General features: G+C 36.2%; 11 protein-coding genes, 2 long non-coding RNA genes, 2 other non-coding genes and 3 pseudogenes across 20 annotated transcripts in view; 13 read left to right on the top strand and 5 right to left on the bottom strand.

Annotated features, from left to right (window-relative positions):
• Nucleotides 1-3,033: 3,033 nt before the first annotated feature.
• On the top strand, nucleotides 3,034-5,613 carry LOC114716074 (lysosomal Pro-X carboxypeptidase-like; annotated as a pseudogene).
• A 3,292-nt stretch (nucleotides 5,614-8,905) lies between these two features.
• LOC114716073 (lysosomal Pro-X carboxypeptidase-like) lies at nucleotides 8,906-12,277 on the top strand (annotated as a pseudogene).
• A 7,076-nt stretch (nucleotides 12,278-19,353) lies between these two features.
• LOC114716052 (protein argonaute 5-like) lies at nucleotides 19,354-25,273 on the top strand. Of its 2 annotated transcripts, none has more exons than XM_028900989.1 (22): nucleotides 19,354-19,809; nucleotides 20,270-20,487; nucleotides 20,614-20,769; nucleotides 20,877-21,010; nucleotides 21,151-21,257; nucleotides 21,362-21,465; nucleotides 21,690-21,828; nucleotides 21,925-21,978; nucleotides 22,115-22,222; nucleotides 22,313-22,384; nucleotides 22,517-22,639; nucleotides 22,733-22,874; nucleotides 22,960-23,081; nucleotides 23,163-23,300; nucleotides 23,398-23,540; nucleotides 23,626-23,688; nucleotides 23,798-23,861; nucleotides 24,097-24,232; nucleotides 24,372-24,445; nucleotides 24,530-24,624; nucleotides 24,758-24,789; nucleotides 24,900-25,273. In XM_028900989.1, exons 1-22 carry the CDS (start codon nucleotides 19,459-19,461, stop codon nucleotides 25,061-25,063), a joined length of 2,739 nt encoding a protein of 912 aa, XP_028756822.1. In that variant the 5' UTR covers nucleotides 19,354-19,458; the 3' UTR covers nucleotides 25,064-25,273. The 2 variants fall into 2 exon arrangements, with proteins under 2 accessions (XP_028756822.1, XP_028756821.1); XM_028900988.1 differs by having other exon boundaries at nucleotides 21,925-22,041.
• A 1,029-nt stretch (nucleotides 25,274-26,302) lies between these two features.
• On the bottom strand, nucleotides 26,303-31,225 carry LOC114716097 (aspartic proteinase-like protein 2). The gene is made up of 10 exons (XM_028901034.1): nucleotides 30,759-31,225; nucleotides 30,182-30,311; nucleotides 29,823-30,073; nucleotides 29,482-29,709; nucleotides 28,557-28,719; nucleotides 28,341-28,414; nucleotides 28,122-28,218; nucleotides 27,536-27,602; nucleotides 27,091-27,162; nucleotides 26,303-26,707 (listed from the first exon to the last, which is right to left on the bottom strand). Exons 1-10 carry the CDS (start codon nucleotides 30,980-30,982, stop codon nucleotides 26,541-26,543), a joined length of 1,473 nt encoding a protein of 490 aa, XP_028756867.1. The 5' UTR covers nucleotides 30,983-31,225; the 3' UTR covers nucleotides 26,303-26,540.
• Nucleotides 31,226-41,560: 10,335 nt separating this feature from the next.
• Nucleotides 41,561-44,811, top strand: LOC114716064 (SRSF protein kinase 1). The gene is made up of 4 exons (XM_028901003.1): nucleotides 41,561-41,962; nucleotides 42,580-43,542; nucleotides 43,769-43,816; nucleotides 43,980-44,811. The coding sequence occupies exons 1-4, from the start codon at nucleotides 41,762-41,764 to the stop codon at nucleotides 44,382-44,384; spliced, it is 1,617 nt and encodes a 538-aa protein (XP_028756836.1). The 5' UTR covers nucleotides 41,561-41,761; the 3' UTR covers nucleotides 44,385-44,811.
• Nucleotides 44,812-44,917: 106 nt separating this feature from the next.
• On the bottom strand, nucleotides 44,918-50,132 carry LOC114716066 (magnesium transporter MRS2-11, chloroplastic-like). 2 transcript variants are annotated; one of them, XM_028901006.1, is made up of 14 exons: nucleotides 49,618-50,132; nucleotides 49,200-49,272; nucleotides 48,799-48,869; nucleotides 47,907-47,992; nucleotides 47,711-47,804; nucleotides 47,559-47,627; nucleotides 47,377-47,457; nucleotides 47,104-47,269; nucleotides 46,932-46,977; nucleotides 46,770-46,850; nucleotides 46,106-46,188; nucleotides 45,790-45,833; nucleotides 45,562-45,679; nucleotides 44,918-45,310 (listed from the first exon to the last, which is right to left on the bottom strand). In XM_028901006.1, the coding sequence occupies exons 1-13, from the start codon at nucleotides 49,975-49,977 to the stop codon at nucleotides 45,584-45,586; spliced, it is 1,350 nt and encodes a 449-aa protein (XP_028756839.1). In that variant the 5' UTR covers nucleotides 49,978-50,132; the 3' UTR covers nucleotides 44,918-45,310; nucleotides 45,562-45,583. The 2 variants fall into 2 exon arrangements, with proteins under 2 accessions (XP_028756839.1, XP_028756840.1); XM_028901007.1 differs by having other exon boundaries at nucleotides 47,711-47,801.
• An 879-nt stretch (nucleotides 50,133-51,011) lies between these two features.
• LOC114716065 (uncharacterized) lies at nucleotides 51,012-55,179 on the top strand. Of its 2 annotated transcripts, none has more exons than XM_028901004.1 (10): nucleotides 51,012-51,147; nucleotides 51,652-52,026; nucleotides 52,415-52,480; nucleotides 52,617-52,756; nucleotides 53,137-53,263; nucleotides 53,500-53,651; nucleotides 53,840-53,975; nucleotides 54,263-54,347; nucleotides 54,450-54,724; nucleotides 54,943-55,179. In XM_028901004.1, exons 1-10 carry the CDS (start codon nucleotides 51,052-51,054, stop codon nucleotides 55,075-55,077), a joined length of 1,587 nt encoding a protein of 528 aa, XP_028756837.1. In that variant the 5' UTR covers nucleotides 51,012-51,051; the 3' UTR covers nucleotides 55,078-55,179. The 2 variants fall into 2 exon arrangements, with proteins under 2 accessions (XP_028756837.1, XP_028756838.1); XM_028901005.1 differs by having other exon boundaries at nucleotides 51,066-51,147; nucleotides 51,674-52,026.
• A 21-nt stretch (nucleotides 55,180-55,200) lies between these two features.
• On the bottom strand, nucleotides 55,201-66,055 carry LOC114716072 (putative phospholipid:diacylglycerol acyltransferase 2; annotated as a pseudogene).
• Nucleotides 65,979-69,193, top strand: LOC114716100 (UDP-D-apiose/UDP-D-xylose synthase 2-like). Of its 2 annotated transcripts, XM_028901038.1 has the most exons (10): nucleotides 65,979-66,397; nucleotides 66,480-66,572; nucleotides 66,716-66,823; nucleotides 67,605-67,719; nucleotides 67,808-67,941; nucleotides 68,038-68,139; nucleotides 68,273-68,365; nucleotides 68,459-68,594; nucleotides 68,669-68,794; nucleotides 68,826-69,193. In XM_028901038.1, the coding sequence occupies exons 1-9, from the start codon at nucleotides 66,125-66,127 to the stop codon at nucleotides 68,779-68,781; spliced, it is 1,167 nt and encodes a 388-aa protein (XP_028756871.1). In that variant the 5' UTR covers nucleotides 65,979-66,124; the 3' UTR covers nucleotides 68,782-68,794; nucleotides 68,826-69,193. The 2 variants fall into 2 exon arrangements, with proteins under 2 accessions (XP_028756871.1, XP_028756870.1); XM_028901037.1 differs by having other exon boundaries at nucleotides 68,669-69,193.
• Nucleotides 69,194-73,386: 4,193 nt separating this feature from the next.
• On the top strand, nucleotides 73,387-78,088 carry LOC114716090 (BTB/POZ domain-containing protein At3g44820). Of its 2 annotated transcripts, none has more exons than XM_028901027.1 (4): nucleotides 73,387-74,181; nucleotides 74,442-74,511; nucleotides 75,592-76,833; nucleotides 76,923-78,088. In XM_028901027.1, the coding sequence occupies exons 1-4, from the start codon at nucleotides 74,132-74,134 to the stop codon at nucleotides 77,703-77,705; spliced, it is 2,145 nt and encodes a 714-aa protein (XP_028756860.1). In that variant the 5' UTR covers nucleotides 73,387-74,131; the 3' UTR covers nucleotides 77,706-78,088. The 2 variants fall into 2 exon arrangements, with proteins under 2 accessions (XP_028756860.1, XP_028756861.1); XM_028901028.1 differs by having other exon boundaries at nucleotides 73,389-74,181; nucleotides 75,625-76,833; nucleotides 76,923-78,087.
• A 1,314-nt stretch (nucleotides 78,089-79,402) lies between these two features.
• On the top strand, nucleotides 79,403-82,643 carry LOC114716103 (protein RETICULATA-RELATED 1, chloroplastic). The gene is made up of 7 exons (XM_028901041.1): nucleotides 79,403-80,096; nucleotides 80,265-80,363; nucleotides 80,477-80,697; nucleotides 81,116-81,185; nucleotides 81,429-81,508; nucleotides 81,896-81,960; nucleotides 82,123-82,643. Exons 1-7 carry the CDS (start codon nucleotides 79,566-79,568, stop codon nucleotides 82,314-82,316), a joined length of 1,260 nt encoding a protein of 419 aa, XP_028756874.1. The 5' UTR covers nucleotides 79,403-79,565; the 3' UTR covers nucleotides 82,317-82,643.
• Nucleotides 82,644-84,010: 1,367 nt separating this feature from the next.
• On the top strand, nucleotides 84,011-94,731 carry LOC114716078 (AP-2 complex subunit alpha-1). Its single transcript, XM_028901017.1, has 27 exons — nucleotides 84,011-84,390; nucleotides 86,022-86,153; nucleotides 86,322-86,447; nucleotides 86,921-86,983; nucleotides 87,058-87,155; nucleotides 87,251-87,458; nucleotides 87,887-87,958; nucleotides 88,034-88,126; nucleotides 88,259-88,360; nucleotides 88,532-88,629; nucleotides 88,931-89,012; nucleotides 89,159-89,247; nucleotides 89,698-89,803; nucleotides 89,885-89,950; nucleotides 90,538-90,644; nucleotides 90,733-90,837; nucleotides 90,930-91,050; nucleotides 91,148-91,336; nucleotides 91,485-91,712; nucleotides 92,015-92,095; nucleotides 92,275-92,439; nucleotides 92,524-92,610; nucleotides 92,966-93,091; nucleotides 93,255-93,335; nucleotides 93,434-93,505; nucleotides 93,898-93,977; nucleotides 94,061-94,731. Exons 1-27 carry the CDS (start codon nucleotides 84,259-84,261, stop codon nucleotides 94,212-94,214), a joined length of 3,063 nt encoding a protein of 1,020 aa, XP_028756850.1. The 5' UTR covers nucleotides 84,011-84,258; the 3' UTR covers nucleotides 94,215-94,731.
• Nucleotides 94,732-98,868: 4,137 nt separating this feature from the next.
• LOC114716056 (uncharacterized) lies at nucleotides 98,869-99,583 on the top strand. The gene is made up of 3 exons (XR_003737584.1): nucleotides 98,869-99,086; nucleotides 99,359-99,426; nucleotides 99,512-99,583. It is a non-coding gene; the product is annotated as an uncharacterized LOC114716056 (long non-coding RNA).
• Nucleotides 99,584-112,325: 12,742 nt separating this feature from the next.
• LOC114716098 (glucomannan 4-beta-mannosyltransferase 2) lies at nucleotides 112,326-117,551 on the top strand. The gene is made up of 9 exons (XM_028901036.1): nucleotides 112,326-112,885; nucleotides 113,049-113,147; nucleotides 113,434-113,686; nucleotides 114,753-114,863; nucleotides 114,959-115,095; nucleotides 115,188-115,301; nucleotides 115,637-115,836; nucleotides 115,930-116,136; nucleotides 116,810-117,551. The coding sequence occupies exons 1-9, from the start codon at nucleotides 112,565-112,567 to the stop codon at nucleotides 116,961-116,963; spliced, it is 1,596 nt and encodes a 531-aa protein (XP_028756869.1). The 5' UTR covers nucleotides 112,326-112,564; the 3' UTR covers nucleotides 116,964-117,551.
• On the top strand, nucleotides 115,337-115,493 carry LOC114716099 (uncharacterized). Its single transcript, XR_003737590.1, has 2 exons — nucleotides 115,337-115,396; nucleotides 115,431-115,493. It is a non-coding gene; the product is annotated as an uncharacterized LOC114716099 (long non-coding RNA).
• Nucleotides 117,552-119,686: 2,135 nt separating the features above from the next.
• Nucleotides 119,687-119,758, top strand: TRNAG-UCC (transfer RNA glycine (anticodon UCC)). The gene has a single exon. It is a non-coding gene; the product is annotated as a tRNA-Gly (tRNA).
• A 60-nt stretch (nucleotides 119,759-119,818) lies between these two features.
• On the bottom strand, nucleotides 119,819-119,901 carry TRNAL-UAA (transfer RNA leucine (anticodon UAA)). The gene has a single exon. It is a non-coding gene; the product is annotated as a tRNA-Leu (tRNA).
• A 2,320-nt stretch (nucleotides 119,902-122,221) lies between these two features.
• Nucleotides 122,222-124,685, bottom strand: part of LOC114716050 (histone deacetylase HDT1-like) — a 3,023-nt gene continuing 559 nt past the window's right edge. The window contains exons 2-10 of the mRNA XM_028900986.1: nucleotides 124,624-124,685; nucleotides 124,330-124,547; nucleotides 123,935-123,960; nucleotides 123,791-123,835; nucleotides 123,533-123,708; nucleotides 123,238-123,312; nucleotides 123,046-123,136; nucleotides 122,789-122,909; nucleotides 122,222-122,712 (exon numbers count right to left, since the gene is read on the bottom strand). The exon at nucleotides 124,624-124,685 is cut by the window's right edge and continues 12 nt beyond it. Of these exons, the coding sequence (XP_028756819.1) occupies nucleotides 122,652-122,712; nucleotides 122,789-122,909; nucleotides 123,046-123,136; nucleotides 123,238-123,312; nucleotides 123,533-123,708; nucleotides 123,791-123,835; nucleotides 123,935-123,960; nucleotides 124,330-124,547; nucleotides 124,624-124,685 (875 nt within the window). The 3' untranslated portion in view covers nucleotides 122,222-122,651. The remainder of the gene's footprint in view (nucleotides 122,713-122,788; nucleotides 122,910-123,045; nucleotides 123,137-123,237; nucleotides 123,313-123,532; nucleotides 123,709-123,790; nucleotides 123,836-123,934; nucleotides 123,961-124,329; nucleotides 124,548-124,623) is intronic.

The raw sequence follows: 124,685 nt of genomic DNA, 5'->3' as shown, positions 1-124,685 counted from the left end.
CAGTTGAGTTTTGTGTATCCTCCGTGTCTTTGCTCAGCGCTTGTGCATGCGTGGTTACATTTTAGTGAGATTGTGCACGTGTGGTTTCTCCCCCCTTGTTTCAATTTTGTTCCCAATATATCATCAATATAGGTCATACATATTCTTTTTTAATTTTATACTTCAAAAATTTTTCTTGTAGCTGAAAAGCCGGCGTGTTTCTGGTATGCCTTAACATTGGTTGGCTTGATGCCTTGATCTGTCTTCCAACGTGCGAGTGTTCTCTCGTTTTATTACAGGTTAAAAGCAGCAGGGCCCACGCATAGGGGGATGAAGCTATATTAGTAATATCTGCCTTTTGTTCTTAATTTTCTACCACCAGATACGATTTGTAATTGAAAGTTGAATAAAAATGCCATTGATTTTAAAAGCCTCTTTTATGTGGTGTGCTGGGGGTTAAGCTGATGACAATAATATCTTTTGAAGATTAATAATTCCTTTTAATTTTTTGTAAGATATCCTGGGTATGGTGAGAGATAAGGGGGAGAATTTTAAAAGAGAAAAGAAATAAACAGGTATTAATTGTACCATAAAGATTAATTTTTGTTATTATAATATACTAAAATATTTTATGTACAGATACAACATAAATGTTAAACATTGTCTTTATTACATGGCAGCGATTTTGGCAGATTCCACCCATGTATGGTGTGACATCGTTTTCCATGAAATTATTGAAAAGAATCGAAGGAGGGTAGTTAGAATGGTATGGCTGTGGTTTGAAACCTCAACAGGAGGATAGTGAATGCCAGTATGGGCAGCAGAATGATTTGTGGTCATCGTGCCTCATCTCACCATCACAAAACTGACTCCTCACTCAGCTTTAATTAATTTAAAGGCACTCCTGTTCATTGGACCATTATGCTTTCTTGTTCCTTGTTCTTGACAAATCTAAATATAGAAACATATTAATTGTCACAATAATAAATAATAACGATGAGAATTTACACGTGACCTACTTTATGTTAGCCCAACCCGTCACCAATGAACAGACATCCCAGCAGATTTGATTGGTCTCTCAATTATCTGCCTTTTATGATAAGTTGATCCCTTAATTTTATGATGTATCTTTTCACTTTTATAATTTAACATTTTTAGTATCGAATGATGATTTTGTGCTTCAATCATTATTATTTTTGAATTAAATTTAATATGTTAGTATATAAGAATATTTTGTTAATATTTGAAATTTTAATGTTAGCATTTTTTTGTTTATATTGTCAGGACAAAAATACATTTTATAAATTAAGAAGCTAAAATAACATCTTGTTTAAATGTACTTTTTCAATGAGAATCTCACATACTTCCTTTTGCTTCACTTTGAATCCATAGATTGATAGCATCCCAACTTTTTTGGCATGCGACCTTTCTTGGGGAACACCTATGCATCCACCTTCAAAGTTTGCCTCAATCATTTCCTGATCCATATTTCCAGTCATTACAAATGAGTGGCACATGCTCTCTCAAGAAACACGTACACGTACGCACCTTGACCACGTATTTTCACCATGATTTTCAAAGTGTCATTAACTAACCTTGATATAATACTCCTCCTGTTTTTAATATGACATTTAATTTGAGAATTGATATGTAAGACCTAATATTTATCAATTTTTTTCTAAATTAATCATATTAATATTCTCCAATAATAATCAAGTTGGGAAAGAGAAAGAAATTAAAAAAATATGTTTAAAGTATTTTAGAAAAAACATGTCGAATTAGTAAATTAGGTCTAATGTTTTTTCCTTGCTCACTACCCATGCAACTAATTAGAAGAACATTAATCTTCGGAAGATACTATGTAGCTTGTTTGCTTTCGTTTTGTCCCCGACGTCTCGTTTCTCAGACAAAAATGACATGTTAACGGCCAATATAAAATAGACGGCTCAAAATCGTTCTCCACTATTTCATTGATCAATTAGCTTCCACAATTGATTTTGATTTGTTATGGGCCATTTTCCGACTGCCACCTATTTTGTCTCAGGGAAAAAATTGGGCAGGTTTATACTCTGTTTTACACCTCAAAGTTATCTTCTACGGTTTTTACAGAACTTCCAAAATGGAATAGTTCATCACGTCAGCTTATTTAAACATTAATTGATACGGTTCGGATCAATTTTCTTAAAAAATCGTAATATAATTATATTATCATAATTTACTTAATATCTTTTTTACCTACTTTTCGTTCTTTAATTTGGTGTTTTAAATGATCAAATCAACCTACTTGACTTGCAAAATGACTTTTGTGGTATTTATAATTGTAATATTCTACACAATTATAATATATAATTGTAAAATATGTTCTATGTAATTATATAAATAATTGGGTTTATGTGTTTTACTTAACCGGATGGTATAGAAGTCGTTTTGTGAGTGGAAGGACAAATTTGATCACTCTTTTGATGCACTAAAATAGGATATAATGATAAAATTGAATAATCCTAACAACTAATTAGATAAAATTGATTATTATTCCCAAAAAAAAGAGAAATGAATGATTAAAACCGAAGATCCTGTAACAAAACAAAAACTGCGAATCTCAACAAAATAACCAAAAAAACAGAAGACACGTCAAATTAAAATATTAAAATATTAATATCCACTAATTATTTTCTAGAAGCTAGGGACTTCCCATCTTGCGAAAATTCACAGCAAATACATTACTGAGAAGACTAACCGCATTAACATCAAAGAGGAGAGAATATCATTATGCTCTCCTCTTGTTTGAAAATTATATGATAAAGGAAAATCAACTCTGCGAATGCTATCCTTATATAACGCGTGTTCGGCTGTTCTTAACTTCATATTCATATCTAACATACAACAAAACAAGGAGCCATTCTGCTCCTTAATTGCAATGGAACAACCATTGTCATTTCAATGCCTTCTTCTCATCTCTTTCATATTTTCATCTTATTTGACTGCAACACAAACAATCTTCAGTAATCCCAGGTTGAGCCCTATTGGGGACATAACTTTACACGACCACTGCAGCCCTGACAGCAGATGATACAGATACAGAGGACTTGAAAACGTTCTATTTCAAACAGACGCTTGATCACTTCAACTATAGGCCAGATAGCTACGCAACACATTTCACAAAGATATCTGATCAATTTCAAGTACTGGGGTGGAGCCAATTCCAGTGCTCCCATATGGCTTACCTTGGCGCAGAAGAACCCATAGATGATGACCTTAAGGTCATTGGATTTCTCAATGATAACGCCCCTTCCTTTAAGGCGCTCATAGTTTATATAGAGGTATGACATAAACTGATATTTAATAATCCACAGATTCAAAGGTCTAGCATATTCTGATTTTTTTTCCTTCTTCCTTTTCGGATCAGCACCGGTACTATGGGAAATCGGTTCCATTTGGATCCTTCGAAGCAGCGTTGAAGAATGCAAAAACTAGAGGGTATTTCAACTCTGCTCAAGCTATTGCAGATTATGCAGCAGTCCTCATACATATAAAGAAGACACAGAAGGCACAGAAGTCCCCAGTGATTGTTATTGGGGGATCGTATGGTGGAAGTAAGCTCCTCAAGTAATCTTAACAGTTTTCCACATACATAAATGTTCTGCCATTTGCTTGAGTTAAAAAATAATAATAATAATTCTCGGTCTGCAGTGCTTGCTTCATGGTTTAGACTCAAATATCCTCACGTGGCTCTTGGTGCGCTTGCCTCATCAGCTCCAATTCTCTATTTGATAACATCACACCATCCAATGGTTACTATTCTGTTGTCACGAGAGATTTTCGAGTAATATACCATGCTATTCTGTTTCACACTTGCGAATTTTTACACCAAATGCATTAAAAAGAAGCTTCAATGACGATCTGATGTGTATCTTTGCAGGAAGCAAGTGAAACTTGCTATGAAACTATCCTCAAATCCTGGCCTGAAATCGACAGAGTAGCTTCTGAGGCAGATGGCCTTTCCATCCTTAGTCAGCGGTTCAACACTTGCCGGTACAAACACTGCGTCATTGTCCTCAAGCTTTTAGTCCATTAACTCACCTCCTGATTAATTATTGCACTGGAACATTTTTGTAGTCCTCTGAACTCATCTTCTGAGTTGAAAGACTACCTGGAAACGATGTATGCTACTGCAGCTCAATATAATAAACCACCAAAGTATCCAGTTACTGTGATATGTGGTGGCATTGATGAAGCCACCTTTGGAAGTGATATTCTCAGCAAGATATATGCAGGTGTAGTGGCGTATAGAGGTAACGCTACATGTAAAGTCAATGGCCCCATCAATGTGACTGAGACTTCTGTCGGTTGGAGATGGCAGGTTATTTCGCTTACTAAGTAATCACAACTTGACATTTTTATACGCTTTCGCTTCCAAATACCTAACTGTCTAATTTGGGAATGGCATTCTATAAGATAACACAATATAACTAACGAAATGCAGTAACTTCCAAAGTATGTTCATTCCCACAAAAGTTTGAATTTCAACTGATTAAGACAAACTTCCTGAAAGTACACCCCTGAGGCTAAATAGTAAGCCACAATAGCCAAGGTTTAGACAATTATTACTAAATTAAAGATCTCGGTTAGTCGCTGCTATGAGTAATTTTGGTCTATAGTACACCTAACACTTCTATCCTAATATTTCCACTTTCATTTACCATTTAAACTTTCATTTGGAATGATGAATAAGAAAAACACGTGCATGAATGTTTACATTAGCCTTGTAATGATACGAGACTGCTGTTTACTTATAGACATGCAGTGAGATGGTGATCCCTATAGGGCTTGGAAATGATACAATGTTTCAACCTAGCCCTTTCGATCTCAAGAGCTATGTGAGGGATTGCAAGATGAAATATGGTGTCGCACCTCGGCCTCATTGGATCACTACTTACTATGGAGGCCATGTAAGTTTTTGTGTTGTTCTCTTTGTTAACATTCGTGTAGAGTCGTTCTAAAATGTCTTTTTCTTACATCACCTCCAGTTGTGAGGTATTGACACCTATGAAAGCCTCGTTTCTGGTTTAACTGTTGGCATACAGGATATCAAGTTGGTCCTTCAGAGGTTGGGGAGCAACATCATTTTCTCAAATGGGCTAAGAGATCCATATAGTAGCGGAGGGTTAGCAACCTAAAATCCTAAAACTTTACTGTCTTGATGTTTAGAACTATGATTAAAAACTACATTGTGCGAATCTTGTGTTTGTTTTCAGGGTTCTGGACAGCATATCGGACAGTATCGTTGCCGTCCATACAGTCAATGGTATTCTCTTAATCAATTACATCAAATACAAGGATCTCCTATTTTCTATCATTTTCTTTTCCAACATTCAAACAGAAAAGACAGAGAAAAAGAAACACTAGGGTGGGTCCCTTTTGATCGAAAAACGTTGATTTTTCAGGATCTCATTGCTTGGATATTCTGCGTGCAATGCCAAGCGATCCAGAATGGTTAGTCAAACAACGAGAGGAAGAGACTCAGATGATTAAAGGGTGGATCACACAGTACTACGCGGATCTTGGCGCGCTCAAAGTGTACTAAATTTGCAATAGAATACGATGCATTAAAATTGTATCATTATTATTATTAACGAAAAGTGCTCTTTTATCCGTAAAATCAACAATGATTGTCCATGATTTACGGATCGAGGTGTACTGCTCCTTTATCCTTGATTTCTAATGCCAGGGGGGAAAAATAAACAGGTGGCTTTTATATTATCTGGGGAAAAAATGATATAACTATATCTAATTTTAGATGTTTCTGCGTGATAATGGTTCAATTACTTCCTCTTTTTTTTCCCTTCCTTTTACGCAGAGGCTTTATTTCCAAATTTAAAGGATTTGAAGTCAAAATTGCCCCCGGGGGGGGGGGGAGCCATTTTTTCTTCCTTTTACGGAGAGGCTTTATTTTCAAATTCAAAGGATTTGAAGTCAAAATTAAGGTGGGGGGGGGGGACTATTTTTTCTTCCTTTTACATAGAGGATATATTTTCAAATTTAAAGAATTTGAAGTCAAAATTGGGGGGATAGTCTTCTGTATTTTAACAGTATCTCCTATTCTTAATATAAAAACTCGTTTGACTTTTATTTTAATCCTAAATATATGACCCCAATCCACTTTGTCTTTTATATTTATCTATTATTTTCTCAAGGTAATCCTTGTAATAATGATAATTCTAACCAATACACTTGATTAACAGGGATATTTTAGAAAAGACAACACCTATTTATTACAAATAATTAACTTAATTAGTTTTTTAATCTACTTAAATTAGTTAACTAACTCTTATATCAAGGATTAGAAGTAGTAAGAGAGTATTAAAGTTTATCCACATGGTCCAAATAATTTTATTTTTAAAAAGAAAGAAAGAAAAAGTAGTTTTATATTAAAATTGAACTAAATGTTTTTATTTATATGTGCGTATGGAGATACTGGGATGAATGATTTGACAGGGTTCAAGATAAATATCCGAGAACAGTTTTGTATTGGCTTGCATGAAGATTTTTTTAAATGATTATTTACTTAAATTTTCAGGTCTTTTTTGGGTTAAATTTCTGGGGTTTTTCTTATTTACTTGGTTTAGTTGGTTAATGGGTCACATTTTAGTGAACGATTCTTCAAGATTGTCTCAACAACATGTGATTTTGGATCAAGTTCGGACGAAGGAATGTGATGAGCGACATTTATAGATGCTGCAGAAACTGATGAAGGCAGCATGGTACAGTAGAGAAACCGATGATGTTCATGTGTTGTTTTGGTTTTTTTTTTGTTGCGAAAATTGATATCCAGAGACTTAATTAACAGGCCTATTCAATTTGGTATCATTGAAAGGCAGGATGTTGTAGCCCAAATGACGCCATAGACTTCCTTCTTCTTCTTCTTTTTTGACCTGGCCATAGACTTCGTTTTAAACATAAGATTATGAGTTGAAATGTGAAATATTCAAATTTACTATAGTGGTTGGCGCTTGGCAGTGTTATCCCCCTTTAAATTTGCCTTGTATTTAATTTTTGTTTTATCAATGATATGTTTGATCATTATCAGCAATATTCTGATAAGATGGCACTTATTCTAGGAAACACGAGTGAAATTTCGCTCTATTTGAAGAATGAGTCATGTCGGAGTGTTTGGATCTTAATAAAAAAACACTTTTTTAAAAAGTATTTTTATATAAATCAAGATAAAATTCTTTTCACATACTTAGTTAGAATTACTTTTAAAAATTTTCAAACCAAAGACTCTCAAATCACACAGCAGTTTTAAAATTTATTGGTAGGTAACGAGAATGCCTCTAAATATGACCACAGAACGCACTCGGAATCAAAATGTGAAGAGTATATGATAGTGAGTCAACGGATGAAAGATGGATGAGACTGTGGGATCAAAAAGCGTTCCCACTTGGGGTGGTTCGATTATGCCGAGAGCGTTCCCACTTGACAATGGCTTTCTTTAATGGCACCAGCGGGGCCATGCTCCCATGTGATTCACACAAAGCATCCTGTGCGCTGTTCCCTCTCCAAATTTAAAAAGCTGCTTTCACTTTGTTCCCTGTTAACTTGTATCTGTATTATTCTTGCTGGTTTTAAGTTTAAGGGGTTCATCATTACCATAAAGAACAGTTTGCAATTTAATGGGAAAATTAAAGTCAGCTGCATAGCCTAATCCAATGTGACTGATTCATTTTAAATAGGAATATAGAGGCTGATGAACTTTTCACAGCATATACATTTATAAGTGGCCACTTTGATTAATTCATAATCATACCCCCCCCCCCACAACTTGTAGTACTTAATTAACCTCTAATTATCTGTTTACCCGTAGGCTTCTTTCTGTTGTCTGTTCACACCTGAGATTAGATTCAACCACCATCAATTATTCCAAACGCATTATATTATCAGCATGTTCCTGCTGAATCCATTAGTTGACTAATTATAAAGCTCGCTTACTTTTAATCCGTAAAATGAGGTCCTTTATTTTAATAATAAAATTAAAAATACCATCCCACGTGGTTTCTGGATCGCATCGGTTTGTAGTTATCCATCTCCAACTTCTGCCTCGTAAGTCGTAACAATGTTTTGGCTTCATCCATCAAATTTCCAGACCAAAATCACCAGAAGAACGAGAGGTGTTTGGGTAAAAACGGAATTATAGTTTTAAGAATAATTTTAAGATGTATAAAATAAATATGTGAAGAAATTTATTTGATTTACGAAAAATATTTAAAAAAAATATTTTTACGGTTTTCCAAACATCTCTAAATAGATTAAAAGTCTTTTTAAATAGTTTTTTAATCATTTTCTATAATTAGATTATATGTGGACGAAAATCATTAAAACGTTTAGTTATAGAATAATGATATCCGTTTTTTTAACCCTGTTTTCGCACAAAATTGATGAATAAAAACCATTGAAAAATCTTCAAGTGAACATAACCAGTATTCAATTAGGCTCGAAAGAATTAGCTTCGGGTCTTCGATGATAGTAATATAATGCAAAAGGAAAAAAGAGGTTAATTAGGAAAAAAAATGCATTATTATTTTTCCTTATTTTTTTTTACAGCATTACGTGAGATGACAATTTTTCAACAGAACTTGTTGGGTATCAATTTTTCAGAAGAATTTCATTGATATGTAATATATAAAGCCATTTTTCTTTTTCTTTTTATTTATTTTTGAAAAAAGATAGATCAATTGAATTGAGATTCATCAAGGTCAATCAACATTAAGACTTGAGCATACGTCTTCACGGATAAAAATACGTCATTATCAATTTGGACCAACTTAAGCCTTTTTCCAATAATTTAAAAGCTATAATTGTTAATTGTAATAAAATATTGAATTATAGTATACAAACTTTATACTAAAATATGTATGTATTGGCATTGATGCCTTTAACAAAATCAGTACCTGTGGTATTTTATTTTGCCACACGCTCGGCCTCGATTTAATTTAATGGGCTACAGATTATTCATGAAAAATGACGACGTGTATCCAAAGCACTCGCTCCGATTTTATTGATATCCTTATGTGATTAAAGAACCGATCACAACTTGATCAAAAAAAAAAAAAAGATCAACTAATCACAACTATAATTTAAATTGTTGTTGTAATCAAATTCATGACTGCTGCATCATCCCATCTTTCATTTCTTTGCTTTCTGAAACTGCAATGCACCTTCATGACTTTTTAAAAAATGATTATTTTTTATAAAAAGATGATTACTCTAATTAAAACCAAAAACCATGGGGATTGGCGATAGTGGATCTTGTAGGTAGCTACATAGCTATATCCTATACACAACTATTTTATGTTAAAGTGGAATAGCACCTTCTTAGCATAATCCTTTTCCTCATTTTTAATTAATTAATTAGTTAAGCAATGACTTGACTGAATTAATATGAAACTAGAGCTGATTAGAGTTATTTTGGATATTTATGACTATTATTTTATTATGATTTTTGTCTAATATATTAGGATATTTTAATTGAATTATAATACTTAAAATATCTTATCAAATTTTAGATTAATTAGTTAGATTTCTGTGTCATTATCTTTTTAGAATAATTTATATTTTATTTATTTTTATAAACCTAGGGTTCAAAGCCTAATTTGTCAATCTCTTCCTTCTTTCTCTTTGTGACTCCCTCTTTCTTTCTTTTTTTTGATTAAAACATAAGTATCCTCCTATCAGAAGCAATCTTATTCGAAACACTGTCGGGTACTAAATTTAGACATATCTCCCAAGCGGGATTTGAATCTTGGTTCGTCACATTATGAGAGACTAGTTTCTTCTATTAGACCTAGGTCTTATTAGTTCTGACTCCCTCTTTTTGCATGTATATAAGCATGCGCTTCGCTAGGCTACCTTCAACCTTAGTTGAAACGCCCAAGATTGGGCCATGGCTAACCTTATGTGCTCGTTCCAACGGTTTTCCTGGTTCTTCCTAATCTTCTTCCTTTGTGTTGATGCTCTCAGCATTAATCCGAGGTTAGGAATTGCAAGGAAAATCGGTAAACAACGTAAAAAACCACAAACCTCGTCTTCCTCGAATTCGGTTGAGGAGGTCGAGACATTCTACTACACCCAAAGACTGGATCACTTCAACTACAGACCTGACAGCTACGCCACTTTTCAACAAAGGTATATGATAAATTCCAAGTACTGGGCTGGACCTAAATCAAGCGCACCCATTTTTGCATACCTTGGCGCCGAAGAGCCTGTGGACGAGGATATTAATGTCGTTGGATTTCTCAGAGAAAACGCCCCTCAATTCAGTTCTCTTATTGTTATATTGAGGTATGTGATCAGACCAACTCAGATCATATAACTTGGGATAAGTTCAATTAATTTGTGTTGTTTAATTACATATAATATATATATATATATGGCTTCTGAGCAGCATAGATACTACGGGAAATCCATACCGTTTGGGTCCCTGAAAAAAGCGATGAAGAATGCAAATACTCGAGGCTATTTCAACTCAGCCCAAGCTATAGCAGACTATGCTGCTGTGCTTTTACACGTAAAGGAACGTTTGTCTGCCCACACTTCTCCCATCATCGTTATCGGAGGATCCTATGGTGGAAGTAGGCGGCCACACACAACTTATTATTTCTTCAACTATCGTTCAATTACACACACACACACACACACACACACATATGAGGAACTGACTTCATCTGGTTAATTTTCTGGTTCTTATATGCAGTGCTTGCCTCGTGGTTCAGGCTAAAGTATCCCCACATTGCACTCGGTGCTCTGGCCTCATCAGCGCCAATTCTTACTTCAATAGCGTCGCCCCACAAGCCGGATACTATTACATCGTCACCAAGGATTTTAAAGTAATTTGCGTCATTATTTTATTAACAAATACAAGATTAAAAAAATAATGATGTATTAATATTCTGAGCGGTATTGCAGGAAGCTAGTGAGAGCTGCTACCAAACTATACGTAAATCATGGTCTGAGATTGACAAAGTTTCTAAGATGCCTAACGGTCTTTCAATTCTCAGCAAGACATTTAAAACTTGCAGGTTCGTAAGTTTTCTTCTCCACCGTAGATTACAGATGTTTTGATTTCTCACTCTCTCTCACTAAAAATGTTTTTTTCCCTCGTGTTATTTCAGCAAACTGGACAACAGTTTTGAACTGAAGGATTACTTGGATTCAATATACGCTGATGCAGCTCAGTATAATGAACCTCCGGATTACCCAGTCAGTGTGATCTGTGAAGCCATTGACGCAGCAGCAAAGAAAACAGATACTCTTGGCCAAATATTTGAAGGAGTAGTTGTGGCTCATCACGGAAACAAGTCCTGCTATGACACAAACGAATTCAATCTTCCCACCGAAACTGACATAGGATGGAGATGGCAGGTTAAGATTCCAATTAATAAGAAACATGATAAAGCCCCATATAAATACTCTGTATATACATATGCTTAGAGTCTTTGAGCGAATTAATTAACGAAATTATGAACAGAGTTGTAGCGAGATGGTGATGCCAATCGGTCATGATAGGGACGATACAATGTTCCCACCAGCACCTTTCGATATGAAGAGCTTTGTGAATGAATGCAGAAGCTTGTATGGCGTTCTTCCACGACCTCATTGGGTGACAACTTATTATGGGGGTCCTGTACGCACGTTCATATTTTTTTAATAATCACGTTTCGTTTAAATTAATTAATGTCTTCTTTTTGGTCGTTTTCATTTAATTACTCCATGCTTTCTCATATGTCGTCTTCGTCGTCGTCGAATCTCTAGGATTTGAAACTGATCCTCCATAGATTTGCCAGCAACATTATCTTCTCCAATGGACTGAGAGATCCGTACAGTTCTGGAGGGTACAGCTAGTGATAAAAAAAACAATAATTTCTTCCGCCGATTGATCTTCTTTGTGATTGATATCAGTTTGCTTCAATTAGTGACCTTTGATTTTATTTTTTTTTTGGAATGACTCGCAGGGTGTTGGAAGATATATCAGATAGTATCCTCGCCGTGTCCACAGTCAACGGTATTCCTTCACCCTTACGACCAATATATATACACATTTAATGCTTTTTGTAACATGCACGAAATGATATTCTTGAGAGAAAAAAATGGCAGGATCTCATTGCCTGGACATACTTGAAGAGCAACCAAGTGATCCAGAATGGCTGGTGAAGCAGAGAAAGACTGAGATCAAGATAATAAGGGCTGGATCGCCGAGTACCAAGCTGATGAAGTTGCATTAAATAAACAAGTTCATCAGTAACACAACATATATGTAGGCTCTGAAGCTCTGATGAGCGAATTGAGAAGGGGATGTTATAATATTACATGATGATAAAGGAGATATATAAGAACAATAATGTGTTTAGTGTTGAAGGAAATGATGGTGTAAGGAACAAAAGTGAGATGAAGGAAACGTCAAGGGTTTCAAAATAGTGGGTGGCACAATGAGTGGCGAAATAACTATAATGGTTATTTAGACTTGTGTCTTTCTTACGCGGACTCCACCTCCCATCCATATGCGTGCTTTTGAATAAGGGAAAAATGGGAATAAATCCTCATTACAAATTTAATTGGTAAATAATCCATAGGATGATTAATTACACAAACGAAGATTAGTTGCACAAAGTGAAGATGGTTTGCATAAAATTATTTGAATATAAGGTATTAGTTTGCACATAGAGAAGATGACTTGCACATAAGACAATTTTATTTATATAAAAAGAAATTGAGTTACGCATCAAAAAAAAAAAAAATTATTACACACACAAGAAGATAAATTGCACATAAAAGTATCACTTTATTCCTTATTATAGGTCACTTGTATCCTAAAAGTTTATTTGAAAATATAAGTTACTTGTAGTATAATTAATGATATTTTTTCAATTTTATTCCCATTAATTTAATAAAAAATTAATTAATCTCTCTGTCCATCTCTCTCTCAACTTTTAATAAGAGTAAATATGAAAAAAGAAATGGTTAATTTAATGTATTTCTTGATTTACGTTACGGGTTTGAAACATAGTGACTTATAATAAGAAACAGAGTGGTAGCTAAGTCGCACAAAGTCCTTAAATTCTATTGTCAATTAAATTTTAAGGAGAAATTTATCGGTAATTTTCCTTTAAATAACTATTATAGTTATTTAAAAATTAATTAAATTTTAAATAAAATTAATAAGATTTAAGAATTTCTTTGGGGAATATTTTATAATAAGATGGGAGGAATATATGTTGGTGTTTGAGAGGGGGACAGAAGGCCGTTATGCTTCCTTGCAGCGAGCACGCACTAACGAAGTTGTGTGGGGGAATACTCTATAATGCCACACCTATTCCAAACACTAGCTTTGTCGTGACCAAAATAAATAAATAAACGCAGACTTGCCCTCTTATTTTGTGCACGTGTCTGTTGGGGATATTAAGCCTATTTAATTTACCCAATGAGAGTGAAATCCTACACTTGGGTCGGCTACGTGATGTGATGCGAGGAAATTTGAAGAATAATTTATATATGTGTTGACGTTGATGCCTCGTGCCTGTGTCATAAAGGTTTGCTGAATGGATTGCCCAGTGAATAACGAATTACATTATTTGTTCATTTTGAGAGCATATATAATTTTACTGCGTAGACGGCGACGCAGAACAAAAATGGTAGCAATTTTTAATTTTTTTATTGCGTACTCACTCACCATGAGAAGTGTCTTCACATTATTTATGTCTTCATCTTTAATTAGTATTCTTTTGAATATTTTAACTACTCTTCTGATTACAAAAAAAAAGAAGTATTTAGCTACAAAATTCAAATTTTGATATTTGGAAGGGGGGCTGAGTTAAGTTATAAAAGAAATGCAATAAAAATATAAATATTTTACCTTTTCTTTGACTAAACTTCTCAACCTAGCAGTATTCGTTGAAAAAATCCTACTTATTCAGTATATAGATAAGTATTTGATATATGAGATTTCAGTGATATTTCCATCCCTCTAAACAAGCAATAGCTGTATGGAAGACTTGCAGCATCTTCGCTTTTTTTCTATAGGCAGATGGTTAGTTAGGAAAACAATCATTATAGCGACTTGTCGAAAATATATACGCCATATAAATCGTTTAACAAGTTATCATTTCATAACTCATTAATTAATTGCGCTGTTTATTTTTCATGCCCCAAAAACTACACGGAACGGTACAAATCATAAAGAAGGAGGAGAAAAGAAAAAAGAAAAAAGTGGCAACTTGCAAATCTTACCATTCTTGTGGATCAGGGTTTCATCAGTTATTAAAGGCCCATGAGAACTATGGCCATAGCGCTCTCATATCTGCGTGGTGATGATGTATCCCAAAAAAGTGTACGGCAAAGTTGAATAGGGCCTGGGCTGCTTTTGCCACCAGCTCATATAATTTGTCAGAAATCCATGCAACAATAAGTAGTATAACAAATTATCAATAGGAGGAAGGGGTTAAAACCTCAAAACATAGTAAACCGAAGTTTAAATTTTCATTGAGAGAAGTATCCGATAGTATTCAGACAAAATTGGCTACAAAAGAAGGATACTCATACAAGGCAAAAAAAGAAAAAAAAAATATAGGAAAATAAGTCATGAGAAAAAAAAAAGGGGATGAAAACAAATCTGGTTCTCAAAATTCACATAACAGACACACTATATATTGATAGCTTACAAACTACATGGCCTTTTCCAAACATTTCTGGCAAGTGCTCTTCGGTAAGTTTTTCTTAAACGGGAGTGCAGGACCAGCCTATTTGAAGGCAATGGGGACGCTTGCCCATATAATCCCTGGCTTTATTATTGCTCTCCCGACCATGTATTTCAAGGCACCGTGTTCTTTCACGTTAAAGGCCAAAAATTGTTTTTCCAAACGTATAAAAAAATAATAAAATATATTTAAGCTTCTCAGATAAAATTATGGACTCTGATTAAGGCATTCTTTAATTTTTCATTTTTACACTTTCATCAGATTATTTAAGTATACTAAAAATGATGTTCAAGTTGATTTAAAAGGGTGCTTGAATAAAAACCAAACAATGATTTCAAAATAGTTTTACGGTATATAAAGTAAATACGTGAATGAGTTTGTCTCGATTTGTAAAAAAATATTTTTCAGAAATTTTTATGTAATGCCAAATAAAAAAGTACTTTTCAAAATCACTTTTTATAATTTGAGATGATAAATTTCTCTACATATTTATTTCGTATATTATAAAAATATTTTTAAAACTATAGTTTTATTTTCATCCAAATATCCTCTTAACAAATATTAGATATGCTAATCCCACTTACAGATCCGTCAAAGCATGGGGAAGCCTTGTCGCTAGTGAAGTCGACATCCAATGAACGATATGATTACCTTCGGCTCTTGGCTAAACATCTCCATACGCCTGTTATTTTATTTTTTTCTCTTTTCTCTTTGATACAAAAAAGGGCTTGTAGCCCACACACAAATAGAAAACCCAGTGGGGACAATCACAGGCTCTCATCAAGCATCCATGATAGTACTTCCAGACAAACTTTCCTTTGCTAAAGCATCGGCAACTCCATTTTGTAGCCTTGACGTATGTGTGATTTTCAACCTCAAGAATACTCCAGATTGCCTCGGATTGTGTCCTCATCAAACTTCCCGTGTCATCAATGGGTACAGTGTTGATCACATCCACCAGATCCCTGGCGTCAGATTCCAGCATGACATTCCCAAAACCAAGGTCCCACGCAAGCATTAGCCCTTTAAAGATTACCCATCCCTCTGCTTTAAAAACTGTGCAATTTCCCAAAAAAAAAGAGTGAACAGTTATCCGAGCACCACGGCCATTCATTATAACTCGCCCGCAACCTGCTCGATTAGAAGATACAGCATCATTAACATTTAGTTTTATCCAAGCCACCAGTGGGTCCCCACCCTGCTTATATTTAATTGATGCTACTGCTTTTTCATGCTTAATATAGTGTCTATTTAATTAACTTAATTAGCTTAAAAATTAATCAGTTATAAAAATATTATCTTTTTTTTTAATTATAAAGATTCATTTGAAACTACAAACAAACAACTATAATCATCTTTCTTAAGATTTTTTCCTCTCTACTGATATAGTTGAGGAAAATGTATAAGGTTAATTTAAAGGAAAAAAAAATAAACATAAGAAATAGGCCTAACCGTTAGAACTGAATTCAACTCAACAATTAAGTTTATATTAAGAAGAGGAGGAATACTTATTAGAAGTTTTGTTATTATTATTATATTTATAAAAATGATATTGAAGAAATTTAGTGGGAAAGTAATAACAGTAAAAGAATCCTCACATTAAATCCAGCAGCTAAAGGCTAAGGCCAATGCTGATTGTTTAAATAACAGAGTAACATCATGAATGCCATGCAGCAAAGGCCGGGTTTTTAATTTTTTGTGTGTTTATCATTATTATTTTTGCCAACATTTTATGTATTTGTACACATCTTCTTCAACAGTGCCTTTCCCTTTCAACAACAAACAAGCTCGTATATCATCTTAAAAGGTGCTGGATCATACAAGGATAGGAACCGCACTCGACAGATTGCCTGCGTCAATTTTTATCAATTTTAAATTAAAGGCATGAACAAATCTTCACCTAGAAGTTTCTTTGTACCTACTCCCCAACGCAGGGGTCAATCCGCCTCCTCATCGAACTTGCCAAACCCTCATTGTCAATCAACTCAACGTCCACGGAGTGGGGCCTCTGTATTATGACTTTTTCTTTCCCTTGACTCAAATAGTTCCTTTTCATGCCTAAAAGAAAAGGATTGTCTTTTTTTTCTTTTTTCTTTTAATAATTCCATGCTTTAGAAACTAAATAAGTCATATTATTCATCCCTGTAAAATGTACAATGTGGCATAAATATTGTTATATTTATTGATGATTTATTTATTATTTATAAATGTTTTGTTATATCAATTAATAGGAATAAGAGATGGCCAATTACCAATAGGAATTACGAGGAAGCATACAGGCAGCGGAAAACCGTCTAAAAAGCTAAAAGGTTGACTCATGAACAGCGAAGTTCGGATCATGCGGGGTGATGGGTCATGGGAATTAGAAACCCAAAGTGGTAATTTAGAATAAAAATCAAATTATCAAATTAATCATAAAAGGAAATTTTAAACATTAATTTGGCATCATCACCATAAGACTTGAACATTTTTAAGCAGCAAGAAAGACGAAACAAATAAACAAAGGAACGCACAGCGACGATTAATTAATGGCTGAAAGCATGTGCTCTGCTAGTATTTGTAATTGTAATACGACGTAGACGAAGAAGGGTAATGAAAGTCGTCAGAGAATAAATGGTCAAAAAAATAAAGAAGAGTCGTCAAAGAACTGAAAACGAACGAGGGAGATTGGGAAAGTTCGTCCGTACGAGGAGGTTGTGTGGGACCATCATAGAGAGAGGTCCAATCAGGAGGAGGTGATGTGGGAGGGAGAATTGGATTCCGATTTCCTAAGAAAGGCGGAATCAAAAGGAGGGAGGGAGGGGAGGGAGGAAAGCAAGTGCAGTAAGCAATGGGATTCGTTGGTCGTTGGGTTATAGGGATAAGTGAAAACGCGTAATTCAGATGACAAAGCATAAAGGGCGATTCTTTTAGTTTTTTTTCTTCCCAATTCAGTCTGATGAAGGAGCAAAAAAAGTCTGGGGAAGGAGCATCGAGGAAGTTTCGGTTTCCTCCAGTCCTAAGCGATGTTTAGTCAGCCAAACTGAGCTGATTGGCTGAAGACGGAGGATGCCAGGGAACTTTGCTTTTTAAGTTCAGTAATAATAATAATAAATAAATAAATAATAATAAAAAGTACTACTTCAGTAATAAACATAAATTTTGGGGGAGGGGGGATGGAATAAAGAAACACAACAATGAAAAGGGGGAGAGAGAAAAGGTGAGAGTGGGTTTTGTGAGGGAGAGGGAGAACGAGTGGGAGTGGGAGGCAAGGAAGGAATACGAATGCGAGGGAGATGTGGGGTGCGGTGCTGACATCCGTACTTAGAAAACATCGGGGTGGTGATCACGGCCCCATCTGCAGCGGCGGCTCCTTCTAGGCTTTTTAATTCCGGATTGTCGCCTACGCTCTGAGCTCTCCCCCCTTCCACGCGCTATGCCTGCTTTGCTCACCCGTTCCCATCTCCCCCCCCTTTCTTTTTAGCCACTGCCGCTCCTCCTCCTCTTTCTCCTCTCTTGTATTTTCAATAACTCCTATTATACCATAACAGTAATAAATATTCAAAATCACTTGTTTTTATTTGCATATTAAAATAAAATAATCACTTTGTTATTTCTTGCAATATCAATATACTCCTATGAAAGTAATTTACTTAAAATACAATAAAAATAACATAGCATCTATAATACAGTATTTCATGTCTTTTTTCCCCCCACGACAGCGTCCCATAATTCCACTTCGGCTAATGGACAGGTTAAAAGGCGGAATTAAAGAGCCTGCGGGTCTGTGATTGCCATTTGCCATTTGTCATTTGGGACGATTCGGGGGTATTTGGATAGAAGCCGAACCATAGTTTCAGAAGTGTTTTTACAGATTACGAAGTAAATATGTGAAGGAAGTTACCTCGTTTTGCAGAAAAGTGATTTGAAACTGTGGTTTTAGTTTTACCAAACACCCCTCTCAGTTTCTGGGAATGCGTCTCCTGCCTCACTCTATTCTTATTGTCTACTATTCTGCTACCCTCCTGTAACGTCCTACCCATTCCCCGCATACAATTTATTTGTCGCCCCTCGTAAGAGTTTAAACATAAAAATAAATTTGTAATATTTATATTTACTCAATAACTATGAGAGCCGTTACAGCTCTTACATTTTCTGAATTGTTATTCCTCTATTCTACATTATTATTTTATAAACAAATAAAATAAAATTGAGACTGAACTCCATGATTTTTCATTTGTCATAATTCATTTTCACATTCACATTATATCATATTCCCTGTAATAAAATATAAAATTATCCAAACTATAATTTTCCCCATGTGAGAGAGTGAGAATATTCTAGAAGAAGATACACTTCTGCATATTTGGAAAGCTGGACTATAATTTTAAAAATATTTTCTTAATATATTAAATAAATACATAAAAATGTTTTTTAAAAGCTGTTTTTGTACGTTCCCAGACACCACGGCGAGGCCACCCGCAGAGAGAGAGAGAGAGTCACATTTGATATTTCCACGTCCCTCATTTTTTGCTTTCCACTTTACACGTCCGCGATTATTGGGTTTTATTTCCCTTCTCGTTTATAAACACTCAAATCGTCGCTGAAGTTTCTTCACTGGTCTCCTTCGTCTTCCCTCTCTGTCCATGCAGGTTGGACCTTCCTGTTCTTTACACTATTCACTCCTCGCGATCTTCACCAAAATCACACACTCTCTCCCACAGCTTTCTTGTGACTCCAGTTTTCCATCACAATGCCTCGTCGTGGTCGTGGAAAGCAACCAGAAGTTCGCCCCCATCAATCGTCCCCGACCGCATCCCAATCTGCCCCCGGTCGAGATGTTGCTGGAGGCAGGCCGCAAGCCGGACCCGGACGTGGCGCTGCATCTGTATCCGCGACGCCTCCTCCTCCGACTGCGGCCGTTACTCAAGATGCTCCGAGTGCTGAGTTGGGGCGTTTAACGTTGCAGACTCCGGCTCCCTCATCGTCAAAGGCCACGAGATTTGCTGACCGACCAGATTTTGGTAGAATGGGGAAAAGAATTCAAGTTCGTGCAAATCACTTTCTCGTTGAGGTGGCTGATAAGGATCTTCATCACTACGATGTCAGTAAAACCGACACCTTATGTTTTAATCGAATGAAATACTTCGGTGATTATTTTTGCTCAGTGGCTTGTCTTCATAGGACTCTAAAAAATGCAAGTCTGTTCTGTTTCCTTGTTTATTTGTTTATATGCTTCATTAGTTTGTTCGCATTTCATCTCACTTTTCTGTTCCTTGTGTGCTATTGATGCTGACGAGTGGTCTGTAGGTGGAAAAATTTGTGCGTATTTTCTCAGTCTCTTATAATTGACGATCGCTTTGCTTATCTGGTTGCTATAATACATCCTGCATTTGTACTACCGTTGTTCTCTGTTTGATTATTAATTCATTTTTTGAAAGTTTTTACTTGGATGTTTACATTATGTCTGGTCACCGCTGCGTTTTATTACATATCTCCGGTAACTGGAAGGGCTCTGTTCCTTATACGTCTTTGGGAGGCTGACGATTTGATTTTGGGATTAGGTATCTATATCTCCAGAAATTACTTCGAAAAAGATCTCTAGGAATGTCATGAATCAACTAGTCCAGCTGTACAGGGAGTCACACCTGAACAAGCGAACACCAGCTTATGATGGCCGGAAGAGTCTTTATACAGCAGGCCCTTTGCCGTTCTCGTCAAAGGAATTCGTGGTTAAGTTGGTAGATAGCGATGAACAAGCCAGTTCTTCCGGTTCAACGAGGTGTGTTTTTTCAAGCGCCTGGATTGATTAATCCGACTGTTTTTTTTTTCTTTTTTAAATAAATCCGACTTTGTCGCACGATACAATGTTTATTTCGTAAATGTCTAATTCCTTTTTGAAACACAGGAACAAACGTGAGCGCGAGTTTAAGGTCACGATTCGTTATGCTTCCAAGGCTGATCTTCACCATTTGCAGCAGTTTCTAAGATGTCGACAGCTGGACAATCCACAAGAAACAATTCAAGCACTCGATGTTGTCCTCAGGGCATCACCATCTGAGAAGTGAGTGCATTACTTTATCTATATTTTTTTCCCTGCCATGTGTGCATTCTAGTGTCAATCTATGGCTTCTCTTTATTGAAGTTACCTCGTCAACTTTTCGCCTGTAGGTATACTGTTGTCGGTAGATCTTTTTTCTCACCAAGCTTGGGTCAGACTGGCGAGCTTGGTGATGGAATAGAATATTGGAGAGGATATTATCAAAGCATCCGGCCGACCCAGATGGGACTTTCCCTTAATATTGGTTCTGCTTCATTTCATGTTCATATGTTTTATCCATTAATTGAATTAATTATTAATTACTGATATCTATATGGTGATTCGTGTTCAGATTTTAAGTTAGTTTCCTGTCTTTGACCAGTAGTGATAATCCTTTTGTTGCAGATGTATCAGCAAGGGCATTTTATGAAGACATCTTTGTGACTGACTTTATTGCAAAGCACTTTAATTTTAATTTTTCAAGGCGTCTGTCTGATCAAGACAGAATTAAGGTATTTATATCCTGATTCTATGATGTTGATTTTAGCGTATATGTGTTTTGTGCCACAAATTGATGCTTAATTAATGCTCTTGTGTCCTCTTCTGTCACACTCAGATTAAGAAAGCCTTAAGAGGAGTGAAGGTAGAATTCACTAATGGTCAGTGTACTAGAAGTTACAAAATTACTGGAATCTCCAAAGAACCACTGAGCGAGTTGATGTGAGCTTGTATTTTAGCTTTTTTTCATTGCTTTTATCATTTATTTTATCTTGTGGCTTTGATAAATTGATTGTTCACTTCATAAAAGCAAAGTAAGTCACACTTGTAGGTGAATAAAAGCTTAATTTTGTGGCATTTGCTGACCTGGAATAAGAAATTTGCATAATGATGCATGAGTATGTCTTGTATAATCTAATCTGGAAGTTCATTTTGGCGTTTCTTAGGTTTACTCTCGATGACAAGAGAACAAAAATAACTGTTGTTCGTTACTTTCGTGATAAATACAATGTTGAGCTCAAGCATTTGTCTCTTCCTGCCCTCCAAGCTGGGAATGATACAAAACCTATTTATTTGCCTATGGAGGTTTTTCTCTTCATTTTGCTTCATTTGTACATCCTGCCTCATTAATTTTGTGTTTGACTTCAACTTTGTTTAAGAAGTTGTTCCTTCACCTTGTAGCTTTGCAAGATAGTTGCTGGGCAAAGGTACACAAAGAAACTGAATGAGAGGCAGGTAACCGCCCTTTTGAGAGCAACCTGTCAACGACCTTCTGACAGGGAGAAGGACATTAGAGAGGTGCATTTATATTGTGTATTCGATGTATTACCGTAGGTTTTTGGATTCAATATTTAACTTTATTGCATTGCAGATGGTCAGGCGTAACAATTTTAGCAGAGACAGGCTTGTACACGAATTTGGTATTAACGTGAATGAACAACTGGCAGTGTGTGATGCACGTGTTTTGCCTCCTCCAAGGGTAAAAATGGCTTCAACCTTGATGGATGTGTTGGAAAATCATGTTTCCTTTTTTTTTTTTTTTCATTTTTAATCTTTCTCGTTCATGCAGCTTAAATATCATGAAACTGGGAAGGAAGCAGTTGTTGAACCCTGGAGGGGCCAGTGGAATATGATAAACAAGGTGAATTGTTTTGTTGTTTCCATCACTGTTGTGTAAAATCCTAATTAAATGGAAAGAATGTATTTGATTTCTGGAAAGACATAATCTTTTCTGGTTATTTCACTGCGCTAATCTTTTCTGGTAATTCTTTAGAAAATGTTTGATGGTGGAAAAGTGCAATATTGGACTTGTCTCAACTTTTCTACACGGGTGAACAGAGATTTGCCTGGTCAATTCTGTAATGAGTTGGTAAATATGTGCAGCAGTAAGGGAATTGTAAGTTTTAGTCTATTTATGCTATCTCATTGCTTGACGATCTCCTGTCCCAATTCACTAACAATTCCATTTTACCGGATTGGGATGTGTTAGGTTTTCAATCGAACCCCATTACTTCCTATAAGGTCAGCTCATCCTGGCCAAATAGAGGGACTTCTCAGAGATGTCTACAAGCAATCTAATGGGAAACTTCAGCTGTTGATTATAATCTTGCCTGACATTAAAGGTTCCTATGGTGAGCGTTCCGATCTAAACTGAAATTGGAAACTCAGAATTTGGTTTGGTCTATTGCTTTTTAAAATGTCACGTGGTTCTTGCAGCAAAGATTAAACGGATTTGTGAAACAGAATTGGGAATAGTGTCTCAATGCTCTCAGCCAAAGGAAGCTTCAAGGCTTAATAAGCAATATCTTGAAAATTTGGCCCTCAAGATCAATGTTAAGGTTAATTTTATCTAAGGCCTGGCTTAATTAGTAGCTAAGTTGATTAATTCTAAGTTTTAAATATTTAATTGATTATATCAGGTTGGGGGGCGCAATACAGTGTTGATCGATGCAATTCAAGGGAAAATTCCTCATGTGACTGATCGCCCTACTATAATATTTGGTGCGGATGTAACACATCCTCAGCCAGGGGAGGACTCAAGCCCTTCTATAGCAGCTGTAAGCTCTCCGTTCCACATGATAAATTTTGGTATACGCAAGCAATGTCTCGGTCATGTATAAATGATTTTGTTTGATTATTGAGTAAAACGTACAGGTAGTGGCATCCATGGATTGGCCGCAAGTCACCAAGTACCGTGGAATTGTTTCAGCCCAGTCTCACCGTGAAGAAATTATATTGGATCTCCATAAAACTTTTCAGGATCCTCAGAGGGGAGTTGTACACGGCGGAATGATTAGGTAGGGGTAAGATGCGCATTTACTGCCACATCCGTCAGGGGTGTTTACTCTTCATCAATCTTTCTTCTTTTTCTCTTTTTGGCAGAGAGCTACTTGTTGCATTCTATAAATCAACCAGGCATAAGCCAGACAGGATATTATTCTACAGGTAAATTTGGGTGAAGAGATGCATACGTTTAATATGGTATTTATATTTAAATTTGTGTGCCATTTTAAGTATTCTAATTCTTCCTTCAATTTCAATTTTTGCTTGAAAGAGATGGAGTTAGTGAAGGCCAATTCAGTCAGGTTCTACTTCATGAGATGGAAGCTATAAGGAAGGTATTGCTTAAGAGATATATATATGTGTGTGTGTGTGTATGGTTGAAGGTTTAAGATGATTTAAGTTTGCATTGAAGTTGCTAAAATTGGGTTTATCTTATAAAAATAGAGCAGCATTAATAGAATGTCCTGCAAATCGAGACCTTGAGGGATATTGGTCAGCAAGGGGGAAAAAATTGCTTTGCTTGTGGATGAATGCATGAAGTAGTCATTTTAATTTTTTATGGTTGATCAGGCTTGTGCCTCATTGGAGGAAGGATATCAGCCAAGAGTAACCTTCTTGGTGGTACAGAAAAGACATCATACCCGATTCTTTCCTGTTGATCATAACAGTCGTGACCAGACCGATAAAAGTGGAAATATTTTGCCAGGTGTTAGATTTTCTCTTTATTACGCCATGTTTTTTTTCACTCGTATAGCTGTTTGCTTTAGTTCTCTTTAGCGGTCTACTTCTGTGACTTTTCAGTTTGGATTCGGCTTATTGATTGGGTGTTTTGTTTATCTATTAAGGCACTGTTGTTGATACTCGTATCTGCCATCCCAGAGAATTTGACTTTTACCTTAACAGCCATGCTGGAATTAAGGTGATGTTATGAATTGACTAAAACTGTACTGGTTGATTATGAATTGTTAGAAAAGTTAGATTAACACTTTGTATTTTGATCCAGGGAACTAGCCGACCTACACACTATCATGTGCTGTTTGATGAGAATAATTTCAAGGCTGACGAGCTCCAGATGTTAACAAACAACTTGTGTTACACGTAAGTTTTTAATCTAACACCTATAGATCACATCTCTCACCTCCATCCCCCATTTCCTTTTTAGTTTTATCATTTGGGTTGGTTAAGGAGCTTTGTCTTAATTACTTTGCTACATTCTTTTTTTTTTTTCCAGGTATGCAAGGTGCACTAGATCGGTGTCTATAGGTATTTTTGAAAGGAAAAAAAATGTTATTTTCTGATTGTTGCATTAGTTTTCCAAACGAGTATATACATATCAATTTGTCTCTCTGCTGAAGTAAGAATGTTTGTTGCAGTACCTCCTGCTTATTATGCACACTTGGCTGCTTTCCGTGCTCGATACTACATTGAAGGCGAGACATCAGATGTGGATTCTGGAAGTGGAAGTAGGAGCACTAACGTGGTGCTAACTCTTCCAGCGATTAAGGACAATGTCAAGGATGTTATGTTTTATTGTTAAAGCTGTTTCATTTTAGTAATTTGGGTAGACTATGAGATGCACAGACCACCGCCTTGTTCTCCTTACTAGTATATGAAGCTTGATTTATGTACTGGTAATTTTGGTTAGATTATGAGATGCAAAGAACTCGTGGCTTTTTTATTTGAGGAATGACCCATCTTGATTACTGTTTATAGTAGATATTTAAATTTCATATATTATTTTTGTTGGCATGGATTTAAGTTCTTATGGAAGCTGAAAAGTCGATATTGAAGTATGTTTAGTTGAAAATACATTCGAACCCCATTTGAAATTTTCCCTTGATTTGATGTTGAAGGAGTACAAACTTGTTTTGTTTTTCAATTAATATTTTCTGGTCAATTAACCAGCGACCTTTAAGAATTGAGATGGGAAGAGGCAAATCTCTTCTTAAGAGAAAGTCATACCTCGGGGTTTAATAAAATTCTACGTCATTGCTCCAATTATATTTAGGGAAAAATTAGTTGTATAACATTTATTCCAGTTGCCTTGCACACCATATTTCTGTCTTGCAAATCAATGTTCATAGTAAATTAGTTAATAATTTCCTGGTCAACTGTTTTTAACCAATGTTGGCCGTCTGTTTCTTTATCAATATTTTCTGGTTAATTGTTCTAAAAATTAAAATTAAAACCAATAACAAAAACAATTCATAACAACTCCCGCGGGATAAAAGCCGCCCGCGTACAATTAAGGCCCGGCTTGGAATTATATTTAGACATCTATATTGCACATAATTTGAGACTCCTTTGTGTTCCCTAGATCACAGGGTCCAAAGTGGCTGGCAGAATGAGTGGGACATAAGCTGGCACTAAGTGAATGACTCAGTGCACAAAGTCAAAACGCAATTTTTTTAACATGGCACAAGAAGGCTTCTTTTGTTTTAAAAAAAATGACGTTACTCTACGGCCTTGATGCATTGGCAATAAGACCAGCGCCTTTTTGGTTTTTATCATCATCATCATGAAACACTAACTTGTCTGGGGAAAAAGAAAGTATGACTCTGTATCTGCGAGCTAAGTGTACTTTAGTTTACAATGCTACAGAAACTTAGAAATAAAAGCCCTAATCAGTAGCCTGATTTCAGCAAGGCTGAAAGGAGAGAATTAGAACCCATACCTGAAAGGGGCGAACCTAGAGTGCCGAACGCAGGCACAAAGCCGGAGCTTAATGCGAACAAGAACTATCTTGCGGGGGAAAGACAGGAAAAAAAGTACCAAGTATATGAAGAAATACACACACACACACACACACACACTCATCTATCCTCTCATTTTCGTATAACTTTATCTCCTTGTATCCCCAAACATGAACAGCAGGAACTAATACAGATTAGAAGCCACAATCAAAATAATAAACATGCTGACTTGCCGATTGCCACAATTATGCCCCGGCAAGAGAATAATATACAAAGAAAGAAAAAAGAATAATAATTGTGAATCCAATCCCACATGATATGCTACAAAAATACAATGCAGCTTATCAGCGTTATGTGCATTATCAAGAAAGCCAAGATTCCTGCCTTTATCCCTTCACGTAAAGAAGTGGTGCCACTTAGCTCCCCTGCATTCACATACTCACTTCTGCCCGTGCCAGTTGATGCTGAGACATTAACCGACAAAGAACCTAAATTGATAAATTCGAATTGCAAAAATTAGAATCTGACGTTAAAAAGAGAAATCATAGCTTGAACCTGAAGCAACCTTTAAAATGTAAGCCCAAGTGTCATCATGGCATCTAATCCAATGTAATTCCTTTGTTTAAGAAAATGAGCAAGCTTATACAAAAAGATAGGTTAGAGTCTTTAAAATCTTAGCCTCCCTATTACCCCTAAAATGACCACTTCGTTGAGGCATGGGGATGGAAAATAAATTATTTGGGAGCTGGGAGGGTCTTGAAATTATATAGATATTTATTATATATGTTGTTTTCCAAAATGCCATTCTTCATCTTAAAAATAAAAAATGCCATTCAGAATACGGCCTTCTGGCAGTGTAGCTGAAACTTACAATCGTAGTTAGCCCATCCAATGCGCTGACCAGCCAGATCATAAACAAAAATTTTGTCTTTTAATACAAGATCTGCAAAATAAAAATTGGAATGTCCTCAGCATCTAAATTTTGAAGAGGATATTGGGATGTATTTCAGATGATAAACAATTATTCACGCAAAAGCTGATTTGATCTCCTCACAGGTTGAGCCTAGAAATATACCGTTATGAATACCCGCAACAACAACTTAAAGCAAATAAATAAAAAGTCAAAAAGAAGGGGAGGGGCCATAGTTTCATGTTAAACCATATGCCGCAAAAAACAAAAAAAATGAAGCAATTTTAAATTTTAAATTATAATTTTAGCCTCAGATATTGAGCTGCACTTCATTTTTGTATCCTTGTAAGATCTCATAAACCCAAACAACATATAAATTTTGCATTGTTTTATAATGGCAATTTACCTCCTAATATTGTTATTCCCTGACCCTGAATTTTCTGAAAGCCAATACACCACATTGCTGCACCACCCTGTAACATAAATTAACCATTGCACTTAAGGAGTTGACATGTAGTTCTAATATAAAGGCAACATATATAGTTCGCCCAAGCTGCCAGTGATGTTGGGAGACCCAACAAGAAGAATTAGCTCTGAATAGTGAGGTACCAGATTTTAGATTTGAAGTGACTTGTTGAAAGAACTTGAAGCAAAATGGGGGTTTCCTAATTATATGCCAAGCCGAAAGCAAGTAAAGCACAAGATATAATTGTAGGCATAAATAGAGTGCAAAAGGCACCTCTGTGCCAGGTTTCTGGGAGATTAGTTTGGGGGATATAATGTACTGCAAGGCATTATTAGATGATTGCTGAATAAAGTAATATCAAAATTAAACTTTTTTGGGGCAACCAGTGGAAGCAAAGGAAAGAATCAAATCGTTAATTATACAAATTCTTAATCCACAGGCAAATGCAACTCACTGAAACTTGAATTGTGTTCGCAAATTGTCTATGCCAGACTAGTTTCTAGAAAATTAACGCCCGAATACTTACAATTGAAGTCTGCTGTATGAGGTAGTCCTGTGGTCTTAAAACCATAGACGCACCACCGGCAAAGTTCAGACTTACTAGAGGAAAAATATCAGAGATGCTGAACACAGAATAAACAAAGAAAGCGTCAGGATCATCTATTTTGAGAAGCTACCATACACACATGGATTTTTTTTTTTGGGGGGGGGGGGTCAGGTAAAGATGATGTATTGCATGTTCAACCTGGTGGTGATTAAGTAGCATTGGTTCCCACGGGAAAGGACAGTTCGTATGGATTGTGGAACTGTAGCTGTAACCTACGTGAAAATAGCATTTTTTATATCAATATTGCCAAAACTTTGGCCGAGTGAAAAGCATAACAATTTGATCCATGAAGCAGCAAAGCTATTCTTAACATTGATAAACTAAATCACAAAAAATTACCTAAATGAAACTCACCGCACTGACAAAGGGATCATAAGCCTCTTCTGCAAGGTATGCCAGAGTTGTTCCAGAATCAATAATGGTACCTCGGTTGCTTGATGTTGCAAAAACAGATGAATCGATGGATAATATTTGGCCATTGACTGCGATACTCTGCAGATTTAAATTGTAATGAGGCCTGAAATTTTAGCCAAAGAAGCAGTTAGTCATAATGCTTTCCCCGGGGAAGATTCTTGAGTCATTTTCGTACAAACGCCATATCTGGGTAACGAATAAGTTCTCAAGTTCCTGTTCGACTTCTGTATAATATTTAAGGACACAGTTATGAATGCACATGTTTGGTAAAAAAGATTGTAATCTTTGACTGTATCCTAATATCTAAAATTGTGCCTGAATTGTCATCATTAAATTTCAAGTCAATTTCAAGAGTTCTCCAAGCACTGGATGACACCCAGAGGTGGTTAAAGATTATGGTAAATCACAGCAAAAGGTTACAACAACAGCCACTAGTGCAAGCTTAAAATTGGTGTATCATGATACCATAGGCCTACACACATCTCTATTGATTATAACCGCCTTGAGGCATCTTTCTCAGAGTCACATTCATAAGCAGTGTGCTAGACACTATAAACTGAGTCCAACTTTCAAGAACAACTGATGATTGAAACTTCATTTCGATTTACTAGAGGACTATATGACGTCCGCAAACACCAAATGATTTTCAGTATACAATATTTTCCATCTATCAATACAACTGAAACTTCTATAATAACTCTCTAGTTCTATGTAGTCCAGAGAACCAAGGGAATCGATCAAGAATTTGGATTTATAAGCAAAATTTATCACCAAAAGAAAGAAGATCATTCTGAAATTCCATGAAACCGTTACTAAAATAACAGTTTGGTACATGAGAAAAAAAATGTAACAGATTAGAACGTACTGCGACGGAACAAGTGGAGTATAAACTATATTTGGCTCCACAATCTCACCAAGAACCAAAATGCCCCCACCAGTGTTATCTCCTTTCAGACAGTGGGAGAACACTCTTGGCGCCATGCCTTGTGAGGCAAGCTGGGAAACGACAGACATCTGCTGTTGTCCAAACCCGAATATCCCATCAACAGCTCTATCAGACTTTGTCAAGTCACCAGTCTGCTGGATGCTACACCTGCTCCATAATATACCGTACAACGAAATCATTTTTATGTTCAAACCATCACAAGAAGTTAAATAATAGAAGAGATACTGTTTTCGTCTAGTTCAAGCCTTGTGATAGCTCACCCAAAAACTACAGGGGCTGAAGAATTAGAAGTTACAGATCCCTCAAAAATGGTATTAAAGTGCATCAAGTCAGACACATAATAGCCTGATGTCCCGCTGCCATCTCCGTATTGGAATGTGTAAGCACACTGGTTGTTCTGGCTGGCACAGCTAGCATCTGATGATTGAACTCCGGTTCTGCATCTTTGGTCAGAACAAGAGATCGATGAAGCTGTTGAAGAACTCCCAGGGTCAAAAAAATTGAGTTGAATCTGTAACAAGATTTAACAATGATATTGACAAATCCCATCAGTATATTCAATCCCATCGTTTCCCAAACTTGATCTTGAATTTATAAACTAGGGAAAGCATTGTTTTACTTGGAGTCCACTTGTCAGAGGACAGCCATTGCAGGAGCGGCAACCAACCCAGAGAACATCACTGCCAGTGTCAATTTGCACGTAGTATTCTGTTGGAGGAGAGCCTAACTGCACTTTGGTATAGTAAAGCCTGAAAGAAAACCGACGCTCGTTAAATTTGGATCGACCGAATAAGAACGAAAGAAGAAATTTTGTGAAAGGAGGCAGTCCCAGCAGAATTAAACAAAATATTAAGTGCTGGAAAGAGGTCAAAGAACCAGCCCAGCCAATATTTGGCTTTAACTAAACAATAGGAATCAGGAATCAGGAATCAAGGAAAGCCAAAAATTAATAAATCCGAGACGCCTGTACGATAGACCAATCAAAAGGAAAAACTCGACGCAAAAATCTGAAGGCTCACTATTCACAATTCTGATTACAATCCAATTTTGAAAAGCTTTCAAAGTGATTCAAGGACTCGAAATAATCGGAGAAATGCAACGGAGCATGAGATAGCGAATTAGAAACAAGGAAGGAAAAAGGAAGAGCACAATTCAAAAGCTTCTAATAAAACCAAAGAGAGAGTCGACAGAATTACCCGACTTGGAAGGGATCGAAAGTTCCTGAAACTGAGAAATCGACCACACCGTTTGAAGACTGCGACATTCTCCGATGCCTGAGGCTGTCCCGAGCTCTCAGCTGACTCAACTCCACTCCGTGATTGGACGGAAACGCCCTCTCCAGAGTCAGAGACGCCGGAAATCCAAGAGCTATGGTTGCCGCCAATAGCAGAGCAACGGCGAAGAGAAAAGCGGAGGCCATTTTTTGTCGGTAAGTTACAATTTAGCCTCCCTTAGAAGAAGGGAAAGCAAGTAAGCTGGAAAATAAACAGAAAAAAAGTGACTAATCCAAACGCAGAACTACAATATAAGAACGAGGAGTAGAATAGAGGAATGACTGAGGAAGCAGGATTTGCGATTCATCATCATCATCCCAATTGCAGGGGGAAGAGGAGGCTATTTGAACATGAGGGAAACTTCCAAGACAACAGCCGATAACAGAAGTTTCAACGACGGATTACGTAAAGTTACTACTATGTCTATTATTATTATTTTATAAACCTTTTTCTGACTAACTACGACAACGCCCCTCCAATTCTTCTAAATTACGTAGCTTCCCTATCATCCTTTTTCTTTTTAACATGCGTTCGTTCATGAATTAAATGTGATTTGACCGCTCATTTTTATAATTGATTCGAAGTGATTAAGAGTTTTTCAGTGCTTATCTTATTTAGATTAATAACTATATCACATCGATTTCTTTTAACATCACGTTGATAATTTAATCAAGGTAACAACTACCACCTCCGATTCTAATTATAAAAACTAGTTAACTAATTTAAAAAGATTCAAAAAAAAATTAAGTTAGTTATTTGTAATAAATAAGTATTTTTTTTCCTAAAATATCCTTACTAATCAACTACATTGGCTAGGACTACAATTATTAGAAGGACTATTTTGGAAAAAAATACATAAATATGAGAGACAAAGTGGATTGGGGTCTTATATTTAGAACCAAAATAAAAGTCAAACAAGGTCTTATATTAAGGACCGGAGGTAGTATATCACATCGATTTCTTTTAACATCACGTTGATAATTTAATCAAGGTAACAACTATCACCGCCGATTCTAATTATAAGAACTAGTTAACTAATTTAAGAAGATTAAAAAAAATAAGTTAAGTTAGTTATTTGTAATAAATATATGTTGTATTTCCTAAAATATCCTTGCTAATCAAGTGTATTGACTAGAATTATCATTGCTAGAAAAATTACTTTGGGAAAAAATATATAAATATAAGAAAAAAATAGATTAGATTCTATATTTAGGATCAAAATAAAAGTCAAATAAAGTTTTATATTAAGAACCGGAGACAGTATAAATTAATTCTGTATTGATTATTTTTTTTAATTTTCAACTTCACAAACACAAAACGAATGGATACAAGTCGTACGATATGACTTGATTTTTCTTCTCCTTTGTTCTACATTCGTTAGATTTTTTTGCCTAAATTTTATTCCAATCTAGCTCTAAAAAATTAAACAAAACAAATTAGAATTTTTATTATTGTATTAAAAAATCAGAATATTTGCCTCAAAAGAATTACTAATTCGAATGAATTTGACTTTTGGTCAAATTATGACAATTGGCCACATACGTCCATTGACAAATTTTCCGTTTGAATTGACGAGGTCGAGATGTTATTTTCTCATAAGGATTTCTACCCAAGCAGAAATCCTCATGGAACGATGGCCAAAGAAAAGATCATGGAACTTCCCGCCAAAAGATAAATAGCATGGAAAACTTGCACAATAGGATCGTACTTGTATATAATATGGAGCCAGCGGCTTTTTTTTTTTTTTTTTTTTGCCACGGCCGAAATATTAACAAGCTGAGGTGAGATATGATAGTTTGGTCATATTATCGGGCGCGTGAACGTAATATCTCCTTCATTTGATTGCACTCGGAATTTAGATTTTTTTTAAAAAAAAAAAACAAGGGAGGAAAGTGGTTGAGAACTTGTTCGTATCTGGTAAACAGCATGTTACATAATCATGTGCGTACCCAGGACGCGTTTTTTGTTTTTTTGAATATTCCATTCCTCCGTTTAATATGTCAGTCATGAAATATTTAATAAAAACATCTTTATGATCTTTTCCTAATGAACACCCTCAAAATCAAAATTTACCTGGAGACCTAAGTATGTCAACAAGAATAATCAAAACAAGTTGAACGGACAATTTCAAAATTGTCGTAATAACCCTTCAAATGATTTTGGAGTCAGATTTTTGATCTGACGGTGTCCATCATATGATCACAAGATGGGGAAGGGCAGGGGATCCAAACGCAAACAAAGGGGTGGGTGGGGGTGCCTCCAGAAGGTGACCCAATTGGGAACGTGTGCCCCATGATGCCAGTGCGTGTTGAGATGCATTCACCAGAAAGATTTGCTTCGATTCCTCAGTTTACGTTCACACCAAAGTTGTTCACATCATCATCTCTACGTATCCCAGTCATTGATTCAATCCTCGTTGCTCATTTTGTCTATAGTGAGAAAGATATTTAACAACCATCAAAATTAAGCAAATTTTAAAATAGTCCAACGGTATTATATAATAATAGCGATGTACTTAGAGAATTTTATGAAAATAATATTTTTGTCAAATTATCTGACTATTCTTGTATGAATAAAAAAAAAAGCCCCACTTCATTGCCAACAACAAAAGTTATGGTAAGGCCTATCTAAAATCATGTTTAAAATTACTTATAAATACGTTTTATATAAGTTAAGATAAAACTTCTTTTACGTACTTACCTCATATTTTATAAATTATAATTTAAAAACCATCTATAAGTTATTCAAAATGGATGGTAATTAAAATCTTCTAGTCGTCTTATGTAATAACAATTGCTGTTTTTCTAAAATAAAGCAAACTTTTATTTATAAGCTGCTAGTCCCCGATAATTTTTATATGGCAGGAGGTGGATTTTTTTTTTTAATGAAAGGATGGTAAAGTAATTTAGTAAAAAAATAATTTCATAAAAATTAGGCCATATCGTGAGACTATTTTAAAATTTGCTTAGGTCCTTATACACCTTTCTGCCTCGTATGCTTACCCAAACCATTCAATTCCTTTTTTTTTTTTTGGGTTAATTGATGCAACTGAACTGAGATGTGCTTGTGCAAGAGATTCCGTTTGACCCAAAAAAATGGTGATGTACTTAAAGAATTTTATGAAAATAATATTTTTGTCAAATTATCTGACTATTCTTGCATGAAAAAAATAACCACTTCATTGCCAACAACAAAAGCTATGGTAAAGCCTATTTAGAATCATGTCTAAAAGTATTTATTAATATGTTTTACATAAGTTGAAATAAAACCCATTCACATACTTACATTGTCTTTCATAGATCACAATCTAAAAATTGCTTATAAGTTATTTTAAGCGGATTCTAATTTTATGTAATTACAATTGTTGTTTTTCTAAAACAAAGCAAACTTTTATTTATAAGCTGCCTGTTTCCCGAATATTCTTACACGGCAGGAGGTGGAGTTTTTTTTTTTTTTTTTCCAAATGAAAGGATGGTAAAGTAACCTGGTAAAAAAAAAATCAAAATAATTCTTACAAATTTCATAAAAATTAGGCCATTTGGTGAGACTATTTAAAAATTTGCTCAGGTCCTCATACGCCTTTCTGCCTTGTATACCCAAAACCATTCAATTGTTTTTTTTTTTTAATTGATACAATTGAACTGAGATGTGCCTGTGCAAGAGATTCCGTTTGACCCAAAAAAAAGGATGCTGTGCAGGGGTTGTGATTCTGGTTCTGCTACTGTTTCATAATAAGTACTACCTCCGATCCTTAATATAAGATTCTATTTGACTTTTATTTTGGTCATAAATATAAGACCTGAATCCACTTTGTCTCTCATATTTATGTATTTTTTTTCAAGATAGTCCTTCTAATAATTGTAATCCCAGTCAATATAGTTGATTAGTAAGGATATTTTAAGAAAGTTAATACCTATTTATTACAAATAACAAACTTAACTTCTTTCTTTAATTTCCTCAAATTAGTCAACTGGATTTTATAATTAGGACCGGAGGTAGTATCAATATCAAGAAATGCCCACTTAGTGATACGAATTTTGTTAAAGACGTGAAAATTATATCCTGTAATGTTCCCTGTGAAATGTGAATTGAGACGTCCTCCCAAGAAAATACTAGAGGCTTAAAGACCGGATATTAAATTATGCCGGAGAGGTCGGCTTTTTGTCTTAGATGAAGCACCGGGCCACGACAATTCAAAACCAAAAATTACTGTACAAGAAAATTAAACTGATTAATTAATAATTCAAATGAAAAATAATCAATTCCTCTTTCTCGGTAAGCAGTGAAAAATAGTAATCACTGAAAATGTTAATAAATAATTATTCAGCTGGAAATATAAATTCGTGGCAGCCTGCTTAGCGATTAAGTCATGGACAACTTTTCTTTTTCTCTGGAAAAAAAAAAAGGGGGAATGAAAATGTTGGTCAAAATCAAAATCACTTTGAAAAAAGACGGGTATTGACACTTGTCATTTATTAATTGATTGGCTTTTGTTTTGCCCCAAAAACTTGCTCTAAAGTACAACAGGTACAACCACAGCCACTTGTGGAGCGCCCTCCCGTTCTTTTTTAATCCTTTTATACCGACGGTTAAAGCTGCCGCTACGCCTTCCGTCCTTCCCTCCAATTCCTTCTCCACCGCTCGCGGTGGGCCTCCCATCTAGTCCTTGTCTCCATATCCTTTTTCTTTTCTTCAAATTACTACTTTTTTAACATATTTTAAGGACACAAGTGCCCTTCCATTTTTAAACAACTATCAACTTATTAATTTTTCAGGATCTTAAAAGAGATTGAGTTGTGAGGATATCTTTTGTTTTGATTTACTAATCATATTGATAGATTTGGCTCTATGCTTGGTGACCTAATTTGTTATCTTTATGAAATAATTAAATTAATTGCCACTCATACGTTTAGGATTAAATGAATCCCCAAACTGGGAAGATATAAGTTGAGGAAGATTAGTTAAATAGCCAGGCCAAATTGGGGCTAGTGCATCATACAATTAGAATATACTACCTCCGGTCCTTAACATAAGACTCCGTTTGACTTTTTGTTTGGTCCTAATTATAAGACCCCAATCTATTTTTTCTCTCATATTTATGCATTTTTTTTCAAGATAGTCCTTCTAATAATGATAGTTCTAGTCAATACACTTAATTAGCAAGGATATTTTAGGAATGACAACACTTATTTATTACAAATAACTAATTTAACATACTTCCTTAATCTCTTCAAATAAGTCAATTGGGTCTTATAATTAGGACAAGAGGTAGTATAAAATAAATTAGAAACTTGTGGAAAGGGAATAGTGTTTGCCGTGAAAATAACGTGAACAGTTAATATATAAGACCCGTGCCAAACATGGAAGCTAAACCCCTCCGGGGGGAAGTAAAGGAAGTGGCTTCGACTTTTGCAATGTCCCCTATGCCATATCACCCCTTTATCTACGCCCAATGCACAATTATTCCAAACTTCACTTTTCATGCCGGCTTTTAAAAGCATCCACCTTCTTTTGCCCTTTCATTTTATTAAGACAAAAATTTGAAAATACAGAACAAACAATCTTTTTATTCATTGATGATCAATAAGGAGGAAAGTGGGGTTTTTAGTTGAAACTGAGTCTACTGTACAAAAGGGATTTACTTAAATAAATTTCATAGGAATAATTATAATATGAATTCATTAATCTTGCCGATAAAAGTTAATCTAGTCAGTAAAAATACAACTTACCATTTATAAAAATGTGTATTCAAAATCTATCAATGATGTGAACACATGTTACTAATAATATGTAATTTTTTAAGTGTGGTTTTAAGCCATGTAAATTTAATTTGTTTTAGAATTTTTTAAGACAAAAAAAAGGATGGGAATGAAAAAATGTGAAAGGACAATGGAAAGTGGGAGAGTAGTGGATAATAGGGGTGTTTAAGGCCGGCCTGTTCCGGTCCCGGTTTTATTGGGACGGGACGGATCTGTCCTGAAACTTTTCGGGACGGGACAAAAAAGAGACAGGAATGGGATGGGGTTGTCCCATCCCGGTTCCTTTTTTTATAATTTCTTTAATTTTTTATCCTTTTTATATAATATCATTTTTTTATATTTTTTTAAGATTTGAGACTATTGTATAGAACTATAGATATATTTATTTAGATTTTTTATATTTGTTAATGATTTGAGATTATTGATAATTAGATTTTCTGTCATGTTACTGTTTATCGGGACGGACTTGTCCCGGTCCCGATCTGTTCTGTGAACAATCCTAATAGATAAGAAGGAGAGAAGCAGAGTCACCGTGGTTTATGGAAGAGAAGGCATAGGGGACAAGTACGGCTGTTATGTTACCTCTTCCACAGCCTCATCCTCTTCGCATCTCAATCTCATGGGAGCTGCACGTCTCTTCATATCCTTCCAAAACCTAATACTCCTCCGGTCCTAATTATAAAACCCAATTGACTTATTTGAGGAGATTAAAGAAGTAAGTTAAGTTGGTTATTTATAATAAATAAATATTATTATTCCTAAAATATCTTTGCTAATTAAGTATATTGGCTAAAACTATCATTATTAAAAGGATTATCTTGGAAAAAAATGCATAAATATAAAAGAGAAAATGGATTGGGTCTTATAATTAGAACCAAATAAAAAGTCAAATTGGGTCTTATAATAAGGACCGGAGGAGTAGTACTTCTTTAATTTATGCTTTCTTTTTTTTTTAATCTCAATTAATGTCTTTCCTTCTTTCTCTTTTAAATGTAACTTCATTAAAGAAAAGAGGATAGGAATAAAAAAATGTGAAAGGACAGTGGAAAGTGGGAGAGTAGTGGATAAGAAGGAGAGAAGCAGGGTCGTTGTGGTTTATGGAAGAGAAGGCATAGAGGACAAGTACGGCTGTTATGTTACCTCTTCCACAGCCTCATCCTCTTCGCATCTCAATATCTCTTTAATTTATGCTTTCTTTGTTTTTTTTAATCTCAATTATTGTCTTTCCTTCTTTCTTTTTTAAATGTAACTCCATTAATTATCATTAGTATCATTGTTATCTGCGCATTCATCTGTTGACTGATTTCTTCAGGATCGTGAAAACCCGAAAAGGAGAACAAATATTATCAGCGGGGAAGCCCATAACTTTATTATGAACTCCAACGGGGAAGCTCTTTCTAAAAGTCAGGCAATAAAAAATAGTAATCTGACCATGGTTACATACTCCTCTCCGTATAATAATATAAATTATTTTAACTAATTCATCAATATTAAAAAAATAAAAAATATATAGTTAACTCATTATTTGGTCAAGAGTCTGAACCAAATCTATCTATTTTCAAAAGCAATCTAATATGTTTTCTAAATCGCAAGCGAGAAATTATTATGGTTTTTTGAGTGATTAAATAGATATTAATTTTGAAGTGGATATAAATCATGCTGAATGGCTATTTTGCTTACATAATAGTAGTTCAAAAACTCTTAATCGTGTTATTTTCTATCTTAGGATCTTACTACCTTCGGTCCTTAATATAAGACTCTGTTTGACTTTTATTTTGGTCCTAAATATAAAACCCTAATTTACTTTGTCTCTCATATTTTTACATTTTTTTTTCAAAGTAACCCTTTCTAACAATGATAGTTCTAGTCAATACACTTGATTAGCAAGGATATTTTAGGGGAAAAAACACCTATTTAAAACAAATAACTAACTCAACTTACTTCTTTAATCTCCTTAAATTAGTCAACTGGCTCTTATAATTAGAACTAGAGATAGTATTTTAAAACAATGTTCATATATTATAATGCACGAGCTTACTTATTTTATATGGGTTAAAAAAATAGATAAGTTAGTCATTTATTGCAAGAATGTGTGCTAATTCACTTTAATATACGAAGATAATTACCAAAGGTAGTTAAAAAATTCATCAAAATAAGAGCTCACGATGACGATGAGTGAATGGAAGGAAAAAGTAACTGTGTGAACATAACTAGGATCAGCTCCAAGCCATGAGAGGGTCAAAGTAAACGCTTGATTGACGTGGGCATGGGCAATCCACAGTAGAGATTATCTATCCAGATAATTCCAGAGGCATTGCTAATAACTTCTAGAAGATAGCTGCGTCTTTTAACATCAAACGCCGCCTTGTTGTCAAAATCATAGGCGGGAATGTTGATTAATTATTAATTAATTACTAAAACTTGCTCTCTGTCTCATAACAATAGCTCCCCCGACTTGGTCTATTGATTCATATTACTGACAAGGGACTTCTAAGATGGCAGTTATTATTAATATCAAAATAACAACATGATTTCTTATCTTCTCCTTATCACAAATTCACAATGCTTTGCCAACCACCTCTGCACTTATAGTTATATTTTAATAAATTAACGTCATTGCTGATTTTTATAGTTTGATCCAATTTTGATTATGATCCTTATAGTTTTAGATAGTTGGTTTTGGTCGTTATGATTTTATAGGGACTTATCAGAAGTTTAAATATATAAACCATACGTTAAACTCAAATAGAAATCAAAATTTAATTTTGCTTTTTCAATTAAAAAACCAAAAACTTTAATTCTTGGTTGAAAACATACCGCTTGATTACAGAGATTGCTGATTTTCATAGAACCCGGCTATTAAAAATACATTTTTATTTTGCAAGATACGAACTTGCTAAACATGGTTGAATTGGCCATTCGAGAAGTCAAAGAATGCTATAATACGTCCCTCTGACAAATTGAAGGAACAAAGGAGTTAGCTACATCTATTAAACCCTCACAAATTTAAACCCACATATGAGAACGCAAAGCCAAGAGTCAACTAATTAATTGAAACATGTGACGACTTGATTCATTGTTTAATGAGCAAATTATTTCTTATTTTTGAAATATCAAAGTGATGGAGTAATCGTTTGAATGAGTAAAAGCATATGACTTGTGCAGCAGATATACCCATCTCTCTTCATCACGCACCTACCACCTGTGCGCAACTTTTCTTGCAAGCAACATGCTTTCTTTCTTTCTTCTTTTTTTTTTTTGGTCAAGCAACATGCTTTCAGATATTCTTCAATGACCACACCCGCATCTCCATTTGATTCTACAACCTTATTAATTACCTTAATCCAATATCTCATCAAGCCACCTCTTAATTTCATTGTAAATTTCACAGGAATACTCATATATAATATTAGATTATATACTAGTTTATAGGTTAAGTAAATTAAATTGATAAAAATGATAAATACAAAAAATAAAGTGGACATTGATGTATTTTATTAACAGCTATATATTTAATCCTGTCAGGTATTATGGTCAGCATCATGCTTGAAGGCAACAAAATGGTTTGGTTGATATTTCATTAAGGTCAAATGTGCTCTGATGCATGCATTCACGCATAGTATGCTTTTTAATTATTATAATCTTTAATAAACATGCCAGGAAAAAAACACGGGCAAATTTTCAAGCAACAGATTAGAACATAAGCTAAGAACTTTCACAAATTAAAAAAAAAAGTGGAAAAACTGTTTTTAAACGACGGAAAAAAAAAAAAGAAAAACTGTTTTGAACGCATGTAATAATCTCTAAGCTGATTTAAGGAGTTCATGATAAATTTATAAATATAAACACTCGCGCCTTAAGATAAACAATCCTGGTTGAATTTCTCATAAAATTCCTAATCCTAATCAACCCAACCGAGATCGCTTGATTTGGTGGGAATAATTTTAATTTTGAACTATAGCTCTTTGCGAATTTTATAACGTCCCTTTTTTTCCCCCCTCACTTGCATAAATCTTCCGCTTAAACACGACTAAAAATTTGAAATCTTCGTGTCAAGCAAGCTATAGATCAATTTGATATTCTTTTATCCAACAAATACCTTTTTATTTACTTAAAAGAATATTGCGTGTGATGCGGGGTACGCAGGACATCTATGTAAGACTCCACCAGTTATTTGTTGTTTTGCTGACCTCTTTTAAGTCTTTTTGGTGGAGAGGAGACTGATAGAACTTTGTTCGCATCTCTCAATCTATAAAGAGAGAGAGCCCTTTTATCAAAATAATAATAATAATAACAATGATAATAAAACAGAAAAAAGAAAAAGAGAAGAAGCCACAGAAGACTTGCCTTCTCACTTTTATAGTTCATGACATGGAATTTGTGATCAATTTCAGTATTCTTTTTTTTCGGCCTGAGATCAATTTCATTATTCGAAGAGTACGTACGAAATTCGACGCCTAGCAACTTGCAACACTAGGGCGCACTGCAAGTTGGGGCCTGGCGGAGACTAAGAGGCCCGACTCGTCTTGTCACAGCGTATTTTTTGTTATGGGCTGTGGGCCGGCCAATACATAAACTTCGTTCATTTGGGTTGGGCTTACTGGCTGGCCCAAAATTTTGGGATGTAGTGAGAATTTTGCATTAAATACTTTAAAATAGCATGCTTTTTCTATTTTCTATTTGATGACTGTGTGTCTTAGAAAATCAGAACACCTGAGCAACTTTAGAAAACAATATTTGACTGGATCAGGAGGGAGTCAAAATTTGAAGATTGAGAAAGGGCCCCACCGGAAAAACCGACCATTGGCGGGACGCCCGGGCCCGCTAAGCTGCTGAGTCACCGAAAGGCCAAAGCACAATAAAACACGAACTACCATAACCCCCCATGTAGCAGCATCATTTCCCACCGTTACGTGAAAATTGAGGTGAGCTGTCCCTCTCGTCCCCTACCATTACCACTCCTTTCTTAATTTTCCCGGCAACGCGCACTCAAAAACCCTAATTTCCCATCTTCACCACCACCACCCTACGAAGCTGCTCCTCATTTCCCCAATCCATTCAATCTTGCATTCTTGCTCCGCTCTGGCCGATACACATTCTCTTTGAAGTTCCTGCCTTTAACTTTCTCGATTGCCTAGGATCTGCTTTCTGCATTTGGGTCCTTTGATGGCGGAGGACCGCAACGGCGATAAGAATGAAAACAGTGATTACAGTTCAGAGGACGAAGGAACTGAGGATTACAGGCGAGGAGGTTACCATGCCGTTCGAATTGGGGATACTTTCAATAATGGGTTCTATGTGGTGCAGGCCAAGCTTGGTTGGGGTCATTTTTCTACTGTCTGGCTTGCTTGGGACGTCCAGAGATCGGTAAGTGGCATTGTCGTTGTTTGCTATCCTGACAAAACCAAGCAATGGTTTTGAGCATAAGTTGAATTTTGTGGGAAAATGAACGAACACTGGGGAAAGCTAATCTCCCATTTTATTGCGCTTTCTAGTTTATTTTCCCTCTGTCAGGACTCACTTTAATGAAACGCCTTTCTTTGGTGATTGAATATAAGGTTTAAGTTGTTCTGCATCGGTCAGATTGCTTGCTTTCAAAAGGGTTCATTCACAGTCAACTTCTCAATGTTTTGGTTTTGTTTCCGCATTGATTGTTACTCTCTCCGGTAGCAGACAACTTTTCGATACTTTTTCATATTCATTTTGGCTGCCTAGTTGCCGTTTATTATTCCTCTTTGCTCTTAAATATATGACCTATTTTATAGTGTAAATTACACTATAAAATGGGTCTTGTATTTAGGACCGGAGGAATATTTGCTCGATCCTTGGTAACATCTAGCAATATCTATTGTGTATCATTAAATTTCCTGTAAATAGACGTCATCTTCTGGACTGTTATCCTTTCATGTTGTGAGAACCTTTACAACACATGTACTTAAATCTAATGTTTATCTCACACTGATGGGAAAAATCTTTGTCTGTAGCGTTATGTGGCCTTGAAAATTCAAAAGAGTGCTCAGCATTATACTGAAGCTGCCATGGATGAAATAAAGATTCTTAAACAGATTGCAGAAGGGGACCCAGATGACAAGAAATGTGTTGTAAAGCTTTTGGATCACTTCAAGCATTCTGGTCCTAATGGTCAGCATGTATGTATGGTATTTGAATTTCTGGGTGACAATCTTCTGACACTTATCAAGTATAGTGATTACAGAGGGGTTCCTCTCCCCATGGTTAAAGAAATTTGCTACCATATTTTGGTGGGCCTGGATTACTTGCATCGAGAGCTTTCCATAATACATACAGATTTGAAGCCAGAGAATGTCTTGCTTCTGTCTATGATAGATCCGTCTAAGGATCACAGAAAGTCAGGTGCCGGACTCATTCTTCCTAGCACCAAGGACAATTCTGTATCCAGGAATGAGGTCACAAAAGATAATGTTAATTTGAATGGAAATCTGAGCAAAAACCAAAAGAAGAAAATGCATAGAACGGCTAAGGTTGATAATGAAATTATTGAGGGGGCAGGGGGTTCTAAAGATCATGATCAAGAAGATTCTAGCAATGATCTAAAATCGAACTCTGAATCTGTTGAAGATAAATCCAGTAGTTCAGTGGGTAAAGATGAACCAACAAAGATTGTCGAAACTAAGGATGTTCCGCAGGGAAGTCAGAGTCAGAGGAAAATCAGCCGTTCCATGAGAAAAAAGTTGCTTGCAGCTGTTGATCTAAAGTGCAAACTGGTTGATTTTGGAAATGCTTGTTGGACTTATAAGCAATTCACAAATGATATTCAAACGAGGCAGTATAGATGTCCTGAGGTTATTCTTGGATCTAAATACTCAACGCCAGCGGATTTATGGTCTTTTGCTTGCATTTGCTTTGAGCTGGCCACTGGTGATGTTCTTTTTGATCCTCATAGTGGTGACAACTATGATAGGGATGAGGTAAGTGCCCACATTTTGGACTACAATTGTTAGTTGTCTTCAGATTTGTGCTATCACAACTACCTTGTTTCAGAACTATTGTCTAACCTAAAACAAAGGTAGATCGTGTTCTTCAGGAAAAGAAAAGGTCCAATAATGTGATTCGTTTCTTCGAGCTTCAACCTCTGATTCAATGAATGAATTCCAACAGTAATATTTTATTTTATTTACTCATTTTACTTTACAGGATCATCTGGCATTGATGATGGAACTTCTTGGAATGATGCCTCGCAAGGTAGGATTGTGGGGACTTTATGCTCCTTACTGAAAATTATAAACTATCATTTGCATATGATGTGTTGAATAATCAGTTTAGTAGTTTTATAGCAACTCATTGTGAAGTAATCAGTATAACTTTGCCCTCTTTTCTGCTAAAACTAAACAAATATTTAATTCAGATTGCACTAGGGGGCCGCTATTCCCGGGAATTTTTCAATAGATATGGTGATCTAAGGCACATTCGTCGGTTGCGGTTCTGGCCTCTTAATAAGGTGCTTACAGAGAAGTATAATTTCAGTGAGCAAGACGCAAAAGACATGACAAACTTCCTCGTTCCCATACTTGATTTCGTCCCCGAAAATCGGCCAACAGCTGCTCAGTGTCTTAGTCATACCTGGTTCAGTGCTGGTCCTCGGATTCTTCAGCCCTGTTCAACTACCGTGCAACCTGAGGCCATTGAGGAGGGAATGTCTGAAGAAACAAAGCGGGATAAGGCTGAGCAGGAAGCTGTGGAAGTTGGTGTGGGCAATATAGCCATTGATGGCACTCCAAAGCCACTCAAGAAGTCCCAGTCTGTCAAGTGACAAATTTATATGCAGGTTCTACATGCAACCTGGTTCGTTTCCGTGTTGAGATATACTGGTCCTTGGGTCACAATATATTTTTTCGTCCTTTGTGCAATACCGCTCATATCTCAAGGTCTTCGTGCGGTAAGCCCTTAATGGAGCGAGGGCGGCTGAATGTCTGCCTGGAATCTGAGATTTCGGAACGTCTGAACTGAAATACCACTTCCTTCGTCTATAATGGATCAAGCGCACAATGTTGTACAATTTTTTATTTTGGGGGTTTTTTTAGGATAGTTTGTTTGAAATTTCTTCCTAGATTAGATTCTCGTCTGTCAGAAATGCTGCAGTTGAGGGGTTAAAATTGTACATTTGAATGAGTCGGTCCTTCATTTCTAAATCGGATATTGTGGCGATATACTTATCACGATGTTTTTGGTTTCTAATATTCGGCATTGTTGCCATATTCTGTTCCATTACACTTAAGATCAAACGCCACTTTTGAAGATAACTTCCGAAGAATCACTGGGTTCTTGCTTATAAACGCAATGCTATTCTCGTGAAGATATAGGATCAAATAATATGCAGGCCTTGTTTGACCAAGTGTTTGAGCAATGCGTGGCCATGTAACATTACGGGAAAGTTGATTCCTTGATGCTATCAATGAGGAGCATGTTCTTGCACATACAAGCCGAGCGAAATATAAGAAAACAAATGTATGAATTATTTCCCAACGAATGGCTTCCGGAAACTCACAAGATCTCGACTTCATAGCCACTGTGACCTCTCAGAAGCACTAAAAAATTGTTTATGCGCTTCGACTTGTAGACAATACGCACAATCTACAGTCGCAAGTCACGTCACGCGCCAGAAATCCATAATGGATCACATTCAAGTGCCATGACGATATTAATAGGGTGCTGAATTTCTTTATATTTGGTTCTTACCTGCAATATGATCAAATGCATTTCAGATTCTGAGAACTAAAACACAATTGTGATTATAGAAAAGACTTAGTTTTAAGGCTATTTCAAGTTTTCAACTATTTTGGTTAAAGGAACTATTTTAATAATACCATTAAAGGACATCCATGATTCCCTGCCACGTCTTCAAGTTCATGAAAGTTAAATAAATATCAAATGGCAGTTTCAGCGCGGCATTGCTGGTAAACATGCAAAAAAGTGAAAAGCTTTCTTACCTAATTTCGCGGTCTCTCGCAGTCAAAATATTTTCCTTGCCTTGAGATACGAATACATAAGAAAGAAGGCTACAACCGCGCCAACTATAATCCCAGCTGTTGTAAGCCAAAATGCATACTGCATCATATCCAAAAAATATGGTCATTTCAACAACCCCTATTGACTACCACTAACGAGAATGGTCAAACATATCAATGCATGAGATAAAACATCCACAACTCACATACCACACGTTCTTCAAGATAGGACTTCAGATTCATGCCAAAAATACCTGCAATTTAGAGATTATATCTTGACATTAACTAAAGAACAGGTAATGAAAAAAAAAATGCTCTCTCAGCAAATAAAACAGTTCCTTCCATGCGACAATTATTCACGACAATCCCAGAAGAAGAAGGAAAAAAAAAAGGGATTCAAGATAACCGCTCAACCTTGCTAACATTCCTTTTTTTTTTTGTGGATATTTTTTGCTAACATTCCATTCCATTTAATACCACAATTTAAACTTTTTACATAGTAAATTAGTTAGCGAAAAAAATACACCTGTTATAAGGGCACCAACTGCCAAACAGAATGCTCCAACCTGAAGAAGTAGTTCCACTCGGCTAACCTCAAGCCTCCTTGAGCTGATGAAAGAAATTAATTTTATTAAAACAAACAAGATTGATTACAAATATGGTTCTTGACATAAACAACTTTTTTTTACCAGCCAATACAGTATTTTATCAAAATTTTTAAAGCTAAGCTAAACCATGGCTCAGTTTATGCATGTGTTCTGAAGCAACTTTGTCTCGTACTGTTTCAAAAAGGAAATCTGAGTGGTTCTCTAATTTTGAAACATCATAGCAGCAACCAAAGATTTTGTCCATTCTTGATTGTTGGGTACTTCTGAATGCACTTTTAAGTTCTTGATCAGTCTTCTCTTGCTTAACTTTGCCATAATGTTAAATCCAAAGTTGGCCAATGCAGGTACAAACTGAGATAAATGCAAATTACTGCCTTGTTCCTAATTATAGGACAAAAGTAACTAATTTGCACATACGAAGTAAACTAACTTAACCAATTGACTAGCACAACAGTGGCTTCATCATAAAACTAAGTGATCTCTTTCATGTGATAGGAATTACTTTTCAGTCAGCTGCAAAAATTTAGCAATTCTCCTGAGAGGGGAGGATTATGATGCAGAGAAAGGGAGATGATATCAAACCTTAGACTGACAGATATAGAATCTTCCATTTCTCTGGCGGAATCCAGAAGCCTTTCAGCTTGGCCATGGCAAGATTCACATCTGCAAATATGCAATCCTCAGAGCACATAAACATACAAATCAATTATGAAATGTAATGCTCAAAATAAGATAGAGAATAACCTTTGAAGGTAATTTTCCAAAAGCATCTCGATTTCCTCCTCTTCCTCTACACACACACACACACACATATAGTGAGAAATAAACTTCAAATTGCTATCAACTTATAAATCCTCTATAGTCAGATCAATATTACGACAGCAACTGAAAAAAAGACCTTCAAATTACAGCTTACCCTCAGCAATCTGCTTTTCTGAGGCTACTGAGCATTCCACATTGTCGTGTCCTTTCTTAAGCATGCAGTTTTTGCCCATAATACATATACGCTGTATTTCAAGAGGGTCCTCCAGGAGGTCAAGAAGCATTTGTCTGAGAGCTCCTGCCCTCGAACCTAACTCAACCTAGCAATTTGGCAAGGTCGCAAATGATGACTGCAGCCCATGGTGCATTACCAGTACAACCTGAAGACAGGTAACTTCTTGAAAAAAAAAAAATACAAATAAAATACCAATGTTTGTTTGCTGATACGAAGTTCCTCCAATATATTGCCAGCTAGTCGGTTCGGCAAGACCTCAAGAAGAGCTTGAACCTGGGAAACAGAAAATAAACTTGTTATTTTTACTCAGGAAGTTAAAAGAGAGCAGGGGATCAGCAGAGATATACAGTTACTCACTATGTCCACATACTCACACGAGGTTCTAAGTGCATCAGTTTCTGTTCTAAATGCTGTATTCTTGAAAGAAGTGCTGCTTCAACAACCTGAAAGTTACAGATTTAGCACTTATCATTATGCCTATATCAGAAATTGACAGCAACTCTAGTACTTTTGTATACAGACGAACCTCGAGCTCAAATGGCATGGATGGTCCTCCATTGTTGTTCTTAGGGTTTAACCGAGGCAGTAATGACTCTAAAAAAGCTTTCCCTCCTTTACTGCTAAGCATCAAAGGAGGCAGGTGTTCATTCTCATGTACATAAATAATGACAGTGAAGCAGCATATAATAATTAAGCAAGACATTTCAAAAGGTTAGTATTACCAGTTGTAGTTAAATATAAGCACACGCTCCTGCATTGCTATTGCTCGTAATGAACCCAAATTTAGAAGAATAGCATGCTCACGGACCTAATACAAGAAGCAGAAATTTGATAAATAAATGAGATCAAAAAGTGTTGTCAATTTACTAGATTTCTTAACAGCAAACGCATAAGTAGAGTAAACCTCCCCTACATTAATATAGACAAACGTAATAATCAAAACAACCTTAAGGACACTCAATTTCTTTTACCTTAAAATATAACATCAGAAAATATTTCTGAAAATTTTTTATTATTGATTTTGATTTGAAAACCCAATTTTATTAAGTAATTGACTAATATATATGTGTGCCTATACATTATATCACGTAGGTAATATATATATATGGGTATTTTAGCCAAAATGAGTGTAATCTTTTTTTTGGCCCAAAGAAAGTGTACTTGTAACCTATCCTCTGAGCTAGGAAAGTCAATGAATTGCATCTTTTGACTTAAAAGAAGGCAAGTTTAATTTTTCAAAACAGAGGGAGAAAGTAATTTGGGTATAATTTTATGCTATAATTGATCAAAAATAAAAAATTTGAAGTCGAATTTCTGAATAATGCAGTATCAGCTAATAATTCAACATTTCAAAAATAACTGAACCTTTCCCTTCATATTAACTTCCAAGTGACTCGTTTACTAGCTACTTCCAATCACATTAACGATTATATTGTTAAAAAACATAGCATAGTGGGGGAATTAATACTCAGCTAATCACATTGTAAGGGTTCTAACTGAAAAATAATTAGAAGAACTGTACATCAATGTATGAGTGTATCAATATATATAATATACAATAAACTCTATAGCAAGTTGCACTATTACTAAGATATAAACACTGCAAAAGTATACCAGCAAAGAAGGCATTGAATTTGTCAAAAACAGTAAAGGATCCACACTTCGAACATCTCGTGGACGAAGACCTGGTAATAGAATACTCGCAAAACAGAGCAGTACAATTAGATCATATGAAAATATCAATGAAAAAGAGATATAGATATATATTATGCTTTGGAGGGTTTAATGGATTCCATAACATCACACATACACAATGTAAAGGAGAAGTCTATTGGGTGCAATGGACCCCCAAAAAAAAAAGGGTTACGGTAATTGCAATTACTTTACTTACACAGAGACATGTACAATTTTCTGTAATGCAATTTCGATAAAGTTAAGCAAGCGAAACTTTAACATGAACAAAACGCCTTTTAAATAGCATGGCACTTTCCAAGTTCAGGTATAGAATTCTATACCACTTGACTTCAACAGCTGTCTTCTGTTGATTGTTCTGGTTGATACCGTTCCATTAGACTTCACCTCCAAAACCTTCACACAGAAAAAATTGAAAGGGGCTAGGGAAAAAAAAATCACGTGAAGAAATCAAATGGAGGTAGAAAACCAGCTAGGCGATCCAAAAAAACTCACTAGACACATCTATATTGTCTTGTTTCCAATAATTCTGACACTTCCCATTGAATCTTATTTTACCAAGAAACACCTTAAAAAGACTATCGAGAGTAAACCAAGAAGATGAATCCTTGCAATTCGGGAGTACATGAACCACTCGTTGCATGTTACATCTAACAGTTGACCCAAATTATTACTTCACGGTAACTATAATTCCAGAATTGAGAAAGAAAAACTGGTGGTTGGTAACAATTAACAACAGACCTCATAAACTGGTTCTCGAATTCCAAGAGAGAAAGAATCTCCTGACGAGGTGGAGACCGATCTCTGTGCCTCATTTGTCTCGTGATGTCTGGCTTCGCTGGAATAAGACAAGACAGTTTCTCCCGAAGTTCGCTGCTCCTCCCCCGTGGATTTGGCGGAGCATTGGACTTGGAGTCTGGACCTCAAAAGCCTGGTTGTGAGGGTAAATGGAAGCTCAAGGGAGATGCTGCTTCGGTGGACTAAAGAAGAAGATGTGGGACATAGCATGTCACCAGAGCGAGCTAGGGTAAGATCGGAGAAGATGGAGTAGGTGGAAGGTGAAGAGCGAGAAAGAAGCAGGCGGGACCAAGTGAAAGCCATATTGTCCTGTGGCTATGGTCGTGATGATCATGTAGAATGCAGGCGAGAATGGAAGCTCAAAGTAGCGTTGCGTAAACAGCAAAGCTAAACGAAGATTTACTTATTTCGACACAGTCATTATATTTGGATTTATCATTAACAGATACAAGCCAACAGGTTCAGGAGGAGGGAGGGAAAAGAGAGAGAACAGACGAAGAAGAGATTAGTGGCTGCAAGTTACCTTCGGTCGCTCAGTCTTGTTGAGTTATCGTTTTCCAAATGTCGATATAAGCTTGACGCGTGGCAAGTCCGATTGCTTCCTTTTGTATAATCGTTAGGGTCATTTTATTAGTCAAACAATTAATTATAAAAAATCTATATATAATTCTTCTTTTTTTCTCCATCCGGTCTGTAAAATGTTTCCAACAATTTTACACCTTTACGCTTTTTCTTTTTGAAGAAAAATATATACTTCGGTTAATTACAAAAAAAGAGAGAGAGGAAATTTCAGGTGAGAAAAATTTAGAGGAAGGCTTACGGAATGTGAGAAAAGTGCAAAATTTTGTCCAAAAAAAGGGAAAGTGCAAACTTCCTGAAAAGGAACAAAATATTTCTAAAATATGGGCTTAAAACCATTAAGCCGAGCTAAATATTCAGAAAGAATAATTGAGGTCAAAAAAGAAATACTACTCAGAAAAAATAAAAGAGAAAGGACAAATTATCTGTAGATGAATGCGCGTGTGTATATATACACTGTCTTGTTAGTTAATAAAAAGTCTTATTTAATTTTTATTTTTATTTTAAATATAAGATTTTAATGTATTTATATTTTTTTTAAAATAATTTTCTAATAATAATAGTTCTAATTAATATACTAAAAATATTTTTTTTAAAATTAATATCTATTTATTATAAATAATTAATTTATTTTATTTTTTTAATTTTTTTAAATTACTGGTTAAAAAAAAAGCGTTGGAAAGAAAAGACATATAACATTAATATGAGAAGAAAGGGAAGCCAAATGTATTTCGCTTCCCCGACAGCCGTGGAAGCTATAATCAATTCTTGGGAAATTGGAGGGAACAACCGAGAGTGATGGCGGTCCGGTCTGGTTTAACTATCGAAGAGGATGAACATCAACAAGAAGAGTTTGTCGGTCCGACGCACCATCCATCTGCGCCTCTTGATGAGGTTAGCACCTTCACGTCTTAATCCTTCTGAGCTGTTTTTTAAAATAAACACATAGCACTTTAGACTGCAACCAGAGTGGTTGCTGCTTTAGCTGGGCTACCATCCTGTTTACGTTGCTGATTCTCCCACATTTACTTTGTTGGGCTATCACAGTTTTGTGAATTTGCGCTCTCAATTTAAAGTCTTGTCGATAAAATTTTTGGAGGCCCTGGAAGCTTCTCCGTTGGATTTACCGAGTCTCCAAAGGAATTTTTTAAGTGGACTTTACGCTGAAATTAGGTTCTTAGGTCCTTTACCTTTCCTAATTCGTACAGTGCAGCTTTATGCGACCAACTCTCACCTTCAAGTTTCTCTAAAGAAACGAGAGAAAAGAAACTGATATTTTGAAAGCTCGTGATTCAGCCGTTGAGTTTGAGTTAATGAACACTACGTGTTGTTTAATATTTCTGATGTATCGACAACAGTTGATGTATAATATTTCTTATCTGTATATTTCTGATGCAGTTTTTTGATGTATCGACAACAGTTGATCCGAGTTATATAATATCGCTGATAAGAAAGCTTCTGCCTTCTGGTCCTGGTACTAATAGTAATTGTGATGGAGTTGCTTCTGATGCCCCAAACCAAGGATCGCCTACCTGTACCGAAGAAGGGAATGCAGCCTCCACGTCTAAAGACGAGCATTTTGAATCATCAAGGAAAAAATCTGAGAATATGGATGTTGATAGTTCTGGTGAATTCTCTCATCAGCAAGGAGAACTTAGAGATCTGTGTAATGGACTCGAACAATCTGGTGCCTCAGTGGGAGATGAAGCCTGGGAAGAATATGGTTGCGTTTTGTGGGATCTAGCTGCCAGTAAAATGCATGCAGAACTCATGGTAAATGGGTGTTAGATTTTATGAGTTTCTAGTATGGATGCAATCTACTCAAATAATTAGCTTATTAGAATTAGGATATGGTTCTAACTCCTAACATGGTCCTTCAAAACCATTTTAAAGTTCCTTTAAAAGGCAATTTCATTTTTCTTTAAAATTTTTGTCCCCTTTATGATTTGATGCATATTTTTCAACTCACTCTTCTCCATTTATCATCAAGTTTCTAATCAACTGATTACTTTGCATTTCTATTGGTAGAACTTTTTCTATTGACAGTTCAACCATCATCTTACTTCTAACATTACTGTAACTGCACATAGTGTGTCATTGATTGATTTCAGGATTTTTTATTTTAACTGAGCTGAAATAGTGGTGTGGCATAATTTTTTAGGTGGAGAATCTCCTACTCGAAGTTATTTTTGCAAATCTGATGGCTTGCAAATCCCTGCGTGTTACTGTGAGACACTTATCAAAGTTTCTTCCATGAATCGCATTCTTTTTTATTGTATGCTTTTGTATCATGAAAAGAAAATATAATTAAGCAAATTCTAATTCTGTTTCTTTTTCATCATGTTGTCGTTTAATTTCTCCAGGAAATTATGATAGGAATTTGTGGTAATTTAGCCTGTCATGAAGTTCCGATGAAACATTTAGCCTCGACTAATGGACTGATTGAGATAATTGTGGATAAATTGTTTCTGGATGATCCCCAGTGCCTGTGTGAAGTATGCCGGTATGGTGTATTTTCAGTACACTTGATTCTTGACAGGCTTGCATATCTGGCTTCGTTTTTTTTTCTGGTGACAATCTGACTACATTTTTGTCATGTACAACTTGTCTGAGAAAGAAATTGCTTATTTCGTATCTGATGATTCTTTTGCCACCAAGGAAACAGAAGTAGCTAATTCTTGCATATATTATTACTGATTGGCATTTTGAAAATCCAAGCATAGATGCAGTAATCAAACATAAAATTGGCACAATCAACTATTTATTTATTTTTCCTGATTTTTTATGCCACATTTTAAATAAGGCATCACTACTCTCCTTTTTGACCAAGTTATCTTGCCTATACATGCTGTGAAATTATTTTATAGTTGGTTCTGAAAACAGATTGTTAACCGTGGGCCTTCAGAGTGGTGAATCTATCAAATGGTGTGAGGCATTGCAGTCTGAACAGATACTAGGCCGCATCTTATGGATTGTAGAAAATACGTTAAACCCTCAGCTTATAGAGAAGGTGGTGATATCTTTTATGTTTTATTCTTATTGTATGAAATCTGGTAGAGGAAAAATTATCAACCTTACTCAAATGCAGCATGAGTTAGCAACTCTTTCTCATGATATCCTTCCATTGCAGGAATATGCTAAATTGATAGGGTGTCACTTGATTGCCCTTTTTAATTCTTTTTGGGTTGTTGTGTAATTTAGTAGTAGCATCTTATCAATAACTAAGAATATCCTGCTTTTCCACAGAGCATTGGGCTTATTCTGGCTATATTAGAAAGTGGTCAGGAAGTTGTGGATACTCTTCTTCCGCCTATGGTGAAGCTGGGTTTAACAAGTTTATTGATTAGTCTCTTGGATTTTGAGGTGAGCAAACTAATGAGTGAAAGAATGCCTGAAAGGTATGTTGATCAAGAGTTCAACAGTTTTTTTTTTTTTTTTTTAATGATCTTCTGCGCTTCCAACATCTTCTGATGCTGATTCTGACATATCTGTAGTTAAAATTCACATTATATAATTATCAATCCGGATAGATATAAATATATATATATATATATATACTGAATAAACTAATATCTTACATGGTCAGGTACTCAATTCTGGATTTACTTCTTCGAGTAATTGAAGCCCTTTCTGTTATAGATGATCATTCTCAGGAAATATGTTCAAGTCAAAAGTTATTTGAACTAATCTCTTGTCTCATTAAGTTCCCAGATAAAGTTGAGGTATGGTTTACAGTTGCCATGATTTACTCAAAGATATCACAATTGTTTATGCAGTCTCAGATTCTGGATTTGTTCTGAACTTTCCAATGACATATATATTCTGCAAATGCTTTACAAGCTTACTTATTATCAAATAACGGCCCTTTATTCTCTTTGGAGTGAACAGCATGGTTTCTTCTTCTTTCTTTTCTTTCCCTTGAATAGCATCTACTGAACCTATGCTTTTTATTTTTTCTTGGGTTGAAAAGGGGATGAAAATGGTTTCGTTAACTGTATGTATTCTGTAGGTTGCCAGCTGTTGTGTTACTGCTGCAGTTCTTATTGCAAATATTTTGGCCGATGTAACTGATCGAGCTTTTGAGATATCACAGGGTAAATTATGCAACTCTTATCCATAAATTTCAATTTCTCATTATTTTCTTTGTTTCTGGATTGACTGACAAAAATTGTAAATGACATATTTGTACCTACCAGATTTATCTTTTTTAGAAGGTCTGCTTGACATATTCCCTTTTGCTTCGGATGATATGGAAGCAAGAAATGCACTATGGAACATAATTGCAAGGGTATTAGTTAGAATTCGAGAGGCTGAGATGAGCCCGTCAAGTGTATATCGTTATGTTTCAGTTCTTGCGGGCAGAGTTGATCTGATTGAAGACGAGCTTCTTAACCAACAGTCAGATGATTCTAGAGATGGGCATGAGAGCTTCCATCCTCCGGGCTCAACAACAGATGCTAGAACTACATCTGTATCCTTTCTTAATATAGTTGCATTTGTTGTTCACAATTATGGGACCCATTTAGATGAAAGGAATTGAAATTCAGTATCGATGTTCAAGAAATTAGATTCCTCGCATGAAGATACTGGAGTAAATCACACTCTTCATAATTTTTACGATTGCATGATTAGAAAACCAAATGCCGTTACCTGCTCTAATCGGCTTTGTTTCCTTTACATCTGCAATAGCTCAGGAGGATGATCAGCATCTTGAATCAGTGGGCTGCTGCTAAGGATTATGATAATGATAAAGCGAATGCCGCAGTTGTAAATGATAGAGATGTACAAAAATTGTTGAACTGCTGTCATAAGTATTCCAAGTAGAACTAATTTCTCTGTGATGTATTGTTGACTTCGGTAAATTACAATAGTTTAGATGAATTTTGAGAATTATTAATCTCTCAATGTTTGTGTTTGCTCCTGGTCTGTTACGTGGTTTTCTCATGTTTAAGAAGCTAAAAGTGGGGAGTACACCCCCTCCTCTTCTAATTTTTGGGTCTTCTTGCTGATAATTACCAAGGTGTTTTGCCATCTATAACTCAGAACAAGACCTATTTCCAGTCCCTGTAATAAATCAGAGGCATGATATTGAACATTAATGTGATCACTATTTCTTAAGCCATAAGATATGTGTTTTCTTTTTCTTTTTCATTGTTATGGGCAGCTACAACTAAATACATGCTCATACACTTCATAGGATGGAACCTATAACCTTCCCTTTATCAAAAGAATTTTCATGCAGCTTTGGCATCCCATCATTGACCCTACAGGTATGTTTTTCAGCGATGATTCTTCGTCTAAATTTTAGCCCTTGAAGTGCCTTTTGTCTTGAGCTATGGTTTGTTCAACAATAGGACGATAGCAACATGAATTGATTTACTCTATTCACAACACAACCAAGTGCCCATGATAAGCTATAAAACTCAACAAACAAGAACGCTAGTTAGAAATACGAGTAGAAACGGTCCCGCCGGGTCCCTTGATAGTAATCAAAACACATTGATGAATCAACTAAGGAAGTTGCGTAAATGGGTAGAAAGGAAGGCTGTCATAAACATGTTAGTCCTAGAAATGCCAAGCATTTTAATTTGCCGCCTGAACTCCACCGTCTCTTGCACGTATTGCTGGCAAATATTGGACCAGCATCTGCAACATCTCAAATCCGTACTTGCATCCTAAACGTTCAGCCACTGCCTTGAACTCATCCATCTCGGAGCCTGACACTTGTGACTCCATCATTGCATGTGCATTTGTTTCCCCCCACAGAGAAAGAACACGCCCGCGTGTATAAGCTCAAACCTGAAGGTGACACTGCAAGACATTAATATTATCTCCGATCCTTAATATAAGAGTTAATTTGACTTCCTAAAATATAAGATCTCAATCCACTTTATCTCTCATATTTATCTATTTTCTTAAAGTAATCCATATAGTAGTTGTACATATTAAATGTTCAATTAAATGGTAGTTTTAACTAATACATGATTAATAATGGTATTTTAGGAAAGACAACACTTAATTATTACAAATAACTAATTTAACAAATTTTCTTAATCTATTAAAATTAATTAACTAGCTCTTATTTAAGAAAGAGATAGTAGTACATTGGAAAATGATTTATAGCTTATATTCTCAATGAAGAAAGTGACATGAACGGGTTGCCAACAGATTTGAGATCGGGCAGCATTGATTCATGGTCTCTTCATGTATACGTTAGCACCATCTTTTTTTCTAGGTGCAGATATTCTCTTATCAAAGACAATTATATTCAAGATATTATCAAATACTAAATATAAACACCTCTTTCAGTAAAAATTCAAATATTGATTTATTAAATTAATATAGACACAACGGCTGCCATTGCTGAGCCATACGGCCACATCACTTGAGTTTAATTACAGCTTGGGCCTAATTGTGGCTTGGCTCCATCGCAGTTAGGCCGAAGTCAAGATCGGGGAAAGCTTTCCCATGGCATCGTGTCATCGTGGTAGAACGGCACATTGTGTAATTTTCGTCTTCAAATAAAATGAGGAGGGAAATTATAATCTGTTCATTGACTTTTACATGACTATATCCAGCAATCAATTACAGGGAGAAAACAAAGTTGACAGTGATGACTTTTGATGTTAAATCTTATACTGTAAAGGAAATGAACTTTGCACCAGGAACTGCAAAAAAAGTTATCCTCTAATTCCGACAATAGAGCATACTAAAAGCATGAAAGTGACAACCTATTGCTTCTATTCTTCCACTCCATCATACATCACAAAACAGTGTGTAATAAATCCAGCTTTGTCTATTTTGAATCAAGAAAACGTGGGTAAAAATAATCTTGTTAATGTGGTACCTCTGATTCGAGTGTTGCAAGAAGTGAAGAAGGCAATTGTGAGGTTGCCTTGCCAAATGAGATTATTCTTCCACACTTGGTGAGCTCTTTTAGCAGGAAACCTTTCTTCTTACAGCTGCCATCATAACCATTGTCACTTACAAAGTGATCACAGTTTCCCTTCTTCCGGAGACCAATCCAAGTTACCCCAGATGGTTTCGCCACCCTTTGGCATCAATGAGATGATTGAATCCCAAGTTCTATATACCTGGATGACATGCTCCAGTGTTTGAAGACCGAGATAACCAGAATTTAGAACGCCAGAAGCCATAGCTCTGCAAAATTAATTCACTCCATTATTTACTGAGCAGAATACAAATAAAAGTATAGATCACACAGAATATGCAATATCCTTCCTGAAAAAGCGCATCTCCAACTTTTGACCTATTCCCAGTTACAGCTTTCAGTTTCAATAAAGATGAAGAAATATAATCTCCATAAATCCAAGTCGCTCGAGAAAATTCTATACAGGAAATCAAATATTAGGGATGCCATTGCAGAGACTCACTTGACCAAAGCAACGTCTTTGCGTTCTGCAGAGAATATAGTTCTAACCATCTTCAGAACACCAAGAAACGGTGGACCAATATTCATTATTGCTCTGATGTGATTGTCACACCAACTGGGACTGCCTCCACCTCCCATGGGAGGAGGAGTCTCAACCCATTTTAGGAAGTGAAGGAAATATAGAACTCCCATAGAATGAGGCACCACTACCACTTTCTTAAAACCGTTTGTTACATACATAAGCTCAAATTTTCTCTTCAATCTACTAAGAGCTTGGTCCCGAATCTGCTTTTTCCGTTCAAAATTATGTCGTCCAATATGCGTCAAAACCTCAGGAAATAAACACTCATGGGGGGAGCATAAAAGTAAACATGTTAGGAGTCAGTCAGTCTCACATTTTCTTCTTCCTTCTCAGATAATGTAAGTCAAATATGGGATCTTATACTATCTATAATCTTGCTTGTGAAACAGGAAACCTATCGCCAAACTACGACGTCTTATCGAGATCAATTTATGTGATACTCTTATGGAGATCATTTGTTTACAAGAACTGAACAGAGGAAAAAGAGCTCGTGAAACACATATAATACCTCTGTGTTTTGGAAGGACAGCCTCCAGTCATAGGAAACCATATGCAAGTTCTTGCCTTCATACCCAACTTTTGCCAAATTCTCAATTAGACCATTCCAAAATAAAGAATCAACAGCAAGCCCGGGTACTGCCCTTACCCGAATGCCCGGTGAATCCAACCCTGTCTCATTATTGAGAGAGAGATGCTCCAACCAACACAGAGGCCTGAAAATGCAGCATAAACAAAGCTTATAAAGACTCAGCCCCAACCACGACTCCCATTGTTCATGTCAAAAACATTTTCACAATTCAAATTCTGTACTAACAGCTACTCAACGAAAACAAACAGAGGACGCAGCACGATCCGAGAGATAGAATACCGTAACACGACTGGTAATATAGTATTGTTGATGCAATTTGAAGTTTTACTATAAGGGTGTAGGATATAGATAACGAACACATCTAGCATCACGCAGACCTTTTGAGGATACCAGCAAAACTACCTCCCCAGAGTCTCTTTCGAAAGAGGCCTTCAGCTCAAGGCCTGCCTTCCCGCAGTTCTAGGCCACCAGTTACAATGCCTGGCACAAGAACAACAGGATGAAGAGCAGTCACTCCTTCAAGTTTAAGCCTAATTCCAGGTGATTCGGCCACTTGAAAGCCAGGCAAGCAGCTATACAAGAAACAGAGAAGCCACCAACTAGTACACATATACCCTATCATCCAGTAACAGTTATCAGTGCACCTCCATTCCTTAGATTGCCTCTTTTCTCTTCCTCTGCTCCTCAACAATATCTAAGACAATGGCCTCGTGCTTCTTGTTAGCTTTTGAGGCTTCAAAGGATTGAAAACCCAGTGAAGAACACCTCGCCGGGTCCACAGAGCAGAGCTTCCGAGGTTTTAGCATGGAAGTCATCCTCAACCTACTGAGAGATTGCAAGTTATTCTCAGATACGTCGAAGCAAGTTCTTCTTCACGACCATGCTGTGAGGAGGGGGTCTGAAGACCATTTTTGGTGCATGAATAGAATCTTACGGCATGTTGTGTACATATAAGTCCGCTTGGAATTTCCCCGAGACACTTGCATTGGATTTTACATGCAGCCGACCACTTTATCGGCTTTCACCATCAGAGACGGAGTTGGGAGTCTTCTAATGCGCTCACGTGGATGTACCCTTTGAAACCTTTCTAATATCTCTGATCGGACAACAAGGAATTGAAAACTTCGGGTTTTGTCTGGAATAGCAATTCCCAACGGGAACAGAGGTGAGCAAAGTAGCTGGAAAGAGAAAGAGAGAGAATGGAAAGCTTGCGTCTCTGATCATGGCAAAAGAGCACAGATACCGAAATTGTCCATGAAATCGGTAGTGGCAATGGTGGACATGAAATCTGAGCACATAGTGAAAAGAGAGAGAGGAAGGCTCGGTTTGAGAGAGAGAGAGAGAGAGGGTGGTGTGTTATCGTGAGGATATATGGACACATGTTCTGATCTTCGTCCAGGCAAATAATTTTTGGATGCTGAGGAAGACAACATAAATAAAAATATATTATCTCATATGGGAAATAAATTCTTATTCATCGTTTGGTATAATAGGTTAAATTTATCTTTTACTGATTTAACGCTTTTAAACATTATTATACAAGCTGAAGATGTTATTTGCATTAGAAAAAAGGGTTAAGGTTTCATGTTCAAGGTGACTTTGAAGTGTAAGAAAGCCAAATTACACGAAATGACGAGGATTAATGTTCATATTTGAAGGCAGAACCTTCTATCTAGGAAGCGATTTGTGTGTTGAAGAGGTTAAGGATTAGCATGAGCAATCAAATTCCAGAGCGTAAACTAAATGGCAATGCAGGAGATTTAATTATAGCGTAACACCTTGGAAAGCCATATGCTCAACACTAATAAAAAGTTGAGGAATAAAGATGCCTCGAAAAAAATAGAGATATATTCGCCCATATGGCTTTGCCGAAATGAAAATCGTGTAAGAGAACTTTGCGGAAGATGGATGCTTAAATTTCACGGTGTCTTAACTGTTAGGAAGCGTCCTCAGAGAAAAAGGCTTGTCCGGTCCCTTGTATACGGCTGCTGCTTTTTATTCATCCGATCCTTAATATAAAATCTAATTATTGATTTAATTTTCGTCTTAAATTAACTAACTTATCTAACTTTTTTAATCTAATCAAATTAGTTGAATATGTCTTATATTAAAGATGAGAGAAGTATGGGCAGAGATGAATTGTTAATTTCTAAATCTGATTCAGCAAATTCTGCTTCGTGTCTTTGTCACGTGTCTCTTGTATGCTTCTTAGCTTAATTTCAGTTCCGAGACTTTGCAAACCCAAGGGCCCACTTTCAGGAGAAGGCCTTCCGAAGACAAGGATACAATTAGTCCCTACGATGAAACGTAGAAGGACAATACCCTGGCCCAGGATGACAGGTATTTGGAGTCTTACATTGTGAACCAGTCTTTGTTCTTCGACGACCAAATGGACCAGCAACAGCAGTGAGATAAACTCCAGGGTAGGTCCTCTCATCTGTGGCAATTTTCATTGTTAATTAATGAGTTTTGTTTACAAATACTACCTCTGGTCTTTAATATAAGATCCCATTTGACTTTTTGTTTGATCCTAATTATAAGACCCCAATTTATTTTGTCTCTCATGTTTATGTATTTTTTCCCAAGATAGTCCTTCTAATAATGATAGTTCTAACCAATACACTTAATTAGCAAGGATATTTTAGGAATGACAACACTTATTTATTACAAATAACTAACTTAACTTACTTTCTTAATCTCCTCAAATAAGTCAACTGGGTCTTGTAATTAGAACCAGAGATAGTATATATATATTTTCAAGGTTTTTATTACACATTTCTTTTGTTACAAAAAAGTTTAAATGGATTCAGTTCCAGATACTTACGAGGACATGTTTCTAGGATAAAAAACGCATATTTGAATTTTCATAAATTTTCCATAGATAAACCAGTCATTAAAGAGCCCGACTTTTTTTAATGAAATGCCAGACTAAAATTACTACGACTGTGTAAGTTCCATAACAGATTGATGTTGATTCGAGAAAGAAAGGAAGTAGGTAGCTGTAGTTGACACAACTAGAGGCAATTAGAGTTATGTTTGTAATTTATATTTAGGAAAACCATATTGGAGGTACTTATACTTTGTTTCAATTTTTAATTTGGTACCTATGTGTTTTTTGTTCTTAACTAAATCTTTTAATTTTGCTTTATTAACATTATTAATCCTTATGTAGAAACTAAAAATATCAATAGAACAAAATTACAAGAGCTAATGTTGCTAAAAAGATAAAATTAAATGTTTAATTGAAAGGAAAAAAAACACATAGGTACCAAATTAAAAATTAAGAGAAAGTATAGGTACCTTCAATATAGTTTTCCCTTTATATTTTGTCCCCCGCCCTCCAATTACTATCTTCGGGATATGTTTTCCCTCTATCAAAATCAAAGTCTTCACCTCTAATTATTGGCTGGAGAACTTGCCGCCCCGAAGAATTCCACCCAAATATCAGTTGGAATTCAAAAAGGACTACTAGGAGGGGACAAAAACTCTCGGACGAACTAGGATGTTCATAATTGAGAATCCACTGCTAATCCATGGAGCTTTCGTCATCCATGCACTGTCATCAAATATTCCGTCAGTTCTAAATATAAGACTTTTTTTATAATATAATTTATATTACAAAAAGAGTTTTATATTTAAAATCAAGAAAGTATAAGAAGTCCTTGACCTACATTTCTTTTATAATACTCCTCCGGTCCTTAATATAAGACTCAATTGTTGAATTGATTTTGGTCCTAAATATAAGACCCACTTTTATATTTTTTAATTTTCTCTAAACTACCCCTATGAATACTTCCTCAACCATAATCAAGTGAAGGAGGGAGATGAAGTATTAACTAAGATGATTATGGTATTTTAGGAAAAACATGTCACATTTCTTATAATTAATTAACTTACCTAACTTCTTTAATCTAATTAAATTAGTTAAATAGATCTTATACTCCTCTGGTCCTTAATATAGGATCCAATTGTTAAGTTGGTTTTGATCCTAAATATAAGACCCATTTATTATCTTTATCAATTTTCTCTAAATTACCCCTATGGATACTTCCTCAATCATAATCAAGTAGAAGAGAGAGATTGAGATTAAAAAGATGATTATGGTGTTTAGGAAAAACGTGTCACATTTCTTATAATTAACTAATTTACCTAACTTCCTTAATCTAATCAAATTAGTTAAATGGGTCTTATATTAAAGATCGGAGGAGTATTAAATACCGGAGTACTACTCAAATATAAATTCGTCGTATTTTTCACGAAAAGAGAGATATATATAAAATAAATTGCAGCCAATGAGGGAAGCCTGCGCGTAAATCTAATAAGCGTATTCGTGATCCAGCTGCGATGGGGCTAGCATAATTTTGTCGGCAATTACCAACTTGGGATGGTGCGATGTTTTCCACGCGCCCCTCGTTCGCGTGCCACTATTTATGTCGGTGCGACGGTGCCTTCATGGTTACTGCCACTGATCAGTGATTACTGGCTACTGATTACTAACATTGGTTATTCGCATAGCTCCTCTCACGTTACCCATGTGTTCCATTTTGGAATTCCCTTGGCAGCTTCTTTTATCCAATCTATCAGATTTTTTTAAATAATTCTTTCTTCCTTCGTTTTTTTCTCCAGTCAACAATTTTTTCCGGGTCAACACGCTCAAGCTGTAACTGAATAAACCCGACACCAAAAAAGATAGGCCACCTCGAATGTGTTATTTGCTTTCACTTTTAGATTTTATGTGCCATAATTTAGAGCATTTTCAAATTACTAACGTGTTATGAACAAATTTATTTGTTTAAAACAATCCCATATCAAATATATGGAGACTTTTTTTAAAAAAAAATTAATGACATCAGTGTAGCTGTTAAAACTGATAGATGATTTTAGAAACAAATTTTCCATGCAACACCCCCTTCTCTCCCAATAAAAATGAGTTGAAAATTTTTCCAAAAAAACAACTTTAATCACACAGCACGTGTTGTTGTGGGTCACTATATAACCTAGTGACCTGTGTTTAATGTGGACCGTGTTTCTCCGTTTCGTGCCAAGAAGAATAATGTGGTAATGTGATTTTTGTTACAATGGGCGAGTAAGCGCGTGAACATATGGTCCAGCTAATTTCATTTTCATGAGTCACACCGTCGGGCCGCCGTTAAAGCCCGTATAGGGCTCCAATAGGGGCACTATTAAATTAAATAATAATAACAGTTAATATAGTATTAGTATTAATTACTAATAATTGTAACTAATGGCAGCGAGGATGATCCGATGATGATGATAATAATAGGGGCTCTAAGCCTCTAACAGCATATGGGGGAAGGAAGCGGGCATGTGAGCATCGACGATATCCAGCTCACTCGCTTTCTTCACGTGTTGTCCCTCCCCAGCTGCTGGCATACATATGATGGATGATAGGTGGGGCCTTCTTGCCACTTCCTCACACGCTCCCAGCGACTAATGGATGCGTACGCTCCGGCGAATTTTGGAAATGCCATGCTCGCGAGTTTCAAACTAAATTAAATAACAAGTGGGCATGAATGATAAGAGTCATTGCAATTCAAGCAACAGTAGTAGTTGAGAACTTTTGACTCTTATAGTCAATTTGAGATTATCATTAGTTTTTCATTTATAAAGAGATTAGCCTCTTTTTTTTTGGCTATTAATGAAAAACACTCCAGATTGCACTTTTACAATTACTACGAGGATATTGGTGCTTTAAACCCAAAAATTCAACTAATGCTGACCCGCAGCCTTTGACGGGTGAAATGGTTGGGAAAATGGGTTGGATTTGGAGGGCTGGCCTGGGCTATATTTTAATTAATTTCAACTACTTTAAAGAGGTGAAACCATCCACCTAGCCCTTGAAAAAAAGGGTTGATTAGATTTTTCTTAAAGCCCTTTTTAATTTAATTATAATGACAAATGAATCTTCTGTTTTATATTTGTTTTGAATACAGCCTTTTGTCTTTCATACATTGACTCATTAATTTCATGTAAATAAAATAATTACATAAAATGGCTTTTGAGCTTGTATTTGTAAGGGGGTTAATTTAAACATGTAACTGTATAGAAACATTAAAAACCAAACATAAAATTGGTATATAAAAGTTTGTAGTTTAATTTAAAAATTAAAAAACAAAATGAAGATGAATAAATAAGTTAACTTTGTGAGTCCACTAACTCCCATATGATGGGATGGATAGAAAAAGTTATGATTTATTCGAATCTTATACAAGTGTTCACATTTAGTAATTAACTGTATTTTAAATATAATTGCTTATAGTAGGATGATACTTATGCAATATGCATGAGGGGAAAAAAGGATAATTTAACCCACCATATGCTTAGCATGCAACCCAAAACTAGTCAGCTTGTTTTTGGTGAGCTGACATGCTTCTGCAGCTCTAATAAAAAACATGAACAACTTTTCAGAAAAAATGAGTTGAAAATCTCCAAGGCAGTGTTTGAAGATCATGAACAATATGAACATTAATTTATGTGTGTCTGAGAGTCGTTAGTTAAGCAGTGCTGTTAAGGGCAGTTTTGACTCAAAGCTTAAAATTCCATTTCCAATGTGAAACCAAACAAATGCGCATAACATTTTGTAAGGATTAAAATAGTTCTTTTGCAATTTCGATTTGAAAAGCATCTTAAAACGGGGGAATAATATGATAGTGTGGGCTGCAGGGACTGGCGAGCAGCTTCGAAGAGTAAGTTCTGTGCTTCATCAGGCAATTTTTCTTTATAAATATATATTACTGCAGTTTTAATTATAAGATCCTATTTATAAACTATAAATAAGGTCTTATAATTATAATTAGGATAGGAGATAGTATCATTAACACAAAACAATGTCCATTAACACAAAACAATGTCATAAATTTAATTAAAAATCATATCCCATAAATACAGTCTTCTCCAGCTGTCACCGCGCTGTTATTAACAAACACCACCAAATCGTCAATCTATTTTTTCAAATTAAAACCCGCTCCTTACGCGAAATATAATGAAAGGTCTGACCAATCTTTTAGACCATTAACTCAATTATCACGGCTCCAATCCTGCAAAAGAGCTATATAAATCCCCTCCGCGATTAAACGTAAATGAAGTCAATGATCTGGGCACCCTTATTATGGGTACGTCTCTTTGTACACATGTTTATTATAATTCGATTATTACTTGATATTCTGATGATAATATGTTAATATAAGAAACACACAATTCCAATTAAAAATACGCACACTTATTATACTGGGTATTAGCATAAAATTTGAGAAATAAACCATATTATGATAGGTGGATATTACTTACTATATATTTTATACTATTTTTATTGATTTAATTAATTAACTAAACAAAACCAGAATCAAAATTAAATTATAACAATCAGTCTTGAAATAATAACAGTATTAAAAGAGAAAAAGAAAAGTATTTTAGTCACAGGAGGAGCCACTCGGATCCTCCAGCGAGGAGGGAGACGAAAAGAAAAAATTGATGCGTATGCCACGTCAACAGCAGCACGGGGGAGGCAAATATAGCGAGTGGCCACAAGTCCGTACGCGCGCGTGGTTTGGGACTTGTGCTCAGTGAGGCTCTGGGAAACATCTCCTCCCCTCTTCTTTCGATCTTCCTTTATATAAACGGATACTTGACCCCATTTCCCATCCCATCTCTGTTCCCTCCCGAAATTCTTTCTCGCTACCATTTTCTCTGCACTGCGGCGGTTCTCCTCCGCGTACATTAGCCTTTACCGCCCTGTTCTTTTCATTCACTCCCACCTCAAGAAGTGCCCACTCTTGAATTCAAGGCAATGGCTTCGGCTGCGAGGGTAGATCTTGATGGCAACCCCATAAAGCCAATCACAATTTGCATGATCGGTGCCGGTGGGTTCATTGGGTCCCACCTTTGCGAGAAGCTCATGGCTGAGACACCCCACAAGGTCCTCGCATTGGATGTCTACAACGACAAAATCAAGCACCTCTTGGAGCCTGACACGCTCCCTTGGGCTGGGCGCATCCAGTTCCACCGCCTCAACATCAAACATGATTCCAGGCTCGAGGGCCTCATCAAGATGGCGGATCTGGTACTCTTCCGACTTCTCTCATCTGGTCCTTTGATCGGCTTTCTTGCATTTGTACATGAATTTTGGGATTCTTTCTTTGTAGACTATCAATCTGGCTGCAATTTGCACTCCCGCGGATTACAACACTCGTCCGCTGGACACTATTTACAGCAACTTCATTGATGCGCTTCCTGTGGTAAGCATTCTTCACCTGGACGTTTCCCTCATTGTCATTCTACTATCCACCGACGAATCTTTTCGCTTCTTACCGTGATGAAATGGAAGGTTTAATGAAATGGATATGTGTTGTGATGTGGACCGGGTTTCTATGACTTTTAGGTGAAGTACTGTTCGGAAAATAACAAGCGCCTCATCCATTTCTCCACCTGTGAAGTGTATGGGAAAACGATTGGAAGCTTTCTCCCAAAAGACAGCCCTCTTCGTAAGGTAAGCTTTCATTTTCCGAATTGCCCCCCTGCTTGAAGCCATTTCAGATCTTGGCAATGTGAACGATAGTTGCACTTTCTGGTTGACTTGAACCGTTCGATCGCTTGTTTCCTGTTACTGGGAATCTGTCGGTGACAGTCCTATCCAGACTTAGGGGTTAAGCAAGAACCTTGTTGATTAAGTTCTAATAAATACATTTTCTATCCTAAACCTTTCCGATTGTCCGGAGTCGTTCTGAGTGAGGTGAAGCGGTCTGTTGTTTAGTTTTTATTTTTATATATGTTCATGGTATCGGAGTGGCGTTATGTTTAGGTCATGTCTTTTGAAGTAAAGTGGTGTGGTGCATCAGTCAGAAAAGTGTCCGGTTGAGTTGGAAATTAATCATTATAAATGCATTGTCGGGTGGTAACGCACCTTTGTGTTGGGAATGGTAATGGATATATTAAGCAAATAAAGACATTTCACTGTGTGAATTGATGTTCTGAACAAACTCGAGTATAACTTTGGTTGACTCTCGGGTGATGTTGACTTACCAAGCTTTACCATTGCGTCGAGCCTCCTTAAATGATGCACTTGTTCAATGTTCAGTTAACTGTCGCGTCTGGTTCTGGCTCTATTCTTCTGGGTGCCAAGGTTTGCTTTAGTGCTATAGAATCGAAAGAGTACTCTTTATATTTTCGTTGAGCTGGGGGAAACTTAAGGGGGTGCATTTGTCATCTTAGCTTCCTTTCTTTGCTTGCTTCTTGTTTTGAGCTGAGAAATATCACTTCTTATGGTGAAGGATCCTGCATACTATGTTCTTCAAGAAGATGCATCTCCTTGCATATTTGGTCCAATTGAGAAGCAAAGATGGTCTTATGCCTGTGCGAAGCAATTGATCGAGAGGTTAATTTATGGTGAGTTGATTTTCATTTTCACTTCTTCTGTCAGGAGGTTTTCATTTTTCAAATATAGGTTTGCCTAAATGACATGTCATTATTGCAGCTGAGGGTGCTGAGAATGGCTTGGAGTTCACTATTGTGAGGCCTTTTAACTGGATTGGACCTCGGATGGATTTCATTCCTGGGATCGATGGTCCAACTGAGGGTGTTCCAAGGGTTCTTGCTTGCTTTAGCAATGTCAGGCTCCTTTTAGACTTGTTTTACAATACTTATTTTCACCTTAAGTTGAGTTTTTATCACCCATTTTAAATTTCTCTTATTTCTTTTCTTCAGTGTCTTCTACGAGGGGAGCCTCTCAAACTTGTTGACGGTGGTCAGTCCCAGAGGACTTTTGTTTACATCAAAGATGCTATAGAGGCTGTCTTATTGATGATCGTACGCTCTTTTATTTGTTCTTTATTGTAGTTTTCCTGAACAAAAAAGAAAGCACAGATTGCGATTGTTGAAGTATATCTCTAGACTATTAATACTTTTGGCTGGTCCACTGAACGTTATGACCTTGTAATAGGAAAATCCTGCCAGAGCCAATGGTCACATCTTTAATGTGGGTAACCCAAACAATGAGGTTACCGTCAGGCAGCTTGCTGAGATCATGACTCAGGTGAAAGGATTGGATTTAACTATTTGATTCTGTCATTAAAATTGAAGCCTCTTTTTTGTGAGAATCAAGAATTATAATTATTGGATTCTGCAGGTTTACTCAAATGTAAGTGGAGAACCTCCATTGGAAAAACCTACAATTGATGTGAGCTCTAAAGAATTCTATGGCGAGGGATATGATGATAGTGACAAGAGAATTCCTGACATGACCATAATCAATAAACAGCTTGGTAGGTTTCCCATTTCTTCTCCTTATTCTCAAATTATCTTGCATCTGTTAATGGGGTGTTGCCTCCTCTCTCAGGCTGGAATCCCAAGACCTCGCTTTGGGACCTTCTTGAATCAACCCTCACCTATCAGCACAGGACATATGCTGAAGCTATTAAAAAAGTCATGGCAAAGCCAGTTGCAAGTTAGGCATGGTATTGTGCTGCCCCGGACATGGCTATTCTGCCTGCTCGTTCTTGCCAATCAACTCGACTTTACATACATCTTAAAGGTTCATTTTGCTGCATATACGTTAATTTTTTCCCCCTGCTTACGTTAGCCGCCCATGCCTATTGCAAATTCATACAAAGGACAGAAATTTGTTGAGGCAATCCTTGTCACCATTAAGTAATTTTCATGTAGAGCTTTGGGCTACCAGACTTGTTGGAGGTCTTTTTACGAGAATTATTATTATTATCATTATTTTTTTAGGGCTCTGCCAGTCCCCCGATTTGATTGCCCCTCATGTTCAGACAGATACTCTTACTTTGTTTGCCCCCGCCGAGGCATTTGTGTTCTAAATTATTTATTATTAACTTGTGATATAGTTGGTGTTTCGTAATGTCTGGGGTCATAATCTGAAAGTTTGGGTCGTAGCAGAGTATTTACAAAGTGAATGTATCTCAAAAACTCAAAAACCAGAGAAAAGAATACCTTCTCCAGAATTTCCAGATTCTACCTAATGCACCTCTAATTAAGTTATCATGTTGGGTCTTAAAAGGCGTATTGTTAACAACTATATGAGTTTTCAGGGGCCAAAAAAAAAAAAAGAAAAGAAAAAAAGAGCGTCTTGAGGAATACTGTTTGATAATATGGGGTTTAAAAAAAAAATTTTAAAGGAAAAATTATTCCGAAAAGGAGGGTTGTGCGTTTCAACAGCCTTCCAGTACTACGCTGTGTTTAACTCGTGGGCCTGGAAAAAGCTTTTGGTACTGAAGCCCAGACCTAGTTGATGCTCGATCATTAAGAACTAGCGAGATCTGGTGAGGTAGGAGGTGTCTAGATCAGTTTTATTGGAAGTAGCTTTACGGTATTTAAAATAAATATATGTGAGAAGAGTCTTGAATTGTGTGAAAGTACGTTTTTTTAAATACTTTTAGGGTTTCCAAGCTCTCCCGTAATATCATACATATTTTATATGGGGCTAACTCTGGCTTGTGCAATACGCATGGATGCAGAGGTTGTGACATCTCGATTGTAAAAGCCTCATGAATGGCCACTGGGCATGGCGCCCTCATACTCTGATTTTGGGTTTCCTTTTTGTTCCAATCTCCTCCTTGCATTAAAACCAGATCAATTCAGCTCTTAGCACATGGGAGGCGTTTGATTCTTGGAATTTTTCCATGTTCCACCATATAATCTCATATTAATCTATGGCTTGGAGTCCAACTAAATGAATGATTATTATGAACCAGTGGTTTTTTATAAGATTCCAGCAAAAACGATCCGGGTTGCTTCTCGTGTCAACTTATCTAAATCATTGAATGTGACGAGGGAACCCTTATTGTTTAATCAAACTAATTCGGTCATATTTAAACTTTAATTAGAGTGATTGTCTTTTTTTATAATAAGTACGTGTTACTGTTGTCGTATTGTTTGTATTTGTATTATTGCTATTAGAGGTCAATTGGTTCGTTGCCCCAAAAAAAAAAAAAGAAGCCAGTTGGCTCGGAGACTTTTACATTCCTATGAATGATTACAAAGATGTGACTTTTGCGGGTCATATTTCTAGAGAAATCTTGCTACTTGGAATAGAAATTCAATGGCTCTATGCTGCTTGTTCATATTGATTTCTACTATACCACAAATGTTTAATTTTAACAAACACACACATTATGTTCTGCGCCGGAATCATGTGGTTGCTACGAGAAATTCCGATCCCATCTAATCCATCCCCATGCTCGAACGAAAAAAACCGGATGCGAGAGGCTTTTTGATTCGCTTAGAACCTTGCCCAAACAATTAGTGTGCATTGTTGTTTCGAGCACTTCACAATTATGCAGTCAGACTTAATAAGATCGCATCTGTAAAGAAAGATGAATCACAAAATTATCAGAGAGATGTCAAGGTCGAGGGGAAAAAAAAAAAAGAGATGTCAAGGACGGGAAAAAAAAAAGGCATGAGGAAAATGTCTGTGAGCTTAAATTTCAAATCAAAATTGACAATGTGCAATAGTATGGCTTATTTATGATCGTTGCTCATGCTCATTCCTCCCACCTTCATCAGTATTTAGGCATTTCATTAGAGTGTGGTTAAGACGATCCTTACCTGCTTCTCATTCTGACAAATACCCCTTAATAAATTGATGCGACCATTTGTGACCAATTATTTGCGGCCATCTCCTTTATTTGTATTTGGGGTCCCCCACCATTCCAAATTTTCTGGTTATTTCCAAGAATTGACTATGCAACTGCCTCGCTGGACTTTGTGTTGTCTGTTTCTTTCTTTCTTTGTTTTCATATGATAGTCAGTGTCAATGTGCGTCATTTGAAATAGACGGATAACGATATAAGTAAGAAGACAATCCATCCATATTTAAAGAAAGATGCTTTCTTTTGTGTTTTGGAAGCGTTTTTCCAGGTTCCATCTCATGTTTTCTTCTTAGGATTCTGTATTTGGGTAGGGATGACGAATTGTAAATGAACTGAGGCCTCTATTGTGCTCTTTGTAAAGTAATAGCTCAATCTCTAGTGCGCCAGATTTTTCAATTATTATATGTGCATCAATATAATATCATACATATGATATGCGTCATTATGAGCAAGCTCCATCTCAATAATGGCTGACCACTTCTCCTATTGATATCTAATTAATTAACAGCCATCACTCCATAGTAGTTGTGGTCCTGTGCGATTCATTTGTAGTAGCACCGAAGGGATGCCTTGTCTTTGAAGGATTGCCCCAACAAGTAAAACAAGTAAAACTTATGCTTTATTGGATGCAAAAAAAAAGTAAAACTAATGTTAGTGCGTAACTGTCGTTTTCTTTTTTGCCCTTTACCCTTTTTTTTTTTTTTGGTTGAAGCCCTTTATATATGTTTGAGTCTATTAATTTTATCCCTGACAATTTTATAAATACAAGTAGTGATTAATATTCTTCAGCATGCCCATTACAATGCTCACGAAGCCAGTCGACTGTCTTGTTAACTAGTCACGAAACTGGACAAACAACAAGACTTGAAACATCAGAGACAATATTAATGGTTAGAAGTTGTCCATTCATCCCAAGATTTACCACTTACTGCCTCCTCTGGAGGTAGATAAATAGTCGGACTCAGATTCCAAGATAACTCTCACTGCAATCCCACACTCATACTAGAAGGAAGAGCAAATCGGTATACATGCTAAGCGCGACTGTTTTCCGTGTTGCAAATTGCAATTCATGCGGCATGGTATGTTTAAGGATGCTTTGACTTTCCACCAAGAATTCTTAGTCAGTGTTTAGATTTGTCCTAGAATTGTAGGTGATTTAAAAGTTAAACAAAAACATTTCTTCATTAGTAGAAATGTGTATACCAAGGTGCTAGGTATGAGATAGCGTGTTTTATATTGAGTTTACACATTGACTTTTGGTTTACGCGTGTTACATTATTACATACTTCATAAAAAGCATCTCATTTTTTTATGCATTTTTATCTTTCTACTTTAATTTGAACGCAATATAGTTGATCCCGAGAGAGAAAAGTAAGGTGCAAGAAAAGAATAACCTTTATTTTCATCTTTTACCCTGCCCATGTTGGAGTATGATTGTATAAGGGGAGTAACATTGACTGAGAAAATAATTACAGTAATTTTTTGTATCGAGATAGGAGATTATGCTCGCATCTATGTCAATTTTTGTTTGCCTTTTCTCTGACTTTTGCCTTTTGAGGTCAGTCTGTCTGTGTCATCTCACGAAGAAGAAGATGGCCCCTCCCTCCATTGAACCCCCCGACACAATTATATATATGCCAGCCACCTTAATTAACTTAATCATCAACCTAACTTGACTTAAGTTTTCTTACAGGTAAATCCATATTTACATGCATCTTTTTATTTTTCATTTGGGAATGCTATTAATTAAAGTCTCATTTGGGGTAGGCAAAGTCAAATTGAAGACATCATCTCTCAAACCAAACTCACTCGCCTGTCCTACTATTAAAATCATAGTTTTTTTGGCCTGAACTATTAAAATCATAGTTAGTACACACATATTCGTTTCTTCACGAAGTTGGTATCTCAAAATATGTGTTGAATTTGAAATATACCCACCAAATCTTTTGATCATGTTGTTAACTAGGACAATGCAAATATTCCTTTGCATTAAATTATTAAGAATAGACTTCATGAACGGAAAAAAAAAATCAAGGTTCTGGTCTTCTAAGAATGAGGGAAAAAATGCATGATTAGGTGAGGTTGGTATCTCTGCATTTCCTTTACCATTCAATTGAGTTAAATGTATTGAAAAGAAAATGGATTCTGCATCCAAATTCAGTTTTATGAGCTTTTACTTTCATCGATCTTTCGAAAATTCTCTGGCAGAGACATTGAACATAACTGGAAAGTTAAAGTGAATCCACTGTTTAAAAAGGAGTTATTACAAGTCATTTGATGACAGGGTTTAATTATTTAAAGTAATTAATATAATAATAATATGTCCATACTCTAGTATTTAATTTCATTAATTACAATGCGTAAGAGGGCCTCCCTCTTGGATCAGAGCAGAGCCAAATGGCCGGAACCGCAAGGCCTCTGTGAAGGGGAGTCTTCTTCATTAATCAAACGCGAAAACACGCGTGTTGTCGCTGGACCACGATCCTTGCGGGCAAAGGATGTTCCACACACAATCCAAAGGAATGTTATAGTAATATTTTTTGAAAAATACAAAGTAAGGAAAAAGGAAAAAACCGAGGGAAAGCGTTATGACGACGAGGGGACAAAAATGATTTCCACACACTGTTTCCTGTCATTGGCAGTGTTCTTCTATAAGCCGGCTAAAGCTCCTGACGGTTCTCTGGACGCTCTTTCCTCTCTGTCCGTCCTTGGCTCTTTCTACTATGCTTTTGTTTCTCTTCACGTATCATATACATGACCTTTCCTTCATTCGACCGTCTCCTGTATCGCGATCTGCGCTTCATTTTCTGTTTAGCAGGCTAATTTTATTCAATTTTGCATTTCCCCCCCTTCTTTCTGCTCTATTTTGGTGGGGGACTTTGTTTGGAATTTGGGATTGAAGGTGGAAGTTTTACTGGGCCATTCAGTTCGTCTTTTAATTAATAAGGGGGTTCCTGATTAGCTGTAAAGACCCACTGTTCCTGCACGACCTTATTTGACTCAGTGGGACTTCCATTCTTGTTCTGTTCCTTCCGTGCCTTCGCATAATTCAATTCTTTATCCTTTTCCCTTTATCTTTTCTATTCCCTCGAATTGAAAAGGCAGCAATTTCAGGTCTCCCCCTACAAAATGTTGTTGGGTTGGTATAGTAACTGAGCGGAAAACGAGAGTCTTTCCTTCCCTCAATCATGGCTCCATCTGGGAAGGTTTCTGGGTTTCGTCGCGAAGGCAATGACTGGTACTCCCACTCCCGATAGCTCTTTTCTTTTATTTGGTCCTTTTTAAGCTCGAGTTGTGTTATGGAGTCCCGAAATTCACTGCCTTTCGGTGCTCGGGGTGCATGATCCTTTGAAATCCGAATCAGGGCCTGAATTACATTTTGGCTTTGTTGGAGCTGGTTACTACGTGGGACTAGCAGGATGATAACTTATTCTGTTCATCCCCCCTCTCGGGTAAGGTTTAGTGATGTATTTGTAATGATTTTCGTGGTTTTGGTAGGTTCTGCAATGCCGGACTGCCTAGCGATATCACGGTTTCAGTCAGGGAAGCTACTTTCCATCTTCATAAGGTACTCCTTCCTTGAGCGAATTTCTGCCATCCTTTATCAATAATTGTTCTTTATTTATTGGTCCCTTGTCTCTGCCCAGAAATGCCTTCATCTTATCATATTGGCCAGAGGCATTTGTGGTGTTAGATATTCCTCCCAATTTCTCTTGTTCTCCGTGGTTCTCTTCGAAGTTTGGTCTAACACCGTCAATGGGTTCTGGTTTAACGTTTTTGTTTTGGGGCTCGGCTTATACTGTTGTAGCTGATTTTCTATATTTGCTTTCAAATAGGATTAAGGGTCCATGTTTAACAAAAGGGGTTTGGATAAGACTAATACTAGGAATACTGCCAGTTGCTGAGATCACACATTTCGCAAGATTAACTGTGTATTTCCCTGACTTAGTCCAATACCCCTGGTTTATCTGTGGCAATGCCTTCTTCGTACCATGCTAAAACCAAGTTTTATGGTTCTGGAAGGCGGCCCTTTACTATTAAAATGCCTGCAGGCTGGCTTAGGTTGAGAAGAGGAAGTGAGAAATCTACCATAATGATGGATTTTTCTTTTTCGGCTTGTTTGACGTTTAAGGTGCTACTCAAGTTCACTTGAATACTATTGGATCTAGTGAGCAGTATACCTTCCTTCATGCAAATTTATGAATACTAATACAAAGATAGATGTTAAAGTTCCAATTAGCGATGAAGCAACAAGTTCTGCTGAACTTGTGACTTTGTTAACTAAGAGATAATAACTTTAAAAATGATTAATTTACTTGATACGTTGACCCAAATAAAAAAAAAACTTGATACACTGTTTCGAAAGTTAATAGCTGCTACATGATTTGCGCTGCCCTCAGTTGAGGAAATGATATATTATGAAATTCCTATTTCTGCTTAATTAGTTGAAGTTAATTAAATCGTCTCTCCCATCAGAACCAAAAGGTACAACTTTATGATATATCTGGCATAGTTTCCAGGTAGAAATGTTTGTTGACTTTATGCATCAATGCACTGTAGACTTGGAGTGCATATCCACTCACAAATCTTAGTCTTATGGTAGTCATGCCTTGACTATAAAAAATTACAAGTTGTTCTATTATACCAGAGTTCAAGACATTCTATGTCCATGGTATTGCAGTTCCCTCTTGTATCAAAATGTGGAAAGGTTGCTCAGGCATATGAAGAGTCAAAGAATACCAATCAGAAGACAATGAATATGGTGCTGGAACAATTTCCTGGTGGCTCTGACATTTTCTTAATTGTGGTAAAATTCTGTTATGGAATTCGAATAGAACTGACAGCCAGAAATGTATTGGTGGTCCACTGTGCTGCAGACTACCTTCAAATGACAGATGAATACGGAGAAGGAAACTTGGTCTCAAAATCAGAGAGTTTTTTCCATAAAAATGTATTACACAACTGGAAAGATTGTATTTTGGCTCTTCAAAGTTCTGAGCCTGTTCTACCAAGGGCTGAAAATCTCCATTTAGTTGAAAAATGCTTAAATGCTCTATCTATGATGGTTTGTACAGATCCAAGTTTGTTTGGATGGCCCATGATGATGTATGGGAGTTTACAGAGCCCTGGTGGAAGTATTTTATGGAATGGCATAAATACAGGTGCAAAAATTCGGTGCTCAGATTCTGACTGGTGGTTTGAAGACATCTCATATCTCAGCGTGAGTTTGTTTGAGAGACTTATTAAGACAATGCAAGCAAGAGGCATAAGACCTGAAAGCCTGGCAGGGGCCATAATGTATTACTGTAGAAAGTACCTACCAGGTCTGGGTCGGTGGCAGGGGGGACAAGGTGGTAAAACAAGAACAGTTGCAAGCTTCAGCTTGACACCTGCTGCCGTTGATCAGAGAGTTCTGTTGGAAAGCGTTGAGAAACTTCTTCCTGAAAAGAAGGGAAGTTCATTTTGCCGTTTCTTATTGGGACTTCTTCGTGTGGCTCTGATTTTGAATGTTGGTCAAGCCTGCAAGGATTCTTTAGAGAGAAGAATAGGGATGCAGTTGGAATTGGCAACTCTAGATAGTCTTCTCATTCCTACTTATTCAGACTCCGATACATTGTATGACACAGATTGTATTGGACGAATTGTGCGTCATTTTGTAAATTCAGAATCCGGCATAACTGCCTTTTCTCCGTCTTCCGTTGATCTTCAAGCATCATCAGCATCTGAATCATTAAGTAAAGTTGCAAAGCTGATGGATAACTATATTGCTGAAGTTGCTTCTGATGTGAATTTGAAACCAGGAAAGATACGCTCTCTTGCAGAGGCCCTTCCCGAGTCATCAAGATCATTGCATGATGGACTCTACAGGGCACTGGATATATATTTCAAGGTTTGATTTTTCTTGAGATGCTCTTTAAATCAAGGCTTCTTTATGGTCATGGTTTTGGTGACTTGATGATTGCTCATGATATTGTGCAGGCACATCCTTGGCTGTCTGATAAAGAGAAGGAAGAACTCTGCAACATCATTGACTACCAGAAGCTCTCCATTCACGCTTGTGCCCATGCATCCCAAAACGATAGGTTACCACTCAGAGTTGTTCTTCAAGTCTTGTTCTTTGAGCAGCTGCAGTTGAGAACAGCATTGGCTGGCTGTCTTCATGCATTGGATGCCGAAATTGCCCCTGCAGCTCCTATAACGGTCCCTGGTGATACAGCGGGCCAACTTGTACAAAGGGACGGATGGGTGACTCTAGTGCGTGAAAATCAAGGGTTAAAGGTTGATATGGAAAGAATGAGATCTAGAGTTGGTGAGCTGGAAGAAGAATTTGGTAAAATAAAGCAGGAAATGAAGAGTGTGACCAAATCACATGGTTCTCTCAGTTCTCCTCGTTTGGTTGCTCGAGAAATAGGATGTAAGCTTGTTCCAAGACCGTCAGACGCTCAACCAGAATCTCTTAACCGAAATGGATCCACACCAAGAGCATCCACTGAGCAGGCATCACATTCTCATCAGTCCAAAGTCAGACACAGAAAGAGTTTCTCTTGGTTTAAGTGGTACATAGAAATCAGGGTCCCTCTATATATATGCACAGCAGTGGTGTGTGGTTTTAAAAATATTTGTACGAGGGAAAGGGAAGGAAAATGTTTTCCTCAGTTAGTCCATTGTTCTTTTTTTTTTCTCAAAGAAATATTACATCTTTGGACATTTTCCATTTCTTTCCCTCGTCTAAAGTTTCATAGAGGCAACAGTACAGAATAGCATACTTTCCTGATAGCGTTCTTCCTCTTGGCTAGTCTCGGGGAATGCCTGCAGAATTCATCATTTGGCTTGACTCTTAATGTTGAAGTTCTAGATTTTTTGGTCCTCGTCTTTTCGATGGTGAGTGGCACTGTTACCATGGAAGCACAGAATCAAGCATGTAAATTTACCAAAGAAGGGAAGCTGGCGCAGGAAGATTTTTGCTGGCAAAGGAATATACCGTGAGATTAGCAATGAATGATGTTTTGTACAATAACTTGTATATGAGTCGGTGGATAAATATGATATTGGTTTTCCCTTTTCAGTTGAGGTTCTAATTCTAGATTCCCGCGAGGCTTATTCAGTGTTACGTTGTAAAAATTTCAAAAAATATGTCATTTTAAGATATTATAATAGTTTTCTTTTCATGTTATGCGCGTGGTATAATACTCTTCTGATTTTTAATATAAAATTTATTTAACTAATTTGATTAGATTAAAAAAGTTAGTTAAGTTAGTTTTTTTTTCGGTGACAAAAGTTAGTTAAGTTAGTTAATTATAAGAAATATGACATGTTTTTCTTAAAATACTATAATCATTTTCTTTAATATCCTTTCTCTCTCTTTTACTTGATTATGGTTGAGAAAATATTCATATGCGTAATTTAGAAAAAATTGATAAATACAAGAAATAGATTTTATATTTAAGACAAAAATTAACTCAACAATTAAGTTTTATATTAAGAAAGATGAGTACTTTAGAACTTGAAACGGTTAAAAGGATCAAATTCAAAAGACTTTTAGGGCTTAATTACATGAAACATTCAATTATTATGTGTTTATGAAAAGTAATATCTAAGTTTCTGTCCTTAATGACAAGGTTAAATTTCGAACAAATTTTTTAAATTTTGAGATATGCGCAAATAATATTTTAATATTTCAAAATTTATTTTTCAAATTTTTTTAGGATATTTGTATATATTTTTTAATCAATAAATTACTTGTTTTATTGATTAACTTAAGTGAATGATAATTGTTACTCCCTCCGGTTCAAAATATAAGCTAAACTTTTTTAAAGGAGTTGATTTTTTTGTAAGATAACATTCACTTTTGTCCAAGTATTTAATGAGCTTTTTCCAATTTTACCCTGTATATTTTTTTTCCTCTTTAATTCACTTATTACATTTTTTTACTTATTCTCTTTATTAATAAGGGTATATTAGGAAAAACAAATACATGCCTTACACATTTATTGTTTTAAATTGATTTTGATTGATTTCTTGATAAATCGTAAATAAATAAAGTTTAGTTCAAATTAGAAGGAGTAAATTCGAGGATTCATATTTGTGAAGGTCTTTTGTTTAGGTTATGAGTTGTTTGGAATAAAAGGGTTATGAATCATCTTTAGCAATGAGTCTAGAACACCGGATTGTATTATTCGGATAGCTCATAGTTTAGCGCATCATACCACTATGGCAGCAGAGGTTCTTAACTCTATAAACACTACTGCCTAGTCTGGTTGTACTTTCCCTCTGTAAATATTGGTTTTAATATATTTCCCCTTTTACTCAAAACAAGGGTTATGGGTTGTTTGGTTTGTGTTCGTTATGCATCCGAAATTTATTCCCTTGTCTCTACCCTCTTGATCTATTTTGGTTCAGCTCGCGGCAAAAAGGCCCAAAAAACCTAGCTACATCGTACCTTGACTGTGAAAAATATAAATTTTTATTTCAGGAGCTGCTTCCCGAAGCACAGGGCTCCCGCCGTCCCGGGTTCCCACTTCAATCTCCCTCTCAGCCGTTTTTCGTACTTCTGTATCTCATCTCAACTCCAATATCATTGTCCTTCGTGGGAACTCCGGCCATATTAACACTGTAACAAACATGGCGGTTTGTTCATCGACCATCAATATCTCAAACGTCCACAACTTTTCAAACGCATGCGCTTCCGCTGGGCAATATGCTTTCAAACTTCCACTTGAAATCAAAAGTTGTGGTTGTTTGAATATCACAAACTTGGATCAAAGGAGCCACATGCCCTCGTCTCTTTCCATTCATTCACCTGACAGAAGACGTGTTTTAAGCATTCGATATATCGGATCAGAAGCCGTGACGAAGACCACCACTGAGCTGGATGAGTCCAAACGTGGTAATGGCTCTGAACCCTTAATTGATCTGGATGGTGGGGATGGAGGTGGTGCTGGTGACGGTAATGGGGGGAGTGGCGGCGGCGGCGGCGGTAATGGGGACGATGGGAGAGATGAAGATGAGGAAGAGTTTGGTCCGCTATTGAAGTTTGTGGAGGTTATGAAAGTCGCAGAAGCTCGGGGTGTGAAGCTGCCTTCGGATATGACGGAGGCAGCGAAGACGACAGGAATACGGGAAATGTTCCTTCTCCGTTACTTGGATTTACAGGTCAATTCTTGATTGTTTTCATTCTTTCTAGTTGATGAAGCTGAAGTTCACTTTTTGGGCTTCTTCCCGTCGTGGATTTCTTCCGTATTAGGCTCCAGCTTGCTTGTATCAAAGAGGGAGGATTAATCATGATCAACTTACAAGATCGTTTTGGCGTTCAAATTGCAGGGTTCGGTTTGGCCTCTGGGTTTTTTGATGAAGCATTGTTCTATGCTTCGAAACCGAATGCTAGCTGATCCTTCTTTTCTATTTAAAGTTGGAACAGAGGTTTGTTTCCGAGAACTTAGAAGACGTTCTCTGAAGAAATCGTTGTGGCATTCTGCAAGATATACTTTATGTTAAACACGCAACGCATGTTATTTCTTGTTTGCCATATGCAGATTGCTATAGATTCTTGTTGTGCAACATTTGCGGAGGTTCAGAAAAGAGGCAAGGATTTTTGGGCAGAATTTGAGTTGTATGCGGCCGATCTACTGGTTGGTGTGGTTGTTGACATTGCTTTAGTTGGCATGTTAGCACCCTATGCTCGACTTGGGCAGCCATCAATGTCGAGAGGTTTGCTTGGACGCATTCAACATGCTTGCGCTGCTCTTCCTAGCAGGTTAGTGTTTGCACACATGATGAATCATCGTACAGCTCTTTTAGTTAGTCTTACTCCTTTTCCATTTTACATCTGGTACCTTTCGAAGAAGTATTGCATATAAAATAGCTTCTGCTTAGGATTCCCTGCCGGTATAACATCACCAGTTCTTATTTATATTAATTAATGTAGTGATTCGTTTGTTCTGTAAAAGTGTTGTATATGGAAGCGGTGGCAAGTTATTAATTTGAGCCTTTAACTGAGGCTCTTTGCGTTAAAGTAATACTGAAGAATATTTCTGAGGACCCTCTAAGGATGCATTTCTTTCCTCTATCGGTGCACTGGTTGCTTCTTGGTTTGCTGCACAATAATTACGAACTTTTACGTTTTTGTCAAGATCCTTTTGAATTTAAGATGCTCAATTACCTCTCACATGCAGTGTTTTCGAAGCTGAAAGGCCAGGCTGTAAGTTCTCAGTGATGCAACGCATTGCAACATACTTTTATAAGGTACCTTATATTTGGTAGCTTGGGTAACAAAATAACTGTTTAATTTTGCGCGAAGTGTTGATCAAAGCAAAAGAACTTTAATAAGGTATTATATACTTCAACAAGAATATGGGTCTTGTGCTTGGCACAAAGTTTAAGCCTTAAGGTGAGCTGCATTGTTCGTGGGTTATGAATAGTGTGGCTTTCTATGAACTTTATATTATAGACAGATAAATTATGAATGCTTTTAAATTCTGTGCTCAGGGTGCATTGTATGGATCGGTTGGGTTTGGGTGTGGCCTAATTGGTCAAGGAATTGCAAATATGATAATGAATGCCAAAAGGTAAATTTCTACCTGTGTGAATGCTGTAATTATCTGTCTTACCGACTCAACCATTTGCTAATTTCATGGTAATTGTAGTTTGAACTCTATTGGATTTGAATGACAAAAGGTTGTCAAGTTTAAACTTAGAACTGGACTTGACGGGGTAGGAATTGTTCCTGAACCGTTGTCTACCTCTGTAACTTACTAACTTTTCCACTTCAAAATATTTCTTCCAATTATTAACCAATACGACGCAGCGCCCATAGCTATCAGCAAGATGTCTATAATGTAATTGTTCTTGTTTTGGATCCCACTGCTGACAACAAAGAATGAAAGATTAGATGTAATCTCAACATTATGTAAATTTACTCCTGTTTGATAAGTGCGTTTGTTTTTACAAAACAGGAGGATTAAGAAATCTGAAGAGGACATACCAGTGCCTCCTCTTGTTGAAAGTGCTGCTCTATGGGGTATGTGTTACTGTGGCTCTTTCAGGCATCTTGTACATTTTTTAGCATTGTTATAATTTGAATTCATTGTGGAGCTCTAAGTTGTGTGACGGTTGTGGATGTTACAGTTACAGGAGTTAGTGGCATCTTAAATCTTGTTAACCGGGTTCTGCTGTTATTCAGGTGTGTTTCTTGCCGTGTCATCCAACACTAGATATCAAATTGTGAATGGACTGGAAGGCATTGTTGAAGCTTCTCCTCTGGCAAAGAAGCTTCCACTCGTCGCCATGGTTTTCACTGTATGTGTGCGATTTGGCAACAACATATACGGTGGTATGCAGTTCGTCGACTGGGCCAAATGGAGTGGGGTGCAATAAGCATACGCGCTTATTTACTGCAATTCTTGAGCCTAATGGAGGATATCTATGGGCTCTGCCTCTTCCTAAAGCTTCCTTTGAGTTGAGTTCCTTTTACCGGAGCCAAAGATTGTTCCTCAAATCTGCCAGCAAGGCTGCATAATGATCATTGCTTTGAGCACTGGTCATCATTGTTGTCATTATTATTATTATTGTTAGTGTAGGACACTTGCCTACTCTAGTGGCATTCTTTTTTTTCCCCTCTGCAATAACATTTCGTGTTAGCCAGCAAATTGTATCAGATATTAAAAGCAGAAAATGAAGCTTATGAAGCTCTTTGAAATCTGCGTCTGACTTTGCCCTGTCAATATCTTTGGGCTAGTTGGTGACTGTCGTCAATGCTTCCATCAATTCTCCCCAGAACAACCGTCATCCTTTTACCAATAATGAACGTTCTGCTGACAAAATTTATCATATCATGGTCACTTCATCATGCACAAAAAGAATCGATCTTCCTGACAACGCGATCCTTTGTGTAATACCGAAGTGTGCAGTTTTTATTTTTGGACGCAGAAGGAGGCAATTTCTTTATACGTATATAAATAGAGACGGAAGGGAAAAAAAAGAAAAAGAAATGTGCCGAGCGTTTTTTCGGGGTTCTGTATGAATGATGTCGCAATTTAGATTTTAGCCCCGCCATGTCTGCAATCAATTGTAAAACTAAGAACCTAAGATGGGAAAAAGGGGAAAATAAGTTTCAGAACCAAACGACCTTATCGATTATGGGATGAGTTTGTTTAGAATAATTTATAAACAAATTAACAAATATGTGAGAAAAAATTTATTTCAATTTATATAAAATATGTTTATAAATAATTTTAAACGTGACTCCAAACTATTTCTGTTTGGATTGTAGTGGTGCTTTTAATCACTTGCCAAACTTGCTAAGGATGTAGCAAATCTCGTGTGTATAGACAATTGGCACCATAGTAGTCGATGTTTGAATCTTCCAACTGTAATGCCTTGGCCTAAAAAGACGATGTCATCATAATTCCCGAGTTCTGCAAAAATTGAGGAAACGATGTGATATAATACATTAAAAAAAATAAGTCCACGGTGACGCTCACTGTGAATTAATCAACAAAAGATTATTTTAACTAAAAATATTTTAAAAGGAAATTAAACCACCGTTAAAATTTAAGGTAAGAATTTTTAAATCAAATCCTTCATTCATTCTTAATCTCATACTTCTTTCATTGCTATTGATCAGAGGTTAAAAATTTAAGCATAGAAAAGACTAAAGTTCGATGGAAATAAAGGATTAATCGTTTCAACCTGTTTCCCCCTTTTATTTAGATTATTAACTGGAATTATATGGCAATCTATGGCAATCTGGCAGGAAAAGGGGCATTAATTTGAAGTTGACCGGATAAATACCCTTGGAGATTTAGAGTTGACACAAGAAAATAAAAAAGCTCATAATTAAAAGGAAGAAATAAATAATTTAAAAATAATTAAAGAAAGCTATAAATAGTACCTTATTCATAGAATCTGTATAATCCAAAACGCAAGTTTTTAACAGAAAAAAGCAGGAATGGGATTAAATGAAATTAAAGAGAGAGAGAAGAGAATATGATTTCAACACTATTAGGTGGAAAATGGAATGATGGAAATTGGTAATGGTAAATAAAGGTCGTCCCAGCACTGTCCGACGGCTTTTTCAATTTTCTTCAGTCCACCTTCTCCCTCCTTCTGAACTCTCTCGCTCTAGATCAAGCATTGCCTGCCATCTCTCTCTAACTGAAATCTCTCTGTGAATTCCTGTTCTTGAAATAGAGCTGATCTTCTTCAATATTCACGCAATTGCCCATTGTCTCGGATCCATTTCCTAGCCCATCTGTGCCTGTGATCTGAGATTTCACAGCCGCAGAGGGTTGCTCTCTCCGGCTGGATCTAAACGGAGATGGCGTTGTCGGGGATGAGAGGTCTCTCTGTCTTTATCAGTGACATCCGCAATTGTCAGAACAAAGAGCAGGAAAGGCTCCGGGTCGACAAAGAGCTGGGAAACGTCCGAACCCGCTTCAAAAACGAAAAGGTTAGGGTTTATCCTGCGTGCTCACGTTTTTGGGCTGTTTTTAACCAGCGACCATTCCTTCGTAATGTTGCAAAGTCAGTTTCTTTAAGCATTCGAGTTTGTTTGCTTAAATTGTGAGTTGATATTTCATTTTGGTTTTAATTTCGGTCAAAGAGTAACAGAATAAGGAATTTCGAATTTCCATTTTTTTTTCCGCGTTCGTAGTTGGCACTAATTGGAGCTAAAAGTTCCTTTGCCTCTATGTCTTATATTGACGGACATATTTCAGGTTTGAAAACTCTACTGTCATAAATATTGCTTGTTTTTATTATTTACAAAGGCTTCAACTCTACTGGGAGCTTGTTGGTGCTGCTCCTGTGACCTGCTTACTTAGCTTTCAAGTTCATTTTGCATTGCCTTTTATGGGTGATAGCATATCACGTCGAGGGCCCAGAAGCCTAGAAAAGCTTGGACTGATTAAGAGCATTATTATCGTGTCTCATGCTGCTCAACAGTCAAAATTGACATAGATCAAGTTAATGCATTCAAGGTTATGTCGTAAATAGTTGAATATGACCGATGTTGAGATAACTATGACCAGAAAGGTCTGGTGGTTCCCAAAATTCTCATGGAGTATCTGTTAGTTGAATAAATGGAGTGGGTTGTCTCCCCTATTCTGCTTTGTTCAAAACTCCCAATCAAGCCCTGAAGGCAGTCATGCTAACCCGAAACCTGTCTAGCAAGGAGTCTTTGGACTGGACAGATCAGCAACATCTCATTTTAAGCAAAAATTCTATTTTTCTGTAAATGCTTTATAGTTGCATCCCTTGCTTGGCTGAACTTTTCCACTATTTTCTACTCCTTGTGTCCCTCTTGCTGGTGGTGCCATAATGATACTCTTGGTAATCACCTTTTGACGTTTTAGTTTCCATCAATGGGGTTCATACATTTTGCTTTATTAGAGAACAATTGCTAGGATAGACTGATAGAAAGAATGTACTTCAATTCAATTAAATTATTTTAAGGATATTTTGTTTCTTCTGAACTTTGAATTTGATTTCATTGGACTATATGGTCAGTGTTGTGTAAGTTGACTAGAAACGGTAAGTAAAATAATGAATATTTTGTGACTATATATAAGAATTTTCTTGGGTTTGGTGTTTTACTTTAAGTTACAGTCTAGAATGATGTTAATTCTATTGCCATAGTAGCCATTTAGGTTTACTGTTTAGCACACTGGCAAACTCAAATGTAGGTTAAAACTGCATTCTATACTTAGGACTTGGCATTGAGATGCTACGATTGCCTTAAACGGGGCCTAAGTTTGTATATAGTTTTGTGTGTGTGCGTGCACGTGGGGGGCATATGATGGATTTTGAAGCACATGAGAGAGGTGTCTGAATGAGCTATTGGCACATGCATGTGCTCCCATAAATGAAGATGATTAATTGAGATGAGAGATTTGAGGGTTCATAATTAGTGGCTAATGCATATACTTGCATAAAGTAGAAAAGGACTGATGGAGATAACCTCAAGTCCTTTTTTTTTTTTTCCTTTGTTACCCATCTTCTATTGTTGCTTGTTTAACAAAATAACTTGAAGTCTTAGCTATGGATGAATGCTTAGTTTATACCTTTTTTTTCTTTCTTTAGGGTTTGACACCATATGAGAAAAAGAAATATGTTTGGAAAATGCTATACATATACATGCTTGGGTATGATGTGGATTTTGGTCATATGGAAGCCGTATCTCTAATATCTGCTCCAAAATATCCAGAAAAGCAGGTAATACTTTCCTTTTATGAAACTTTTCTACGGTGGTCTGCTGCTATCCTTACTAAATTCTGTTCATAGTTTTCTGAGGTTTCGTTTAAGTTCATTTGCATCTTTTCCTAGCGGGGGAAATATATGGGGCTAAAGAATCGAAGTCTAATTTCACTGTAATTCCTGCAGGTTGGGTACATTGTGACATCATGTTTACTCAACGAGAACCATGACTTTTTGAGGCTAGCAATAAATACTGTGCGCAATGATATTATTGGTCGCAATGAAACTTTTCAGTGCCTTGCATTGACTATGGTACGGTGATGGAAAAGTGTTGACCTTTTTTTAATTCCTGCTTTCTCATTTGCATTACATCATTTACCAATGTTGTCAGTGTTTCTCTAGGAATCTTATATAATTTATTGATGAGGAGACCTAGACAAAACTTGATGCATGTTGACGAATGTGCATTTAGATGCCTCGACATGAAATGCATGTATTTTACAGGCAATGACGTGTATTTCTAAATGTTGTTGTTCTTTCTTGTTTTTTCATGCCAGAGCATTTTTTGATCTCAAAACTTTGCATTTATTCACTTATTTTTCAAGGTTCCATCCAGTCACATGATATATAAGTTGTAGGGCTTATTTTAATATTTTATGCAAATCAGATTTCTTTGATTCTTTTCTTTTCATTGATATCATATTAAGGTGTCTACTATGCATTTATAACTATTCCCTTCTCAACCTTTGTGTTGCTGCCACCATGTTATATCTTCTATTATATAGGTTGGAAATATAGGTGGGAGAGAGTTTGCCGAGTCCTTAGCACCTGATGTACAGAAGTTGCTGGTAAGAAACAAAGCATTATTGAGCAAGTAACAGGATTTGACGATGATTGATGTTGACAGTATTCTCTGATCTAGATATCTAGCAGCTGCAGACCACTTGTGAGGAAAAAGGCTGCTCTGTGTCTACTACGCTTGTATAGGAAAAATCCAGATGTTGTTAATGTAGATGGATGGTAAATTAGAATCCCACTTTTCTGGTACTTGATGTTCCTCCATTGGTACTTACCTTCAAATGTATCTTAGTAGTTCCTTTTGATGTATATTTAAGGGCGGATCGGATGGCACAACTAATGGATGAACGAGATCTTGGAGTTTTGACATCTTCTATGAGTCTTCTTGTTGCATTAGTATCCAACAACCATGAAGCATATTGGAGTTGTCTTCCAAAGTGTGTCAAAGTTTTAGAGCGCCTTGCTAGGAACCAGGATGTTCCACAAGAATACACTTACTATGGTATCCCATCTCCCTGGCTTCAGGTTTGTAAACCTTACTCTTTTCCTAGTTTTTTCTTTTTCCATTGTTATTTATGAGAATAAAAGCATAGTTAAGTTGGCTTATTCTACCCATGTTGTTCCTTACAAATTATGCTTATTGAATTTTGTATGGTTGGCGGTTCAATCTAGACAAAATAGGAAGTAATCTTAGATGTCTTACATTTTCAAAAACTGGCATGGCATAATGATGGGAAAAAATCTTTTGATGCATGGGATTGCTTAATACAATAAACTGAGGCCAAATCTTGTTTGGTAATTTATGTTCACTGAAAATCACACGGCTTTTTTTTGCTAAATAGTGAAATTATGAGGAAGTAGCTTACAATTGAGAGTGATTAGATTTATGCCATTTGTTAGTGTAATCCTCTCTAGTTAGTCCACCTGAGTGCTTATACATTTTCTTCATATAGGTAAAAACAATGAGAGCACTTCAGTATTTTCCTACCATTGAAGATCCAAATACAAGGAGATCTTTGTTTGAGGTATGTCATATCTCAATAATATATTCAAATTTTTTAATTTGTGAATTTTACCGAGCCTTGAATCAATTGTTTCAGGTATTACAAAGGATACTGATGGGCACAGATGTTGTGAAAAATGTGAACAAAAACAATGCATCCCATGCTGTTCTTTTTGAAGCACTTGCTCTGGTATGTTGGAAATGTGTTACTCTATTTTGAAAATGCCATATACAAGTTTATCTATCTTGATGCCAAATACAAGCACTTGCATTTACTGCTACTTAACATGGAAGATTATTGTATATTACACTGATGCCTCAGGTGATGCATCTTGATGCTGAAAAAGAGATGATGTCTCAATGTGTGGCTCTTCTTGGAAAATTTATTGCTGTCCGGGAACCAAACATTAGATATCTTGGCTTGGTAAGTTGTGGTGACACTATTGCTTTATACTCATTTCCCTGTCCTTCTTGAAAACTTTCCTTTGTTTATTTTTGGAGGTGGGTATATGGTCAATTGGTCATAGTTTAGAAAACAAAATTGGCTGCCAGAATGGAATATCATAATTCATAAACACATGATATTCTGGTGCAGGAGAATATGACAAGAATGTTGATGGTTACAGATGTGCAAGATATCATAAAAAGGCATCAAGCTCAGATTATTACTTCTTTGAAAGATCCCGATATCAGGTTACATGCGCTCTCTCCTAATTTTCTGAAAAAATTAGCCCTTTGCATATGCCAGCAATAAATATGCTTGACAATTCCAGCTCTCATTGATTCTTCTGGTCATTTACTTAATACTGGAAATTGTAGCAATAGCGATGAAATTTTGACGTCATTTTCTTACTATTCACTATTTAATTCGGTTGTTCTCACAGAAGTCTCTGTGATCTCTTCAGTTACTGCAATTAATTGTCACTGTTTACTGAGTTAATTCCTTTTTCTAAATATAATTTTTTTAACTGAACTATTTCTAATTTATGCTCAGTATTCGGAGACGTGCTCTTGATTTACTTTATGGCATGTGTGATGTTTCAAATGCAAAGGATATAGTTGAAGAACTGTTGCAGGTATGGATCTGTATCCAGTGAGGCTCATGAAATTTTGGGAATCTTGTAATCCCTCCACCCATCATAGTAAGAGAGAGAGGAGATGATGAACCAGTTGATTACATGTACACAAAATGATTGATTTTAAATTTTCAACCATGATGTAGTATCTCAGCACTGCTGAATTTGCAATGAGAGAAGAATTGTCACTTAAAGCTGCCATTCTTGCTGAGAAGTTTGCTCCAGATCTTTCCTGGTAATGAAATATTTCGAGTGGGACTTTATGTTTTGTTTTGATTTGTTGTTTCATCTTTCTTTGTAACTAGTTTGCTCTTTTTTTAAAAAAAAAAAAAAAAATTGTTTTGTTTGGGAGGATGCTAAGACTTCCTCTCTAAATAAAACAATTATCTCGGAATAACATTCAATAGCTTCTGGTAGCCCGTCAAATGCAAAAATCAGGATTCTTTTCAAATTATGTAAAAAAAAAAAAAAAGGCCAATTTAGAGATCACCAGAACCAATTTATGTCCTTTTTCAATATCTGAACTTGAAGATGTTGGTGTTTAACATTTTCTAAAACTAGGAGGGGGTGGAAAATTTTGTCTATGCAAAATTTGTGCATGGACTGGTATTGATGTATTAGTAAAAGCTAAAGTGGAGTCATTCGGAGTCGTGGATATTGATGTCATTCCATCTCTTTTGTAAAGGTATGTTGACGTCATTCTTCAATTAATTGACAAAGCTGGAGATTTTGTTAGCGATGACATCTGGTTTCGTGTGGTGCAATTTGTCACAAACAACGAAGACCTACAGGTGATCTTGCGGTTTGTTGCTCTTATATTTCTGTTTCCTAGTTGACATATCATTCACTGGGACTTTTATGTGTTTGATTAGCCTTATGCTGCAGTAAAAGCTCGAGAGTATCTTGACAAACCAGCCATACATGAAACAATGGTTAAGGTTTGTTGACTCCCCTTCCATGAAAGGCTGCCTATATGCGATATGTCTGCAAACACTCATTATTATGGTTTCTAAACTCTAGCATTGGAAGCTTCTATATTTATTAGAGCATATTTACACTGATGGTTTCACAAGGATGGCACAATATGAGAAAACAGTTTTCTTTTTGTTGCCTTGCAGCTATTGAAATTTCATTTAAGTGTACGTGCTATGACATTTTATTGGGAGTATAGCATGTCTATCCAGATCTCCTTTTGAATAATTTGCTTTGTAATTAATTTTAAAAAATTTCTGGGACTAAGACTGCTTAAAACAGGAGTTTAGTGCTGGAGAGTGGAGGACTAAAAAGATAGATTTTTTGTCTTAGGGAAAATTGAGGTTGGACTTTTGTAATCAGTTGCATGTGATTAGTTTTTTTTTTCCTCTGTGAATACGTGTCTCATCTCTTTTTTTTTTTTCCTCTGTCATTTAATAACATGCCTGACACAGCAAGAGGTCATATTTTTGTAAAATAACAGTAATTAAATGTTCATATTTTTGTAAAACAATAGTTATTAAATGTTTCTCATTTTCACACACTGAAACAGGTCAGCGCGTACATCCTTGGAGAATTTGGACACCTTCTAGCTAGAAGGCCTGGGTGTAGTCCGAAGGAATTATTTGGCATAATACATGAGAAGCTTCCTTCTATATCGTTAGTAGATTTCATGAATACCTCACAATTCATGTAGAGCTTTGTTGCATTTAGCTTTGATCTCTAAAGAGACATGCTTTATTTTCAGGACTTCATCTATTCCTATTCTTCTTTCAACATATGCTAAAATTCTTATGCACGCTCAACCACCAGACCCTGAACTTCAGAATCAGATATGGGCAATATTTAACAAGTGAGGCCTGTATTTGCAATTAATTTTTAATGAATTGACCTTCAGTGTAATGACGTCACTGATTCTTCCAACTCATCTACTGATGTTTTTAGATACGGGAGTTGCATTGATGTTGAGATACAGCAAAGAGCTGTTGAATATCTTACATTGAGCAGTAAAGGTGAATCTCTGATGGACATATTAGCTGAGATGCCTAAATTCCCTGAACGACAGGTATTTTGGAAATTTTAATTCAGAGGTAGTTTGGTTGTGATTATGCTTGATCAACCATCGATGGTAATATTCATGGAACATTACTCTTCAAATTCAGTCTGCATTGATAAAAAAAGCTGAAGATACTGAACTTGATACTGCGGAACAAAGTGCCATAAAGTTGCGAGCCCAGCAGCAAGCTCAAACATCAAATGCGTTGGTTGTAACCGACCAACATACTGCAAATGGAACTCTGCCTGTAAACCAACTTGGTCTTGTGAAGATGCCCAGCATGAGCAGTAATGTGGTTTGTACCTCCCTCCACCATCGCCTTTTGTGTAAATTTTTACTGTATCATTTTTATTATCATGAGAATGATTGAGTGTATCATCTTTTGAACATTGAAGATATTTGTGCCTATTGCTTTTTAAAATGGTACTGACCTTTTTAAACAGGACCATGATTCAGCTGATCAACAATTACCCTTGGAAAATGGGACGTCAAGTAAAGTAGATTCTCAACCTCCTGCAGATCTCCTTAGTGATATCTTGGGTCCATTAGCTATTGAAGGTCCTCCCAGTAGCAGTGTCCCGTCTCAGCCAAGCACAAATTCAGGATTGGAAGTTACTGCAGTTGAAGCCACAGCCATAGTACCAGCAGGAGAGCAGGCAAACTCTGTGCAGGTACTTTCTTTGCTTATAGTACGAAAATATCTGAAGTCTTTCTGTTTCATTCGATGCAACAAGGTAATGTTATTGCAGAAGTTCTTGTTTTGGGGACTACTTTCGTTCAAGTCATATATTTCCATACTGCTTCTTTTAAAACAAATAATGAGGTATCAGGATGATCCAAATTAAGCTTTATTATAGACTGTAGCACCTCTTTTCTGCTAGACTCCATTCTCCATGAACATCAGAAAGATATGGTTACTGATCATAACTTCTATGCATGGAAAGATAACATATTGCTCCCTTCATTTGTGCAGCCAATTGGAAATATTGGAGAAAGATTTCATGCTTTGTGCTTGAAGGATAGTGGTGTTCTTTATGAGGATCCTTATATTCAGGTTTCTTTCTTAGTTTTCCTTCAGTGTTTTGTGGTAATTTTTATTTGAACTTCAATCATATACAATTATACACTCACAATTTATTTACTAAGAGCTCTGGTATTCAGAGATAGGTTCTAGCTTCACATTTTGGCTGATTTTCGTAGAGTTCTTGACGTCTTTTATATGCATTTACACAGATTGGAATTAAAGCAGAATGGAGAGCACATCATGGGCGCCTTGTTCTTTTCTTAGGGAATAAGAATACTTCTCCTCTTATATCTGTTCAAGCTACAATATTGCCTCCATCCCATTTGAAGATGGAGCTCTCACTAGTGCCAGAAACTATACCTCCCAGAGCACAGGTGAAGTATTACCATTATCTATAGCTTTCTCATTTCATTAGTCTTGTTTATAATTTTTTTTCCACCTCTCTTTTAATGCCATAGGTTCAATGCCCACTTGAGGTCATTAATCTTCACCCGAGCAGGGATGTGGCTGTTCTTGACTTCTCCTACAAGTTTGGTAGCGATATGGTACTTAAGCATAAACATATTTTTAAGTTCCTCATGCGATAAACTACTGATATCTTCCCCTCTACTGGTCTCAACTGACATGGTCCATTTGCTGTCAAGTCTAGTGAGAGGGAAAAGAAAAGAGGAATTCAACTATTTCATTGTTTATATTACTTGTGCAAACAATTTATCTTGAATATGTCTCTCATTTAGTCCATCATGGATCATATTTTGAATAAAAATATCACCTGAATTGAATAATCTGATATCATCCAAACTAAGTTGTTGAAAGTAGTTGATGGTGTGGCTGCCTTTATTTTTCTAAATTTATGCAATCTAGTTTAGTGTGTGACATTTTGTCTGTGAGCTTGTGTAGGTCAATGTCAAACTTCGCCTTCCAGCTGTCCTAAATAAGTTTCTCCAGCCTCTGTCTGTATCTGCTGAAGAGTTTTTCCCTCAATGGAGATCACTCTCTGGGCCACCTTTGAAGCTTCAAGAAGTGGTATATATTGCATTATCTATGCCTAACTTTGAAGTATTGGTACTGCCAATTTGGCTACAGTAATTTTGATGGGGTTTAATTCAATATTGGCGGGCATCTATCATTGATGACTGGCTTTTTACTCTGGTCATGCCATTGGAGGCTTATTTCGTTGATTTTGCAGGTTAGAGGTGTTAAACCACTTCCACTGCTTGAAATGGCGAATTTATTCAATAGTTATCGTTTGACAATTTGCCCGGGGCTTGTATGTTCATTGCTTCTCTTTTCTTTCTTTCTTTATTTTCACAGCTAATCCTTTAATGATATATTAATAATATTTTTCCGGCTACCTCTGTGCTCCAGGATCCCAATCCGAACAATCTTGTTGCAAGTACAACATTCTATTCAGAAAGTACACGGGCAATGCTCTGTTTAGTAAGTATACATGTTAAAACACATCATGCATCACAGTACAGTGAATATTATAACCACAGTGTCTTAACTATCATTAAGGTGAGAGCATGAAAATGTTCTTCACTTGTGACAAGATCATAAGTGATCATTTTCTCTAGCTTGGTCTTTGGTTTTGAAATTCACTTAGTACCTCTCTGGGCATACAGAAGTTCGGGAAAATACTCACTTTTCTCCTGTTCAAGCTTTGGGAACTTTGAAATAGCCACTGTTTTATTGTTGTGTGTCAACTATGAGCTGTTGTAATTAAGTTTAAATTACGAAGCTGCGGCTCTAAATTATGGAAATGGTGCATAATCTATGAAGTAACTCGCGGTACATGATTGTAACTTTTTATTTAAATAAATGATACTCAGATGCGAATTGAAACGGATCCAGCAGACAGAACCCAGCTACGGATGACAGTTGCTTCAGGGGATCCTACGCTAACGTTTGAGTATGTGATCGAAAATTATGCTTTGGAGTGATATTAATTATTTCATGGATCTTCCAGGTAATTCTTACATATTTGGTTTGCAGGTTGAAGGAGTTCATCAAGGAACTGTTGGTCAGTTTGCCCCCAGCAACCCGTGCGCCACCAACACAAGCACCTCAAATGCCTCAAGTGGCTCAACCTGCAAGCGTGCCTGCAGCACCAAACGACCCTGGAGCGATACTGGCTGCTCTTCTATGACATATGAAGCTGATAGATTCATGAGTATGGTCATTGCACTTGTAAACTTGATTTACACAGCCAGCGCCACCCGTTATTCCTTCAAGATAAATGAGTTGATAAACGAAACCGTAATGTTAGGGCTGGTGGGGTTGAGAGCGAACTAGTTTGTTACCGGCTGAGTGTTTGGATGGGGATTTATGGGTTGGTCGGCCTTTTTTTGGAGATTCTTTATGCACAAAGTTATTGTCGATTTAGCGATGATGTGTCATTTGGGTGAGGGTTTCGAGTTCAATTTTTTTATTCCCTTCCCAGTTTTATTGGCGTGTTTATGCTCATTAGCATGTAAGATATATATTGCCTTGGACAAAACCAGTTGTAACATTTTGGATTTGTCATTTTATAATTATAGTCGCAATAATATCATGGGGAGAGTACATATTCTTGCATTTTGATGCTCTGGGTTTTCAGTGTCAAGTTGGGAAGTCAATCTTATGATGAATTGATTGACAGTTTTATGATGTAAAGTAGATTTTATCACTTCGCTGTTCAAGAACATATGAAAAAGATTAAGATTGATGTGGATGATGGTGAAATTGCCATTAGCTCGGATGGACTGCGATTATACATCCAAACTCGGTTCGATTGAACCTCCGGACAATAGTAACTATGGCGGCCTGTCTTTGTGCTATTGTTAATTGTTCCTCCATGGCCTTGCTATTTTGGTTCACTGGCATGCATAAGAACTGCATAACATGAGTAATAATCATCAGATGAGAAGAGTGAATATAGAAAGATGGTAATTTAGATGCAGAGTTCTTAATGCTATCATCAATGGGGAATGACATTACCTAGTTGCCCTCGTCCTTGCAGATTGCTCACAAGCTGCTGGGATTATATAACCCTTTATTTGGATGGAGAGAAAATGAGAGAGAAAAGAAAATGAGGAGAGAAATAAGTTTTCTATTGTTTGTATGAGAAGAGAAAAGCAGGAGAAAAGAAAAATAGGAGAGAAAATAAGGTGCGGGGCTCGTGTTATTTTCTCTTCAACTTTTCTCTCCACATATGGAGAAAAAACAAGAAGAAAACTTACATTCCTCATATATCCTCTCTCATACTGGGTATATAAACACATTTTTTGCTTTTAATGCAATTTTTTAATTTTATTTATTGTTATTTTATTATTTAGCAAAATTATCTTACTGTAGCCAAATTTTGTAATATATTTTTATTATTTAACATAATTTTAAATAATAATTTTATTGATTTTCTTTTATTATATTTAATTTAAAAAAGTATCCACTTTTTTTTATTAAAAATAACTTTTTTACTAAACGATTTGATTTTTAAATATAATAATATGATGATATATTTTTATTAATTAATTTTATTTAAATTATTTGATAATATTAATGTTTATATAATTTTTATTGTGATATTTAATTTGGTTTTAAACATAATATATTTTGGCATATAGATAAGGGTATTTTAGTTATTCATATATCTGCTTATTTTCTTTCCTCTATATTTTCTCTCATTTATCAAAACAAGATAGATAATAATATTTTTTTTTCTTTGGTTTTTTTTCTTCTTTTCATTTTCTCTCCTTCCATTTTCTTTCCTCACAACTTTTCTTTCCATCCAAACAGAGCATAAATTTTAGGGATTGGAGTTGAGGGAGAACTACCATCATCCAATATTTTAAATTTTGAATTTGAAAGAAATAAGCTGATGTCAAAATTAAATTTTAACATGATTTTACAGCTCATCTTTTGTTGTTTGTTGCAGAACATGAACTTCACCAGTCTAGTTATTGGAATGAATTAATTTTATGGATACTGGCTAAAGTAATTACCGAGTAATTAATAATTGTTACTTGTTTATATAATTAAGTATAAAATAATAATATAATACATGAACAAACAAATGAAACCACTCATAAATATTTATAAACAGAATACGTTTTCCTGGCAAAAAAGATACGAAATTTTCTTAACAAAGAAAATAACAATATTATCATATCCTACTCATTAGGACGAGGAGGAGGAGCATAAATGTAAAATGCAAGTGAGTAAAGTTGGAAAGATCCGCAAGCATAAACGTTAAGAAAGGCGACAGCGAAGGGCGCCTTGGCTCTTCAACTGTCAAAAAAAAAAAAAAAAATGGCGCACACGTTTTTTCCCTGAATTTTGTTTATTGATTTAAATATACTCTATTTCTATTTTGTGCTACGGGATCTGCAGATAATATTTCTTCCATAATGAGAAAATAATTTCACCACATTTAAAAAACCGATATTCCAGGATTAACCAGCTATATTTATTATATAAAACATATCTAAATATTAATTAAATTCATAAAAAGAAATTCATCAAACTTATTGATATACAATCTTCGTAATGATTATCAATTGTTCGTTATAAGATTAAAATTAATTTGCCATAAAATAAAAAATATTTTTAAATAGTAATAAATCATAATAAATGTAAAAAGTATTAAATAATGAAAACATGATAGATATTACAAAAATATATATTTTATTCTTTAAAATCAAACTCATTCTCATATTAAATTAATAGATTTTTTAGGGATACTTAAATGAGTGGCGTTTCTTTCTTCATGGAAATGGATTTAATACAGACATATATACTTAAAATTTAGAATATAATCAAAATATTCTAAGAATGTTGATTTATTTTATCGAATATTTTAGAGTTTCTACTTTGTTATTCTCTATTTTTTGTGAAAACTTGTAAATATGATATAACGTATATTTACAAACTAAATATTTATAAACAATGAAAGACCTTTTTAAATATTTTTGATGTTTTTGGTAAATAGTATAAGTATTAGAATTTTAACATAAAATCAAAATAAAAAATAACCAACAAAATAAATATAATTATTCTTTTTTTTTTACTAAATACTATATCCAGTCCTTAATATAGAACTTTATTTGACTTTTATTTTAATCATAGATATAAGACCCTAATCCACTTTGTCTCTCGTATTTATGTATTTTTTTTCAAGGTAGTCCTTCTAATAATAATAGTTCCAACCAATATACTTGATTAACAAGGATATTTTAAAAAAGACAACACCTATATATTATAAATAACTAACTTAACTTCTTTTCTTAATCTTCTCAAATTAGTTAACTAGCTCTTATAATTAAGACTGGAAGTAGTAATTTATTCTATTTCAAGACACTGTTATTATGATTTATTCGTGGTCTTAAATAAGAGGTTGACTGCCAAGCCATTTAAATAAATTACTATATTAGCATAAAACCAAAATGCTAGTGAGGCCAATTTCCCACGTTAAAAAAAATAAGCGAAGCTAATTTCCAAAAAAATAAAAGTTGTATTCAAAGTTTTAAGCTTATATTATGTCTTTTATATGGTCATTTCATTCTGGCAATATATATGTGAGTGAGTGTGTGATCGCTTCATTCACTACTTCTTTTTTTTTTTTAAAAAAAAGAAGAAGACAGATTACAAACAAAAACAAATAGTACTCCTCCGATCCTTAATATAGAATCCAATTGTTGAGTTAGTTTTGGTCCTAAGTATGAGACTCATTTCTCATATTTATCACTTTTATCTAAATTATCTCTATGGATACTCCCTCAACCATAATCAAGTAAAAGAGAAAGAGGGGTATTAAAAAAGATATTATGGTATTTTAGAAAAACGTGTCATATTTTTTATAATTAACTAATTTACATAACTTTTTTAATCTAATCAAATTAATTAAATAGATCTTATATTAAGGATCGGAGGAGTATTACAGCTCAAAAAGCCTTTATATGCATATACTCGCACACAAATTATTCACTCATAATTAATCGAGAACAAACTTTAAAGTCACGATAGCTTAGCGGCCTTCTAATGTGTACACTTAATTTTTTTTTTTTTAATTTTGCATGGTTGCATAAATTATTGAGGTGGTTTTTTTTTTTTTGGGAATAACATAGAAGCTAGGAAGAATCATTCTGCCTCCAAAATGCACTGCCAAATTCAATGCCCAGACATAGATACCCAGTATCACTCCCTTCTTATCCACCGAATCCTAATTTTTTCAAAAAAAAATCCTGACATATTATAAACCTTGGTTTTTAATTATAGCAATTAAATTTTGGTTGGAAAAATATTTTTCCTGAATTTGAGAGTTTCTCTTTCACCAAAATTAGACAAAAATATACTCAGATTAGATCCATTTCAAAAAAAATAAAAAATAAAAAAAATCGGTAACTATATATTTTGTCCTTTTTTATCATAACTTAGCAATAAAGAGGGGTATAATTGGCATAAAAATACAGTAATAAATAATTATACACATTTCAGTTTTCTTCACCATTTGTGCTTTGAAAGTCCCAAATGCGTATGTGAAGAGTGAAAGGACCGTTTCAGCTGAAAAGAGAGTAAAAGACAAAATTTCCATTTCCTCTGGCGCCTTTTGCACAGTATTGCGTCTTTGAACACCTCCATCGTCACTTTCTTCCTCAAGTCTCTTTCTTGTTATAATAGCTGAGACCTTTCTCGGAAAATCTTCAAGTGGTGTTTTTAATGGAGGACAGAAACTCTCCGACCGAAACACCAGGGAGCCCGGTGGCCAAGGGCACTGACGACGTGCCGAATGTAGTGGGGGCGGTCGGAGTTGAGCCAGCCCTGAACTCTAGCCCCACTATCGGAGGAGGAAGGAACGAGGCTGCGGGTTCGGAAATAAAGGTAAAGAAGCGAAGAGGGAGGCCTCGGAAGTACGGCATAAACGGGAACCCGTTTTCTCCGGCCTCGGCGCCGTCACGATTTTCCAACTACTCATTCGGGAGCTCTGTGAAGCGAAGAGGAAGGCCTCGTGGTTCAGGAAAACTGCAACTTTTGGCATCCATTGGTGAGTTTCTTCAAATCAAATATTCAATAACAAATAACCAGTCGTTTTACGGTCCTATTTTAAAGTAATGCTGTAGCATTTAATATTCGTGTAAAATATCTCAACTCCAGTAGTACATTTTATGTTCCGGTGCTTCTTAAATAAAAGCAATCAACTCAAATGCTAGCTTCCTCTCTGACTAGATAAACGGCTAATTGAAGCACCCTCAGAACATATATAGCGGGCTAGGCAATTTTATGAGTTTCTCATGTCTGAAACATGTTTTGGTGAAGGTGGAGTTGTTGCAGACACTGCTGGGGGAGGCTTCACTCCTCATGTCGTTACTGTGAATACCGGCGAGGTATAGTGACACTGGCATCTGAATATGGGGCTTAAAATGACCTCCTAATCAAGGACCAATTGTTGTTTTGGTTATTTATTCGCAGGATGTCGTGAACACAATATTATCATTTTCTCAGAAAGGTCCTCGAGCTGTTTGCGTCCTTTCTGCTACCGGTGTAGTTTCCAGTGTCATCATTCGCCAGTCTGGTACTGTCAAGATAATTGAGGTCCCATATCATCTTATACCCTCTCTTCTGTTACTTAACCATAGACAATAACAAAAGGCTCCTAATTCATCGCTTGATTCTTCTCACCAATTCCTTTTTCTTCATGTAATTTCACTTTGTAATCTACATTTCAAGGCATGTGCACATGTCATTTGTTTTCACTGTATAAGCTTTTGGCTGTCTCTTTTATTTTGGTCCATGCAGGGCCGCTTCGAGATTTTATCATTAACTGGATCATATACCGTGGCTGCTCGTCGCAGAAGTGGCATGTTCACTGTTTCTCTGGCTAAACCTGATGGCAGGGTCTTTGGAGGTGGGGTTGAGGGCTCACTAATAGCTGCTGCGCCTATTCAAGTAAGAACCTTTTTTTGAAGCATCCATCTGAGATTATCGTAGGGTTATAGTTGTTACTGTAGCACTCCTGAGCATCTTTGGCTACGAATATTATTAAAGTTAGTTCTCTTGACTAAGTTGCCAGGTGATTCTGGATTAATAGTAACGTTAATCTTGTGACTAATGTTAAGACCCGAAAATCCGCGGTGTCCCAGATAAATTAGTGTAGGAAAAATGTATAACGCAGAAGATTCAATAGATGGTTGACGAATATTCTAGTTCACAAATTTTAAAATGATGGGTAAACTCTTATCTACTCACTTCAAGGCGGGAATTGAGTGTATGCTATTCGCATCAACCTAGTGCGGACCAAGCTTGGTGATGCTAAAAATAACAATTTAGTTAATTTTTTAAGATTTTACGGTTTTCAATAAAATTGATAAACGTGTGCTAAATTATTTTTTAAAAAAACAATTTATTTGACTCGTTTCTCTAACAAACACCTGGAAATTTGTGATAATAATTTATTATATGCATGAGTCAGGCTAACTGAATTTGTCTGCATCCATCAGCTAATAGTGGGCAGTTTCAAACCAAATATCAGTAAGGAGATTCAGAGGAGACACTCAACTGCGTCTCCTGCTCTTCCCTACGTGCTGGGTCATCCTGAAATGGTAGAAGGTGAACAGGACGAGCCTGTGCCGACAACTAATGGACTATTCGACAGCGTCAATCAGGGAACAAGCAATGGAATAGCGGACGATGTCTTTCCTACAAGTCAGAATGTGCCCACTGCCTCTTCGAATGGTACTATCATGGACTCTCGGCACACCGCAGGCCATGAAGAGCCCACAGATATGGGGATCAGCGAGAACCGGTTATGAAGAAATCAGGTATAAAATAGCCTCCTTTCAAGGGAAGCTATGGACTTTCTTTTATTTTATATGATGTGATTCAAATGCTAATGGCGATCGAGCTAACCGATGAAAGGTTGACTCATTTTCTTGTTACTTCGTCTTGCTGGTACGGTTCATTTCTGAGGCAATGCTGTCTGTAATTTTATGTAGGTAAAGCAGATGGTACTATATGGAACCTGGAACATGGAAATGGGATATTGGCTCCCGTCTTTTATTTATTTTAATATAATTTGCCCTTGTAGATCTAGATATAGTTCATGAAGTATATTATATTATTACAGCTTTACTTCAGACGTGAAAATGCAAATGATTGATTCTAAGACCTTTTATATGTCACATGACGATTTGAATGGGTAAACTAAGCCATCTTCTAGGATGAGTTGTCTAACAGCTGCAATTTGGGGCAGAAACCCAACAAATGAAAAGACGAGGCAATAACTTGAGTAAACCAGAACGTGAAGCTTGTTCTGGGGAGGTTTAAAAGTGAAATTGTAGAAAATCACAGGCCAGAGGCTCGGGTAGCCAAATTTGAGAGCACAGAAGTGAGGCCTTTTGGGGTCTCCAACTATCCGCTTTAAGACTAGAAGGCAATCCAGCCTAACCAAAACCAAACACTTGAACATGGGTCTGCCTTGCTTTTTGACCCAAAAAGCTAATTTGGGAAGGCCCAAATATCATCCCAAACTACTTATAATTACTTCTGCCTTTTAAGTTTGCCAATGTGAATTTGACATAGGAAGTGTTTAGATAAAAATCAAACTAAGATTTTAAAAATAATTTTATAGAATTTGAAGTAAGTATATAAAAAGAGTTTTATCTCGATTTATATTAAAGTAATTTTTAAAAATGCTTCTCGAATCTCCCAAACACCCCAATAGTTAATGCCATCCCAAGCATACTTTTAAGCAATTTATGATGCATCACTGGATCAATAAGATATTATATTTATAATAGAAAAATTAAGAAATTTTCTTTGAACCTATATAAATACTCATACGGGTAACATACCGATAAGTGAGTAAAAGAAAGCGTGACTATAATAGATTGAGATTTAAATTGGACTCACGAAACAGTACCAGGTGACCGATCATTAACCCATATGTGCCAAGTCAATTTAAACAGAATAAACAGAAAAGATAGATAAACATGAAATGTTGTATACTTTTATGGATTAAAATCTCATAATCCAACCCGACGCGTGGCATAAGAATGTCTTTATTCTTATTCAGGCATAGCTTAACTTTGCAAACAAACATGTGCTCCCGTTTGGGGGGGCTTAATTATTAGAGAGAGAGAGAGAGATCAAAAAACGCGTATTGCTCAGTGGTCTCTCCCGTGTGGTGTTTCTGGATTAAGCATTCCCCGAAACCCAACCAAACAAACGCAAGCTTTGTTAATATGTGTTGCTTGCGCGAAATTCGCAGCCAGGTAAAGCCACCACTTCCTGTCTCTCTCCAGCATTTTTGTCATTTTGGTTCCAAAATTACTATTAGTCTGGAGTTGTCTACTCTTACTTTGTGTCATTGTGTGACAGAAAAGCTACGGTGCAATACATTTTCATTTCGGGGTCATATAGTTGTTCTACCCAGCCTATGCTTTGTTTGGCAACATTTTGGGAAATCTCGGGGATCACCGAACCACAACGAAATTATGATACAGAACTAAACGGCTGCAGTGTAAAAACCCTGCCGAAAGCTCACTAATTTGAATCGTTTTTCCTCAAATTATTTAAGTTGAAAGCCAAGTAACACATTGAAGGTTGCAAGAAACTGCAGAAGTTACATAATTGTGCATCGTGAGTAGTTTATGCAAGTTTGGTTTTTGAATTAAGATGGAATTATCATTTCTCTGAGGCAAAGATGCGAGGATTTTGTTTTTTGTTTTTTGTTTTTTTTCTTTTTTTCCCAAAATCATGCTCGATTTCTTTACTTTGCCGGATATTGTGGAAGACAATTGACTGGAATCAAGCATAAAACCAACTTGAATTAGCATGTTTTTATGCCTTCTCTTAATAATCAACTTCAGTTGTTTTTCTTTTTCCCCGGGCCAACAGTTTCAATTGCTTCTCATTTATTCGTGAAAGTATGAAAATACTCTTAGAAGACTCAACAGGACGGCACTCCAAAGAGTTAATGTTACTTGGAAAAAGCTCAGCATGTATTGGACATGATAGGGTTCCCTCGACATATGGCAGCTTATTAACTATTTCTGCATAAATTGAAAGTAGATGTTAACTGAAATATATTGAAAATGGTAACATAAATCTTATACGGTATAGACAATTATCGGCTGGGGACAACTAATTTTGAAACCACATTAGAGAGACATGAGAGGGAAAGTACAAGCAGATGAGTCCTCAAAATGCAGCTTAGTTCTTATTGGCAACTATAAGAGATCCTTGGGAGAGGAAGATGCTGTGGATTGTAGAGACAAGATGGACCCAATGGCACGGTGGGAGAACTTTGGTTTTGAGATACCCCACTTGCAAACACTAGCGGTAAAAGTTTTGAGTCAGGTTTCAAGTGTTGTGATGTGTGAAGAGATATGGCTAAATAATGATGCCTCTGGGTCAGGAGCAGAGAGAGGAGAAGATATTATGTATGTCCAAAACAATCTAAGGCTGAATTCAAGGTCATAAGGTGGATATTCTGGCTGTGCATCTGATTACAGAGACAAAATGCTGAGCTCCTCCTGCCGCAAGACTTTGGGTGGTGCTCATGTTAATCATCATACAAAACCGTATTTGTTCGTCGGTGAGCTTATACTTCATATGGTAGTCAAATATTGAATCCCTACCTGCCTCTCTCTTCTCCCCTCCCAACCGTCAAGGACTCAAGCTTCCCGTGTAACAATAGCTTTATGTGGAATCAATGATAGTATCTCCGGAGAAGCTTCGTAAATTACACTACCAGTCCTAATTATAAAAGCTAGTTGACTAATTTGAGAAGATTAAGAAAATAAAGTTAAATTAGTTATTTGTAATAAATAGGTGTTGTCTTTCCTAAAATATCCTTACTAATCAAGTGTGTTAGCTAGAATTATTATTATTAAAAAGACTACCTTGAAATAAATACATAAATATTAGAGACGAAGTGGATTAAGGTATTATATTTAAAAACAAAATAAAAATCAAACAAAATCTTATATTAAGGACCGCTAGTACTACATGGGGTGAAAAATTCGTTTGTACTCATTTCCGCAGCTGGGAAGGGGCTGTAATTGTCCCCAGCTAGCTGATAAGGATTGTGGAAATTGTATATTCTAGCCTATGCCTATCAGTGCTTAGATACTTCTTCCTTTGGCCAGGAGGGGTTAGATACTTCAGGTGCTGAACCTTGTACATATTCTCCCTTGGGTAGTATCTACCACATGTTGAAAGTGACCCCCCCAAAAAAAAAAACGAAAATTTGACTTCGGGTGGATAAAAACATGTCTTCTTCTCTTCCTCCCCCCACCCTCTCCATTACAAAGAATAGGAGGGCGGGATACTGCTCTGGCATGGAATTCCAGCATTTGGGAATCCGTTTTTTGTACCTTCGCCCCCACTATGGGCCTGTCGACAGGGCCTGGGGTACGGACCAAATGCTAAAGCACTCGCAGGTATTTGGCAAATTGGGCTCATAGCCCACTAGAGGTGGGCGAATGCGATCTCCGCACGATCGATTGCCACCAAGCAGGACTTTTAGTGATACCCAGCAAAGTCAAACTCAGCCTGGAGATTGCAGAATTGGCCTTTAGACCACAAGCGCCACTGCGCCAGCCTGCGTTGGCTTAAAACATCAGTTTTGCATCTGATACGCATTTCCCATCCAAATCCATTTAGGTGGAAGTGACCACTGTTTTCATGAGAGTGCATTCATCCACTACTTTTTTTTTTTGGCTAAAGTATAGGTATCTTCTTATTGGAAGTAATCCTATTTGAAACACTGTGAGGTATTAAATGTGAACACTTCTCTCAATAAGAATTCGAACTTTGGTTCGCCATGTTGGATACCTCTCTCATAGATATCATCCACTACATTTTGTCTCACGTAAATTGGCCACCTCTATATTTCAGTTCATTGGGCCTCTTATAATTACTCTAGCTCCACCGCACAGAAGAGTATTGTACTGCCCATAGGGGGAAAAGCAAGGTGGATTAATTTACGTTGATTTCTTTGGAGATTTGATTAAATCATACTGAGTGTGTGTTCTAAAATCTTTTTCGAATCTCTTACTTTTCTTTTTGGGCTGCCAGTTCTCTCAATACGCATTATAAGATGCAAAAATTTCTGTTTCATTTCATTTTTGTCAATAAAAAGACTTTTTTTCTATTAGATTAGTTTTAATTTTAGCATGACAACAAAAACACTTAAATCCCGTTTGGTACAAAACACTAAAAATGAGGAATAAAAACTGGGATTGAAAATGAAAAACTATACTAAAAAGGTATTTAGTATGAGTAATTGTGTGATACTTGAGATTAGACAAACCTATATAGGTGGGACTGAAGAATACCATGAGGGGAGGTGATATTTTCTAATTCCATCTACATGATATTGCCTAATCCCATATGATAAGAAATCATTTATGTCAAATATCCCTTTAACATATGTTTTCAATCCCAATTCCAATCTTCATTTTTATTTTTAATGTTTCGTACCAAACAGGACCTTAATGTTAAGTTTTGACATGAAAATGATATTTATTCTTAATACAATAGTAAAAATACTGAAGTGGATTTATTTCTGAAAAAAGTAGAGTATGTGGGCCTGTTTTTTTATTCTCAAAATTATTTTATAAAATTATTTTTTAGAACAAGTTTTAAAAACAAAAAACAAAAGAATTTGTTTGGATAGTAATTTTAAAAAATCATGTTTGGAAAAAAATTATAAAAAATCACACTTGTTAGATAATAATGGTTACTGATAATGATAAGTGATGGATAATAGGTGAGAAGAGAAGAAGATTTCTCAAAATTTTTCAAAACAAAAAATAAAAAACACAAAAACAAAAACAAGAAAATATGTAAAAGTTCTTTTGATTTTTTTAGTTTTTAAAAACAGGTTACTGTTTTTTGTTTTTTAAAACAACTAATTAAAAATAAATTACCAAACAAGTTTTTTTATTTTTTTGTTTTTAAAAAGGAAAAATTATTTTCAAAACGAGAAACCAAATAAGCCATATTTTACAAATTTTTTAAGTTTATTAATAAAAAGAAATTAAGTGGAATTTTTGCAGTGTATCTAATATTACAGGTGCCGAGTATAATTTTAAGAAAAACAAATACAAGTATAGTTTAACGGAATTTTTAAAGAAAAAATAATATAATTTGAATGAAAAATTATTATACACGAATATCAAGTATAATAATCGAATATAATTGGCACAAAGAAAAGAGAAATTCTTTCCAGAAAAGAAAAGCAAATTGAGAAAGATAAAGAAAGGGAAAAGAAGACGGCTTTACATAAAGTGACAAAACCTAATTCACTTCGCACCCGCATAGAAGTATGAAGCAGCATCTTCTGCAGAAGGGTGAAACTGAGACCCCCACCGACTACGTGCCATGATCTAACTTCATTAAATTTGTAACAAGGAATTGAGTCCAAAACTAATATTAATAGTTAATACACAAGCTAAGCTCGAAGGATTTCGTGGGTTGACTCAAGGAAGAAAACATGGCTAAGTGGGTCCACGTGACATTGGATTTTTAGGACACAAAATTAAGGTTTGTTTGAGATTGATGTCGCCTTCCCTATTCTCTTGCAAAAGAAGAAACGGTCGCCTGTGGCACTTAAAACCAGGAAACAAACTAGATTTTGTTTAGATTTATAGAAAAACACAGTTTGACTTGGCTTTCTTTTCACTATTCACCTCTTTTCTTCTTCTTTTTTGGGTTAAAGGTAAACTTTCACTATTTGTTTTCACTTATATACCGCTTGATGATACATACTCTGTGCATGATGTTCCGAGAGCAACCACCTCTTAATAATTATGACAAGAAGCATATCTAAATAGAAATAAGTATCACTGACCGAGTCATCCATGGCAGGACATTGAGGAACTATGATTGCCCATTTTCCATCCAAAACTAAAGGTACTTAAAATATTTCTAATTGATTATTTTTCTTTGATTGAGAATGTAGGACCAAGTAATTAAATTTGATTGTCCATCTTCCTGCTTTTTTATTTGACAAAAGAAAAGGAAAGATTGAATAGATTTCATTATTAATGTTTGTAATTCCATTAAGTTGCATAAAAGACCCAGCGGAGAATACACCATCCGTCTTTTGCAGGTATCTAAAGTCCACTAAAGAGGTGGTAGTTGGTTAGTTAACCATTGATGGCGGAGACGAAGAAAGATTGAATAGATTCCTTTATTCATATTTGCTTCCCCCCATTTTGGAGATCAAGACACAGAGTTGCGGAAAGTGGCAGATGAATATGAATGAGACAAGTTGGAAGATTTAAGACTGACTTTTGATCATTGTGTTTCGGGTAAACTGTCATGATCAGAATCTAATTAACAGGTCCAAGCAAAAGATTAATGTGTAGACATTGGAGACTGCACAATTCTCGCAGTGTTCTTTTTACTAGAAGTCTCTGTTTTTAACTCCTTTTTTATTCTCAAAGGACAGAAAGAAGCTGGGCGGTTGGTCCAATTTGATTACAAGAATTGCCCAGAATTTTATTATGCCAAGCATGAGAGACATTTGTGGGTTGGATCATCAGGATCAACAAATGAATGATGTGGTAAAGGAAAGTGGTGTCTAAAGGTTGGGGACAAATAGACATGCATGAGCTTTTTTGGTTTTAATGGAGGGTGTCACTACTGATTCTAATAAAGCAAAAGCGTGTACTTGCAAGGTTTAAAGATTGTACACACCCTAAACTAGCAGCAATCATCATCCTCTCAGTCCTTTAATTGAGGGCTAACCTTGGATATTTGTCTTCTGCATATTCATTTATTGCTTTTTTGTAATACTCTATGACTCAGAGTCTATTTCCCATCTTGCTAATAAAGCAACAGCAAGTTCTTGCAGCATATATGAACCCCTTTTTGCCTGCACTAACAGGAAAAAAACAAAGCAGAGAAATAAAGGTCAGAATAAAGAACAGTATGCACAGGGCAGGTTTGGTGAGGTAGGTCAAATTTCCAACCTTGTGCACATGAATGTTAAGTTGTTAGGCTCAAACTGTGAGCAGTGAAACTCTCTCCGATTCATCAGTTCTCTTTGTTTTTATATATGAGAAGGCATCTAAGCATTCTGTTTTTGGCATATTCCAAAACAAATAATAATAATAGCAATAATGATGGTAAAAACTTGCTATAGTAGTAATAAGATGAAATTAAAGTAGTAGAATTTTGACAGGGTGACAGACATAACTCCTGAATCAAAGGGTTTGCTAGATGTGGAAATGATTAATTATGAGGAAGCCTCATTAAAATACCAATATCATCATTATCGCAGGGCTCTAACTTTCATGCCCTTCATTCATAGCTCACATGATTACTGAGTTGTCCCAATTTCCGGTGACTGTATATACGGCTACTATGTATATTCTGACTCAGCCTTCTCTAATAAACAATTTAACTTGTGTTTTATATATTTAATTACCCTCTAAGTAAAACTAGCTAGCTTAGCTATCATTAGTAGCTTCAACGGATCTCACGCTTCATCCTCTTTAAATAAATTAAGTTGCAATTAATTACTCCCATTATATTAGACTTGACTGTTCACAAATTCGATGACTCTGACCTTTATGTATAGTTTGAATCCAGAATAACAGAGTGGTTGGGTTGTAAAAATATGATGGATGCATGCATATGTAACGTTATGATCTCACATATATTTTCAGCCTCTTGTATATATATGTTATCAGGAAAACAGCCACTTTAATTTGTCTTCTGGATCAACATATAATTAATTAATCATTAATAGAAATATTCCAACCAGTTGCCTTTAATATGGCTGAACTACATGGTGGCATGTTCTTTGTCAGCCATTTTAATACTATATATAGCTTCACAAATTGAAGTTGAAAAAAGAAAAGAAAAGAAAGGCCTGTATTTGAAGTGCTACTTGCCTGAAATATGTATTGATCTTGAAGATGTTGAGTGTGTGATTGAGCCCCCCCGGGGGGGGGGGGGGTGAGTAGTTTATGAGAAAAACTTGATCGAATGAAATAGAAGGAGAAATGTAGAATTACACAAGTGTCCCTGGGGGGCTAATTTACACAAGGCTCTCTAGTAAGCTTAAAATAATTAATGCAAGCTACTCTATATATATATATGAATTCGATGACACTTTGACTTGCAAGTGGAGCTGATCATACGCATCTCATCTCTGTAATTTAATGACTCAAACGAGTTAATCGGAATTAATTTAATGTTAAAGAAAGCATCCACAGTTAATGTAAATCTCTCGGAGTTTGACAAATAGAAAGGCACAGTGTGGGTTCATCAACATTATATTTATAAAGTTACAGAGAGAGAGAGAGAGAGAGAGAGAGATTAAAAAGAAAAGTTGGGGAAGGATGGAAAAGAGAGAGAAAATATAGAGGGAAGGGAGAAGGAAGAAAAAATAGAAAAGGATAAGAAAGGAAATTAATTTTTTTTTGGGGAGCAAGGGGGGCTCTGCCTGGCACATGCTGAGGTTTCGCACTTAACATTATTGAGAAGAATTATGAATGGGCTGTGTGTGCACATTATCTTCTTTTTTTTAATATATATATAAGGACAAAATTATTAAAAAGGAAAATGATATGTAAGTTTTTGGATCCTTCACATGATAAAAACAGAGAGAGTCATAAAACCCTAATTACAACTTTAAGAAAAAAACATAAGAAAAACAAACCGACAACAACATAAACTCAAAAAACAAAGAAAACGAGATTGAGAACTCGATCAAAACTCAAAAGTAGATACACTACGCAAATTGATGTTTGCTCATCAATGAGAAATGAAAAATCTCTGACCTCTGTTCGCATAATTAATTAATTAATAGCGAAGAAGTGAATAATAAGCAAAAGAGACGAAAACTATGGAATTGAGGGAATTGAATTAGAAGCAAACATGTGATGTGAGTGGCGGTTTGGAATAGTCAGTCATACATGTGGGTGTGAGTCAAAAGGGGTTACGTGAAGCGTGGCGTGGTAGCTACACAGTAAAGTAGTCGTGAATCACTCTCTGTCACATCCCAAACACTATTAATATTAGTATTAGTATTATTAACACACTTCATATGAATTATGTATATAACATAATTAATCTCGTGGAAAATAATCAGCCTTTAGACGCGGAGTGATTGCACGTCCTCTCTCACTCACTCCCTCCCACATTCCTACGCCTGCGTATCTCACCACTACGTCACTCTTCAGTCTTCACCCCATTGCCCGCTCCTCTCAATCATATCTCTCACTGCTTATATGCGCGCATCTATTCATTTCTGCTCATATCAATATTCTTTTTCTCAACTTGCTACCCAATTCCCATATTATATTGCAACCGACACACACACACACACACACATCTTTCATGCACCAAGATCTTACTTTAATTATCATTTTCCATTTATTTTGTTCCACAAGTGTGTTACTTGTGCTGCAAAATACCCCCCTTTGATTAAACAGCATCTGTATATCATTGATTGTGTCTCGCCCATATATATTATCCCTACTGTTTAAAAAAATATATATATTAGTGTTCCGGATCAAACCCCGCAAAGCAATAAAAATCAGACTCACGTCAAGAGTTAGATTTCGAATAATATCATCCCATATTTTTAAATCACAGAAAAACACAGGGTATTATGTATAACGGAATCAAGACATGGAAGAACGAGGAACCATATGTGTTGCTTCTTCGTCGTTCCCATATAGCTGCGCCATACCAGAGATTTATCCCAAAACAACGCTAAAATTAAATAAAGAATCCTTGGTTTATAAGATATTTGCTTAATAAATTTACATTATTATGGTGGTTGTTCTTATACAACTTTATATTGTGTTGCCGTGCTTAAAGAAGGCCGCAAGAGAGGGCAAATATATGTGTGAATAAGTGTCGGCAACCCCCAAAAAAAAAAAAATGTTAATGAGCTAAGCAAGGCTTCTCTGCCATGACAGGGACGACGAGGAAGTTAATTAGCAATTCATGTTTCACAAAGACTTTTCGTGCGGTCTATTTTTCTTTTATGGTTGACATAATTTTCTGCTTAATTAACGGCTATTATCCTCACATTCAGATTAGTTTTGATTTTGAAATGAATAGATATATTTGATGAGTGGACTTGTAGATTTTAACATAAATAAATTTACCTAAAAAAATAAAGCATTTAATAGTCAGAAAAAGAGAGCGTTGTGAACCAAGTCATGTGTAGCTCGAGGGTTTTCAATAAAGAAAGAATAAAAAAGGAGGGGAAAGTAAGGAGAGAGCATGTGATGGGCCCTGTTTTTGTTTTTAAAATATGGCACGTGACCTTAGCTGGAATTCAAAAGGTAGCTGATCTCAGTGTGAATGTGGTTGCAGTCTATATATATTACAAGGTTTTATTCGCCTTTCTATTAATTGATTGAATTGTTCTATAATTTATTAATGGACTTTTTTCCTCTTACATTTGAGAGAGGTTTACAATTAAAATTATGTCCTCTCTTATTGGGAATACTTCTGTGTTTCATGTGATCTACTCATCACAAGGTATTATTTCATGAAAAACAAAATCAAAATGTTTATTTATGTTGTTGTTGGAGCTGTTACCTGTTATTACTGCATCCCATTTTCACAATAATGAAAGGCATCATATTTCAATTATTGATAAAATGGTTTTAAAAAAAACGCAAGTACCCCAAGTAATTAATCCAAAAATCATATCCTTATTATTAACAGCGCTGTTAACAAGTTAGCCCAGAAAAAATATACTAATTGAGGGTGTTCATGGTGGCCTGGCTATGAGTATCAAATACACTGGCCTACGAGATCCTCTCATTGAATTCACTCTTCCATGCACAATTGCTCATGTTAGCCTAAGATGGCACTTAACAGCTAACTCGCTTCGTACTTCACACAGTTCTCAGTGTATTTCCATTATTTCAACTACCCAATCATGGTCTCCCAAATGCACATGTCTTTTTGATAAAATAACAATGATTGTGATGAAGTGGCCATTTAGACCCTGACACCGTTATTTCCTTCTTTACTTATTTATTTTACATTTTGGGTTTATGAAAAAAGTTAGAACAGATTAAACTACTCGCATTAGGAGTAGGCGTAGGAACAGTTAAATGAATGAAAGGTCGAAGTTTCAATATGGGCAGAGACCAAGCAAAAAATGACGATCGAGAGAGAGAGAGAGTAACAAATAGTAACAGATTAAAAAAAAAATAGCGATATGGATTGAAAATCGCGTCACCATCAATCTTGCTATAAAAACAACCCCTTTATCCCTCGCTCTCTCACACACCTTTACCCCTGCCTAGCCGGACCACCTCCTTGTTCTTCCTTAACAGAGCTCTCTGCTTCCATCCTCGGAGCAGAGAGAGATCTGTTATTTCTTTTTCCCGCCATCCTTCTAAATCCCATTTTCTTTCCTTCAGCTTCAATCTTCGTTCAGCAAAATACAAACTAAACTAGCCCCGTTCTCTCCATCTCGTCTCAGTGATCCCTTGTCGCTGCCATTAATCTTCCTTCACCGCCTCTGCTAAAATGGAAGAAGCTCAGACCAAAATTCTGATACCTGTGTCGGTCCAGGATGACGTCGCGGGACAGATCAAGATGATATGGGATGTGATCAAAGAGCCATTGTTGGTTCCGCTTCTGAATGTGGGAGTGTGCCTTTGCTTGGCAATGGCGCTCATGCTCTTCATCGAGAGGGTTTATATGGGCATCGTCATCGTCCTCGTCAAGCTTTTCTGGAAAAAACCAGAACAGCGTTACAGATACGAGCCGTTCCAGGACGACGAGGAAGCCGGCACCTCCCATTACCCTGCGGTTCTCATTCAAATCCCTATGTACAATGAAAAAGAGGTCCGTCTCATTTCTCTGATTCTTCTCTGTTTTTGTTTTGTTTGTTTCTCACATCCTGCCATTTACGTCGCTGTACACGGATTTTTGCGAAAGAGAATCCTTCGAGTTTTGCAACTTTGAAGATTGATGTTTGTGTCCTGCATTGGCCGGTTTCTGGGCTCAGGTTTACAAGGTGTCCATAGGAGCTGCTTGCGGACTCTCATGGCCTTCGGACCGTCTCGTGATCCAAGTCCTCGACGACTCAACAGACCCCGCAATTAAGGTAAGGGTGACAAAAAAATTGAGCCAGACACGCCCTTAATCTCAATCTATATTCTATCACCTGCATTTCGGTGCTTATCGTAATAGCTTCTTCTCATTTACGCTACATTTTTCCAGTCTAGAATATAGGTTCAGGTCCCGAGAAAACAAAATAAATTTTCACAAATGCTAAGAAAATTGAGAGTAGCAAAAATCATTTCGTACATTGAATTGTTTCGCATATAAATCTTATATATATACAAACATATATATGAACTAACAAAGAAGGGATTTGCATTGGATGGCAGCAAATGGTGGAGCGAGAATGCCAGAGATGGGCAAGCAAAGGGATCAACATAACGTATCAAATAAGAGAGAACAGAACGGGGTACAAAGCTGGTGCTCTGAAAGAAGGCCTGAAACGAGGCTACGTGAAACATTGCGAATACGTGGCCATTTTCGATGCAGATTTCCGGCCGGAGCCCGATTTTCTGAGGCGAGCCATCCCCTTCTTAGAGGGCAATCCCGACATTGCTCTCGTTCAAGCTCGCTGGAGATTCGGTAATCAACTCCCCTTCCTTCAGCTAAAACTAAACCACACTAATTGTGTCGGTGACATCTTACTATATCGCCGGTTTTCCCACGATTCTAATTTAAACAAATTATTTTGGGTCTTTCCTTTAATTTTGCTTTTAATCGAGGCTGAGGGGCCCACGAAATTAACCCCATCAATCACGGGTGGGACTGACTCTTGCTTTTATTAGTTTTTTTCGCCGACAATTTTTGCTTCTTTCAGTTCTAATGCTAATTTTTGGAGCTGTTCCTTGCTAAACACTTTAACTTGATGGCACTCCAACTTAACAATGCTCCCTGTTGGGTCGGAATGACTTAATTGCCTCCGCCCTGTTATGGAGAGACACGGTCTCAGTCATGTAGCGAGCAAAACGGCGACGGTTGTTGAGGTCATTTTGACATTAGAAAATTTGGAGGGAAAAAAAAAACAAAAATCAGGGATAATGGAGGGGCGGGGGTAAAACGGGGATTGCAATGAGTCAGCCACCAAATCCTGCGCACCGAGTGGCCACGTGGCTTTGGTGTAAATTTATTAGTTTTGGGGATAACAACGGAATCAGCATGATAATAAGGAAAGTACAGCACTGTGGGCAGTGGCATGTGCCTCTGAGGGCGGACCTCCCACTGATTTGCCGACACTTCACCCGTCCCTCATGCATCTCTCACGTGGCATTTTATAGTTTGACTCACGTGACGACAAAAATTAATTCCGCCTTTTGGGTTGCATTTCTCCCGCCAAGCGTTTCCCTTTTTCTGCGTTTTCTTAATACTCCTGTATAATTTTACCTCTTCTTTAAACACTCAATCTTTATTAATACACCGCCCTTTTTCTATCGTAGTACTATCTGTTTAATTTAATATAATTTTATTTTGATGCTCTTTTTTCTTTTTAAATCATCGGAGGTTTCAATTTGTATTCATTGGAGTGGTGCGTGCATGCATTAGGATTCCAATTGTATCGAGAACAGGAAAGAAAAAGTTTTAACATATTCCGCATGGAAGCTATCATAAATCGAAGTGATGACTGTGTTCTTTTCTTTTTTTTTTGGAACAGTGAATGCGGATGAATGCATGTTGACGAGAATGCAAGAGATGTCTTTGGATTACCATTTCACAGTGGAGCAAGAAGTTGGATCAGCCACTCATGCTTTCTTTGGTTTCAACGGTAATTGCATTCATTTAACTAACGTTAGTCTTCATCATCTAGAGCTTATACTCTTACCGATGATACAATCGTTGTTGCGCGTATCCTAAATGCAGGCACGGCAGGTGTTTGGAGAATTGCCGCTATTAATGAAGCAGGAGGATGGAAAGACAGAACCACAGTGGAGGATATGGATCTTGCTGTCCGTGCCAGTCTCAGGGGCTGGAAGTTTGTTTATCTTGGAGATCTTCAGGTACTCTTCTCGCACATGAATTCTATTAATGCAGCTTCTATATCACTTTTAACTAATAATGGTTATCTTTTATGTGAAAACACTTGCTGTAGGTGAAAAGTGAGCTTCCCAGTACTTTGAGAGCCTTCCGATTCCAACAGCACAGATGGTCTTGTGGTCCTGCTAATCTGTTCCGCAAAATGGTGATGGAGATTGTAAGGAACAAGGTTAGCCCTTCACAATCCTACATTACAAAAAGGAAATTACATGATTCTCCTCTTGAGTTGAATATGCAATGATCGAATAAACATTCATCGAAGTGGTGAAACTGTTATCTTTTTTTTTTTTGATAGCAGGTGAAACTGTTATCTTGTCACGCCTGCTTTAGTGAATTTTTATTAGGATATTGAACATTCATTGGTACATTATGTTACGTTGTGTTTTTTGTCCCCTATACTACTGAGATTGAAAGGGGAAAAAACGTCTTTGTTACTGGCGAAGAACAGGTGAGAAATGAAATTTGCTGACATTTTTTCCCTTCTGGGCGAACTTTTTTTCGCAGAATGTAAGATTTTGGAAGAAAGTGTATGTTATATACAGCTTCTTCTTTGTGCGGAAGATCATCGCCCACATGGTCACCTTCTTCTTTTACTGTGTGGTGATTCCCCTCACAATATTGGTCCCAGAGGTGCAGGTTCCTCTATGGGGAGCTGTCTATATTCCCTGCATCATCACCATCCTTAATTCAGTAGGAACTCCGAGGTCTGATAAGTTTCTTCTTGTCATGTTATATTTGTGTGGTCTGACTTTTCACTATAAGTGTAATGTTTTGAAAACCATCTGGAACATTGGCAGGTCCATTCACCTATTGTTCTACTGGATCCTTTTTGAGAATGTCATGTCTCTACATCGTACAAAGGCAACCTTTATAGGACTCCTGGAAGCTGGAAGAGTCAATGAGTGGGTTGTCACTGAGAAACTTGGAGATTCTGTCAATGCCAAGAATAACAAGACAAATGTCACCAAAGCACCCAAAAAGCCTGCATTTAAATTTGGAGAAAGGTCAGTTCTCTTTGCAAAACACCTAGTTACACACCCACACACACACACACACACACACACCGAGATACAATGATGGTTAGTATTCTATTTATTCGTCCTTGGCCTTATAATTTCAAGCTCTTCGTCTCTCTGCTGTCATTTCACGTGTCCATGTCGTTGCTTCCGTGATTAGTTTCTTGGAGGTGTGGATCTGGCTAAAATTACTGCTGGCATAAATAAATTCCATTATCATTATCACACTTGCATTATGAAGGAGATAGGTTCGATAGTGTCAGGCCATGACTAAACAAATAATTTAATGATTGCGGGGAATAAGAAGTGTGGCACTCTGGCCATTGAGTGGCTTGGTTATTTATTTTAACTTTGTTTCAGCGTAGCAGATAAGATTCTTTGAATATTAGGTGGATTATTAAATATAGACAGCGAAGTACTTGGAGATTCTTGTTTCCCCAAAACTTTCTTTTATGGTTGCCAATAGGCAATGCTCATCCTTCGGCTGAACATTTACTGTCACTTGCACATGATAGAAGATTTGGAGAACCCCAAATTAAAATTAGTATTTGATTTATATATTAATATAGAAACAATATTAAAAGAAGGAAACCAAGACGAGAATCTGTTTTCTGTTGCTTTGTCATTTGATTGACTGTGCCCTGTTGTTAAACTTGAACAGACTAAATTTATTGGAGCTGGGATTTGCGGCCTTCCTCTTCTTCTGCGGATGCTATGATTATGTGAATGGAAAGCACAACTACTTCATATACCTCTTCCTGCAGACCATAACCTTCTCTATAGTAGGATTTGGCTATGTTGGCACAATTGTTTAAAGCTCTTGGAGCCTACATCTGAAGTTAGTTAGGTTTCCCCTGTACTGTGTCCATATCTTTCTAGTTCTTCAGAATACGTAGAAGGGGCTGATTAGTTTCTTCGAGCAACGCATCAGGAATGGATGATCATCAGCTAATTCATTTTCAAGATGGGAAAGAGAAGTTCTTCCCATAGTCCCAAAGATTCAGACAGATCAAAGGCAGAGAGGATTTCTGTCACAATAAAATATCCATAACACAAGCTGGTATAAGGACAAGGATGAAGATCTACGAAAATGTGATTCTCCATTACAGTGCTAGGCAACAGGTAGTTGGTGTTGTTAATTGTCAGCATAGGTTGTTTTTGAGAGATTTTGTAGTTTTGTATGGGCCTTGTCTTTGTTAGTTTCCCCTAGTTTGAACCCAATTATCTGGTGGGGTTGAAAAGTGCACATTGTAATTTATGTTATTTTTCATTTCTCAAGGAACGAATCGAATCTTATTTGTCGTTCATTTATGTAATCAACTGCTGCTCCTGTTACAGTTGTACTTGTGGCAAGTGACATAAATGAATGAAAGCTTGTCAATAATATATTCTTCTTCCGTGCCTCTCCAATATCAAAAATAATCTTCCAGAGCCTCAGTTCACGGCTACGATCCAGTGTTATGATTCTCCGCAAACACACGCATCCATACCTTCACTCTTTTGATTTCATTATTCAAGCCTTTCCACATGACAAACAATTGCAATTTTTAATTGCTCAAAGGGATCTATTTTTTCTGTGAGTTTAAAATTCCTTCATTGGTGAAAGCATCTTTCTTTCTCCCTGAGTTTGAAATTTCTTCATAGGTAAAAGCATAGGATGCCATCTTTTAGTTTTTGTTTGTTCATAATTCATAGCTTAGCAAGCGGCAATAAAATAAAAACTTGAGGTAAGAGGTCACATGCAGACACGCATATGCCGTTTGTTCTTCTGTCAGAACCAATGTGCCAAACATAACCTGTTAATTACAACCAGCCAGTATTGAGAAGCCCATTGTTTGTTTGCAAAACAAAAGGGTTCCATTACAAATCCTTCATTAGCTGTGATACACAACCCCGTTTCTTGATTTTGACAGCAGAGTACGCTTTAGGGTAACATCATCAATCATCACTAATATATAAAAGCCAGAAAGCTTTCATGCCTAGTCCCCTGATCATATGTAACCTGACATGGCAAAAATCATGATTTGTCATCTGGGTTTGTTGCTTCTACCAAAAGCGACATTATCTGTGTGACCTTTCCTCAGTGCTTTTTTTTTTTTTAAATGCGTTACTGTCTTATTCTATGAGCAGAGAAGAATGTGGATGCACATGCAATCATAATCCTTCATTATAGTTTTTTAATATTCCTCCAATCCTAAATATAAGACTCATTTTGTAATATAAATTATACTATAAATTATAAAATAGGTCTTACATTTAAGACCGGAGGAGTTAATTTTATTAAACTTTATGCCAATCATTGTCCTATCTATGTATTGCAAACTTCCAAGGTAAGCTTAATCCCAATCTTTTCCTAAAGAAAATGTCAATGAAGGAACAATAACCATTCTTTTTACACGATAAAAACCCATTAACTTTGCTGAGAAAGGTTTTCAACGTCTGTTATGGCTCACATATTATTATACTAGATGAGTAAATTTCAATCATATGATCAAGTGGCATTAAAAAAAAAGACAGAAAATTGTAATTTGGTATAAGGTGAAAATAATAGTAATTGCTTTCTTCTATAAAGAGACAAGGCTAATTTCAGCATCATAGCTGTTTAAGATTCGAAAAAAAGCAAGCTCGAAAGGGAATCATAAGCGATAATGTAAGAAGAGCACATAATGCTGTAAAAAAATGTGAAAGGAAATATTTTTTATATATAAACTTGATCTATTTCTAAAGATATAAACACTTCAAAAATGAATCTCCCTCTAAAGCATAAGGAACTATCTGCTTTGCCTAAAAATTATTTCTTGCCAGAAAAACAGCAGCCAAGGCAACTTACAAAACGAGCAAATATCATTGCTGAAATGTGGCAGCAAGACCATAATGCAAATAATTTTCTTCTGATTTTACCCTTTTCCTGTGTTTGGGCAGAGGTTTGGCAGAGTATTTATTAAGGGAGCCAGAGTTGTAACATGGACACATAAATGCAATGTGTGTGTACTTGTGCTTATATAGTGAGGACAGCATTCTAGTTAACAATATTGTTTCCAGAAAGAGAGAAGATATGGGGACATCAAGCCTCACAAAAGAAAAAAGGCCTTTGGTAAAACGCACTTCGCATAGTAATATTAATGAATAATTAATTCAAGGGTATGAAGAAGTTGTCTTTTTCATATTTGTTTGATCTTGTTTTCCGATTTACCGAAATTGGATCTGGCGAGCTGGCTATGTGTCGGCTATGGAAACACCGCAAAGTTTTCTCTGCCAACTTGTAATTCTGAAGCAGTACCATCAAATAATTAAGTCTGCATGTAGCTTTCCCCCAGACAAAGTCTATCAAACATTTAATATTCAGCAATAGTAGTCCCTTTTTCTGTAATATTACTTCCTCTTCAACCTACCTCTTGCTGTTGAATAATAAGAATTCAAGAGCGTTGTAATTTCCCTTTTTCCATTGGTTTCTTTTTCTTTTTCTTTTTTGGGTGTGGGGGGGGGGTGTGCACAAGGTAACTAGCTTTAAAATTCTTATAGATCAGGAGCATCGCCAGCGTTTGTAGTCCAACGGTTAGGATAATTGCCTTCCAAGCAATAGACCCGGGTTCGACTCCCGGCAAACGCAATTTTTAAACTTTTTAGCTTTTAAATTTTTCCCTCCAAAAATGACAAAATACAAGAATATTGCTGGCTGTGGGGTTCGAACCCACGCGCACTTATGTGCAGAAGATCTTAAGTCTTCCCCCTTAACCTCTCGGGCAAACCAGCCGTGAGTGCTTTTTGGCCTAACTCGAATGTTGTAGAAGCCAGTAAGAAATCGTACTCCAACACACGAAACAAGGAAGAATCATGGTCCCGTCTGAGATGGCAGCGAGTTACTAGAATTGAGCAATGGGAGGGAGAGGTAAGAGTAAGGGCATACTGATAAACCTACTGCTGGAGATATCAACAATAGGGACAAAGGATATTTGCAGGCAAGAAAAGTAGCAGAAGCTACCTCCATGGAAAGCGGGACATGTATGCTAATCCCTTTTTGGTTGTTCTGGTTTGTCCTCAGCCCTTCCTACACTTATTCAGAGTTTACGTTTTCATCATAAGCCATTTTCCAATTTTACCTAAAATATCCATAAGTTGAGTTTGAGTTTTAACAGGTTGTTCTTCAAATATTAACAAGTTGTAATTCAGATTTTGATAAAGTTCTTTAAGTGATCTTTGAATACTAGTATTTTGTCAATTACATATTAATAGGTTAGAATTAAAGTTGACAAGTTGTACAGAAGACCTCTTAGTGTGATTGAATTTGCCCAGCGTAGCACTAGAATGTGGGTTTGATCTGTCCCCATCATAGTGTATTAGGTGACAATTCGTTGTTTCGATTGTATTTCTTAAGATAAATAGTTGTGTGTGTGTGTGTGTCAACGAGCCTAATATCAAAAGATTTTGTTGGTTCAATGGTTACAAATATCTCAACGAACCTAAAAATTCTTTAGGACATTTCAGTACTTGAATTATTGAAGTTAGGACCTGTTTGGGTGACTCCCAAAACTATGGTTTGGGAGGCAAAACTATGGTTTGGGTGGAATGTCACCTAAACAGCATCAATTTTAATGTCATAATCTAAAATCATGGTTTGGGCCGAAACCATAGTTTTGGAATCCAAAACCATGGTTTTAGGAGAAGTGAATCCATTCTGCTTCTGGCTCAAATTAGAGAGTATGATTGTGTCAGTTATAGTAGATCTCAACAATAATATGACTTTAACATCCCTCAATTAATTTTTTATAAACATATTAATCTTAATTATGTTGGTAAAATATATATTATTAACAATTTTATTCCTTCAAATTAAAATATATGATAAAATCTATCTTTTATATAATTATCATATTAACTTATGTCTTTTTTAGTAATTTGTATGTATAAAAAGTGCTTTTGATAACAACTATCCAAACACTCTCACTTTTCAGAATCACTCTTTCACAAAATCTATTCTTCACAAAATTTATTCTCCCCAAAATCTATTCTCCAGAAACTATTTTCCAAACCGTGATTTGATTTCATCCAAACACCACTGAATTTCACACAGGGATGTAGGGCTTGTTTGGATTGCAGTTTGGAACTGTAGTTGTGTCTTGGAATCTGTAAAACTGAGGTTACAAATTGAGTTGGACCAAAACTGTTGTTTGCATGTGTTAACTTTTCTAACCAACTTCTAACTTTCAATCTCAGTTGGACTCAATAGAGAAAAATATGACTTTTCAAACCGCAGTTTCAAACGGTGATTATTAAAAATGAACATCCCAGATTTACCCTCACATTTTTTCCTCTACCTCATCTCCTTCGTTAGCATAATAAGCTTTTATTCAGACCAAATGAATTTTAACTTATATTCATATTTGTCCATTATGTATATTTAATTAATTATCTACAATGTGTTTTCAAATTTTTCTTTGTAAGAAATATTTGTATTTTGTAATTTTACAAATAAACTATTTATATTTTATCATAATAATTTTATGTATTTTTTAAACTATTATTACATTAAAAACATAAAATTTCAAACATTACTATTCAATAAAGTTCATGCTCTTTTCAGTCATTTTATAACTAAATTAACTTTTCTATTAATTATCTAAACAACTTTTAACTTTTTCAACTGACTTTTTAAAAACACTTATCCAAACATACCCTAATTAATTTTTACTCTAACTTCAATTACAAAAGTCAGTTGAAATTTTACCCCAACGCTAATCCAAACATATCCGTAGACTTTTCAGCATTCTATAGGTTTTTAACCGAATTAAGTGCTTGTGGGTGTTGATGAAATCTTTAACCGAATTAAGTGCTTGTGGGTGTTGATGAAATTTTTCCTTGTTCTCGGCTATGAACGTTTCGGAATCAATTATACGCTGCCGGCGGAGAGCCAGATGCGACAGAAACAGTCGTGGCAAGAGAAAATCTTTTTTTTGTTTTTCAAAACTTCGAAAATCCATGCGATTCCAGCATAATTTGGCATAATATGAGCTCTTTCTAAAGAGACAGATCGGCCTCTTTTGGTTATAATATCCACCGACACGTTCAGGTTTATCCTTAACCTTGATAATCAAATTATATCATAGGCTTCACGGATACTTATTCCAGCAGCAATTATCGCAAGCCTGAAACTATCTGCAATTATCTCAAATCTGAAACAGCTGTAGTTATAAACACCTGACTGAAGAAAAAGTAAAATATCAATCTTAGGTTTGGAAGTCCACCAAATTAAACCCGTAAAACAAAATGGTTGTACAACAAAATATTAACTCAGAACTCTTAAGCACCAAGGCATAAAGACAGGCTTGTAAACAGGCTCTCAGCAACGCCAAACAAAACTTTGAAGCGGGTCTAACTGTCTCTCAGAAACGTCAACCTAAACTTCCTAAAAGGTTTACTATGGCAAAATGCGGAATAACGTCTTTAGGATGCTCATGATAATGCATCAGGGAAAAAATGCGACATGAATCAGTTGGTACTCGCTATCACTGACCACCATGCTTTGCCTTTTTATGTTGTTGAAGACCACCTTCAGAGTTGAAAGTCCTACACAAAGCACAGCAAAAATTAGAACTAATCTATCACCCAAAAAACAAAAATAGAACTAATCAAGAAAACATACTTGCTGCAAGATTTGCAGGACAATTGTCCACCAGACTTAGGCTCCTTGGCTTCACTGTTAGGAGTCTTTCCTCCCTTCTTCATTGGGTGAGGAGTAGCGGTATGACCACCTTTCTTAGCATCTTCAATTGTATAATAGAAAAACATGATATCACATTAAATAAAATGATTCAAACTAGCATTTATAAGCCATCCAGAGAGAGAAAACCAAGGGATAATTAGAAACACCCGGGGCACAAAATTAAATAGGAGCCTTACCATTCTTTTCAGGAGTACCAGATTTAGCTTTCTTGGCAGAAACTGGAGTTTTTGATGCAGAATCATTGGGCCTCTTCTTACTCAGATCCACCTTTTGAACATAAAATTATAATCTTCCAGCATGCTTTATTGTATCCAAACACAATGCTCAAAACAAAGTGGGCGTTACAAGTATAATTACACTACACTAACCTTCTTGGGAGTCTCCTCCTCATCTTCATCATCATCACTCTCCTCATCACTATCACTATCAGCTTCCATCATATCCTATGATGATCAAAATAGGCAAACGTCAAGAAATCCCCAGCAAGAATAATCAGGACACAACTTTAAATTTTAAAAAAATGAACACCAGAAAGAATAATCAGGACACAAATTGGAACACCACAAGCAGTGCCAACCAAGTCCCTGCCATGTAAGCTTATAGAAAGCATGGAACATGTGCCCAAACACAGAGTACGAGTTAAACCCACACTACTTAAATTACCTCATCAGAACTTCCATCCTCACCATCTTCATCAGATTCATCATCCTCATCATCTTCAGAATCGTCATCTTCGTTCTTTGGCTCAACCTTGCCCTGCTTTTTGGAATCATTAGCACTGGCATCGCTTTTCTTGGATGCGGCAAGCTTAGCTAGGCCAGACTTAGCATCAAGTTTTCCTGAAAGAAAACGGCAATTAGTCACCATGATGAATAGAATAGAGCAGCAAACAATTTCAGATTTGAAGCAAGCAACAAGCACCATTATCTTTTGTTATCACTGGGAGTTCTGCGTCCTCATCACTATCTGTCCATGTCAAAAAAACGAACATGTTTGAGCAGCCAACTTAATAAGTTACTATAAAAATAATAACTAAAAAGAATTCAACAAAGTAACGCTGCTCACCAGATAAGTTGTCAAAGTCATCACCCGTGCTACCACAAGCACAAACGTATGTCAAGGAAAAATGACAGAAGTTATAGTACTTGCACGTCAAGCCATTAATATATTAGAAAAACCGTCCTTGTAATCATCATCAGGAAAAAATGAACCACGGGTTGAAAATAGAAATCTAACTTTGATAGCCCTTAAGTAGGATGGCTGTTGACCGCCTAATAATCATAATGTAGAGGCGCAGAAGAATTCGGCAGCAAGAAAATACCAAATGAAATGAACGAACATGGTCGAGGTCCATGAAATTTGGAATGCTAAAATATCAAGATATTGCTCCATGAAAATTAATATAAATTAAAAAATTAAAAAATTAAAAAAACAAGAAAGTGATGAGTGGTAAAGGATATTCTTCATCAGGAAGTTCAGCTTTATATCCACAGAAAAAGACGCTCACATTTTTCGAATTGTGGGATAGCTCAAACTCCTTTTCCAAAACCAAGTCAAAAGATATCTGGGGGAAACTATCCTTTGAAAGCGTTCCCAAAACAAACTTCTGGTCATCAAATTTTAAGTAAAGAACCACAGGTTCAGCCCCCTTATCTTTCTTCGTCTCACCAAGAGCAGCCTACAAGATCGATAGCACGTCAGGAGGTCTCATCGAAGACCAATAATGTCTAATCGATTTACAACAAAGTGTTAACCTGAGAAAGATGGATGTAGGCATCGAAATCTTGAGGATCAACTTTAACAGGCTCCCCAGCCT

The sequence above is a fragment of the Neltuma alba genome, unplaced genomic scaffold (assembly GCF_004799145.2).
Source record: "Neltuma alba isolate B1F8T4 unplaced genomic scaffold, ASM479914v2 tig00011642_pilon, whole genome shotgun sequence".
NCBI lineage: Eukaryota > Viridiplantae > Streptophyta > Magnoliopsida > Fabales > Fabaceae > Neltuma > Neltuma alba.
Note: the sequence above shows the minus strand (reverse complement) of the source record. Positions and strands in the feature narration are given on the sequence as shown.

Coding starts and splice junctions, on each gene's coding strand:
- LOC114716066 (XM_028901006.1), bottom strand. CDS start 49,977: ATGGCTTTCACTTGGTCCCGCCTGCTTCTTTCTCGCTCTTCACCTTCC. Junction 48,870..49,199: donor ACAGCTGTTGAAGTCAAGTG/GTATAGAATTCT, acceptor TTCTATTACCAG/GTCTTCGTCCACGAGATGTT. Junction 47,805..47,906: donor CTTATATTTAACTACAACTG/GTAATACTAACC, acceptor TTTGATGCTTAG/CAGTAAAGGAGGGAAAGCTT.
- LOC114716052 (XM_028900988.1), top strand. CDS start 19,459: ATGCCTCGTCGTGGTCGTGGAAAGCAACCAGAAGTTCGCCCCCATCAA. Junction 20,488..20,613: donor AGTTCTTCCGGTTCAACGAG/GTGTGTTTTTTC, acceptor TTTGAAACACAG/GAACAAACGTGAGCGCGAGT. Junction 20,770..20,876: donor AGGGCATCACCATCTGAGAA/GTGAGTGCATTA, acceptor TTTCGCCTGTAG/GTATACTGTTGTCGGTAGAT.
- LOC114716098 (XM_028901036.1), top strand. CDS start 112,565: ATGGAAGAAGCTCAGACCAAAATTCTGATACCTGTGTCGGTCCAGGAT. Junction 115,096..115,187: donor TTTATCTTGGAGATCTTCAG/GTACTCTTCTCG, acceptor CACTTGCTGTAG/GTGAAAAGTGAGCTTCCCAG. Junction 115,837..115,929: donor AATTCAGTAGGAACTCCGAG/GTCTGATAAGTT, acceptor GAACATTGGCAG/GTCCATTCACCTATTGTTCT.
- LOC114716065 (XM_028901004.1), top strand. CDS start 51,052: ATGGCGGTCCGGTCTGGTTTAACTATCGAAGAGGATGAACATCAACAA. Junction 51,148..51,651: donor CATCTGCGCCTCTTGATGAG/GTTAGCACCTTC, acceptor TTTCTGATGCAG/TTTTTTGATGTATCGACAAC. Junction 53,976..54,262: donor AGTTCCCAGATAAAGTTGAG/GTATGGTTTACA, acceptor TGTATTCTGTAG/GTTGCCAGCTGTTGTGTTAC.
- LOC114716103 (XM_028901041.1), top strand. CDS start 79,566: ATGGCGGTTTGTTCATCGACCATCAATATCTCAAACGTCCACAACTTT. Junction 80,698..81,115: donor TGCGCTGCTCTTCCTAGCAG/GTTAGTGTTTGC, acceptor TCTCACATGCAG/TGTTTTCGAAGCTGAAAGGC. Junction 81,186..81,428: donor TTGCAACATACTTTTATAAG/GTACCTTATATT, acceptor TTCTGTGCTCAG/GGTGCATTGTATGGATCGGT.
- LOC114716097 (XM_028901034.1), bottom strand. CDS start 30,982: ATGGCCTCCGCTTTTCTCTTCGCCGTTGCTCTGCTATTGGCGGCAACC. Junction 28,720..29,481: donor ACTCCACTTGTTCCGTCGCA/GTACGTTCTAAT, acceptor CTAAAATTTCAG/GCCTCATTACAATTTAAATC. Junction 28,415..28,556: donor ATGATCCCTTTGTCAGTGCG/GTGAGTTTCATT, acceptor ATTTTCACGTAG/GTTACAGCTACAGTTCCACA.
- LOC114716090 (XM_028901027.1), top strand. CDS start 74,132: ATGGCTCCATCTGGGAAGGTTTCTGGGTTTCGTCGCGAAGGCAATGAC. Junction 74,512..75,591: donor CTACTTTCCATCTTCATAAG/GTACTCCTTCCT, acceptor CTATTATACCAG/AGTTCAAGACATTCTATGTC. Junction 76,834..76,922: donor CACTGGATATATATTTCAAG/GTTTGATTTTTC, acceptor GATATTGTGCAG/GCACATCCTTGGCTGTCTGA.
- LOC114716100 (XM_028901038.1), top strand. CDS start 66,125: ATGGCTTCGGCTGCGAGGGTAGATCTTGATGGCAACCCCATAAAGCCA. Junction 66,824..67,604: donor AAGACAGCCCTCTTCGTAAG/GTAAGCTTTCAT, acceptor CTTATGGTGAAG/GATCCTGCATACTATGTTCT. Junction 68,140..68,272: donor AGGCTGTCTTATTGATGATC/GTACGCTCTTTT, acceptor ACCTTGTAATAG/GAAAATCCTGCCAGAGCCAA.
- LOC114716064 (XM_028901003.1), top strand. CDS start 41,762: ATGGCGGAGGACCGCAACGGCGATAAGAATGAAAACAGTGATTACAGT. Junction 41,963..42,579: donor CTTGGGACGTCCAGAGATCG/GTAAGTGGCATT, acceptor CTTTGTCTGTAG/CGTTATGTGGCCTTGAAAAT. Junction 43,817..43,979: donor TTGGAATGATGCCTCGCAAG/GTAGGATTGTGG, acceptor TATTTAATTCAG/ATTGCACTAGGGGGCCGCTA.
- LOC114716078 (XM_028901017.1), top strand. CDS start 84,259: ATGGCGTTGTCGGGGATGAGAGGTCTCTCTGTCTTTATCAGTGACATC. Junction 89,951..90,537: donor TACATGAAACAATGGTTAAG/GTTTGTTGACTC, acceptor ACACTGAAACAG/GTCAGCGCGTACATCCTTGG. Junction 90,645..90,732: donor GAGAAGCTTCCTTCTATATC/GTTAGTAGATTT, acceptor CTTTATTTTCAG/GACTTCATCTATTCCTATTC.